The 119,091-nt window shown below is 49.0% G+C and overlaps 2 protein-coding genes across 2 annotated transcripts in view; both read right to left on the reverse strand.

The window, feature by feature from the left end:
• SEC11C (SEC11 homolog C, signal peptidase complex subunit) overlaps positions 1-10,345 on the reverse strand; it is a 15,750-nt gene extending 5,405 nt beyond the window's left edge. Inside the window, exons 1-2 of the mRNA XM_047086369.1 lie at positions 10,196-10,345; positions 2,900-3,009 (exon numbers count right to left, since the gene is read on the reverse strand). Coding sequence (XP_046942325.1) covers positions 2,900-3,009; positions 10,196-10,282 — 197 coding nt within the window. The 5' untranslated portion in view covers positions 10,283-10,345. The remainder of the gene's footprint in view (positions 1-2,899; positions 3,010-10,195) is intronic.
• Positions 10,346-44,796: 34,451 nt separating this feature from the next.
• Positions 44,797-108,098, reverse strand: LOC124517025 (O-acyltransferase like protein-like). Its single transcript, XM_047086213.1, has 15 exons — positions 107,942-108,098; positions 89,870-90,009; positions 88,460-88,538; positions 80,828-80,969; positions 79,615-79,832; positions 75,844-76,023; positions 74,895-74,997; positions 69,825-69,926; positions 63,482-63,647; positions 61,980-62,059; positions 56,880-56,993; positions 55,196-55,328; positions 51,582-51,768; positions 45,688-45,830; positions 44,797-44,922 (listed from the first exon to the last, which is right to left on the reverse strand). Exons 1-15 carry the CDS (start codon positions 108,096-108,098, stop codon positions 44,797-44,799), a joined length of 2,070 nt encoding a protein of 689 aa, XP_046942169.1.
• Between the last annotated feature and the right edge of the window lie 10,993 nt (positions 108,099-119,091).

Raw genomic sequence — 119,091 nt, forward strand, 5'->3', positions numbered from 1 at the left:
TTTAGCCTTAAAAAACAGTCCTACATCCACAAAGACATTACTATTTTCATTTGGAACTGCAGACCCTGGAAGCTGGTTGATACTCTAGGGCAATTCTTGCATTTTGTGGTTCATCCCCAGCACCTAGGACATGGCATTGCCATTCAAGGAAGAGAAACCAACAAACGAATGTCTTAGGAGAGCGATCTATCCGAAAACCGAGCTGAGGGTTGGGACAGAATTCGAACCCAAGTCTTTGGGCTCCTGCAGGATCATCGTTTAGACCATACTCTATAGGGAGCCCAATTCTAACAAATGTTGACTGTTTCTGATGTGGAGGTCAATAAATATTCCCACACGGTACCGGTTTAAACCCATGCCAAAAATCGTCGATGGAGTCAAAGTGAATTGCAATCTAGCAGAAGCTGAAATCATCAAAACACAATTCATTTTACATATGCTCATGCTTTGTCTTAACGCATGAGAAAATAAATAAGACCTAAAAATATAGCAACATAGGGGCCATACAATCAAAAACCAGCAAGTCTGCTGAGGGCAGGAGGGGACAGGAAGAGCCAGACTGGTGAAGAAATGGGGTGCTTTAAAGGAAAACGTGGGTTCATAACAGGTGCAGCTCAAGAAGTTGACCCTCCTGTCCCTCCCTGCACTGGAACACCTTAAGCTTGTCAATGAATGCAGATCAGCAAGGAGAGATGCAGCAGGGACCGGCCTGTCACTAAGTACCTGCTGATGTATTTATTTATTTATTTATTTTTTAAATTTTTTTTTTTTCAACGTTTATTTATTTTTTTGGGACAGAGAGAGACAGAGCATGAACGGGGGAGGGGCAGAGAGAGAGGGAGACACAGAATCGGAAGCAGGCTCCAGGCCCCGAGCCATCAGCCCAGAGCCCGACGCGGGGCTCGAACTCACGGACCGCGAGATCGTGACCTGGCTGAAGTCGGACGCTCAACCGACTGCGCCACCCAGGCGCCCCGATGTATTTATTTTTAAGCTAAACCAATGACAGCTGAGGGTGGTAACAGATCTAACAGGAAATGAATAAAAAAACAGAGAGAGTGCTAGAAATATAAATGACCGAGAGGGAAAGAAAGAAAACAATTAAGAACTACAGCTAGAAAAACCTTCCGGACGAGTCTCAGAGGCAGCAAGAGTACCATTTGCCACCAAAAGCCGTAATCATGGCCCATGAGGAAAGCACTTCTTTGAAATGTTTCACTAATATCAACTACACTTGCTTTCCTCATGGGCCAGGGATTCGCCAAAGGTCAATGTTCCCCAAGGTCACACATTTCTCATGATGTCAATAGTCTATGCTGACAAACCAGAGTGCTTTAGTACTATTAAGGAGGCTTTAAAAAAAAAAAAGTCCCCAGATACTGCAATGTTACAACAATTTCTTTGTACGACTGTGTCTGTGTGATTTAAGGAAAACCAGAACACCTGGGATCTAATTTTGGCTCTGCCAAGAGTAACTGTAAGACGCAAGTGGCTTGGCCTCGGTGGGCCTCAGGCTCTTTATCTGTTAAGTGAGAAGGCCCATCTGAATTTGAGGTTTTTTCATTTCTATTTAGGAAAAAAAAAAAAAAGCCTTAAAACCCTTCCCTCAAACGAAATCTTACGAGGAAGCATCACCACCTACAATACATACAAATGGAGCTGTCATGACTAAAGCAAGGCTGGGGTGTCTAGAATCCACACACTTGACCCCATTCTCCCTCCTAACCCATCCACTGGCCCCCCGGGCAGTCCTAGAGCGCAGTGTGAAAACCAGTGAATTGGGACCCCGTATGCTATCCGAAGGCTCCTACATTTATGGAAGCAGTGTACCTCTAGAAGTAGACCCCTTGGCCGGCCACACAGGGGCAACATGCTGAAGCCAGGGCCATGGCCGAAGCCCCATGGTGTGGTAGCAGGTAGCAGGGGAGGGAAAGGGCGCTGGTCCGGAAGCCAAGAACCCTGTGTGCTGACCTTGGCTCTTGCACTGGCCAGTGGTGACCCCACTCATAAAACAAACGGGCTCCTGGGGCACCTGGGTGGCTCAGTTGGTTAAGCGTCCGACTTTGGCTCAGGTCACGATCTCATGGTTCACGAGTTTGAGCCCCGTGTCAGGCTCTGTGATGACAGCTCAGAGCTTGGAGCCTGCCTTGGATTCTATGCCTCCCTCTCTCACACATACATAAAACATTTAAAAAAATTTTTTTAAAAATAACAGCTTCCATTCCCACCCACAGTAAGGCTCAGTGGTCTAAGACACACAGACAGAGAGCATCTTGAGGTACCTAAGGACTCCCAAATATGGTTATTTAATTTCAAACTGATTAAATTTTCCCCCTTGCCTGACTTTACGGCTATATGAAGTGAATTAAAGTATTAACTTTTCTAAATTTAACCTCCTGTGCTTTATAAGAGTAATAGTCTCAAGAGAGTAGCCACCTACACCAGTATTGCAGAAGAGGCTTGAAGAAATACAGCACGCTCTGCTAGGCACCGGGGATATACACTTCCCTGTCTGCTTGGTACAAGGAAAACCAAGTAACGGCTTTAAATTACTTCTGTTTCAAAATCAATTAATGCATTAATAACATATGATTGTTATTTTAGGCAGATTAAAGCATTAAAATACAAAAGCAAATATATTGCACTGGAGCATTAGCATCAACACGATAAAAGCTCTAAAATGTCTTTGAGAAAGACACGATTTGTCACCAAAGGTCAGAAACAATGAAAAGAGGTATCAGCAGAAAATTCTAACACTTTATCCAACCAAAACCCCCAGTCTTGGTTGCCGTGCAGGCTTTCACTCAAGGCGACGCTGCTCCTCTGTGACAAGGCTTTCACTCAAGGCGACGCTGCTCCTCTGTGACAAGGTGGCAGCGTGACAGCCTGCAGAACCTACCTCAGCACCACCACGATGGGGCTCTCGCTGCCGGTGAGGACGATCAAGCCTTTCCAGATCATAAGCGCAGAAGACACGATCATGGCAAAGTTTAATACCTGGTAATAGAGCTGGAACGAAAAAGGCCAAACCCCAAGTGAAAACCAATGGAATTATATTCACTAGCCCTAAGCTGGGGATGAGCTGGTTTGTAAACAAACAAACAAACAAACAAACAAACAAACAAACGAAGCTGTGTTTATTTTAGGACATTAAACTAAGTCACGCAAACTACAAACTTAGGTAGCATTTCAACTTTTGTCCGTGGAATTAGCCTTCCATTTATTGTTTCTCTTTCAATGAGAGAAGAGAGAGAAAACAACAACAACAACAAACCAGAGCAATCCACAGGACCCACTTTATTAAAGCCTCGGTAAGACTCAACTTACCTCTCTGGGATTTCCCAGAACCCTCAACCTTGAAGAGTCCCTTACTCAAATTCGCAACTACTTGGATGGAGCTGGAGGGTATTATGCTAAGCGAAATTAAAGAAGGACAAATATCATATGACTTCACTCATAGGAGGACTTTAAGATACAAAACAGATGAACACAAGGGAAGGGAAGCAAAAATTATATAAAAACAGGGAGCGGAACAAAAACGTAAGAGACTCTTAAATACGGAGACTAAACAGAGGGTTACTGGAGGTGTTGTGGGGGGGGGTGAATGGGCTAAATGGGTGAGGGGCACTAAGGAAATCACTGATGCACTATATGCTACCTAACTTGGATGCAAATGAAAAAAAAAGAGTCTGTTGCTCAAGTTCTACCCCGAGGGCCTACCGCTCTGGCAGAGAGAGGGCACGTCTGATGTGAGAGCCTGGCACAGAGCCTAGAACCACCCCTTGGCGCCCTGGCCAAGGAGGCCCCACATGAGGCTTCACAGTCCTCTAGCACTTAGCAATGAGGCTGTTCTGCATCTCAAATTACATTTCAAAGTGAACAATAACTTTAAACACCTGGAAGTTTACATTTTCCACAAACGTTTTAAAAAGTAAATGATATCTGGTTAAGAACACAGGCAGAAAGCCACTCAAGACAATACCGAGTTCGAAGCTGGCCTCGTCCCACCTTAGACCACTGAGTTAATATCCACCCGGCTTGTCCTGCTGAAGCTCAAGGCTCTTCCTTGCTGACAGCCTCGCCTGCCACACCCACCAGCCCCTGGCGACGACAGGGGAAAAGCAACACCTGCCCGCATCCCAACACCCTTCCGCTGTAGCTGAATTGTTGGGCCAGACGTCTCCGGTCTTCCAAGAGGCTTTAAGGACAGAAGTCACTGTGCCTACTACTACTCGAAATGTAAGTCCTTCAGGGCATTTCCCTTCGGGGCCCCCAGGCTGGCTCCTTACTCCAGTACCTGCCTCTATCTTCCTCCTCACGACCCCTGTCTTGGGTGACCCGACGAGCCACGTGGGCGGCCTACCCAATCCTCTAGGGTCTCAGTCCCTAGACATCCTCATTTCTAAAGACCTCCTTCCCCCACCCGAACCAACCACTTTTGGCAACACACGTGGAACTGAAACTGCTCAATCCCCACGTCTCTGATTCAATGACCCCCCTCTACCTGCCCGCATACACCCGTGCGGTCACCTACGTGGCAGGACTCTTGTTCTTTCAGGGGCCACCCCCCACCGACCCACCCATTCACTCTACACATTCTACTCTCTAAATACTTCTGGACCCTGTTCCAATCTCTCGATTCCCACTGGCTGCGCTCTCATCCAAGTCACCAACATCGCCCACTGGGCAACTGCAAGAGCCTGCTGACCAGTCTCCCGACGTCCACGCACACCTCTTCCAGTGCGTTCTCCCTGTTACAGCCCTTACTCGTTTTCAGAGGCGCCTCTGGCCATCTGATCATCTCTATGCCCGGCTCCGACCACATCCCTTCAACTGTGTGCCACTGCTCTGAGGATAAATACGGTCTCTTACGCCCTGTCTGGTACATCCCCAAATCCCTAGCTTCGGCTGGTGAAGCTCACTGCACTCCAGGTGCTCTAATGGCACCTGTCAGCGCTCTAACGGCACGTGTCAGCACACGCTCCCATCCACTCCAGGACCTCACCTGGCTGCTTCTTCTGGCCAGAGGCTCTCTCCCCAGACTCCTCAGCACACCTAATGCTTGCTCATCTCAAATCCTGCTTTCGGCATCGGCTCCCCAGGGAAGCCTTTCCTGACCCACTAGAACTAGGAGTCAGCAAACTTTTTCTGCAAGTGGCCAGATAATAAGTGTTTTTGGTTTACAAGCCATAGGGTCTCTGTTGAAGTGACTCAGCTCTGCCACTGTAGTGAGAAAGAAACTAAAGACAATATGGAAAAGAAAGAATATGGCCGCGTTCTAATAAAACTTTTACACAGTCTCACTGCATCCTGTACTTCTTTATGCCATCCATCACTATTGTAATTATACACATCATTTTTTTTTTTTAGAAAGAGAGAGGGCACAAGTGAGCGAGGAGCAGAGAGAGAGAGAGAGAGAAAGAGAGAAGTCGGGCTCACCAGGGGCTTGTGTTTTTACCGGAAGCGGGGCTCGTGTTCACCCAAAGTGGGGCTCAAGCTCACCCAGGGTGGGACTTAAACTCGTGAACTGTGAGATCATGACCTGAGCGGAAGTCAGATGTTTAACGACTGACCCACCCAGGCGCCCGATATGCGTATCATTTCTAATGTGTCTTTCACGTTAGACTATAAGTTCCACAAAAGCAAGGGTCATTCTGGCCTTGTTCACAGCTGTATCTTGTTCAATACAGGTCTGGCAAAGAGTAAGTACTCAATTTGTTGAATAAAAAGTGAGAAAATAAATATCTTTAATACACAGTGGGTACAAACTAGTAGTAAGAAAAACACTAAAATCCCAACAACAACAAAAAGAGGTAAGAGCTTAAGACCATTAATTTTCCAAAGAAGAAATACAGCAGTGAATAAACACTTGAAGTGTTCAAACCAAATGCTGCTTCCCCCCTCCCCTTTTTTTATGCCTAGAAAATTTCAAGTTTGGGTGGGGTTTTTTTCTTTTGTTTTTTTTTTAAACAATTGTTTTAATGTTTATTATTTTGAGGCAGGGGGAGAGGGGGAGAGAGAGAGAGAGAGAGAGAACAAATGGGTGAGAGGCAGAGAGTGAGGGAGACACAGAATCCAAAGCAGCTTCCAGGCTCTGAGCTGTCAGCACAGAGCCCCATGTGGGGCTCGAACTCACGAACCGTGAGATCATGACCTGAGCTGAAGTCGGACACTTAACCGACTGAGCCACCCAGGGCACCCTGGTTTTTTTTTTTTGTTCTTAATGCTAATACTCAGTGCTTGCCCAGGGTACACTGTGGCACGATATGGACATGTGCAATGTGCATGTGGATATGATCATGGTGAGAGCAATCTGGCATTAGTATCACAAGGTTACTTTCAGCCCAATAATCCTCCTTCTAGGAATTCAGTGTACAATAAAGGCAGATAGATATGCGTCACGGTCCCAGTTCTAGTAACAGAGAGAAGGAAATAAAGGAGCAAGAGCAGAGAAACGATTGCGTAAATAATGGCAAGCTACTGCACTATTTAAAACCAAAGTGTACGTGGGCTGCAGGAGAATCTCCACAAACTACGACAGTTCGTCAGACAAACACAAGAAGACGCCCTCAAGTGCTGGCAGAGGCCATCTTAGCATGGTGGAATTCATGGCTGAATTTTCTTCGCTTAAACTCCTCTCTATGCTTTAAAACAGTGATGGGCCTGGAAGAATTCCAAAGTCTGGGGGAAATAAATGTTTCAGGGGATTTGACAGAATATTATATGGCCATTAAAATAATTACTTTGAAGACTGTGACAAAACAGGAAAACCCAATCTCACAAGGCAGTGGGTGGGAAAAGCCGAGTTCCTATTGTTATGAGTATATGTCTGTGAAGTTATGTCATTGCAGGTGGTTGTGAAGGAAACAACTGAGAGTGGAAACGTAAAAATGGATAAAAATGACCATGAAGATGTTTTGATGTAACAGTCGAAAAGAAGGTAAATCGAATTCAAAATTAAAGTTACACACCATATTTAAAAAAAAAAAAACCCACAAAAACTCTTTGGCAGAGCACCTGGGTGGCTCAGTCGGTTAAGTGTCTGACTCTTGGTTTCCGCTCAGGTCATGATCTCATGGTTCATGGTTTCGAAGCCCGCATCAGGCTCTGCACTCTGAGCGCGGAGCCTGCTTGGGAATATTTCTCTCTCTCTCTCTCTCTCTCCCTCTCTCTCTCTCTCTGTCTCTCCCCCTCCCTCTCAAAATAAGTAAATAAAAACTTTATATATATTTTAAAAAATCCTCTTTGTCTACTATGTCAACAGCAAATTATGAAACTCTCAGTAAATTCCCAGAAGTGCAAATAAGGAGACCGGACTGCCAAGCAGATATGGTTAAGGTGTCGGGCTGTAATACATTAAATTGTTGCTTCCAAAGTAAAATCGGCCTTGCAGGGCACCTTGGTCTCAAGCAGCAGTTGTTCACTGTAGCTCACATTCAGAAACTTCTCCACCCACTCTGCCTTGAAGGATTTGATAAGTAAATGTTGTTTCGTTATGAATTGCAGATCTGCCCGGGAAAGCCACAAGCCACCATTTTAAACAGAAATTGTCGGGGCGCCCGGGTGGCGCAGTCGGTTAAGCGTCCGACTTCGGCCGGGTCACGGTCTCGCGGTCCGTGAGTTTGAGCCCCGCGTCAGGCTCTGGGCTGATGGCTCAGAGCCTGGAGCCTGCTTCCGATTCTGTGTCTCCCTCTTTCTCTGCGCCTCCCCCGTTCATGCTCTGTCTCTCTCTGTCCCAAAAATAAATAAACGTTGAAAAAAATAAATTAATTGAAAAAAAAATAAACAGAAATTGTCATTTGTAGACCAGTTTTCAAACCATCGGTCTCCACCCTGATAAAAGCAAAGTGTAAATCCTCGCCACTTATGTTATAAAGACCCGGTACTAAGACTATCTTTTCCAGTATGATTTTCTGTGCTTGCAAAATTCATCATGGGGAAGTAAAATCAAATCCCCCCCCCCAAAAAAAACTTCCTTTGAGCAAGACATCGATTTGCTAAAGAAACGACCGATTATACAAAAACCTAATAACCAAGCTAGTTGCAAAACCACAGATCATACTTAACACCCTACTTTTAAGAGACTAGCTAATCCAAGTCTAGGATTGAAATCCTAGAATCTAGAGACACAATTTGGATTGAACTGCTGACAAACTGGGATCTAACAGAATCTGCCACCACGTTTCGCTGGTGCCTCCTGTTAATTCATCTTCGCCTACCAATTTTATACGCTTGGCAATTCACAACCCCAGCAAAGTTTAGAAGCAAGCCCACACTCAGTCTTTGTCAACCAAAAATGAAATAGCTAATGTCTGAGAGTTTTAAACAAACATTCCGGACCAGAGATTCTGGCCCACAAAGCAGCAGAAATGCCAGCCGCTGTATTTCTTCCTTCCTCTGTTCCTCACTGCAGAAACAAAGAATCCTTGTTTTTGCATGTGGCTCCCGCCTTACTTTAGAGCAAGCTGGGGCAGCAGAGAAAGGGGGTCCCACTTCCAAGATTGCTGGAGCATGCATGCCTGACAAGGTGTCAGAGAATGCTATTTTGGAGGGGAAAAGAAAAAGAAACAAAAGGACAAAGCTGAAAAGGAGGGGGGAAGAAAAAGAGTGCCAGGAGGCAGCAGTTTTGAGCCTCTGAATTTTAATGAGAAAACTAGCAAAACATAGACAATGCAAGAGCCAACAGGCCTAATCACTGAGAGAGGGAATATACAGATTTTTCAAAAAGCAAACTGGTTTAGGAATTGATACATTCGTCAGAAGGCCTTCTCTGATCGTCTGCGATTATAACCACCCGCAATCAGTACCAGTTTTAGAGACATTTAAAAACGCTAGCCAATTAAGTCTAGATTTTTAAATAAAGCTCCCTTTTCTGGAGGTTCTTGGGAACAGCATCGGTGCTCAGGGAATTAGCTGTTGGTTTTTCAAGCTGTTGATAATCACTGCCACAACTCCTCTTAATCACAGAAACTCCCAAGGGCTCATCAGCTAGGCACACCTAGAAACAACCAGGTTCTAGACATAGTTCATGAAGTTCGAGTCACCAAACTCTCCCGCCACCGCAGTAGCATGTAATTCTATTTGGGAAAAAACATAACAAACCATATGTCCACAGGAATACGTTGTGCCATGCCACAGGCATCACCCGACTCCTCAATATAGTGGCAAAAATGACAGGATGTCTCAAAATCATGAGAATTTATACCATTTTCAAAGACAGTCAAAATTACCAATAGGATGGTTCCATTTTTCTTGGCATAGTTTATTGTTAGTATCAATAGAAGAATTAGGATCCATTAGGCTCTAACGTGCCCTACAGGTCCCCTAAATTCTCTCTCTAGAAGCTTACGCTGTGGCGTTTTTCCTGGCTGAGAGGGCCTCCTTTCCAGTCCCTCCTCCCTCTCGCCTTATACTGAAGACTCAAGGCAGCCATGCTGGCCAAGGAGCTGACTAAGGAGAGAGCAAGAAGGAAGTTTTCCTCTGAGGTCACAGAAGAGCGAAAAGTCAACCCCAGCTGCCCAGGGGCCCCACGCTAACTGCCTCCTATATTCAAGGTGCAGCCAGATGACAGAGTCGGAGATTAGCGAAGAGTTCTGGAACACTGCATCAGTCTAAAATGATTGAGCACCACCAGTGAGATCGCCAGGCACCAGGAGCTTTGTTTAGTCCCGACGCACGGTGGGCAAAACACTTCCCAGAGTGCGAGGCAATTACTTCGGGAGGCAGCACTGGACAGTTCCCACTGCCAGAAAGTTCTTTCCTTTCGCCTGCCTTTCCGCCCCTTCTATCCTCGGGCAGCCTTCTTCTGGATGTCAGGCCTCGAGAGCCTCACAGAGAAGTCTATTCCCTCCTCCAGGGGGTGGCCCTTCAAACAACGTGCAGACAGCTGTCACTCACGGCCGAGTCATCTCTCGCTTTCTCCACCACATTTGACATCCACGGAACTAGATTTCTATCCTCTTCCCCTTCCTGGCCACACTCCCCTCACTGCGCTCGGGTCAGCGCAGGAAAGCGTACACCCGTGCCCACACGTAGGTTTGCGCGGACTTGAACCCAGGGCCTCTGAGAGCCGGGTGGGGGAGCCTGGGGGCGCGGGGCGCTGTCCTTGCCCGAGCCCTACCCAGGGAGCCCCGACTTCCCGCAGTCGCAGCCTTTTCTTGCTCCCGGACGCGCCCCCAGCGCGGGTCTCCCTTACCTGGCGCTTGTTCATTTTCCTCAGGTCCCCGAAGATGTCCAAGCCGGAGGCCGGGAGATGCGTGCCCACGGCGCCCGCGCGCACCATGGCGGGCTCTCCAGGGGCCGACACGGCCCGCCAGCTCGGGGTGCCACAGACAGCTGCGGAGCACCGGCCGGGCCCCCGCCCACCAGCCCCTCGGCCTTGCGGGCCACGTGACTGGCGACTCGCTCGGGCGTCTGGGGGTGGTAGTCCTGCGCGGCTTAGCCAGCGGGCCGCCGGGAAGGAACTGGGAAGAAGAAAACTACCACTCCCAGAATGCCGCGGGGCGAGAGGCTCGTCCAGTGAAGGCCCAGAGCTCCTGGGGAGGGCAGCGATGGGACTCAGCAGCCTTGTCCGACCCTTCGGAGCGAACTTGGAAAAGAGAGTGATCCTGCATATCGCAGAGACAACTCGGGGAAGTGACTATTCAAGAGGAACTGAATTCCCCAAGACTCTGGTCAGGCGCCAAAAGGGCACCTAAAGCTCCCTGGCACTCACCTAACCGTGTACCTTAGCCATTGGATGACTGCGCCGGGCGGAGGCGGGGCCTCTGCACTGGCAGCCGGCAGTGCTGAATCGGGGAGGAGCCTAAAGAAAGGCCAGGCGGGTGGGCGGGGCTTGGGAGAGGCGGGATTTTTGAAACCTTGGAGTTCTGTGCTCTGTAAGAAGTGGTAGGATTCTGAATGCAAGGAAGCATCTTTGTGTCCTTTTGACCGTAGTTGTGTTGCGCTAAATGTTACTTGAATGAGTAAATAACCACCTAATTTTGTACACGAGGAAACAGAGGCCCAGAAAGTCTATATGATAATGGGCAAAGTTAAGGGACAGAGTCTGGGTTAGAACTCAAATTTTACAATTTCCAAATCCTGGATTACTGCTGTCCCGATCCTAGATTAGCTAGATCATTCATTGACTCAATTATGCAGTATTTATTTCATTCGTTTATTCACAAATCTTTTTGAAGCATCAACTATGCACCTGGCCCTGTGCTAGGCACTTGAGAAACATCGGTGAACAAAACAAGCAAAGATCCCTGCCCTTATGAAGCTTACATTCTAGCAGACGTCGGTATAATAAATAAGTAAATTATATAGTATCTAGAGGGCAGTGGTGCTATAGAAGAAATAAGAAAGGCAGGTAAGAGGGGTGAAGGGCTCTGGGGGAAGGGGGCAGGTTGTAGTTTAAAATATCCCAGAAGCTAGGGGCGCCTGGGTGGCGCAGTCGGTTAAGCGTCCGACTTCAGCCAGGTCACGATCTCGCGGTCCGTGAGTTCGAGCCCCGCGTCGGGCTCTGGGCTGATGGCTCGGAGCCTGGAGCCTGTTTCCGATTCTGTGTCTCCCTCTCTCTCTGCCCCTCCCCCGTTCATGCTCTGTCTCTCTCTGTCCCAAAAATAAAAATAAACGTTGAAAAAAAAATTAAAAAAAAAATAAATAAATAAAATAAAATATCCCAGAAGCTAACTCACTATAAAGCTGATGAAAGGTAAACTCTGGGACCCTTCGCTCGCTCGCAAAGGCGCTTTCGAAGGACCTGGAGAAAAAAAAAATGGTCATATGGTTTTGTAAAGTTTTCAAAAGCAAGGTATTTGAATTGCTGTTGGTTGAGTCTTGTTTCTTTGCATTCCAATCTCCCCTCCACCACACTTCATGTTGGAAGGACAGGAGCATGTTGAGGATCCAGCTAAGGAGAAGTTGAGTTGGAAATATATTTAGTTTGGGTTTAGCAGATACGTTTGTGTGGTTCACGGCCATTCCCTGCCACCCTGCTGTAGGAATGGCCTTGACACTAGGCTCTTAAAAACAGGGAAAGAGGCCCTTTGAAGAAGGAGATAAAGCAGAGGCTATGACACCTGACCGGACATCCTGCCCAAGGGCAGGGTCCACGCTCAGCATCCACACATTCCCCCCGTGTGATATGGTTGTGACAAGTGTGATCTTGGAGATCCCTCGGGAATCAACTCCTGATGCTACTGGGCCCTCAGTTTTGTCTGTTTGTCTTGTTCTTACAAAGGAAGTCATTAAAGTAAGTGAGGTCTCGAAGTACCACTAAGCCACCCCGAAGTCTCCAACCCCACCCCCTGACTGGGGCTTTTGTCGCTTTGTCTCTGTTTTCAGCTCTTCATTCTCTATCTCTGGCAGTTCTGTGACATCAAGTACAGAGTCTGAGCTCCCAGTAGCTTATTTCTTCCAAAGACCGAGGAAAAGGAGAGAATTGAATTACCGTAAGCCCTGCTGCCAGTATCTGGGGAGATCTAGTTTCGTGCCAGAAATCAAGCATTCTTCTGCCTAGGTGTTGATTCTGGAGTTGCCTTGGGTTTGCTGCATATCTTAAACCAAAATGTAATATTGCTTTCTTTTCCTTCTTCCGTGGAGAAATAGGCATACTAATTTTCTGAATGAAATCACCTAAACACAGGCCGATCCCATACACCCTCCCTTCTATCATGTGGCATAATCAGAAAGAAAACTTTAAGAGATCGCCTATACGACAATCGGTTCACTCTCTTACCTACTGATTTGTCTGTTCCATTGAGCGCTAGGAACCCAGAGGTTAGTAAGACACAGTTCTTAAATCCAGCCGAAGCTGTATATGTGCAGACATGATTATCATACGGAGTAAGAGGTGAACGACGTAGGACGTAATCAAAGGTATGCACTCTAGTTTAGAACCCTCTTAGCACATCTGGGTAGCCCTTGTGAGTGGGGGGAGGGGGGCAAAGAATTGCTACAGAGTCAATACCAGCTAACATTTTTTTTTCCATATTTACTTTGTATCAGATAAACGCTTCTTTATACTTATTAGCAATTACCAAAACCGTGTTTTACAGAAAATGGAAAACAGTCTCGGATATGATAAGCAGCCTTCCCAACAACATAGAGCTAAGAGAAGACAGAGCCAGGATTGGAATCCAGGTCTGCCCCGTCCAAACTCATTCTCTTGCTTCCTACACCACGGAGTCTCTGTTGCTTTCTGCCTTTTCAAGCCCCTGGGACTGATGAGCAGACACAGTTCCAGGTGGGAGTTTCGACTTTCAATTCCCAAGTCCAAGCTACCGCCTACAGACCGAAGGTATTGGAAACCGTCCTGAGCGCGGCAGAATCTCAGGGATCTTCATGTCCTTGGGCTGGATGGAGAGAGGTAGGACTCGTTCTTAAGTAAAGACCAAGCAGGAAGACATCCGATGGATGACTTGGAATCTGGTCAGCCCTCGAGGGAACACTGGAGCTTGGCTGGCTGGGCAGGAATGAGTCGCTTCGTGTCAGATCTGAATCAGCAGCACCTGGTTAACGGGGCCCGACACCACATTCTGAGTCGCCCTGTGCCCTTGCCACCTTTTGCATCCGTGGAAGGATACGCCTGGGAAGAGCCGCGCCCTCCCTCCGGGACGTCATCATCAGAGCGTGGAAACTTGGCTGCCTCTTCTCCTCAATCTATCTGCCACCTGCTGCCTAAGCGCTCTTGTCAGAATAAGCCACTTCTCCAGCTGCCACCTCTTCTGTCCCACCCAGCTCCTCTGATTACCTCCCTGTGCGTCACAGTTGCTACGGCCACCCATGAGGGGACTTTATGCTAAGTGTCAGGAACAGCGACGGGAAGGCAGGGAGGCAGACCACGTTCACTAATCAAAGATGCTCATTGCGTTGTATGTCCCACGCCACTTGGCTGTCACGTGACTGTCAAAAGCTTTTGAAACTTGGCTTCTTGGGGCGCCTGGGTGGCTCAGTCGGTTAAGCGTCCGACTCTTGACTTCGGCTCAGGTCATGACCTGGCGTTGGTGAGTTTGAGCCCCGCGTTGGGCTCTGAGCTGACAGCACGGAATCTGCTTGGGGTTCTATCTCCCTCTCTCTCTGCCCCTCTCCTGCCTGCTCTCTCTCTCTCTCTCTCTCTCAAAATAAACAAAAATAAACTTAAAAAAAAACTTAGCTTCTCAGTTTATCTCTATTTGAAAAAGAGAAAAAGCTAGGCATTTTCTTACATTTGCTCTGTCCACGAGGCTCGGTACTTTGTGCGAGAGTTTGACAGACACAGGACAATGCCCTGTGGTGCTGGGCACCCCGGAACAAGATCCAGGAGATCTGTGCTGCCCTCCTTGCTGTGCCCCTGCGGGGCAGTATCACCTCGAACCACCCATCTTTCTCCTTGGGCCTCCGTTTCCTCATCTGTAGAAACAAAGTTGTGGCCTCTAAGGTTCCGTGGACAAAATTTCACAGCCATGGCCTCCAGGGGGCAAAATGTAACTACCTTTTCCTATAGCCTGGAAAAGTTCTATTAAAGCCCCCTTCTGCCTCGTTTGCAGTAACTTAATGTAATCACTTTCAGTTTTAAAACTGGGTCAATTTGAGAGTATTTAAATACTCGCTCCTACCCCCTCCTTTTCCTCCCCAGATGGCAACCGAGTTAAGGAAGGCATATCCTGACTTGCAGGGCCTGTAGTTTGCATCTGTTTCTCCTTGATCGGTTTCCCTCCTGTTCCAGAATCCTTGAAAATGTAGTTTGTCTTACCTGGTCCTTGGATGTGAGCTCTTCCCCTACGGAGTCACCGGCTTCTGTCCTTGCTGCCCCCATTGACGTGCCTGTCCTGGCCTCAGCCTTCATGTGCGCATGCTTCACCTCAAGCCCCAGACTTACGGGATGTACCTGGTCTGCTTTTTGGGTCCTTTCTCGACTGTCTTCCCAAGTCTTTCTGATCCCGAAGTGGGTTTCGGTACATCACTCTGCGTCATTTGGCCTTAAAGCCCTGCGTCCCCTTCTCTCTGCTCTCTTACATCACTGGAGCTCAGGGGACACTGGCAAAGTGCTCAGAGGCCCAGATGATGCACTTCCAGTCTGGAATGACCAATCTTTGAACAAAGCATGTACGGGCCGCCCGCGTGGCTCAGTCGGTCAAGCATCTGACTTCGGCTCAGGTCACGATCTCACAGTTCATGGGTTCGACCCCATATCGGGGTCGGGGCTGACAGCTCAGAGCCTGGAGCCTGCTTCAGGTTCTGTCTGTCTCTTTCTCTCTCTCTCTCTCTCTCTCTGTCCCTCCTCTGCTCGTGCTCTCTCTCAAAATAAATAAACATTTAAAAAAAGAAGAAGAACAACAACAACAAAGCATGTATCTTTAGACCTTGCTCGATCTTCAGGACTCAGCTGGAAGGGGGTGGAAGTGGACAGCCTGGTAACCTGTACCAGTTCTCCTCTAACTTTCCTCTCCATGCCCGACCTTAGAGGTTTCAAAGGGATTCAAAGAAAAATTGCTTACGCTAGAGAGCAGCCCCCTTCATATCCTTTTGTTTTTACATCTGAATGGTGCCTTTGATCTTAGAAATCAAGAATTCATCACCTTAACCTGAGATTCTGAAATGATCCCTTCTGCCCCAAAGGGGGTAACTCCCCTTGGGCTGTCCGTGTCGGGGCAAAGACAGAATCTTGGGGTACAAAGGAAGGGATGACGAAGTAGGACATGGAGGGGCACACGGGTAGCTCAGTCGGTTAAGCGTCCGACTCTTGATTTCGGCTCGGGCCATGGTCTCACGGTTCATGAGATCAAGCCCCACGTCGGGCTCTGCACTGAGAGCACGGGGCCTGCTTGGGATTCTCTCCCTCCCTCTCTTTCCGCGCCTCCCCTGCTCACACGTGCCCTCTCCCTGTCTCTCCCTCAGAAATAAACATTTAAAAACAAGAAGTGGGACATGGAAATGTGGAGCAAAACTATTAATAATATACATGACAATTCTGTGAAGGCATGGCCTGCCTCTGCTAAATGTGAATTCTAAGCTTAAAACTCACAGTCTGCTACTTTTGCAGAAACTCACTAAAATGAATTACATTTATTGAATCTTTACTGCTTACGTTGTCCCAGGACCTAGGTGCTTAGCAGTGCATAAGACTGACGGGGTTCCTGCTTGCATGAAGACGTAAACATAAATAATTAGGACAATTTTAGACATTTATGATGTTACGAATGACTCGGGGAGGTCAGCCATGCCACCTAAATCGCGGGAAGATTTAGAATCCGGTTTTCTGTCGACCCTCTGGGGCAGGACAGCTGGAGAACGTGCAGTTACTGGGAGAGTACAGGGCAGCGTGGACGTAGATCAGTGTCCAAGCGCTCAGCTTGGGGGTCAGCCCCTAAGAACAGGGTGTCAAGAGAGGAGGGAGGGCCAGGAGCCGCCCCCATGTTCCAGGGCAAAACAGAGACGAGAGAAGGGGAGCCCCGACCATGTCTGACTTCCACGTCCCGGAGGTCCCAGGCACGACCTGGGTTGCACGATGGCCCCGGTATTTTTATAATAAAGTCCCCTTTTGGTTTAACTTGGGGAAAACTGGGTTTCTGTCACGGGTTCCAATAGCCTTAACCAATACAGAACATTCTTACAACCGTGCAGGTGGACTCATGTGAAGAGGGAGAATGGGAAGGAGGCGGGCTGGCTTCCATAATAGAAGGAAATGAGGGGCTGTAAACATTCTTCCCTTCTGCCCTCCCTGACCCCTTCTCCCCACAGAGGCTCTCTGGAGCCAGAAGCATCATAGGCTGGGCCTCAGGATAGGCTCAAGGGCCAATCCACTCAGCAGCTGCTACACGGGTCACAGAACAGATGCTACGCGGCATGTCGCTTAACGTGGTTGGCGATTTTGTGTTTGCCCAAACAGGTTTTTGCCAGAAGTGCCAGCACATCAGGGTCGTGCGTTTGTTAAAGTCGCACGCGGGCCCAGGGAGGCCCCGAGAGGGTCACAGGCCACCGGGTCGATTGTCCCCCCTGATGCCCCACAGCGGGAGGAGCCCACGAGGCTGAGGCTTCCTGGGAGCCCGCGCGCCCCTGCCCGGCCCACCCCGAGCTAGGTCGGCCACAGTGATGGCTTGTCACGGATGACGGCCCAGCAGGCTCAACGGGGCCCCAATCTAACAGCCAGCAGCTGGGGGACGACACGAAGGAAAGACACAGACACGAAGGAAAGGAATCACTTAATTCCGGTGGGGAAATCATGGAGCACTCTAACTGGTTTGACATACAAGCCGTCCCCTGAGGCCGGGGCTAACGGCCACTGTGACTGCAGCCCCTTCTAGATCCCTGTGATGGGGAGGTTACGGTGGGCGAGGGGCTGTTCTCTAAACACGTATATTGCCCCCATGAGACGGAGCAGGTCCCGGGCAGAACCAGCAGACACACAATGACTCTGTAGGAGCCTCTGCCTCTTACCGAGGGGCAGGCAGGGGCTGGGAGAGTAGGTGACCCGTCTGTGCTTATCGAACCAGTAATGAGCAGATTCCACATTAGGAAAGAACCGCCTTCATCTGGAAACGCTGCTTCCTCGTTCGTTTCCAGTCCCCAAATGAAGGCAACCTTGTGACCAGTTCGACGACTTTGGGGCAGAATCTTTGAAAGCAGGACCGTCTCGGAAATCTGACATTCCCCCCCCCCCCAAGAAGCGATTACTCCCCCCAACAGCGCTTCCCACAGGGCAGTTGCTCAGACACATGGAATTTCACAACCTGCCTCTGTTCGATTTCTCCTCCTTCTTAATGTCTTTCTCTCCTCGCAAGAGTTTGCGAGGCCATGCGTGAGACAAGCGCAAGGCTCTGAGCTTCCTGGGAGCGCAATCAGGCCTGCAAGCCCGATCCCACAGCTCTTGGGGTGCTCAGTCCCACAGCTCCTGGGGCTCCCAGTCCCACGGCTCCTGGGGAGCTCAGTCCCACGGCTCCTGGGGCGCTCAGTCTGCCAGGCGCAGTCAGCCCCCACATCCTGAGGAGCAAGCAGAACCCTGAGGGAGTGAGCACCATGCACGAAACACCCCCTGTGCTGCGAAAACACCCAGGGCCGGTGCCTCCAGCCAGGGGACGGCAGAGACCGCCCTGCCCACTGCTCCGGAGGCTGCAATTTTATTCCTGCTGCTGTCCAGCATGAGCCCCTCTTTACCCTTAGATAGCTCTGGTCCCATTGCAGTCCCCAGCTTCACTACAGGGACTCCCTTGGGCATGGGTGTGGCCTTGCCCTCCTTCGGGGCTGTCTTCCTTCCTTTGCTTCTTCCCTCATTCACCGCCTCTATGTTGCCCTCTGGCCACCCATACCAGGCCCGGGCTCAGAATGTACCCACCCTTCTCTTTCCTACCCCAGCCTTTCTCCCATCCTCCAGGGCCCCCCAGGATGAAGCAGAAGTACAGAGGATGGGGAACCCAGAGAGCAAAGAGGCCTTTTCCCGGCCCAGAAAAGTCAGCATAATATAATGAGCATCTAACTGCTAACAAATCAGTGGGAAGCACTTCTATTTTGATCACTATGGCAGCCTAGATACTCAGACAGATCCCTTTCAATACAGCACGGCAAATTTGTTTTTTTTTTAATTTTTTATGTTTATTCATTTTTGAGAGACAGAGAGAGACAGAGTGCGGGCCAGGGAGAGGCAGAGAGAGAGGGAGACACAGAATCCGAAGCGGGCTCCGAGCTCTGAGCTGTCAGCACAGAGCCCAACACGGGGCTTGAACCCACGAACGAACAGTGGGATCATGACCTAAGTGGAAGTCAGAGGCTCAACCGACTGAGCCACCCAGGCGCCCCTGAATTTGTTTTTTAATTTAATGCACAGTTGAGCTGTCAGGAAAATAGAGAAATTCCTCAGAGAGTAGAAAGGACAAACAAGCTTGGACTCAGAGGGCAAGCAGTTCTACTGCAGGTATTTTTTTGGTCGCCGGTGGCCTAGAGCTTGGACTTTAGTAGGCCACATGCACAGGGGATAGGAATATCCAAGTTAACTTTTCAAAATGGTTTTTAAAACACACATTCAAGGGGCGCCTGGGTGGTTCAGTCAGTTAAGTTTCCGACTTTGGCTCAGGTCGCGACCTCATGGTTCCTGAGTTCGAGCCCCACATTGGGCTCTCTGCTGTCAGTGTGGAGCCCGCTTCAGGTCCCCTGTCTCCCTCTCTCCCTGCCCCTCTCTTGCTCGCTTTCTCTATCAAAAATAAATAAATAAACAAATAAACAAACAAACATTTTAAAAACACACACATTCAGGGGTGCCTGGGTGGCTCAGTTGGTTAAGTGTCTGACTTTGGCTCAGGTCACGCTTTGGATTCTGTGTCTCCCTCTCTCTCTGCCCGTCCCCTGCTTGCACTCTGTCTCTCTCTCTCTCTCTCTCAAAAATAAATAAACATTGGGGCGCCTGGGTGGCTCAGTCGTTAAGCGTCCGACTTTGGCCCAGGTCATGATCTCGCGTTCAGTGAGTTCGAGCCCCGCGTCGCGCTCTGTGCTGACAGCTCAGAGCCTGGAGCCTGTTTCAGATTCTGTGTCTCCCTCTCTCTGACCCTCCCCTGTTCATGCTCTGTCTCCCTGTCTCAAAAATAAATACAAAACGTCAAAAAAAATAAAAAATAAATAAACATTAAAAGCACACACATTTAAATACATAGGGAGCATATGTCAAAATTTCACTTAAGTCATTAATGAGAGAATCAGTAGAATGATAAAGCCAGTGTAAGGGAAGATACAAGAAATTCATGTGAGTGGAATAGACAGGTGATAGATATATTGATGGATAGATAATAGACAGAGATAGATAAAATACTGGATTGTGATTTCTGAATTATACTTTTTTAATGGCTTAATATCCTACAGGGCAAAAAAATAAAAAATAAAACAGTCATAACTTGTAGAATTATCTTTTACCAGATAAAAATCTTCCGCATCTCAGCAGGTATTTTTTATAAACATCTACATTTACAGAGTTGTAAGTTTTCTGGGTCCTAATCAATAGAAAATAGCGAAAGGAACAAAGCTATAATTCCCTATCCAGAGAATCAGATGACCTTGAAGAAGCTTGTCAGACAATGCCCTAAAGTGTCAGTGACACGAGGCACTTTCACCGGTGGGTTTGTCATATCAGACGCAACGAGATGGGTTCTCTGATAGAACACTCCAGGCTTGACCCAGGTTGCACGATCAATTTGTCCGATTACATTCTGGTTTAAAAGAAAAAAGGAGAACATAGTTTTGTTCCACCCGTGTAGGTAAGTACATTGCCATGAAATGTAAAAAGACTCCATAAATGTAAAATAGTTGACTAAAAGGCATTTTTTAAAAGTGGCATTCACAGGGGTGCCTGGGTGGCTCCGTCGGTTAAGCATCTGACTTCAGCTCAGGTCATGATCTCACGGCTCCTGAGTTCAAGCCCCACGTCGGGGTCTGTGCTGATGGCTCAGAGCCTGGAGCCTGCTTCCGATTCTGTGTCTCCCTCTCTCTCTGTCCCTCCCTCACTCGCAATCCGTCTCTCTCTCTCTCTCAAATATACATAAACATTTAAAAAAATAAAAAAAAAACCAAAACCTTAAAAGAAAAAGTAAGTTGCAGTATAATTATGTTTCTATAACTTTCAAAGCCAGGCAAATTGACGTAATGTTTTGCTCAGGGATATATACATTTGTGGGAAAACTCTAAAGTGAAGAGAGTAAGCAGCGAACAGTTGGGAGAATGGTAACCTCTGAACAAAACGTGGGGCTCCTGTGAGACTCAAGGGGCGTGGTAACGTTTTACTTCTTTAAATTTTTTTTTTCAACGTTTATTTATGTTTGGGACAGAGAGAGACAGAGCATGAACGGGGGAGGGGCTCTGTGGAGCCTGGAGACTGCTTTGGCTTCTGTGTCTCCCGATCTCTCTGCCCCTCTCCAGCTCTCTCTCTCTCTCAAATAAATAAATATTAAACAATATTTTTTTAAAGAATGATGTGGGAGAATGTTGTTATTATTTTGGTGTGGGTTTGGTTTACTTTTTACCAAGTGGCTTGTATGAAAAATTTGTGTATTTATTTTGAGAGAGACAGAGACAGCATGAGTGGGGGAGAGGCAGGGAAAGAGGGAGAGAAAGAGAATCCCAAGCAGGCTCCGTGCTGCCAGCTGCAGAGCCCAATGTGGGGCTCAAATTCAGGAACTGTCAGATCATGACCTGAGATCGAACCAAGAGTCGGTCGCTTGACCGACTGAACCACCCAGGTGCCCAAATGGGCTCTATATAAAAATAACCATGTATATCTTAAATTGTGCATGATGCCATTGACAAGGAATGGGGCAGAAGTCATTAGAAAATACTTTATTCGGGGCGCCTGGGTGGTTCAGTTGGTTAAGCGCCCAACTTCGGCTCACGTCGTGATCTCACAGTTTGGGGGTTCGAGCCCCGCGTCGGGCTCTGTGCTGACAGCTCGGAGCCTGGAGCCTGCTTGGGATTCTGTGTCTCCCTCTCTCTCTGCCCTATCCCCACTCGTGCTCTGTCTCTCTGGTCTTTCTCTCTCTCTCTCTCTCAAAACGAAATAAACATAAAAAAAATTATCTGCACTTGGAACAAGGGTCTAAATCCACACATGCTCTCAGTATTTGAAGAGCAGATCATCTTTGGTGCCTTTAATCAGCGGAACTGTATTTGAATTTGTGAAATAGCGTATTTCCCATCACGTCAGTCGCCTTGCTGGCTAGGCGTCTTTACACTAGTATAGCCTTCCAACTATGTATCTGGCAAAAAAGCAGATAAAGCATTTAGGTGCGTTTGTCTCCACGAAGCTGCTGAAGGGCTATTAGCAGAAGTGTTTTCCTGAATTGAAGCGAGGACCTGAAATTACCAAGGACCAACCTTTGCAAACTGCAAATAAAGGCCAGCTGGTGAAAAGCAGGGACGAAACCGTGGTTTGTAATTACCTGTTTGTCCAGAAATTGTGTGGAAGCGTCTGGGGAGCCCTTCATTTAGAGGGCCCTCCCCACGTGCCCGCTGCCCTTCTCGGCATCCATCGTCGAACTTGGCAACAACTGTTCATCTTCTCGCTGCCTGTGCCAGGAAAACAGAAGGCATGGGAAACAAAGTCTCGGGGCCTCAATTCAGCCAACATTGCCTCTCCTCTTCCCTAGTGGTTCTTCTAAAACACTCGGAAGTATATTTTTAATGTGTTGTTTAGGACTCCGTCTTTCGAGCTGGCTGATGGCACGCCTTGTCCTCACAGTCCGAAGCCGGGACATTGGAGCCCAGCCTGGATTTGCTGCCTGGCTCCACCCCGTGCCAGGTGTATTCATTGGCGAGAGCCACCGTCCCGAAGATGTGACAATGGGGGGCTTAAGCAACAGAAATTTACTCTCTCAGAAGAAGACAGTTCTGGAGGCTGCAAGTCCAAGATCAAGGTGTTTCTAGCTGAAGGTTGTGAAAGGATTTGTTCCCCATGCCAATCTCCTCCCTTCTGGAGGTTTGCTGGCAATCTTGGGGTTTCTTCTGTCCCATCACCCCAATCTCTGCCTTCGTCTTCATAATGCATTCTCCCGTGGGCGTGGCTGTACCCCAATATCCCACTTTATAAGGACACCAGTCCCGTTGATTAGAATTCCACCCTATTCCAGGATGGCCTCCTCTTAACTAATTACCTTCACAATGACTCTACTTCCAAATAGGGCCACATTCTGAAGTCTTGGGCTTCAGGCCCCATCACATGAATTTTAGGGAGATGTAGTTCATCTTGCAACACAAGGTGAGTAACCCGGACAAGTTTCTCAACCTTGTGCACCCTCGGTTTCTTGTCTCTAAAATTAGGAGACTCTGCCCATCTTGTGGGGAGCCGCGAGGAGTGAACTCGATAGTTTGGCACGGTACCGGTTCCCAAAAGACAACTTAAGATCTCTTCAAATGATGGCACGTCTCCAAGCTGCTTACACCATAGCAGCTAGATCAGTTTGGCCCTTGATTATTTTATTTACCAAAAAGAGTTACTGTATTCACTGGGTTCCACTTCTGTCTAGAGAAAAAGTCGTGCTACTTTTGTCAAAACAAAACCCAAGCAAACTGATGGAAGAAAAGAGACACATTGTACGGTGAAGAGTCCTACGCTAGGACCAGAAGAAGAGGGTCCAACCCTACCCTAGTCAGGTGCCAACCCGCACGCAGGGTGACCCCCGAGCTTCAGCACCCTCGTTCATGAAATGGGATGGCCACCAGGCCTCCCTACTTTATGGAAGAATGAGCAGGATCATTTATGTAAAAGCCATCCATGAAACGTATGCTGTGCAAAAGAATATACTGTGCTGTCTAGCCATGCTCCGTGATCAGAAATATGAGAGGAATTAATTCCACATCCACATCAGTTGTCCCCTATTTGTCAACTCTGCGTTTTATTGATCCCACTCACTGGCGCCTCCCTCGCTCGATGCTGATTTACAGGGGGAAGGGGGGACTCGTAACGCCTGTTTTGTTCATTATACCTCACACCGCTACAAAATCAATATAAGCGGTTCAGGAAAGATCAAAATTCTCCAGACTCTGGCCCACGCCCGTAAACTATGCAAAGTTCCGGAGACTGCCATTCGATCCAGTCGTAAGTAGCAGGAGAAGTGAGAACAGGAAGCCGAGTAGAAGACAGGGAATAACCTCAAGAGAAGGTCAGCATCCCAAACACAAGGCTTTGGGACTCTGTTGCTCAGCACTGCGTTCTGGGGCTTGGTGGACTGTTGGATTTGTGACCCCCGATGATTCCATTTTTCCTGCCCAAAACATCCATGTAACCCCAAAGACTCTCGAGGGAGAAGAACCCCGCCCCGTTCTAACACAATTTAACTAAAATATTCCTTGGAGAAGGCCAAGCCAGTTGTGTAAATCAGATGCCTTTTCAACCACGACCAAGGTGAGCAGCCTTGGGAAGAAGGAACCAAGGCAGATCCGGTCTGTCTTCAGCAACGCACTGAGTGGTCTTGAATTGGAGGCACGTGCTGATCAGAAGCCAGGCTTCAAATACGACCTGAGACCTTCAGAAACCACTGCACGTCAGCAGATGTCTCTCTACCTATTTCCTTCAGATTAAACACGTGTGGTTTCTTGCATACACCCACGCCAGCCCCAGCTCCCTCTTGTCTTGGGTTTTTCTCAGATTTGAGATTTTCCCATTTCTTTGGCTCTGATTTCACCATTGATTGTTGACATTTCCTTCCTGACCAAGGCCCTTCCTTCCCCACCCAGGACTCTGCAATCTGTCTACTGGCGTCTGACTTGGCACAGGTGTCTGTCTCTAGCTTCAATATTTCTGGTCAGTATACAGATTCTAGAAAGACTGTTTTCTGAGCAGGGGGATGACCAAAATCCGATTAACAACCGGGGCCCCATAGGAATGCGGGGGTTTAAGGCAAACCAGACGGAAGGTTGAAAGAGAACCTAGAGAAGAACATGGAAATTGGGGAGGAAGGCAGGACCATCAGGGATTGAAAAACAGTAGGAATCCGGGATGAGCAGGAGGTCAGCCAGACTTCCCTGAGGTCCAGGAGAAGCAGGTCGGGAAGTGGGAAGAAGTCTGGCCACAGCCCAAATGCGATATTGCACGCACCGTTTTGAAGACTAACGACCCCGGAAGTGACAAACAAGAAGGCCTTGACCCTAAGGGAAGCATTGAGCTCATTAGAGGAACTTCTAGAACTCTTTCTTGGGGAAGGGTCAAGACAATGGAGATAAGAGGTGGGTACGTGCACCTGCCTGGACTTGAAGACCGGTAGGGACACCAGACTCTCCCTTGGTCCCTTAGCACTCAGGCAGGCCACGTGGGTGGAGATGGAAACAGCCTCACGCACAAGACAGCCCACAGCCTTATTCTGAGTGGGGGCTGTTGGCCACTCACCAGGTCCCAGCCAATTTCAGATCATCTCTTTGGGCCCCAACGGCTCCATTGATTGGATTTTGAGGAAGGAGCGTTGCCAGCAAATGTCAGCGATGTTCCATCCCACAGGCCTGGTCTGCTGTAGCCGCATTACGTTTTGGGGGACCATTCAAACAAGAGAGGGTGCCAGAAATCCTGTGTCAGAAACACAGGAGAAGCTGTGCCCCCAGACAAGGATGACCCCCTTCTGCGGAGCCCTGCTGTGCTCTGCTCCAGGCCTCAGTAGATCTGAGTCAGAAGTGCTGTGGGGGGGGGGGGGGTCCCTTACCTGCGGGGACAAGAGCAAAGCACCTCTGGGGGCGCCTGGGTGACTCAGTCAGTTAAGTGTCCAACTTTGGCTCAGGTCATGATCTCGCAGCTTGTCGGTTCGAGCCCCGCGTCAGGCTCTGTGCTGACGGCTCAGAGCCTGGAGCCCGCTTGGGATTCTGTGTCTCCTCCCCCCGCCCCTCCCCCACTGGTGCTCTGTCCCTCTCCCTCTCAAAGATAAACATTAAAAAGATAAATAAATAAAGGGATTGTCACCTCTTCCGGTACATGGTAGGTCCTCAATCCACGTTAACTCCTCAATAGGCTCACTCCCACAACCTGACGAAAATACCACCCTCCTCCTCTCCCCTCTGGGAAACACCCCCCCACCCCACTTGGCTTAACTAAACCCACTCGCCCTGTTTCCAGCAGCAAGTGAAAGTTCTCCTTTTGCAGCGGTGAACCAGAGCAGGCCGCCCTAGAAATTGATTAGATATTGGCCCCAGTCTAGTGGGGGAATGAAAGGAAATCGTGTTCCCATCTTCCCACGCCTGAGGGCCAGGCGCAGGTCCCCGGCGGTCTCCAGGTTGGAGACTTAGGTGGCCTGTTCCTCCAGCGGATGCAGCGAGAGCATCTGTACGCTTTCACAAGACACGGCAGAGAAGTGATGTGAGAAAGCTAGACAGCCAGGGAAGCCCTGGGAAATCACAGCATTCTTTCCGAGTCGGCTTGTGTCTGGGTCGGGAGGAGTCCAGTCCCTGTTGCTGAATCCACAAGCAGTCAGCTCATCTCTGTCCACACGGCCAGCCGCCAGGCCGCCTCTCCCTCCATTTGGTAGGGCAAACGTGTCTGTCTCTACTTAAGTCAGGAATACGAAATACGTATATTGGCACATTTAATAAACAAATAGGCACCAATTCCTGGTAAGCGATATTAAGGGACGTTTTTGAGATACCAACTTTTTCTTATACGCATGCCATTACTGAGGGCTTTTTTTTTCTTTTTTATGTGAACCCCTAGGCATTTTTTTTTTCAAATACCAAAGGAAAAAATGTTCCTATATGTTTTTAGAGTTACCACTTGTAACATAAAAATCAACAATTGCAATGTGGATATATTAAGACACAAAGTGATAAAGTCACTCTGGAAGCCAATTTATTATTATTATTATTTTTTTTTAAATTTTTTTTTCAACGTTTTTTATTTATTTTTTTGGGGACAGAGAGAAACAGAGCATGAACGGGGGAGGGGCAGAGAGAGAGGGAGACACAGCATCGGAAACAGGCTCCAGGCTCCGAGCCATCAGCCCAGAGCCTGACGCGGGGCTCGAACTCACAGACCGCGAGATCGTGACCTGGCTGAAGTCGGACGCTTAACCGACTGCGCCACCCAGGCGCCCCTGGAAGCCAATTTAAACAGACATTTAAATTTTGTAGAGGGAAAAGTGGATATGTACACAGAAACAAAATTCCTGGAAGTTTCCACCCCAAAATGTTAACAGTCATCTTTTTACAGCTTGGGGAAGTAGGATTGTGAGTGATTTTATTGCTTCGTTTCATTTCTTTTCCTGTAGCCTCACTAGTCTAAGTTTTCTTTTCTTTTTTTAAGTAGGCTCCATGCCCCACATGGGGCTCAAACTCGCAGCCCTGAGATTAAGAGTTGTGCGCTCTACCGACTAAGCCAGGCAGACGCCCCTCTCCAAGTTTTCTGAATTGAGAACACGTATGGCTTCTTTTTTTTTTCAACGTTTTTTTTTTTTATTTTTGGGACAGAGAGAGACAGAGCATGAACGGGGGAGGGGCAGAGAGAGAGGGAGACACAGAATCGGAAACAGGCTCCAGGCTCTGAGCCATCAGCCCAGAGCCCGACGCGGGGCTCGAACTCACGGACCGCGAGATCGTGACCTGGCTGAAGTCGGACGCGTAACCGACTGCGCCACCCAGGCGCCCCATCTTTTTAAGGATGTTATGAGAGCAGTTTTAGACTCACAGCAACTCGTTGAGCACATGTTCAACCTCCCCCATTGTGAACATCCCACCAGAGTAGAACATTTATTAGTTGATGAACCCACAGCAACAGATCATTACTACCCAAAGTCCATAGTTTGCATTAGGGTTCACTCTTGGGGTTGTGCATTCTGTGGGTTTAACAAACATGGAATGACATTTATCAACCATCGTGGTCTCATACAGAGTAGTTTTACTGCTCAAAAAATCCTCTGTGCCCTGCCTACTCATTCCTCCCTCTCCACTAACCCCTGGCAAACTGCTGATCTTTTTTACTGTTCCTCCATAATTTTGCCTTTTCTAGAATGCCATACAGTTGGGCTCATACAGTATGTAGGCTTTTCAAATTGGCTTCTTTCACTTAGTAACGTGCATTTAAGATGTCTTTTCATAGCTTGAGAGCTCATTTCTTTCTAGCACTGAATAATACTCCGTTGTCTGGATGTACCACAGTTTATTTATCCATTCATCCACTGAAGGACATCTTGCATGCTTCCAACTTTTGGCAATTATGAATAAAGCTGCTATAAACATCCATGCGCAGGTTTTGTGTGGGCATAAGTTTTCAGCTCCTTTGGGTAAATACCAAAGAACGCAATTGCTGGATCTTATGGTAAGACTACGTTTAGTTTTGCAAGAAACTGCCAACGCATTGCAGTTGTATCGTCACACCATTTTGCATTCCCACCAACAATGAATGAGAGTTCCTGTTGCTCCAAATTCTCTCCAGTATTTGGTGTCGCCGGTGTTCCAGACTTTGGCCATTCTGATAGGTATATGGTGGTATCTCACTGTCGTTTCAATTTGCATTTCCCTGACGACGAATGCAGTGAAGCATCTTTTCAGATCCTTATTTGCTCTCTGGATATCTTCCTGGGTGAAGCATCTCTGTGAAGGTCTCGCGCCCATTTTTTAACCATGTGGTTTGTTTTCTTCTTACGGAGTTTTAAGACTTCTTTGTATATTTTAAATAAGAGTCCTTTCTCAGATGTGTCTTTTGCAACTTTTTTCTCCCAGTCCATGGCTTGTCTCCTCGTTCTCTTGACAGCGTCTTTCGAAGAGCAGATACTTTCATTTTAATGAAGTCGAGTTTATCAACTATTTCTTCCACCGATGGTGGGTGCCTTGGTGTTTTATCTAAAAATTCATCACCAGGCTTAAGGTCATTTAGATTTTCTACTCTGTTATCTTCTAGGAGTTTTATAGTTTTGTGTTTTACATGTGGGTCTGTGACCCATCTTGAGTTAATTTTGGTGAGGGATGTAAGGTTTGTATCTGGAGTCATTTTTTGCCTGTGAAAGTCCAGATGTTTCGGCACCATTTGCAGAAGAGACCATCTTTGCTCAATTGTATTGCCTCTGCTCCTTTGTCAAACAGTCAACTATATTTATGTGGATCTATCTCTGGGCTTTCCATTCTGTTCCAATGGTCTATTCGTCTATTCCTTTGCCAATACCACAGTCTTGATTACTGCAGATTTATCGTGAGTCTTGAACTCAGACAGTGTCAGTCCTCCAGTTTTGTTTTTCTTCTTCAGAAATGTGCTAGCTCTTCTGGATCTTTTACCTCTCCATGTGAACTTTAGAACCAGTGTGTCAGTCACCTGTGTGAGAGGCTGGAAATGGTAGTGATTCCTCAGCCCCCCAGGCCTCTGTGGGGTGATGGCCCCCAAACCACTGGCCTGGTGACTCCCCAGTCCAGGCAGAGGGGAAAGTCCAGGAAGGAGAGAGGTGACTTTGGCACAGGGTATGGACAGACCCAAAGTAAGTGGTCAGTAATCATGATAGTACTGACAATCATAGTTACAATGATAGTAACGACCTATCATTAATAGACTTCTTGTAGCACGGTGAAGTCAATAAGTAAATAGTGCAAAAGTGCGCACACACACACACACACACACACAGAAGTCAGTGTGTTGCTATCCACAAAATAACTTACTGGGATTTAAGTTATTAAGTTATTGTTAAATGTTGAAGCTATAGATCAAGTTGGGGAGAACTGACACCTTGAAAATACTGAGTCTTCCTCAATAGGACATGGGCTACCTCTCCATTTATTTCTTTGATTTCTTTCATCAGAGTCTTGTAGTTTTCCCCATATAGATATTGCACACACTTTGTTAGATTTATAACCTAAGTATTTCATTTTTCTGGATGCTAATGCACGTAGTATCGTGTTTTTAACTTCAAATTTCACTTGTCATTACCACTATATTGGAAACTGACTTAATTTTGTGTATTAACCTTCCATCCTGCAACCCCATTAGAATTGCTTATTAGTTCCAGTTTGCCTTTTTTTATTTTTTTTTTAAAGTTTTTTTTTTTTCAACGTTTTTTATTTATTTTTGGGACAGAGAGAGACAGAGCATGAACGGGGGAGGGGCAGAGAGAGAGGGAGACACAGAATCGGAAACAGGCTCCAGGCTCCGAGCCATCAGCCCAGAGCCTGACGCGGGGCTCGAACTCACGGACAGCAAGATCGTGACCTGGCTGAAGTCGGATGCTTAACCGACTGCGCCACCCAGGCGCCCCACCAGTGTGCCTTTTATAATTAGAAAAAAAATATATGTTTTAAGTTTATTTATTTATTTAGAGAGGGGTGGGCCAGAGAGAGGCAAGAGAGAGAGAATCCCAAGCAGGCTCCGCACTGTCAGCATGGAGCCCAACGCAGGGCCTGATCTCAGGAACGGGGAGATCATGACCTGAGCTGAAATCAAGAGTCAGATGCTTAACTGAGCCACCCAAGCGCCCCAGAAGAAACTTATTTTTAACAGTTATCTGAGATTGATCTTCTGAGAGGGAGGCAATGAGGCTCATAGTCTCTCACTCCCGTTAACTAAGGTAAGGAGAGAGCTCCAGTGTTGATGTGATTGCCAAGAAGCCCCAAGCAGAGTTGGTTATAGAACCTTGCAGGTGGACGGAAGGTGAACATGGAAAAGAAAGAGCGTGAAGCGGCAGGAAGACAAGACGAGGGGGAAACTCGTATTCACTGGGACTACGTAAGGCTGCTGTAGCGCAGAGACTCCGCCACAGAACGTGTTAAAGAACCGAAACTGGCTGCAGGAAGGCCCCCTTCTCTATCTTCCATGGTGCGGTCACCCCAAGGACTGTCAAGGACAGGTCTCCGCCAGGCGATTTCCAGGTAGGAAGTAGGAGGCGCCCAGGAAGCAAGCACAGCGCATGTCACGCATGCCTCCTGGCCGCACGCACGCTTCCGCTCGTCTTCTATTGGTGGGAGCTCGGTCACGTGGCTTCCGCTCGTCTTCTATTGGTGGGAGCTCGGTCACGTGGCTACACCTGCAAGGGAGGCTGGGAAACGGCGTCCAGACCCGCCCCCGCGTGCCTGGCGGCGAAGCGTCGGCCCTTGTGCGCGGAGGAGAAAGTGTGTGTCTCCCTCACAACCAGGGACAGCCGCGTGAGGATGGAAGGCGGGGTGTCCCCCTAGCCTGGAGAAAATCTGCCACATCCTTCCTTCCCTTTGTGTGGGGTTTAGCTTTTTCAGAAGGTTCTCACGGACGCCCCGTCGTGTCCTTCTCGCAGCAAAACTGCAAGGCGGGAAGAGCCGGCGTTAGTGAGGAGAAGCGCTGGGAGCCCAGCCTGATTGCAATCCCAGCTCTGTCGTCGACTAGCCGTGGGACCTTGGGGCACTCGCTCAACTCCTCGGAACCTCACTTCCCTGAGCTATAACACAGGGATGTTGACTGTCGACTTCACAGGGTCGTTTACTACCTGGTTGTGTGGATGAAAGGGGACAGTCCTGTCGGGCGTGGGTGGCGAGCACTTCACAGATGGGGAAACTGAGGCTCAACTCGCGTGGCTTGCCTAAAGATTCAAAATCCGGGCCTCTAACTTCCAGTGCCACTGTACCTCAAGGCATAGCTCTTGCGGGGCGCACAAGACGGGCAAGTCGCTTGCCCGATTGAATGAAAATCAAGAGTGTGAAAAGAGCACGAACTATGCGGATTAGAGCAGGAAATCGAAGGTGGCTGTGCAGAGAAAGGAGCAAGGAGAGAAGAGAGAAGGAACAGGGATGGGCGGAAGGGGCATAGGGCTGTCGGAGGCACTGAGGCCCTGAAGTTCTCGTTGTCCAGAAAGGGAAACTGTCCAGAAAGGGAAACAGAAAGGGCGCTTCGGCGCCCCCCGTCCCCCACCCCCGGCTCATAGTGCTATTTTCTGGAATGACTTCGGACTCTTCCCACTGGCTGCCCACGCTGTGATCGGACAAGCGAGACTAGTTGAGGGAGGACAGAGCACCACGCGCATCACAATATGCCCTTCTCTCTTTTGTTTCATTGTAATCCCTCCAGGAACAGGCCCCAGATGACCTTTCGATAATCCGAAATCCCAACAAAGAGAAAAACTCTCTGACAAGTGCACAGTGTTTGGGAAGGCTTTAGTGTTTTGTAGCCTTTAAAGATTTTCATCAGCCCTCCGAGTTCTCTGTGTGCTTTGGAGGCAGTGAGGGGAACAGTATTAGCTGGGTAAAAGGTCACTGCCACAAAGGTTGTCTTTGGCCAAACAAATCGGACGCGGCAGAGTGGGAGGCTCCGGACGGATAGGAAGCTGTTGACAGTATCGCGAAGCAGGTGCAACTAGCATTTTCCACGTGCCCGTGCGGGCCGGGAGAAGCCCTTCCGTTCTGTGCTCGTTCCAAGGTGCTTTTCTTCTGTTTTTCGTCTTTCTCTATATTCTCTCGTGTTTCCTCCACAATTTACGTCAGGCTTCACCTGGTTTGGCAGCCGTGAGCACTGCCACTGAGATACTGCTTTGCTGGTTCTCAGACTTGAGCGAGCATCAGAATTGTCTGGAGGCCCCGCGGAAGCACTACCTGCTGGGCCGCGTCCCCCTCTCCGGTGCAGCTGGTCTGGGACAGAGCCGGAGAATTTGCGTTTCTGACAAGTTCGAAGGTGCTGCCGCTGCTGGTCTGGGGGCGACGCTAGAGCAAAGGACTTAGATACACGTCCCTGGGCTCTGCCTCTGCCCCGGCCACCAAGTCACTCGGCACGCAGACTCCCAAGGGGGTTCGGGCTCCAGGTTTGTCCTTAAGTTCGTGATATCTCGGAGCCGGCCCCACAGTCGGGTCAGATCACAGGTCCTGGAACCCCTAGATCAGCCCCGGCCTGAGCAGTTCTCCCAGCTGTCCTCTGGACACCAGGGCCCTCCACCAAGATTTCCATCACCAAGGAGCCAGCATTGTCCTTAGCTTGGGTGGGGGATGGGGAGGGGTGGAGCTGGAAAGGACACATCTGGGCATTTGTCTGATGCACCGGGTGTTAAAGATCCAGGAATTTGAGGTCAAGTGTGACAGGCTGTCCTCATCTTAACAAGTGAAAACCAAATGAAGCATAATGTGCATTTCAACTTCCTCAGAAAAAAAAAGGCAGTGGAAATCACTGAGAAGATTATAAGCTGTTTTCAGTTGAAAAGGACAAATAGATTCGATTAGAAGTAAGAGATACGTTTCCAAAAGGATTCGGTGGAAACCTTATTCCGGTCCTCACGATGTTCCAAATTTTTTAGCAGGCTGGCCATTTAAGAGGACACCGTGAATACTCTGACTCTTCTAATTAGCCCAGCAACAAGGCGACAGTTTTCCTAGGAAGCTTCTGGTGAGTTTCATTCAACATGGCAAAGGGACCCTGCGCTGGTCTTTCGGGTGCTGCCCTCTCGTGGCCGCCTGAGCACATGCAGCTAAAGCTTTCTTCTGGGTTCTGTACACTCTTTCTTCAAATCAAAGGGAGCAAGAGACCGGAACTGACTCCTCCCCTCAAAGGGGGGAAGGGGGTGGAAGCCTGCCACACCACAGATGTTTCCCCGGCTCTGAAACTGTTGCTATGGCTTTTGCTTCATAGTGTCTTGTGCAAAAAGAGGTAAGAGAAATCGTCCAAGCGGGTCATACTGATTTCCCTAGACTTTGTGAATCCAGATTCTGAATCTACTTAAAACAAAACGGAAGAGAAACCCCTTCCCTTTGCTCCTTTCGGACGCCCGAGCTGCTGTCCTTTGCCTCTCCTTCGCCTTGCTTCCCGTATTTTCCAGCAAAGAACTCCTTATGCTGTCATTCTGGCTTATCGACGTGCCGCCCTCTTTCTGAGATTTTCAGTATTATGTGGGGAGGTTTTCATTTTTCCTTTTGAGTCTCAGTCAAGGGTGTTCTGGTTGTCCCGTCTCTGTCTTTTCTCTTCTCCTTTGCACCGTCCCCTAAGACTTGGTGTGCCTCCTCCCATGTCTGACATTGCTGTCAGTTAGAAGTTCCTGCTCAGAAGCTGTGGGTATCAGGCTACATCGCGGAGCTCCTCTCTCACGCAGGCTAGACAACAGTCATTCAGTGCTCTAATTTGGATATCGATTTCGAGCACTAATTCTCAACGTGTAATTTGGGTACCCCCCCCCACTTATACCCCAAGGACCTGAGAGCCTTCCAGGGGACCCAGAAGGTCAAAGCTATCATCATAATACCAAGACATTATTTCCAGTTTTTACCCTCATTCCCTCATGAGTATACACTGGAGATTTCCAGAATGTCCCTGACGTGCGATATCGCAACACGCTGTCAGCAGGGGCAGATCTAAGACGCCGATGTATCTTCTGTGAAGCTGGACGTGGCAGAGATTTCCCCGACTGTAACGCAATGCCATTCCTCTTACTATTATTTTTGGTTTTGAAAATACAGGTATTTTCCATAAAAATATGTTATGCTAGGATATAGTAGACTTGCTGTTCTGTTTAAATGCGTTAGTAAGTGTTTAAATTTTTTCTCCAGTTTTAGTTTCCAACGCAGCAAGCCTCGATGGCTGCGACACACGTAATAAAGGCTCGTGGCTCCCAGACAATTTTGAGGGTGCAGAGGGGTCCTGAGACCAAAAACAGGGATCGTGAGAGTATCCGCTTCAAAGAGACTGGAAGCCTCTGGAAGCTTCTGGAAGCTGATGTGGAGAAACCAGGGGACGGTGGGGGTGCGCCAGAAGCTCGGTCGCTATGATACAGTGTGTAAGGAGAGGCTGAGGGTGGCTGCTTGTTCCCAAGGGTGGAGGAGGAAGGTTAGGGTCAACACGGCTAGCCAGAAGCATATTCTTAGATCGCACCAAACTTTCCCTGAGCCCAGGAAAACCGAGGCTGCTTTGCATTACCTCTGTACTGAGCCCAAAGAGGCCGAGGCCCCCACTGGAGACGAAGCCACATGAGCCGCACCCTTGTGGGGCAGCAGGGCTCCCTGGCTCAGGGTCACTGACAGGGATCCTTAGCAGCTGCCGGCGACACGGAGGGCTTGGGCCCGGGTTATCCCTCTCAACCTCTAACCTCTCTTCTGTAGAGCCCAGGAAGCCAGACATGACCTCTCTTAGGTTCCTTTGCAGCTGGCGTACTACTGTTAGGGGCTGAATTATGTTCCCGAGAATTCGGACCTTACGGCCCTAACCCCCCTTGTGTGACTATATTGGATGACAGGGCTTTAAAGAGGCAAGTAAGCTTAAATGGGGTCATCAGGGCGGGGCCCTCATCCAAGAGAATTACTTAGTGGCCTTACAAGAAGAGGGAGAGAGGCCAGAGATGTGTGCCCAGGGAAAGGCCACCGTGGGAGCACAGCAAGGGGGCCACAGACAAGCCACACTCCCCCCCCACCTTCTCCCCTCGGCCACGACGTCACAGGGGGATCCCTGGGATTAGCTGACTAAGAAGAAGTTGAGTCCAGTCTTCCGAAGGTTCCACACAACAGTCTGAAATGAGGCAGCAGGCTGATACAGTGTCCTAACCCCCACCGCGGGGCAGGCCCTGTAAGGACAGAGGAACCCTTGCACTGAGCAGGACTCTGGGTTTCCTGAAAGCGGACATGGTCAGACACCGCCCCTCACTAATTCCCGGGCAGCGACTAACCACTTGGCTGCATGGTTAGAAGCTTGGGAGGAGCGAGACCAGGGGAACTGTTGACGCGTCTGGGGCAGGGGCGGGGACAGGGAAGTTGTAGGTAAGATCCTCTCAGAGGGAGTCCCAGGCGTGACAATGACCGCACCCTGCGCGACCGTCCCCAAAGAGTGACGGTGGAAGCATCAAGCTTTTGGTCGTGCTCTTGCTCTAGTAGCGGGCACCATTGGTGGAGGGATCTGTCTGGAACCCTCCCGGGGAGCGGCAGCCCGGCCACCGACAAGGCGGAGCCTTAAACCACAGAAGGGCCACACGAACTCGCGTCTGCTCCGCGTTCCTAGGAGAAGGGTTCACACCCCAGAACACAGGGGGCTGTGCCCCGACGGCATCCTGCTGACCGAGGAGGCGGGCAGCAGGAGACCAGAAGGCCGGAGATCACACACTCAGCAGCCACTCCCCACCCGGGAGACCCTCCGAGGGGACACGACTCCTACGCTCCCAGCTGGGACCCGGTTAGGGCCCATTGGCACGGCAGGAAGACCTGATGGAAAAGTCCTGCGGCACCCCTCCCCCTTCCATTGTGATTCGAGCACGTATTAGGTTGTTCGGCAGATTCGGTCCAGTTTCCTACACTCGGGAAAGAGAAGCTCTCCGCCGCAAATCCATTTCCCGAGTAGCCAAGGCGCCTTCCCGTTCCCTCCAGTCCCAGCCAGTTGTACGGCTTCCTGCAGCCACACGGGCCGACTCTGCCGCCGCCATTGCCATCTGGTCCCTCTGTCCCCACCTCCCCCACCTGCTCCTCGATGAAACTCTGCCGCTATTTGCTTTTGCCTCTGTACGCCCGGCCTCTTTATCCTTTTCAGCGCAGCCGTTACAACCTGCTCAATTGCCTCGCCCCAAATAGTAACACACACACCAAATTCTGGAAACCGGGAATAGTGACTTCACCAACCAAACGTCTGTACCTCAGGCCCACGATGGATGGAAAACAACCTTTTGGACTTTCGAAATGTAATTAGCATGCCTAATTAAGTTAAATGGCATTTCTCCAATATTCCCAAGAGCAGGCAATGAAGGATAGAATACCTAAACACCTCACCGGCTCCTGTCTCTTGTAAAATAGACCCTTATAAAATCCATCCTAGAGGTTTTCGGGAGTGAGATCGTGGGTTATGCTCGCCTTTCCAATGCAGAGACAGTCGTGGGGCATCTATTCAGAATAAGAGACGCTCCCTCATAAGACTTGGTTCGATTACTCACGTGGGACACTGATTTGCTGTGCGACTTGAGGCACATCTGTCTGAGGTCATGGTCTGTAACTGAAGACGTTTCCCAAGCAGGGGCTCCTCCGTTGTCTCAGAAGGCTTTATGAGGCCATGAGCTTCATCTGATGGCGGAGGAAGAATTACCAGCTCTCTGTGCACATGTCCATCCCATTCCCAGCGCGGATCCGGAAATCATGGGCTGCCAACCTCTGGAAAGGACTCGGTGGTTTCTGGCCCAGACCTGTGCAGTCCCTGAGCATGTCGGTAGAACCTGGAGGGCGCCAGGGGGCCTTCTGGGGAGATGCAGGGAGACTGAGCAAAGCTGCACAGAAGGACATTTGAAGGAACCCCGGGTTGCCAGGTCTGTGAGCTCTCCCTTAAATGTCCTTGGTCCTCATGTTCCTTCAAGTGCTGAGGAAACGCGGAAGTCCTCCCAGGATCCTCCGCGAGTGCGAACGTGCTGTCTTTCTATCCCCCAAGCCCCCGTTACACTCCAGCTCCCAGCTGTCCCTCCCCTCCCCTCGCAGCCCACCTTCATCGGGAAATGAGGATGAGAACAGCATTTAGCTCACAGTGCTGTGTTAGGATTAAATGCCTTGGTTTCCACAAAGTGCCTAGAACAGCATATGGCATGTAATGGTCCTCGCTCAACACAGCTGTTATTCTTGTCTTTCAAATCTCAGCTTAAGGCTCCTTTCTCAGAGATTCCTTCCCCGGCCTCGCAGTGAGGGTCAGGCTTTCTTAATTCTCACCTAAGCTGTAATTAGGTATGTCTGGTGGTGTTTATTATTACCCCCACCTGGGATACTATCAGATCAAAGGGAGCGGAAATTGCCTCTGTATTTGTCAACATTGTATTCCCAGTGCTTAGCACAGTGCCTGGCACGTGACAGGAGCAAATAAACATTTGTGGGTCATACAGCCCCCGAAGGAATGGGTGAGTGAATCTGTGAGTGCCCATTTGCACCCAGATATGAATGGAGGCTGCCTATGGAAGCCATCTTTGGCCAAGGGATACCTGGTGGCTTGATCAACTGACTATGACTCCCAGAGGGAGCCTTGTAGGGAGTCCCTTGGGGCATGAGAAATGTCCCTCTGAGCCAAAGACGGTGCATGTCTTGGAGAAGCTGCTGTTTGCACATGAGAGTCATTAATTCAGACTCTCTGAACAAATCCTGTCACTCTTTGGGTCCAGGGCTTCAAAAGCATGGTTAGCTACTTACTAGAATCCTTCGGGAATTTTTAAGAAAATTTTACACTGCTGAATCCCACCCCACCTGCGAATCCCCAGGAGTTTATCCTGGGAACCTGTACGTGTCAAAAGCTTCTCAGGTGATTCTGCTCTAAGCAGCCTGCACAGACCGGCACTTGAGAATCCCTCATCTTGTCAAATTCTGTCATTTTATAAAGGAAGAAACAGGCACACTGACACCGTATCAAGATTGAGAGCATGACTGTTTTAATCAACAGTGAAGTAAACACAATTTGCTCGGGACCGGAAAATACGCTGTGCCTTTTGAACCAGCGCATAATACAAATAATGCATGTTAGGGTCCATTAGCATGGCAGTAAGACCTGATGGAAAAGTCCTGCAGCACGGCTCCCCCTTCTATTATGATTCGAGCACGTATTAGGTTGTTTGGCAGATCCAGTCAAGTTTCCTGCAGTAGACTTACCACACTTGGCTGGGGTGTATTTGCCAAGTTCAACACAGAATGACCCAGTGCTGACGGCCCCAGACACAATGCCAAGTCCCTCCATGTGGGGCTCTGCACCTGAGGGTTCCTGGTTTCTGAGAACACAGCAAAGCGATCCTTCTAAACTCAGTTTCTCAACCTGGGCACTATTAAACTTATCAGAGAATTCTTAGATGGGCGCCGGGGTAGCTAGCCCATGCACTGTAGTGCTGAATAGCATCCCTGGCTTCTACCCACGAAAGAACAACAAAAATGTCAGCAGACATTGCCAAATCTCCCGTGGGAAGACAAAATCGTCCCCTCTCCCCCGCTGAGCATTATTTATTTATTTAACCTTACAAATTTACTACATTATTTTTTATTTTTATTTTCATTTTTTTAATGCTTATTTATTTTTGAGGGACAGAGACAGAGTGCAAGCTGGAGAGGGGCAGAGAGAGAGGGAAACATAGAATCTGAAGCAGGCTCCAGGCTCTGAGCTGTCAGCACAGAGCCCGATGTGGGGCTCAAACTCACAAACTGTAAGATCATGACCTGAGTCGAAGTCGGACGCTTAACCGACTGAGCCACCCAGGCGCCCCTAAATTTATTACATTATTTATCCAACCTTACAAATCTACCTTACAAAGAAGCAAAGGACATTGTAGCAGGAGATCAGGAATTTTTACTGGAGCCTTTTGCCCTATGGAGAAAATTAAAAAAAAAAAAAAAATATATATATATATATATATATATATATTTCATGAATAAAGCCCCAAAAAGCACAAGTCAGAAGGAAAAGATTGGTAATCTTGCCTATATTAAAATGTAAAGCATGTATCATGTACAAAGTTGCCACAGATTGGGAGAAAGTATTTGCAACACAAATAATCAACAAGATTAGTCTTTGGGATAAATAAAGGACAGCTCAGAATCAATAATAAAAAGGCAAACACCCAAGAGAAGAATGGGCAAAGGATATGGTAGGCAGTCTCTGAAAGAGAAGCTCCATGGGGCCATTACACACATGGAAAACAAACATTCAACCCCATTGGTAGGCCGGGAAATGCAAATTGAAGTAATCAGATACCACCTTACATTCATCAGGGATTTAACAGTAAATTAACAGGTTGATAGAACCACATGCTGGGGAGGGTCTTGACTGATGGTATCTACTCCCCTTCCTCCACTAGTGACGGTGAAAATTGGCAAAATCACTTTAGAAAACTGTATAGGATTATCAGCCAAGGTTGAATATACATATACCCTATAACCCTGTAATTACTCTCCTGACTATACACCCCGGGAAACATATCTCCATGAGGAAACACAAACAAAGAGTTTTGTTACAACCATGTTTGCAACCATGAAAAACTGGAAACATACCAAATGTCTACCTACCAACTGGTGAATGGATAAATATTTAAGGAACACGTGCACTCAGTAAAACACTACGAACGCTTAACAATGAATTGACCGGCTAGCCGAACTATGTTTAATGGGGATATCACATTTCGAAAGGATATTACAGCATGGGTCTAATTGTATAATGCTTAAACACAACATACTATATAACATTTATAGACATCTGCATGTTATTAGTAAACATAAAAACATGGCGGAAACTTGGATAAGAAGGGGGGAAGGCAATGAGATGCGGGAGGTCTACAACTGTGTTCGCAATGTTTTATTTTTAAACAAAAAGAAACACATCTGAAAGAAAAATGCAAACTGTTAACCTGTGTTTCTTAGGGATGATGGACATGTGGGCTATCAGTTGCTTCATTTCTTTAGACTTGGACTGTGAAATATTTTACATTTGTAAATATTAAACATTCAAAAATAAATACATCTGGAAAAGGCAGAACTACAGGGATGAGAGACAGTTGCTAAGAGCTGGCGGTGAGTGTATGCATTCGTCAAAACTCACGAAAAGTGTACACTTTTAAAAAAGGTGAATTTTTAGGGGCGCCTGGGTGGCTCAGTTGGTAGACCATCGGACTGCGGCTCAGGGCATGATGTTGCGGCTCATGAGTTCAAGCCCCACGTTGGGCTCACTGCTGTCAGTGCTCAGCGCAGAGCCCCCTTTGACTCCTCTGTCCCCCTCTGTCCCTGCCCCTCTCTTGCTCACGCTCTCTCTCAAAAAGAAATAAAACATTAAGGGGCGCCTGGGTGGCTCAGTCGGTTGAGCGTCCGACTTTGGCTCAGGTCATGACCTCATGGTTTCTGGGTTCACACCTCGCATCAGGCTCTGTGCTGACAGCTCAGAGCCTGGAGCCTGTTTCAGATTCTGTGTCTCCCTCTCTCTGACCCTCCCCCGTTCATGCTGTGTCTCTCTCTGTCTCAAAAATAAACATTAAAAAAATTTTTTTTTAAATAATTAAAAAATAAAAAAAAAGAAAAAGGTAAATTTTATTGTATAGAAATTATACCCAATTAAAAAAAAGAAAGATAAAGAATTCATCTAATACATGTAGGACAAAAGGTACAGCATTGGACCTTGTTTTATGAGCCTCTTATCTAATAAAAATGAAATACTACACAAAATTAGTTACTTGAAAGAGTATATTAATGCATTCCTAGTCATCATCAACAAATTTTTAAAAGTCAACCGCCATTTTAAGTGATAATCATCTATCCGTACTGCACAATCTGCTGAGATACCCAGCACTTGGCCCCTTCCTTAGTCCAAAGCAACTCTGGGCCATTCCTGGCTGCTCTGGCCGCCCTAAGAGATTTCCGGAAGCTCCTTCACAACAGGATGCCTGACATTCGCGTCAGTAGTCCTGGAGTCCTTGCCAATAGGTGGTCGTTAGAAACATTCGCTTCTTGACTGAACGACTGAACGAAAGAGGAGTCACTTCTCTGTCCCGGCATCTTCAGTGGAGGAAGCCCCTTCTCTCACCTCTGCAAGGACAGTGGCGCGTTCCTGTCTGCCCACGACTGAGGGGCGTCGGGACGGGGGAGGGTTCGGTGCCCAAACCGACCAAGTCCCGGGCACATGGGGATGCGTTGGTCACCCTGCTTTGACCCTGTGATTCGAACCTGTCACCTCCGAGCTTCACCACAGGGCACCGGGTGAGGACGTTTTGGGGAGAGCCTTTTATGTCAATGGTTTTCGGGCTTTGGTCTTAGGCCCGTCAGAATCCCCAGAGAAGCGGCTTCCCATCTTCTGCCCGGAGAGTCGAGCCCTGCGAGCCCTCAGGATACAGTGTCCAGACAGTCCCTTAATCGTTCTGGTTTCAGTATAGTGTCACCACCCTCACTCTGCCTGGCCTCCCTCAGTCCCTCTGTCAGCCTCCGTGTGCCAGCCTGGCCCGCCTCCATTTTCACAGGCTGCGGCCACAACCCCAAACAGCACCACATCCTCACAAGGCTGAGGGACGCGACCACGAGAAGGACTTTCTCCTTGACGCTCCCCAACCCCCACCCGTTCCCGCGAGGGCAGTCTTTCCCAGAAGTCCCCGGCACACGCCTCCTTAGGTCTCATTGGGCAGAGCTGGGTCACATGACCACACTTGGGCCAATCACCGGCAAGAGCACCGAGGGAGACAAAATTGGCTTTTACGAAGTGTGAGGCCTCCCCAGTGTTGATGCTGGAACGTCAGAGTTGGTTTCGCGAGGGAGGACGGGACAGGCATGTGCGGTGGCCACCCAAAAATGGCTGCCTCCGCGATATGAGCACAGCATTGTTTTCCATCCCAGGTGGGGTCTACGGACTCTAAAGGCTTCTAAAGGCTTCTCACCTTTTTAAAAGTACTTGGGAGCCTCTCAGCTTTGACCTTCCCAGGAAGGGGGCCTGCTTGGGCCATTTGGGGATAAGAGTCTTACAAAACTGAACATATCTAACACCTGGTTGAGAGGTGCCTGCCTGTAGGCACGAGAAGCCTCCCGGAAAAGGAATCACCTAAAAAAAGAAGGGGTTAATTCCATCACTGCCTCAGCCGCCATTTATTGATCACCTACTGTGTGCCAGCCATGGTGATCAGGGCTAGTGGTGAACAGCACAAATGTAAAGGGCAAACAATTGTCACTCTCCATCCCAGCGCCCATCGGCTCATGGGGCACCCAAGGGAGAACGACCTCTATTAGAATAAGGAAAATCTGCAAGAGCAGTTTCTGGAACAACATGCTGACCACTTAGCAGCATTGCATCAAAGCCTCAATGAGGGAGCACAGGTGGCACAAGGCGGGGCAGAGGGGACTTACCTGCTTGTGACATTTATGGAGATCATTTGTGCTCTGGATGGACGCAGTAGGCTGAGCACGGAGCCAGGCGGGGTGGGGGAGGGGCAGCGGGGAGGGTCCAGGCGTTTACGAGACCAGCGAGATATCCCTGGACTCTCCCAACACCAGTCGGGAGGAACTTAAGGGCGGCTACAGTTCCTTTAGATCTGCGGGGGTGACTATACTGTCAATGTGACCTGTCCCCGGGTTGGTATGTGGGGACGAAACATGAATTTCAGAATTTAGGGAGAACTGGAGGAGTCACCCATCAATTCTCTATGCTGATGTCGCCGCCTCTAGAAATTTGCTTCAGTTTATTATATACAAAAATAGAAAAAAAAACAACAACAGTATAATGAGGCCCCACATACCCATCACCCAGCTTTGAAAAGTATCACGACATGGCCAATCGTGTTTCTGGTCTCCCTCGTCCTCCTGGTATTATTTTGAGGCAAATACCAGATTTTATCATTCTGTCCATAAATATTTCAGGATGCAGCTGAAAGATAAAGGCTCTTAAAAAAACAAAAACAAAAACATGACCGCAATACCACTATCACATTAAAACATCAGTGAGTCCTTAGTATCATCGAATATCCAGGCCGCGTTCAAATTTCCAGCTGTCTTGTAAATGTCATATGCTTTTTTTACAGTTTGTTTCAGGATCGAAAGAAGTTCCACATACTCCATAAATCTTAAACCCCTCGGGAATTCCAGATCGAAACAAAAGCCAGAACAAAATTGGATTTCTCTATCCCTACTTTATATTTTGTGAAATTGCAATCGTGGAGAGGGTACTTTTTTTTCCTTATTAAAAAAAAAACAAAAAAACTTTCAAAGGCCATGTCACTAGTCGTTATGAAAGCTATTTCCACGGCCCCAAGTTTCTAGCCTCATAACCAGAAGCACTTGGCAATTTGACTGCCCATCAGTGTTGGCGGGGGAGTCATTTCCCACCAGCGTCCATCCGGACTGTAGGGTTCCTCCTGTAAAGGTCACACGCCCTCAAGATCTCCTCTGAGGCCTAATTAAGTCAGAGGTACCAAATCAGCCACCAGAGGGCTCCCAAAGAACTCCATGAGCTTGGGGGTTACCCAAAAACCCAGCTTGGTGCATTCTGATACAGACACTGAACGTGCCGGGCAGGGACTTGTCTCCTGGCTCAGGTCAGATTCTGCCAGGAGAATAGACCAAGTCTCCGGGAGATGAGGCTCCCCAGGGTGGGGTGGAAAAGGACAAGGTTCGCTGTCGGTTGCTCCGGCAAAAGATTTGAGGCTTACAGCCCTCCCCACCCTCCAGTGGTGGTCTTAGCAGATCCGCTTGGAGAGACACAGTACAGAGATGGGGAGTCTTCTGTGCTAATTAGCTCCTCATAGCCCCGTGATTGCTAATAAACCCTTTATTTATTGAGTACACAAAGAGAGCGTTGTTTTAAGTGATGTTACGCAAATGCAAGTAGGGATGGTTAACGTGAAATCACACACCCAGGAAGGAACACAAGCCTGAGAGCCTGGACACCCTGGCCTTATAAATCTCTCCATTTCCAGGCCTTGTTGCTGGAAACCGAAGAGTTGGGATGGGAGCCATTGATTGGATCTCGTCCTTCTCTGTTGGGAGTTTTGTTGAGGGACTGTATTCTTTGCTAGGGTTGCACAACTGGCTGATTTACAACAGTAAATCATCTCACTGTTCTGGAAGGCTGGAAGTCCTAACTCGAGGTGTCAGCAGGGCTCTGCTCTCTCTGACACTCTAGGGGAGAGTCCTTCCTTGCCTCGTCTAGCTTCTGTGTCTGCCCGAAATTTTTGGTGTTCCTTGGCTTGTAGATGGCTGCCTTATTGCTGTCTGTTTTCACATCTTCCCCACTCTGTGCATATCTGTCTCTATGTCCAGATTTCCCTGTTTTACAAGGACACCAGTCATACTGGATTAGAGCCACCTCCCCCCATGACCTCATTTTAACTTGATTACTTCTGTAAAAACACTACCCCCCCCCAAACAGGTCACGGTTCTAAGGTATGACGGGATTAGGACTTTGTATCTTTTTCGGTGGACACATTCAACCCATAACAGCGACTGTGTTGTAAAATAGATAACGTTTGGAAGGCCTGTAACGACACACCCATGAACTGGGCAGGCTAGTGGGTCACACAATCCTGAGGCTCCGAAATAAAGTTACAAGTCCTCAAAGGTATCATGATAACACAAAGATAACGATGATGTGAAAAACTACATACTGTGACTTTCCCAAGAAATGTGATTATAACCCAAGTTGCATTAAACTCACTAGATTTGATGTTTTCCTCTGATCATTGGTACAGAAAGTACATGCCGAACAAGATATCACAAATCTAGATTGTTTTTCTTTGGTTTTGTTTGTTTGTTTGTTTTTTGTTTTTTTCTAAAAAGGTACATCAGAGAGTGATTATTGTGCTACCCAACAGGCTATCACAGAACTCTTTTATATAGTAAATGAACACTCAGAACTCTTTTATGCGTTAAGCACAGAGAACTTGTATATCTTAAGCATTCACCAAATCAGAATTCACACCGCTTTTCGGGAACACAAGCGTTTGTTACATAAATGAGCCCCTGTCTACTTGAGCTCATTGCCAGCAGAAAAAAACCCAGTCATTCTCTAGGGTTTTACCAGAATGTTCATGGCCCAGCAGGCACTGGTCCCAACAGGTACCGCTTCAGCTCCTGACATGGTTTCTCAATGAACAGTGTCAGGGCCAGCCCAGTGATGAAGGTCAGCAAACAGTGTCCAGAGAAAAGGTAGAACTGGAGAGAAAGAGGGGCAGAGTAAATGCAATCCTACTACCAGATTCGTACTATGTTTGGTTTTAAAGGGCATCATCCCGGCCGTATGATCTAGATCTGTACGACCCCCAGCCCTGAACGTTAAAACTAAGGTAGGAGCGCCTGGGCGGCTCAGCCAGTTGAACATCCCACTCTTGACTTCGGCTCGGGTCACGATCTCACAGTTCGTGAGTTCGAGCCCCGCGTCGAGCTCTTTGCTGACAGTGCAGAGCCTGTGGGGGATTCTCTCTCTCCTTCTCTCTCTGCTCCTCCCCCACTGGCTCTCTAACTGCCTCTCAAAACACATAAAAATAGGGGCGCCTGGGTGGCTCAGTCGGTTGAGCGTCCGACTTCGGCTCAGGTCATGATCTCGCGGTTCGCGGGTTCGAGCCCCGCATCAGGCTCTGTGCTGACCACTTGCTCGGAGCCTGGAGCCTGCTTCGGATTCTGTGTCTCCTACTCTCTCTGCCCCTCCCCCGTTCACGCTTTGTCTCACTCTGTTTTTCAAAAATAAATGTAAAAAAAAAAAAAAAAACCAATACATAAGAATCAAAATAAATAGGATGAATGACATCGAAGAAAGATATTATCCCAAAGCCCTCCCTCAAAGAAAGCAAAGGACAATAGGCCCCTAGCAGCCCCCACAACAAAGCGAGCTTCTCTCCCCGAGCCAGTGGGCTGCGTGGTGGCTCCAGCAGAGAAGGGACAGTGGAGCCACAAGAGAGCGGAGAGTGGGGACTCACTCACCATGTTGGTGTCGCTGTAGTGAATGAGCGTTTCTTGAAGGCCGTTGTAGAGCATGATGAGGATCGGATGAACCAGGTAGCAAGCGTAACTGATGCTGGCCAGGAAAGCCCAGATGTGGCAGGAGAGGAGCCTGTTCACCAGCCCTGGAGGGAACGGGCAGCCTGACTTACGGAGCCATGACTCCGCCCGGTCCCTCTGGGCGCCGTGCACCTGTGTGTGTGGACTTCTAAGAAGGCCTTTATTCTCCTGATTTTTTTCTTTAATTTTTTTTTTCAACGTTTATTTATTTTTGGGACAGAGAGAGACAGAGCATGAACGGACGAGGGGCAGAGAGAGAGGGAGACACAGAATCGGAAACAGGCTCCAGGCTCTGAGCCATCAGCCCAGAGCCCGACGTGGGGCTCGAACTCACGGACCGCGAGATCGTGACCTGGCTGAAGTCGGACGCTTAACCGACTGCGCCACCCAGGCGCCCCTCTCCTGATTTTTAAGAGAAGGTGCCCCACACCAAACCAAACTTTGCAGGAATGTGAAAAAATAAGAGACGCTAATACAGCGTTTCCGGTCAGGTGACTCCCTCAGTACGACCTCAAGCCCTGAGCACCGACCGTTCCATGTGGGAAACAAGGAACCAAGTCCTTCCACCGGCCTGGGTTCTGGCTCAAGATGCAGCACGGGAGCCGCTGGGCCCTGGGACGAGGTGGTTCGTGTCGCCTGGCCTCAGGCTCGTCCTCTGTTACTGAGAGGCTCGCGTCTGGTCAACGTGTAGGTCCCTTTCGGGACAAATATTCCGTAACTCGGTGTAACTTCTAGAACTGCGTTGTCCCACGCGGTAGCCACGAATGTCCTCACAGAAGGCGGAAGAGGAGACACAGACACACAGGGGAGAGGCAGGGCGAGGAAGCCATGTGAAGGCGCGGCAGAGACTGTAGTGATGCACTTTCGGGCCGGGAACTCAGGGCTCGCTGGCAGCCATGGCACAGATCCCCCCCTCGGGGCTTCCAGAAGGACCTTGCCAACACCTTGATATTGGGTTTCTAGTTTCCAGAACTATGAGAGGATTGATTTCTGTTGTTTCAAGCCATGAAAGAAAGGCAAGAAAGGACAGGAAGGAGGGAAGGAGGGAAGGAAGGAAGGAAGGAAGGAAGGAAGGAAGGAAGGAAGGAGGGAAGGAAGGAAGGAGGGAAGGAAGGAAGGAAGGAAGGAAGGAAGGAAGGAAGGAGGAAGGAAGGAAGGAGGAAGGAAGGAAGGAAGGAAGGAAGGAAGGAAGGAAGGAGGAAGGAAGGAAGGAGGAAGGAAGGAAGGAGGAAGGAGGAAGGAGGGAAGGAAGGAAGGAAGGAAGGAGGGAAGGAAGGAAGGAAGGAGGGAAGGAAGGAAGGAAGGAAGGAAGGAAAAAGAAAAGAAAAGAAAAAACTTGTTTCTCCTTTGCACGAGGCTCATCTCCAGTGCTCAGTCATGCATCACTGTTGTATCAGTTGCTTAGGACAAAATCTTTGCCATCCCAAATTCTGTCCTTTCTCCCATGTCCCACAGAGTGCTACCATCTGTCTTTAAAACTGTCTATCTCAAACTGGACCATTTCTTCCCATCTCCTCCACTACCCCCCGCATCAAACCCACCAGCTCCTACTCCCTGGACCTGTACAGTAGCTTCCTGATGGATCCATTGGTCTCTCTCTGCTCTCCTTCTTGCTGCCCTGCAGTCTCCATGCAACGTCCAGAGTGCTCTTTTAAATCACAGGTCAGATTACGTTACACGGCTTTTAAAATAAAATCCGGGGCGCCTCGGTGGCTCGCTCGGTTGGGCGTCCGACTTCGGCTCAGGTCATGATCTCACGGTTCATGGGTTGGAGCCCCGTGTCAGGCTCTGTGCTGGTGGCTCGGAGCCTGGAGCCTGTTTCGGATGCTGTGTCTCCTCCTCTCTCTGCCCCTCCCCTGCTCATTCTCTGTCTCGCTCTGTCTCTCAATAATAAATAAATGTTAAAAAAATGAAAATGAAATCCAGTCCTTCCCCTGGGCCTTGAAGACCCTGCATGACCTGGCTGCTACCTTCCTCTGTGTTCTCATTCCCATCTCTCTCCCACCTTGATCTTGATTCCTGTCTCACCGGTCTTCTTGCTGCTTCTCCCGCCCACTAAGCTCATTCCAGTCTTGAGACCTCTGCCACACCATCCCTTTGCCTGCAAATATTTGCAAACTCACCCCTACTCCAGTTACCCTCCGATCCCGGCTTTATTTTTATTCCCTATATATATCCACGCTGGAATTATACACGTATTTACTTAACCTGGCTCCAGATTTGTTTCCGATGGCTGCTGCAACAAATTGCACAAATATCGTGGCTCGAAACAACAACGATCTACTCTTGCGTCATTCTAGAGACAAGAAGCCCCAAACCAGTATGGCTGAAATCACGGTGTGGACAGGGTCACACTCCCTCTGGAGGCTCTAGGGGAGAATCCATTTCTTGTCTCCTCCGACCCCTCCCGGCCTCTGGCTCTCCTTGGCTTGTGGCCCCTCCCAACAACATCAGCGGTTTCAAATGTCTCCCCACTCCATCTTCGTGTTGCTGTCTCCTCTGCGAGTGTCCCTCTATCCTCCTCTTTGGAGGGTACACGTGACCGCATTTAGGGCCCATAGAATCTCCCCGCCTCCCAATCTCGTGATCCCCGCCTTCACATCTGCAAAGTCCCAGTTGGACCTGATATACCAGGGGTCGTTAATGCAGCTTACTAGAGTCTCCCGGGCTGTGTTCCCTACCCCCCTGTGATCTCCTACAACAGAGACGTTTTTTCTTGTCTACTGCTCCACATCCTGTGCAACTTGAACAGCGCTTGGCGTAAAGCGAGCATTCTGGAAGTATTTTGTATGATTGAGAGAACAGAGATGGACTCACCGGCCAAAGATACCTTTGCCCCAAGTGAATGTCAAGGGATAAGATCAACCAAGACATTTCTGGGGAGCAAACAATATAGTTATAGGAAAATGAAGGCAACAGAGAGCCCGTGTCACGCAGGTAAACGAAACACAAAAGAACATCCTTAAAGCAAGCAAACTCCTGGTCACGTCATGAGCCACAACTGGCTCCAGTCAACTGTTAATCACATTAAATTAATGTTGTTAATTCAGACCTTGTTGGTTTTGTAGTCGTATGGTTACTTTATTATTTTTTCCGAAGACTTTATTTTTCAGTATTCTCTACACCCATCATGGGGCTCGAGCTTACAAACCCGAGCTCAAGGGTCGCATTTTCCACTGACTGAGCCAGGCAGATGCCCCCTTTTGTTTAAATTTTTTAAATGTTTATTTTTGAGAAAGAGTGAGACAGAGCGTGAGCAGGGGGAGGGGCAGAGAGAGGGGGAGACACAGAATCGGAAGTGGGCTCTAGGCTCTGAGCGGTCAGCACAGAGCCCGACATGGGGCTCCAACCCATGAACCGTGAGATCATGACCTGAGACAAAGTTGGATGCTTAACTGACTGAGCCACCCAGGTGCCCCATTTTTGTGGTTACTTTATAACCACATTTGTTTTGACTTTATAAATCTATGTATTATAAACATAAACATTTATATCTAGATTTATGTATGCTCATGTTTAGGTAAAATTAGAATTAAAATAATTTAAGCCAATACTAAGGATCCCCAAAGACTTCTTCTTCCTTTGGAATGGGTCCATGTATTACTAAAGTTCGAGGACCCCTGAAGGAGAGACGGCACCACCGAAAGGTTTTAACTGGTGGAGTCACGTGGTCAGAAGATGACTCTGGCAACTCAGCATGGAACCAAACCCTCATGGTCTACACTGGCCCTGACTCAGACGACGGAAAGATGATTTGAGGCATCAGGACTCCCCTTCTCACCCTGAGAGTCTCGGTGAAACACTTCCTCAAACGTTCCTTTACAGATGTACTTTTCTAAAGGTCACCAGGTGGACACATATTTTCTAGGATTGAACCTCACCTGTCACCTCCTACCTTGACCTGCTAACCAATCTTGCTATCTTATAGCACCAGAGATGCAAACCTAGAACATCAGTCACGCCTGCGATTGTGATTGGCTAATGACAACACTCTTTGAAAACACGTATCACTCAAGAATGCATCAAAGGACTTGTCTGTCGTCTGGATTAACGGAGGCGTCGTCCATGCTCAGGCTAAGAATTGCTAGCATTTACTAGCTCCACGGTAATGATAATGCCGCAAATCTGATTGATCTTTTAAAAAATATTTATTTATTTATTTTGCAAGAAAGAGAGAGAATGTGAGTGGATGAGGGGCAGAGAGAGAGAGAGAGAGAGAGAGAGAGAGAGAGAATCCCAAGCAGGCTCTGCACTGTCGGCGCAGAGCCCCACGTGGGGCTTGAACTCACAAACGGTGAGATCACGACCTGAGCCAAAATCGAGAATCGGACGCTCAACCGCCTGAGCCACCCAAGTGCCCCCAATTTGACTAATCTTCTAACTTGACCTAAGACTCTCCCCCAGCAAGTTATTCTTCATTAGGACGACTTTTACAAGAGACAAGAATACTGTTATGCTACCACCATATCGTGGGCAGCCTGTGCCAGGCCAGGGAGAGGAGTTGCCTATGTTCTGAGGCTCTGGGGACAGCTCATGGTCATTGTCACCAGGTGGGAGCAGTGTTAGGGTGGGGTCCTGTGATTCAAACAGCTGCCCAGAAATGCAAATACATCCGACAGCGAGAACGCGGCCCATTTCTTCTTTAACATCATTTCTCCATAGAAGGGAAAGCGTTTAAAATTAAAATATTAAAGAACAAATTCCTCATCCTTATATATTCATCAAATTCAGAAACAGTTCTACCAATCAAACATCTGAGAGGGGTCCTATTGCACAGAAACGACGGTCACGGGCTTTGGGCATCAGCTTTTCACTCTGTCCGGGGTTCGTTTTCTAGCTCAACCACTACCGAGCTGCGTGACGTTCAAGTGTTATCTCCAGGCGCCATCTTTCTCACAGAGAAATAGCACGTTACAGCTGTACCCACAGCGGTGTGGCCAGCGTCACCCAGGATCACATGGGTGAAATTCTCCATGAGACCTGGCGTAAGCCTGTGCCCAGTCAGCAAGAGTTGTTGTGATCAATTTATCGTTTTCCTCCTTAACCCATGAATCCCAAACGCCTTTGCTGAGGCTAAGTGGGTTGGGTTCACAGGCCAAACTTTAAGCTCATCCTGATTATTTCCCTAGGGTATATAAAGGTGTCATGACTCCACCTGGCTCTATTTCCAACCCTTCAGGGCTTCTGGGCAGTGCGGCGCCAGAACTTTTTCTGGATGATTCTTGCCAGTCTTTCTCCTGTCATTTTATGACACCCCAAGCATCCAGTCCCTATCTCATGCCAACTAGAAAAGAAAGGGAAAAAGACATCAGGTGACTTGGATAGCCATTTCTAATGTGAAGAAAACCCCTTTCTTGCCATTTAGGCCCCTTTTCTGCTTGACTTTCCACACATTGAGAGCCAGGCTCAATAGACAGCTCCCCAGCTTGTCACAGGGCTGAAGGGGATCTTGGGAACTATTCGGTCTCTACCCTCAGATAAGGAAACCGAGGCCCAGGGTGGGTGTGACCACCACTTGGGTCCCTGCCACTGGTATTTTGTTCTTACTGTAGGACCCTCTTTGTTCTCCTCCAGCTTCTAAAGTGGCTTCATTGGAGAGGCTCAGAACCCACATTCGTACATAAACCAGTGTAGAAATTGAAAACAGAATATGGGGGGGGTTCCCCCAGGATACAAACAAATTGATGTCTTTGAGTCAATATCAGTCGTTCAACAACAAATAAAAAAGCCCGTCCGCGCACACTGTGTTTTCGCATTTGTCCCCTTTAAAAGGACACAGTGTGAACTTATAAGCAACCCCCCGTGCTGCGTTGTACCTCCATAGCCTTCCTGACATGCCAACAGGACCCAGCCCACGGCTGCCGCCCACAGGGTCCGGTGGAGGGCCTGGTACAGAGCAACGGCAGGTGAAGAGGTGACGGAAGTATCATCCACTGCATACGCCAGAGCGACCACTGCGAACAGGGTGGCCAGGGAGCAAGTCCACCCCAGCAGGGCCTGCGTCTACAGGGAAAGGAGAGACACGGGTCAAGCTCGTTCTGGCCATGGTGTATTTACTTCCTTTTACACGAATTTACTTTTTGGTCACTTTCGGTATCTATTTGTAAACCTCGATCGGTGCCCAAAATGTCGCTAACACAAAAGGTTTGGATTACTGGTTACGATGGGTTAGGTTTGGGGTGCAGTGAGGGGGAGTGAGGTGTGTGACCACGGAGAGATCTTGGTGGCGACAGCAAAGTTCTGCACCTTGCTTGCGGTGGCGGTCACACAAATCCCCACGTGATAAAATTGCACAAAATGGCCGTGAGTCCGAAATAATTATTAAATGAAAGTTCAAGGGGGGATAAAAAAGGGAGAAAGAGAAGATAATGTTGGAGCCCGCTCTTGACCTCCCATTCTGTTCCTTAACCTAGTAAGGCTCCTTGATTGGTTCTGTCCCCACCGACAGCTCAAGGGCCTCTGGCACCCAATCCATACGTGGGCTGCACCCTAGTCACTGGGGTCATAAAATGGCAGAGGGAGTGGGAGAATGGAGAACTTTCTAGCTCAGAAAATAGCACCATGGGTTAAATTCTATTCTGGGGCTCAGTTCAAGATCTTAGATTTTAGGTCATCTAACTTGACCTTTTTAGACCCAGATCTGTCTTCCAAGAGTCTCTCTTGCTTCTAAGCTTCAGTTCCCAGGTTGCTATGATAACGTCTCCATTGAACCAAACTAGCATCTTATCAGTCTACCATCTTGTCTCTAAAGGGACGCTCTCCCCCCCTGGGCCTCAGATTCCTGCGGTAGGCTCTGACTACATGGAAGGAAAGGCATTTCCTCGGGGGCTCTCCACAAGCCCCCCTTTTTAGGCTAGGATCCCCTTCACCTTTTCACTCATAATGCACACCGCCCCATCTCATTCCCAGCATATAACATATGCCCCCTGCTGCTTCCAGCTTGGACACTGTGCCCTTATTTTCTGGCTTCTAGAGGTTTGTGTTTGGCCTGCCCGTCCCTTCCACCTTGTTTCTCCAGCTCAGCTTGACTTGTGTTCTGGCTCTATGCTTCCTGGTCCTGACTCAGCCCTTGGAGTGGTTCACAAATACTCTGTCCTTGGGGCACCTGGGTGGCTCAGTCAGTTAAGTGTCTGCCTCTTGGTTTCAGATCAGGTCATGATCCCAGGGTCATGGGATCAAGTCCTACATTAGGTTCTGTGATGAGTGTGGAGCCTGCTTGAGATTCTCCCTCTCTCTCTCTCTCGCTCTCGCTCTCGCTCTCTCTCCTTCTGCCCCTCTCCCCTGCTTGCTCACTCTCACTCTCTCTCTAAAATAAAATAAAATGAGGGGTGCCTGGGTGGCTCAGTCAGTCGGGCATCCTGCTTTGGCTCAGCTCAAGATCTCACAGTTTGTGAGTTCAAGCCCCGCGTCAGGCTCTGAGCTGACAACTCAGAGCCTGGAGTCTGCTTTGGATTCTGTGTCTCCTCCTGTCTCTGCCCCTCCCATGCTCATGCTCTGTCTCTCTGTCTCTCAATAATAAATAAGCCTTAAAAAATAAAATAAAATAAAATAAACAAATGTTCTCCCCGCGTCTTAGATTTCACCTCTGCCACCAGAGGAACTTTTGCGCAGTTCAAGGGCAACACCAGCTAGTGTTTTAAATAGATTGCCCCAAGTGTAGATTTGAGATCAAGAGATGAGAAGAGCTTCACCAAAGTCAGCTGGACAAGCTAAGAGAGGACAGCAGAAGAAACGATCAGCAGGGATTCACTGGAAGCATACGGCTTCACCGGAAAGAATGGATACACAAGGGCTACGTGACTCTTCCTATAGGCTCGAGTTATGATATTCCCCTGTAGATGCACGATTCACTTGTAGATTACAACAGAGTGCCATTAAAGAGGCGCTTCAGCAGGGACTGGTGGAAGATTGCATGGGAGGAGTGGTCAATGAGGAAGACGAACCCGGCTTTCCGGTTTGAGTCTCGAGGTTGGTTGGTGAATCAGAGTGATTACCCGCAAAGGAGCCAGGGAAGGAATTTTACCTGCAAGGTAAAGTAACAGCTTCTTCCCCCTTAGATACCGCATGTCCTGATTCTCAGATGGAACCAATGAATCTGACCAAGAATCCTATCTGTAGAAACCAAGGAGCTCGTGCTATTAGAAAGTAACTATGGGGGTGCCTGGATGGCTCAGTCAGTTGAGTGTCTGACTTCGGCTCAGGTCATGATCTCACAGCTCGTGAGTTCGAGCCCCGCATCGGGCTCTGTGCTGACAGCTCGGAGCCTGGAGCCTGCTTCTGCTTCTGTGTCTCCCTCTCTCTCTGCCCCTAACCCACTCACATTCTGTCTCTGTCTCTCTTAAAAACAAATAAACATTAAAAAAAAAATTAAAAAAAAAAAGTAACTATGGGGCAGGGGCGGGCACCTGTGTGGTTCAGTTGGTTAAGCGTCAGACTCTTGATTCCCGCTCAGGTCATGATCTCACGGTTTGTGGATTGGAGCCCCGCGTTGGGCCCTGTGCTGACAGCGCAGAGCCTGCTTGGGATTCCCTCTCTTTCCCTCTCTCTCTGCCCTCCCACACTGCCCATGCTCTCTCTCACTCTCTCCCTCTCAATAAATAAATAAGCATTTTTAAAAAGTTATAAGACGGGGCGCCTGGGTGGCGCAGTCGGTTGAGCATCCGACTTCAGCCAGGTCACGATCTCGCGGTCCGTGAGTTCGAGCCCCGCGTCGGGCTCTGGGCTGATGGCTCAGAGCCTGGAGCCTGTTTCCGATTCTGTGTCTCCCTCTCTCTCTGCCCCTCCCCGGTTCATGCTCTGTCTCTCTCTGTCCCAAAAATAAATAAATGTTGAAAAAAAAATTTTAAAAAGTTATAAGACAAGTAACTATGGGAGCCTGGGTGGCTCAGTCAGTTGAGCGTCCAACTCTTGATTTCAACTCAGGTCATGATCTCATGGTTCGTGGAATTGAGCCCCACATCGGGCTCTGGAGCCTACTTGGGATTCTCTTTCTCCCTCTCTCTTTGCCCCTCCTCAACTCTCTCTCAAAATAAATAAATAAACTTAAAAAAATTAATTATGAAAACACACAAACAAGAAACTATGTTCTTTCAGAAGAGGGCCTTGCCATTGCAATCTCATTGGGTGTGTTTTTCCCGTGTCAGGGATTTCTCTGGGTCTGTACCAAGGCTCCAACCAGTGGAACACCGCTGGGTTCCAATTCTGGAGCTTTCTTAAAGGAGCTCCGTGAAGAAAGCAGAGAACCAGGCTTTCGCGAGAAGACAAGGTCTCTCTTATTCTCTGGCACCAAGAGACATTGCTGACGCAACACAACACAATAAAGTACTGAGCAGTCTGGTTCCTGCCCATGGCTTTGGAAGAGCCTGGCCGAATGGGCCACTCCAGTCCCAAACAGGCGCGGCCCTTACAGTGAAGTATGGGACAAACTTACCTTGGTTTTAAGAATGTTTGCCTGGTGGTTTTGGTGCATGAAAATGCTCAGAAAGAGCCCCACGAGGAATGGTCCGAATCTGCAGTAGGGCTTCGTGTAGTACTCGGAGAAGTACAACACAGTCACGTTTTCACTGAAAAACAAAAGAACACGAGGCAAAAGGTCATGTTTGATCTAGACACGAAGAGAGGAATCTCTCAGATGTCCATCGGCACGATCGGCAAATCCAAAGGAAAATTTGGGGTGCTTTTGTTCATTTCCTCAGTCAGATCTACAGACGGTACCCTCAGGGTCCTGCCTTGTGCCACAGCTGGCCTGCTCAAGTTGCAAACGCCCCTGGGCCCCTCCACCCTGGACCCCCAGGAAATATGATGACCAAGTCCGTTTTAAGGACCTGTGCTGGCAGCTGGCACATTACGCTAGCTCTAAAAATGTGGTTTTCAGAAGTGAACGTCTTCGTGGAACGTCCTCGTGGTTGCTTGGGCCACATCCCCGGAGATTGTGGTCTGAGATGGTGCTTGCTGGAAGCGTCAGTGGGATTTAAAGTCTCCCCAGGTGATTCTCATGTGCTTCGAGAGTTGAGGACCTACTCTATTAGATTAGATGGGATTGGATGGGAATGAGCCTCTCCCTCGGTCACCTGGCAGGGCCCGCAGGGGCCAATGATATGACAGGAAGGGCATGGTGTTCCCCTAGTGAAAAAACCTGGGGTGTCTTCATTCATTCATTCATTCCCCTCGCAAAAACATGTGGCGCACCATGTGCGCGAGTCACGGTGCCGGGCTATTTTGCATCCGGAGGTCAGCGAAGGCTGCTCTGAGAAAATGACGTTAGCACTGACACGTTCAGGAAATGAAGAAGCGAGCCCTGCCAAGATCCGGACTTCAAAGGAAAAGCATCCTAGCGTGAGGGAACAGTGAGTGCAAAGGCCTGAGGACAGAGCGTGCTTGGTGTGTGAAGGCTAGAAGGCTGGTGCGGCTGGTCCAGAGTCAGCACATAGGGGAGTGATGGAGGAGGTCAGACAGGGCTTCTACCGTGAGAGCAGTGGGCAGCCTTTGGAGGAATTTGAGCAGATGACCGACAGCATCTGACTCCCATCTGTATCACTCTGCCTGCTGCATTGAGAACAGATCAGCAGGAAATCGTGCCGCTGTATCCCGCGTGATGCACAGGGTGGTGATAAGGAAAAATCGTGATATAAACCTCACTGGAGAAGCAAAATAGCATAGCGGGTAAGGTCCTCGGTTCCACTCACACCTGTGCCGCTTACTAGCCGTGTGACCTTGAAGGGATAACCCCCACTTCCGTAAATTTCAGTCTCTCCAGCCAATAATTGAGCTTCCGAGGGGCAAGTCGGCCGCGGGAGGAGAAACCCAATACAGCCGCGTGGGGGCGCTCCTTTCCTCCGAGAAACATTTCAACGGGCAGCCCACGCGTTCCTGGTGCTTTCAGAGAAGACCCCCCCCCCCCCCCCCCCCGCCAGCGCAAGTTGAAAGGGTCAGAAGTTTGGAAACAAAAACGCAATCAACTTTCCCATCCAGGCTGAACATTTCCCACCCAGTTTTTCCACGAGCCGCCGCACACAGCGCAAACAGCCTGGCACTCGCTGAGCAGCCTCCCTGGGAGGTCCTGGCCATTCCGAGGGCAGGCAAGCAAGAGGGCCCGGCTGGGAACCGTGGGTTACCTTGCTTCTGACGGAGCTGCGACCGGAAGGGAGTAAGCCAGGGTGAGCAGAGCTGTGGCAGTGAAAGATGCCAAGAACAGCATGGCCCCGAGGAGGACAAGGACATGTTTACTTCTGCAAAGAGAGGACATTGACAGAAGCACTCTTCAGTTTCCTTCGCTGCAAAATTTGTGGCCACGAAAGACTTGAAAGCTTGGCAATCAGAGGCACTTCCTGCCAGGCCTGCCTTTGAGAGAGGCTGATGTGGGGGCAGCTGTGAGTCAAGAGAACTGGCTTAGCCTTTAAATGTGACCATTTACTGGCTGTGCGACCCTAGGCAGGACCTTGAACTTGATTTTCCTCATCTTCACCCTGAAATGTACTGTGCGGCTCAAGATGTGACCATGCTTGGGAATGTTCCTTGCCACCCACGAAGCATTACGCGGACATAAATGGTGGTTGATTCGGGACAGAAAGGACGGTCGGGCGCAGGGGGACGCAGGGACGGGGTTAGGGTAAGAGGCGGTCCAGGGATTCTCCCCCCACCCAGATGCAATCTGAGACAAACATCTGGGTGCAGGGAGTTGATGTGGGGGTAGGAATGAGGGATGGCATGTAGAACAGGGAAGCAGGGAAAACTAACACAAGGATGTGCTGTCAAGGTGGCCAGTACTCAATTCTTCTAGAATGTTCTGTGGAAGATGCGCCTGAAAACTGTCGTGGAAGATGAAAGAAAGAGGCGTCTTCCCAGTGTCTTTTATCCCCCATGAGCCAAGGGTGGCTCCACGAAAGTTAATTCCTCCACACTTTGGGACTACACATGTATAAGGCCAAGAAAGATCCCGAAGGAGGCCCAGCTGTAGTATGTAGGAGGTTCTGGGGCAGGAAATGAGATTCAGGGACATAGGCTTTAGAGTTAGAGTAAGGCACTGGTTGCACCTCCTCAGAATCGTGAGGGGTGGGACAAAGACGATGTGCAGTAGTATAGAAGGAATGGCAAACACAGGCGTAAGACAAGACTATCCAGGCATAACCCTGCCCAGATGGTGCCTTTGACAATCCCGTTCCACTGCGTGAAGTTGCCACGGTTCTTCATGAGGAGGGGATAAGGGACCATTCGTTTATCATGAGTGAGGCAAACGGCAAATGATTTTCATCCAGAGTGCCAATTCTAGGTTAGTGTTAATGCTCGGAATGGAGGAGTGTTAGCTCAGTGGCGCTGTGATTGATTAGTAATGTCTGCTGTGAGAGTGGGCTGGGAAGGTATGACAACAATGCTGTCTATTTACTGTTCCTTTTGCCAGACCATTTAGTTCTGCCCTCCTTGGATTACTGGCGTTCTATACAAGTGTGTTCTCTAAAGGAAAACAGCTCTAGCTTTTATATACCTCCCACCATTTAGAAGCTAAACGTAATTGCACGGCCACAAGCTTGTATAGTGCTGATTTTTAGCTGAGGAATTGAAAATCTACCTTTCGTGACAGCCTCTAGGAAAGATGCTGACATTGGGGACTCAGGGGTCTTAAGTCATAAGGACACTCGAGTAGGTCCCCACCTACTACCTACTCTAGTAGGTCTAGAGTGAGGAGGTACTAAGAATTCATTGTCTTAGGTCAATGGTTAACCATCCAGTAAGGCCATCCAATAAAAACCTGCATGTACCCAAGTCAATATTTGTTTAACTCCCTGGGAGACTTGAGCCCAACCCATGGCACCTCCTCCCAGGAGTCAGACAAGTCTCCACGGGCTAACTGCCTCTATAATAAAACTAATAAAGCCTCCTAATCTAGACTGTCATGGGCTGGATTTTGTACCCCCCCCCCAAAATTCTAACCTCCATCACTTCAGAATGTGGCTCTATTTGGAGATAGGGTCTCTAAAGAGACAATGAAGGTGAAATGAGGTCATTGGGATGGGCCCTAATCCAATGTGACTGGTACCTTCGTGAGAAGAGATGAGAAGACCGACAACCACAGAGCAAAGACCGCGTGAAGACACAGCGACAGGCCTCGAAAGAAACCAACCCTGTGCCAAAGGGTCCCCTCTGCCAGCTCAGGTCAGTGCTTGTATTTTCTGCCTGTTTGAGGGGACTCCTCCTACGACCGTGGGATTGAGAAAAGCCCAGGGCTTCAAGTGCCACCCACTATCCCCATTCTCTCAAGAGGGTTGGTCCCTCAGAAGGGCCCGTTCAGGGGCCATATAGCCCAAGAGGAGGAAGGAATGGTCTGAAACGACCCTGGTATTCTTTGAAAGCCTGTCAGCCCCGAGCACCCTGGCCAGGAGGCCCCACAGGATTTTTCTCGCCGTTTCTTCACAAATACCTGTACCAGCAATGAGCACATCCTGCTGCAAATGCCACCTCCGAGGAGACCTGTGGAGGCTCGCTCTTTCTCCTCTGCCAAGGCTGCCGGGCCTGCAGAGGCCTCACACCTGCCCCACCTGTTCCCCGCAGGCTCTTGCCAAGGTCTCCCGAGCTCTTGAAGCAGCCATAGTCCGTCACAGAGCCGAGGCCTGCGACAGCCCCAGAGAATTGGGCCAGGTGCTCCCCTGCCCCTGGAGCTCTGAGGGTTTGACTGCCTTGGGGGAGGCCCTGGGGGCCTGAATAGGTCTAGCCTCCTGCTCAGGGAGCCCCTCTCCAGCAGCAGCAGGGATCGGCGACCCAGGAGTGTCCCAGGAACCCCCACCCTCTCTAAGGGGCTCGGGGAGGGGCGGGGAGGGGAAGGGAGGTCAGCATCCCAAAGCCACCTTGACCTACTCTCAACCTTCCTTGTCTGATCCACACTGAGGTGAGAGTGGGAGGGCACACTAATTCCTAATCCCCACTGTTCTCAGCGATTTCATCCTGGGAGGTGTGAGTATAAATCAAGGAGGCAGAGAGTGGTACGTCTTTCTACCAGAGGATGTTCGGAGCTCTTTTTTTTTAAACCTTCATTTCCAAGATAGAAAGCAATGTGATTCTTAGATCTCATTTCCATCTTATCGTCGGATTTTATTTCAATCTCATAGGCTCTTATCAGTTCTATTATGCTATCCAAAATTGCCCTCTCCACCTCCCAGCCCCCACTCTGAGAAAATAAGCCATTTGATTCAGATGCTTTTGTTTCAGGAGACGGGGTAGGGAAGAGCTTGCCACGTCTTCTGACTCAAACTCACTATACCAGCAAAACCGCCTCTGTGCTGAGTGGTATCCATGGGACATTTTTTTAACGGTTAGTAAAAAGACAAAAAACAAAAACCAAAAAACAGCTCCTGTACATTTAAAGTTAGAAAGCATTGTGTGTTTAAGATATGTGAAAAAGCAGATTTCCCTTTTTTTTTTTTTTTTGGTGTTTAATTCTTAGATTAAATTAAAATCAAGATGGCTTGAACGCTTGCATTTGGCTAGAACAGGCAACCTCATGGGTCAGCCTGTGATTCAAAGGTCTGTCCTACAAAGAGTAGTAACAGGTAACCACAGTATAGAGCAGGTCAAGGCGTATTTAGAACTCCGCTTCACCCCTAGGAGTTAAAAACTTGCAAGTTAGATAGGAAAAAATGACTATTTTCTTACGTATCCAAATAGCAAGGTTTATATTTTGTTTTGTATTATTAGGAACATTCCATATTGGCAACCGTGTAATTGGTGGCCAGAGGACTAAACATTGATAAGAAGCTTTAAGGAAAGCAATTTGTCATTATGCTTCAAGAGCCTAGAAGACATTCATGCTCTTTGACCCAGGGATTCCCCTTAAAGATATGCATTCTAAAGAAATAGCAGAGTGGAGACTCTGATCGCCACGAAAATAGTTATCAGACGATTATTCACGAAAGCAAGCATAAAATTGGAAATAATCCAAGTCTCTAACACCAGGGGAAGGTATAAGTAGATTACAGTTCATTCCATAGAATGAAACGTTACACACATATTAAAATTATGTTTACTTGAAGTAAATAAATAGGGGCGCCCGGTGGCTCAGTCAGTTAAGCGACCGACTTTGGCTCAGGTCATGATCTCACGGTTCGTGGGTTTGAGCCCTGCGTCCGGCTCTATGCTGACAGCTCAGAATCTGGAGGCTGCTTCGGATTCTGTGTCTCCCCCTCTCTCTCTGCCCCTCCCCCACTCATGCTCTGTCTGTCTCTCTCTCTCTCTTTCAAAAAGTAAACATTAAAAATTTTTTTAATAAATAGATAAAATTGTGTCTCTTAGAAGTACGCTTAGAAAACGCTTACGTCATGTAACTACTAAAAGAAAGATACTGATGTATATACACAGAAGCCTTTCATGTTTAAAAAGTGGTGCAGAAAAAGATCAGAAAGATAAACAGAAATATTGACAGGGAGTTCACCTCTTCTCGAGTGAGGAATGGGTCTAGGGTGATGGTTTTCCCCTCTATTCATCCTACTATCTTCCCATACCTCTTAAACTGAACATGTATGTTAACAACAAAAAAAGGGAAAAATCTTTTAAGATATGGCATGGATATTCCACAAGCTATAAGTGTCCTCGTGAATTATTGAGGCCTGAGAGCTTTTCTAGAACTAACAAAAATTACGGTAATAAATATCTGATGGGGGAACAGGTACACTGATGTATCGCTGGGGGCGCGGTAATTACTTCCCTCTTTCTGGAGAACAACCGCACAATATGTAACAAGCAGCAAGAAATCGTTCCTGCGCTTTGCGCTAGTCATTCCACTTGGAAATGGGTCCCCAAGGAAATGAACAGGAGGAAAAAGTAGTACGTTCAAAGACAGTCACTGAGGTGCCATGTGGAGTCATGAAACACTGGAAATAATGTAGATGGCCGACCATAACAATGGCATAGAAATCCTAAAACCGCGGAGTATGTGGATCGTGTCGCTACGCGGAAATGTTTACAAAGACAGGTGAATGGAAAAGACTGAGACTAGAGATTACACACGCCCTGATTACGACCCTGCAAAAACACAGAGGGGTGTGTGCAGGACGAAGCTTGGAGGAGAACGTGGAGAAAGATAAACAGAAAAGGATTCGGTGTCCACGCTGCTCTGAAAAGTTCGTTTCCTAAATCGCAAAGGCTGCTCTGCCCAGAGCTGGAGCGCTCGCTGGGGGTGCCGTGGGAGAGGTCCCGTGGCCAGACCCGCCGGTCCCGGGGACACTCACTTTCTGTGGATGAGGACGATCGCCGGCGTGATGAGATGGCACTGAAAATCGTTGGCCAGGTACCACGTCCAGCCATTACACTGAAACGAGAGGAGCAGAGGTCACTCACCGGGGCCACTCGCTCACCTTCCTGGAGCTGGAGACCCGGGAGGTGTGGGGGGGTGGGGGGGCGGTCCAAGGGAAGAGAGAGGAATTTGGGGCCACAGGATTTCACATACCTCATCTCACTTAATCCTGTAAGGAGCCTAGGTGCTGAGTATTGTTACTGCCAGGTTACAAAAGGGAAATGCAGAGCTTTCTCTCTTGAAAAAAGCAGGAAAAGCTAAGCTCCCAGGGCAGTTGGAGGAACTCAACTCCACCCCGTTACACGAACGTAAGGGACAATTATCGTTTTGGTGCCCTCAGAGCCGGTAAGGGTCCCTGTTGTCCTCTCTTCCCTGCCTTGCCGGCCCTCCCCAGCCCCGGGGAAGGAATGCGCTCATCTAGATTGGAAGCCTGGCTCCAGACGAGCTTGTGCCGGAGAGCCCAGAGTTCCCACGTGTGACGTGTGACGGACGTGCGGTCGTCTGGCCAAAGCCACGTCTTTCCGCAGGCTGTCCGGGTTGGTGTGAAATGAGCCAGTTACCTGCCTCATTCTTCTTCAACGTGACGAAGTTCCTGGGGGCAGCTCCCTCCAGGGCTCCGGAGGTAAAAGGCTCCTTGCTCCCTCCAGTCCCCAATCCGGTCCTCGAGAGCCCAGACTTATCCAGCACAAGTGACAGCTTTCCTTGTCCCGGCTAAAGGGAAGTGCCCGAGGTGGGGGATCGGTGAGACCTCCAGGCCAGACGGCCCTCACGCGTCCACTTTCAAGGACCAAGGTGGGCTTTGCCTCAAACAGGTGGCTGGCTCGTGTCCTCGCCACTGATTCCCACGTGGGACCCAAGCCGGTCCGCACCTGGCACACACGATTCAATTACCCCTATTTCACTTTCGTTGACTCCGATGTCATCGTGAGGATCCGAGGGCTTCGGGGGAAGCCCCAGCCAGTATAGACAGATGTTGTGGCTCTGTCTGATCTGGCTTGAGATGGAAAAACGACTCATTATGGCGCAGGTGAGGTGCAATGTTCCATCCCAGTTACAGGCCGTCTGCGTGGAGGTAAGGCAAGTGTCCTTTCTCTGTGGGGTGTGACATGGAACCTTGACGGAGCAAGGTTGGCCGCTTCCGGACACGCACCTGCACGGTTGGCCCCTCAGTGCCCACCACCCTGCTCCCTCCCTCTGCTTTTCACAGCAACTGCCCCTGCCAAGGCTGGTTTGGTAACACTCACCCATCCCAAGAGGCTAGTCTCCCTGCCCCCAGCCACCCCCTTCCTGTGGCTTCACTGTTACTCCAGAGAAAGTGCCAGAAGGAAGGGCATCAGACCCAGGCCGGCCCTTGGAAAGTTCACGAACCGTGTGAAGTGACACCCCGCGTTGGCTCGTGCCCATCTGCCTGTTCCCAGCCCATGACGCGGGACTCACCGCGTTTGGGACCCACAGGAAATTATTTAGCAACAGCAGATTCGTCCACCACGCTCGCCGGCAGTTATCCACGTGGAACTTGGGCACTTCCCAGACAGGTCCCCAGGGAACAAGAGAGAACAATCCAGCCAGCAAGCACACCGAATACATGTGAAGGGGCTGCAACCTGGCAGGAAAGAGCCAGAAGAGAGAAAGGGACTCTCCACCGTGGTTCCATTCAGTCCCCGGGGTGAGCGACAGAGACGCTCTGAAACGGATTGTGCTGGGTGGGCGACCAGCTGCCCACACCTCAAACGTTCCTACGCTCGTGGGTAAAAATTCTTGAGCTCCCACCCCGGGGCTCCGGTGCTGCTGAGGCAAACGTACGTCAGTCACTGAGCAGGTGGTGATGAACTCGTGATTTGCGAGTTCGAGCCCCGCGTCGGGCTCTGTGCTGACGGCTCGGAGCCTGGAGCCTGCTTCCGATTCTGTGTCTCCCTCTCTCTCTGCCTCTCCCCCGCTTGTGCTCTCTCTCTCTCTCTCTCTCTCTCTCAAAAATAAATAAATAAACATTAAGGAAAAAAAAAAAAAAGAAATACTCCTGTCAGGGGAAAAGTACCTCTATTTTACCGATGGGGAAATCACAGAAGTTTGGGTGACTTGGCCAAGGTGGCCCAACCACCCAGCGGCACTGAGATCTGCCACCAGCTCACATCCTTCCCCCTGTGGCCACCCTGGATGACAATGCCTTTCCTCGCTCCTTCCCTCTTTTCCTTTCTCCCTCCTTGTTTTCTTTCTCCCTCCCTTCCTTCATACCCTACCTCCTTCCCAGCTACAAAGACGGTGGGGGAAAGGCACAGGTGTCCTTTAGAAACAGAATGCCAGCCCTATCTGCCACCTGCTTTAGACTCTCCAGCAGCCGCATTTGTCAGTCAAAAGAAATAGCCACAATGAAGTCCAATAATATACTTTACGTAGCCCAGCGTATCCCGAATGTTATCGACAGTAATCGCTATAAAAAATATGAGCGAGCAGTTTTCCATCCTTCCTTCTTTGAGTCTTGAGAATCCCGCGTGCATTGTACGCTCACGGCACACTTCAGCGGGCCACATGTCTGGTGGCCACCTACTGGACATTTCTGGTGCAGAGGTTCGAAGCGAGGCCGTAGCAGGGGGGCGGACGCCATCCCGGCACGGATTCCGGGTGAGCTACGGTCAACAGCCGTCTTTTAAAAGGACATATGTAGAAATTCCCAGTTGAGCACAGGGCCCAGCAGCACCTCCCGGGCACATCAGGTGGGGGTGGGGGGGAGGGGAGGGTGTCAGGGCCTCGGGCTGGCTGTGACAGATGGGAAGGGCCAGACTGCTGGAGGTCCACACTCCAACAGAGTCGTAGGGCAGCACCCAGCTGCCCCGTGGGCACCGGGACCCAGACCTGTCGGCCTCTGGTGCTCCCCACGCTGATACATCCTTCATAGGCGTGCCTAGCAGACAGGAGGGCTGGGGGCATGCGGGGAGTAGCCTGGAATCGCAGATCGCGGTCAGAGAGAAAGGGCTGCTGACTGGGCCAAAACACATCTCCCCAGATCAGCTCAGACAACAGCCACAGAGCCCTCCCTGGGCCCGGGCCCCGCCACATTAGCCATCTGACCGAGCTGTCCTACAGCTGCTCCCCCAGGCCTCGGGCTCCGCCTCCCAAGCCTTCCTTCCCACCATCTGTCGCCTCCCTGGGGAGAGTAAGTCACCCCCCCCCCCCCCCCCGCTCCCCTCTGAACGGAGTTCAGGTCAGATGCCCTCAGGGGGGAGCACGGTACAGGCTGTGTCCTCCCCAGTTCGGCCTCTGAGTGGGGGGGGCCCGTGGGGGCAGGGCAGAGGCTGGGCCTCACCTTGAGGAGCAGAGCTACGGATATGTGGTTTCTAGTTCTGTCGAAATGCTCCTACTGAGAAAATCATGTAACTTCTCTCTTTCCTCTTCTAGGGGGACAGGGTGGGGGGGGCATGATGATTCCTCAGATTCTAAGGGTTTTTGAGAATCAAAGGAGATCAATAAGAAAACAGCCGGCAACATGGAACGAATCGCGTAAATGTAAATTGTTCTTCATTTTTGTCCAAGCTGCTGGGAGATTGGAAGTCTAGGAGGGTTTTCAAAGATTAAAAAGTGCAATATTGGCTGTCGTGCGAGGTACCAGAAGCAGGCATTCTCTTAGCCGGTGGGTGGGAAGGGAAAGTGGAAAATGTCCATCAAAATGTGAGATGCACTAAACCACCAATTCTAGAAATTTACCCCCAAACACGTGCACAAAAGTGTACTGATATTGAATCATTGTCTAAGATAGCAAAAGCTTGGGATTACCACCACACCCATTAACAGGGGCACGTTAGATTCACGACTGTCCACCCACACAGAGCCATCCCAGGCCACCTTTAAAATCAGTGGGGTGCCGGGTGCCTGGGTGGCTCAGTCAGTTAAGCGTCCAACTCTTGGTTTCATCTCAGGTCATGATCTCACAGTTTGTGGGTCCAAGCCCCATGTCCGGCTCTGTAGTACAGTTTGGAGACCACTGGGGATTCTCTCTGCTCTCCCCTGCCCCTCTCCCACTCGCTCTCTCTCAAAATAAATAAATAAACTTTAAAAAAATAAAATCAGTGAGGTGGGTCCTTGCATGCAACAGATTGATATGCCAACATGAAATCATTATGTGAAAAAAGCTACCTGTAAAATAGCACGGTTTATAGTATAATCATATTCTTGAGAAAGAAAGAAGGAAAGAAAGAAAGAAGAAAGGGAGGAAGGAAGGAAGGAAGGAAGGAAGGAAGGAAGGAAGGAAGAAAGAACCCAGGGGCACGGGGGTGGCTCGGTCGGTTAAGTGTCCGACTTCAGCTCAGGTCATGATCTCACGATTTGTGAGTTCAAGCCCCACGTCCCGGCTCTGTGCTGACAGCTTGGAGCCTGGAGCCTGTTTCAGATTCTGTGTCTCCCTCTCTCTTCGACCCTCTCCTGCTCACGCTCTGTCTCTCCCTCTCAAAAATAAACATTAAAAAAAGAAAAAACCCAGTGCCTGTAAGTATGTAAGTACATGGAAAGTACCTGCGAGAATTTACAAGAAACTGTTAACAAAGGTGCCCCGCGGGGGAGTGAGACTGCAGCGGGTACCCTTAATTTTAGTGTATAACCTTCTGTGATAGATATTTTTATCAGTAATGTTTTTATTGTAACAAAAACTCCTGATTTTTTTTTTTTTTTTTTTTTGAGAGAGAGAGAGAGAGAGTGCACGCGCGTGCAGAGAGAGACCCTAAGCAGGTTCCACACTCAGCACAGAGCTCAGCTCGGGCTTAGTCTCCCGACCATGAGATCATGACCTGAGCCGAAATCAAGAGTCAGAGGCATAACCGACTGAGCCACATAGGTGCCCCCAAACCCCTGATTTTTAACATGTACCTCCTAGTTGGAATAATCACACAGTCTCAAGGGTCTGAGACATCTTCTCTCCTTGTTTCCCGTTACATAATCTTTGTTCCGATTTACCCCGGGAAGGTGGCGTTTTGCACTTTCTTATAGCTGCTGTAGCTCCCGGGTCCCCCGTCTCCTGCCCCAGTCTTCTTACTGTCTATTCTCAGCGTGATTCTTGGAGAATGTGACTCGGCCCGTGCCACTCCCCTGCTGGAACCCTCCAAAGGCTTCTTGTGCCCCAGTAAAATAGAAGGTCCTTAAAGCAGCATACAGGCCCTCTACGATCCTGGCCACGGGGCCCCACTCCACCTCTCTGACCTCGTCCCCTCCTGTTCTCCAAGCTGCTCTCTCCACTCCAGTGGGCTCTCCGCGGTCTCTCAAACATGCCAGCCACATTCCCTTCTCAGGACCTTAACACCTGTTCCCCACATGGGCCCTTCTTCCCCCACAGCACTCTCTTTGCTTAGAACATTCGTTTACTTCCTTTGACACAAGTCACTTTCCCTGACTACCCTTCCAGAAGAAGACCCCATCTTGCCTCCTTCTCCAAATAAGCACTTTGTGCCACCTATGGTCCCTGACCTGCTAGAAATGCATTTGTATATTGCAACTTAATGTCGCATATTTATTCATGGATTATCCATCTCTGGTCACTGGAACGTAACCTCCAGGCCAGAAGGCACTTGCGTGGTTATTAACTATTGAATCCCCAGGGCTTACAACAGTGCCTGGCACACAGTGGGCCCTCAATAAATACAGAAAGAGGGGCGCCTAGGTGGCTCAGTCGTTTGAGCGCCTTACTGTTGATTTCTGCTCAGGTCATGATCTCACAATTCATGAGTTCAAGCCCCCGGTCAGGCTCTGCACTGACAGTGTGGAGCCTGTTTGGGGTTCTCTCTCTCTCTCTCTCTCTCTCTTTCTCTGTCCCTCTCCTCACTTGCGTGTGCTTGCATGCATACATACTCTCTCTCAAAATAAATAAATAAACGTATAAAAAATACAGAATGAGTGAACAAATGATCTCATTTCCAGTCCTCTTGGAGATAAGTAGGCAAGTACTTGATCATAACTGAGTAAGAACAGTGGGTTTTGCTGACAAGAATGAGACCATCAAAGAGGTTGGGAGTGTGGCTGCTTTCGCACTGGGTTTCCCTTACGGAGTGAGTTCAAACTGGGCTGGTGATGTTTCCCCCGATTTTTCAACAAAGTTATGTCCCGGGTTGGACTCTCTCTTCCTGGCTCCAATCTGCCACTTTCTCAGAGCTCCCTCCTCAAGAACATCACCACCGTCCGCCATATTGTGCCGATTGGAAATTCTGAGTATCCTTGACTTACCCTCTCTCCGTTCCCACGGCCAATTGTCAGTCCAGATCTGCTATCCTCCCCAAATATTGCAATAGTTTCCTCACGGGGATCCTCACCACCATCTTGACCCATAAGACCTCTCACACACAGACACATACACACACACACACACACACACACACACACACACACACACTACTGCTTTATCTGCCTGCTAAAACACTTCCTGTCCTTCAGTCCCCAGAACAGGACTTTTCTTCTGAAGTAGATTTCCCAGGCAGAACCCACCATGCCCTGGATCGGATGCCACCATTGGATTCCACGCCCCACCCCCTAACACCGCATCAGCATTTATCGCTAAGAACCTGTGGCCTGAATGTCAATCGGTCCCTCTCCTCCAGAAGACCACAGGGCACAACATGCTAAACCCAGGGCCACGCACCCAAAAAAAGGAATAAGGAGTCTGTCAAGCATCCAGGACAAGGGCTACATTCAATAGAGTTTGGAAGAAACCGCAAAGGCCATGGTGAAAAGAAATCAATAGAGGCCCATTCCGTAGCCCATACTCATTCTTACCCTATTTTCCGGAAAAGTTAAAAGGTGTGAGTGGTGACCACAGTAACAACGACAGCTACTTGCGGAAGGCTTACCGTGTGTCGCACGTGCCTCTGAGTTCTCAGCACACATGCTCTCATTTAATCCTCGCAAGAGTCCCGTGGAGTGAGTGCCGTCATTCTTCCCATTTTTTGAGATGAGAAAACTCAAGCCCGGAAAGGGTGAGGCACTGCCTCCAGGTCACATAGCTGGTAGAGGACTGAGCCAGCATGAAAGATTTGACAAACCAGAGTCAGAACTTACCCACTCCATTTTCCTAGCCCACAAGATTGTTGCAACAGCCCCTTCCCGCTCTGTGACAACGAAGCGTGACAAGAGAGGCAACGGCCATAAGTAATGAGAGCCAGCTCTAGCTCAGTCAGCAACAAACCGTGATTTAGAGACTGTACAAAAGGAGGGGTGGGTTCCATGAGCTGAAGTTTCCTCTGCTTCCCAAGCTCCCTGTGTCTTTACTGCATCACGGGTTCCATCCTCCGTCCCAGGACTCTATCTCCTCCTGCCTCAACCAACCACCCATTCGTAAGGAGGGCCACGTCCGCGCCCCCCTCCCCCTCAGCAGAACCACCATCACCCCAAGCTTCCACCAGCCCCTCTCTTTGCTGTATCCTATTTGATTTTTATCGTCACCATCGGTACTCTTATTTACAGGACACAATTACCACTAGTTCGTACAAGACGTACACATTCTCCCGTTGAAGACACGTTCCATGGAAATCGGACAGCACATTTATGGAAATCTGCTGCCCGTCAGCGGAGGAATAAGGAGGTTTCTGCTGGTTTCATATAGTTCAAATTCTATTAGGGCAAATATCACGAAAATCGGCATCTTCCACTGGCAAAAGCTGCTAGACAGCAAAACCCAACTTCATGAAGAAAACGATTTCTTTCAGTTTACTTTGCTTCGAACGTTCCTTCAGAAGAGGGTTAAAGACTAAAAAAGCAATACGTTGTTACACAGCAATAATGGATTGAGACATTTTATAAACAGACCTACCTTGTAAGGCGGCTGAGGAAGAATCTGAGGATGACATTAAGGGTTGTTCCTTTGTCCGAATTCTGATGCATCCTTAGAAATGACCTTGCGCTTAGCCAACCACTGAGAGAAAGAGAAGAGCCACGGGAATTACTTATCAATGATACAGTTCATCCGACGATTAATTTGGTTGTCTCCATCAGGGTACAATAAGTTATGCAGCAGTAACAAGGTATCTCCAACACGAAAACAGTAACAGTTTTTTTCTTGCTCGCGCAACATGCCCACGGCCAGTCGCCTTGACCTCAGCGTCTTCCAAACTAGGGCACCCGGGCTGAAGGAGCGGTCACTGTCTGAAAGGTCACTGGTGACCACGACAGAGAAAAGAGCATTTTGGAGGGCTTCAAACCGGCAATTAAATGTCCTAGCCCAGAAGCGACATGTTTAAAGCTCTTAGCATCACGGCAACCCCAGGCACCCCTCCTTGGCCAGACCTGGATTCCACCTAACCACAACAGGTCCGAGAAGTTGACTGTTACCAAGTGCCCGGAAGGAAGAGAGCCAGAAATATTTGGTGAACGCCACTAAGAGCTACCGCGTTGGCCTTTTGAAACGATAGTGTCAAAGCTTTCCACTTCTGTAGGGCCACACCGTTTTCAAAGTACCTTCACTAATGGTGTCGCTTGTCCTTCTCCAGTCATACCGACCTACTTTGCAATAAATGTCGATTGAGTGAGTGATCGGTAGAAGGGAAGATACTACGATCCCTGCATGCCTACTAGGAAATCGAGGCTCAGAGGGTCAGTGGGTTGCCCAAGATTCTCAACCGACACATCCTGACGACAAATTTGTCGCCCAGGATGTTCAGCTAAAGAAACAGGCCACATCTCTGAGTTACAACCTGATGATAAGCGAGTCTGTGAGTGAGCTTCCTGACCTTCCGACGTTTGTGCCAATGGGCCTCGTGGGTGTTTCTCTAAGGAACAAATGCATTTCCTGTGGCCAAAAAAAAAAAAGGCCGCGTGTGTGTTGGAAGGGATCAGGGAGGGTTAGAGAATGTCTTGATTCTCCGCCAGCGTGATTTTCTTTTTTTTTTTGAAACGCAGCAAGTTGGATTCACTATAACAGGAACGCAATTTATAGAGACGTGTAGAAGGGAGTGTGGAGATGTGGAAGTAGGCCAGCCAATTCCGATTCCGGGCTCCTCTTAATTTCGGGAAAGAATGCATCAGGGTCTCCGCGTGTGGCCGTGCAACACCCAGCCATTCAGCGCGGAGAGAGGACAAAGAGAAGGCGGGCAGGGAAACAGGCTCTGCCAGCAGGAGAACCTGCTGTAGGAAGCTGGGAAGACACAGAGACCCGACCCCGCCGCGGGAAGCACAATCCCGCAACAGGAATGGGTGAAGTCAGCCAGAGAGGTAGAAGAAGGTTCCCGAGCCGTCACCAGGGACGGTCAGAAGTCTGGTTTCGCTACGTAAATGTGTGCGTGACATGGCGGTGAAGACCTGCGTTTGGCGTGAAACAAGCATCGTGTTCCCGTTCTCACTCGAACTTTCCTAGCTGGGGGGACTTGGGCAACTGATTTCATCTCTGCACATCAACTTTCTCATCTGTAAACACGAGCATGATGACACCGGCTCCAGCTTCCCGGGTTTAATGGGAGAATCGTCCGGAATAACAGGTTAAAAGCTGTTGGCACGATGGCGATACTAGGGGTCCCTTCGTGAGATTTCCATTGTCCAAATGAAATGTTTCTCTAAAAAGAATCGGTGCATTTCTTTTTTTGCGTGTACTTATTTGTAAGTAATCTGTACACCCATAGTGGGGCTTGACGTTGTGACCCTCGAGATCAAGGGTCGCACGTTCTTCTGGCTGAGCCAGCCGGGAGCCCCGGTGCGCACTCTTTAAAGTGAACAAAACGGGGGCGCCTGGGTGGCTCGGTCGGTTGAGCGTCCGACTTCGGCTCAGGTCACGATCTCGCGGTCCGTGAGTTCGAGCCCCGCGTCGGGCTCTGGGCTGACAGCGCGGAGCCCGGAGCCTGCTTCGGATTCTGTGTGTTCCGCTCTCTCTGCCCCTCCCCCGCTGGCACTCCGTCTCTCTCATTAACATTATGTTACATGAAATAAACAATCAATAAAAAAACATTAACAAATTAAGAAAGTAAACAAAATGAACGTTGGACGGGAAGGAAACAGGAGTCCTGGCCTCTTAGCTGGGTGAGGCCCGGGGTGGGGCCTGAGAACCTGCATTTCTGACAGCCTTGCAGATGACGCGGGTACAGCCGGACTGGGACCATACTCTGAGAACCACTGAGAAAAGGCCCGGCACTCCCCGGGCCCCAGAGCGAGCCAGGGGTCGGATACGTCGTCTTTTTACCAATAAAAGGGTGCAGGGTTGCAGTTTTCTTGGACTTCTGAAATTTCATAGCCTTGGCCTGGGGTTTTGGGGTATCTCAGGGCTGACCCAACGGCGGCTCTGGTGTCGCAGGGATTCGCACTGATAGTCTAGGCATGACCAGTGGCTTTCCAGGCCCTCATTCTTCCCTCCTGGTGGCAACTCTCCAGCTTGAGTTTTTGGCTTTGATTCCAGCCATGCTGATCTGTCCTTGCCAGCCTCCCTCCCACGGCTTGGGGTTCCGCCAGCCAGCCCCATCTTTTTGGCCTTGTTCTTGCTAGGTCCTCTTGCAGGGAACAGAGTTCTGGACGTTGAGGGCCGACCCCTGGGCCGACCTCCCCACCCAGCGGGGGCCTGCCCCAGGTCTCTGCAGTCGGGTTTGCCTGCCTGGTTAGACCCAGCTATGCCCTCCTGGCAAGTCTGGTGCCCAGTGGTTCCCATTTCACCGCAGAAGTGGCCTCTGACCCTCACCTGTCTGGGCCCCTTTTTGTCACCCTGGCCACCTGGTGACCGGGTCTCAGCTCATTCTGTACCCTCCTTTCTCTGCCTTACCCCCAAGAACCTGTCACACCAGAAGCTTGGGCTAAAACAACTAAGACATCATTTCGACAACTCCTTATTGGGCAGTCCCGTATGCCTGGCATTGCTTTGGGCAACAGCAGGACACAAAACAGAAAGAAGTCCCATCTTATAGTCCAGTGGAGAGACACCGACAATAAATACATGAATAATAAATATGTGGCATCTATAAGGTTAGGTAAAGAGGAGAAATAAATCAGGGAAAATGAAGGCAAGAGTGTGGTGGGTCCGTGTTAAACAAGGGAGACGAGCCAGGCGTTGTTGGGAGGTAGCATTTGGGCAAACGCTGAAGGAAGGGAGGGAAAGCCACGAGGACCTCGGGGAAGTAAGTGTGGCCGAAAATGATGGTCATTCGTCCCCCCGTGCTGCTGCTCTGCCCTGTTCGCAGGCTGGCTCTCTCCTAATCCGGCGGTTTGCACGCTTTTGAATTTCACGGCTTTAAAATTACAAACATAACGAAACAAGACCACCAGAAAACAAAACACAAAGCACAAGAAGCACGATGGGGCACTTATCGGAAGCTTGCTCCGTTGTTGTTGGGCCAACAACCTCCGCAGCATTCATCGGGGGGTCGCTTTCTCTTCCGACGTGTCAGCGTGCGATGGGGACGCGTTCTCAGGTCCCTCGCTTTCCCGATCGCTCCCTGCCGCCCACGCACGGCGCAGCCCCCCCGCCACAGTCTCCACGCCCTGCCTTCTGGCCCCAGGGCCCAGGCTGCGCGGCCACTCCCCGGACAGGGGCACCGGCACCCCTCTGCGTCACCAGATACGGGGGGGCACTTCCGCGTCTCTTCAGCTCCCACAGAGTTGCCCTTCCTTCCTGATCCGCTGCCTTGGCTTGGCTTCCTGGGCCCCGCAGTGTCTCGCTTGTCCCGTCTCGTTTCCCCGGTCGCTCATTCTCAGACTCCGTGGGGGCTCCCCTTCTCCCCCACTTCTGCGGGCTGGGGCGGCGGAGGTCCTAGCACATCTACCCCTGCCCTGTCCTCGCTTGTGCTCTCCTCCCCGCGAGATCCGGGCCAGCTCTGTGGCCTCCCTGCCGCCCCTAACCCAAGGCCCCCAAGTTCCCATCTCTGGCCCGGACATTTCCACTGAGCTCCCGGCACACGGAGCCCCTGCTGAGTGAACACCACTACCTGGGTGTCTGGGTTATCTTCACCGGGTTGGCACCCTTTGATTCCAACGGAAGGCCTGGTTTTCCCGCCAAGACTCTCTTCTGCTCCAGGCTTTCTGCTCAGCGAATGCCAGCCACCCCCCACCCCTCCTCCTCCTCCTCCTCCCACCCCCCACCCCGACACAGACCCCCCCACCCACCCCCCCATCTCAGCTCCTGAGCCCAGCCGGAAGTCCTTCTGAAGTCCTCTCTTTCTCGCCCTTCACATCCAATCAACAGGTCCTGACAATTCCACATCTAAAGCCTATCTTGGACATGACCTGCTCACTCTATCCCGCCCACCGGCCCTCCCCTTCCCCCCCTCCCCTCCAGGCCTCATCGTTTCTCATTGGAAGTATAGCAAAGGTCACCTGATGGATCTCCCTGCTTCTATCCCTGCCTGCCTTAGATCTGCCGCGAACACAGGAGCCAGAGTGATCATTTTTTAAAATGTCAGATGATATCGCTTTCAAACGAAAGCAATCCAACCTCTTCCCGTCCCACCAAGACTAAAGTCCGGGCTCCTGAGTCTTGCTACAAGGTCCTCTGTGGTCTGGCCCTGCCCGGCTCACTCCCTCTCTCCCCACCTTCACTATGCTTCGGCCTTCTTTCTGCTCCTTTAACAAGGATCTCTGTCTCTGTCTCTCTCTGTTTCTGTCTCTCTCTCTCTCTCCTTAGCTCTTCGGCACTGGTGGCTCCCTTGGCCTGAATCTTTCTTATCCAGGATTTTCCCAGGGCCAGCTCCTTCTAGCCACAGTAGTTCCTCATCAGACAAGCCTTTTCCAACAAGTCTAAACAGCTACCAGCTCTCTCTCACAACTGCTGTGCTCTTCTTTCCTAGTAGCTATTACTATCCGATTTTGTTCTTGTTTATTTGTTTGCTTATTGCTGGACACACACACGCGTGCACACACACACACACATACACACACAGCAATATGCACAACAGCAGACACAACACCACATTACCTGATCAGGAAGAACGTGTCAACCCCAAGATAGAATGGGCCACTCCGAGAATAAAGGTACAGTGGATTTTTAAGCACTCTGCTTTTCCACTCAAGCACATTATCTGCAACAAACATAAAAACAGTTGTCTTTCTGTTTCACCGAAGAAAGTCGTGTGATTTACGTTTTCAAAAAAAGCAAGAGGAGCACCTTCGACTTTCATAGTATCGAGGGGATTTCGGGGCGCCTGGGGGGCTCGGCCAGCGAAGCGTCCCACTTCGGCTCGGGTCGTGATCTCACGATTCGTGAGTTCGAGCCCCGCGTCGGGCTCTGGGCTGACGGCTCAGAGCCTGGAGCCTGCTTCGGATTCTGTGTCTCCCTCTCTCTCTCTGCCCCTCCCCCGCTCACTCTCTGTCTCTCTCTCTCTCTCTCTCAAAAATAAATAAACATTAAAAAAAAAAAAAAAGAGGATTTTGTAGAAATGGTGATGGAGGCACCTGACAGTATCTGCCACGGAACCACCGTAACTCAGGCTTTGGACTGCTTCCTGTTCTCACGGTGCCCACAGCTCCTGGGGGGGCGGGCAGCAACATCCCCTTGACCTGGTGCACATCCCCCCTCCCCCCGGGAGCGGCTCCCGTGCTGCTTCCGGAGTGAGGCAGCAGGCCGAGAAACACGGCTTTAACACCGGTGCCTAATATTTATCTGTTTATGCTTGACTGCCTTTCCAGGAGAAAAAAACATGTTAGTTTCTGGCTTCGTCGAGTAGGACAAGGAGGGGGAGCAACTACTGGGCATCGGTTTGGGCCCTCCCAAAACTCACTTGTGGCGGGGGGGGGGGGGGGGTCACGGCTACGTGTCTAAAACAGAAGGAAGGCTGCAGGCTCGCATCCCGGGCCCAACACGATCCCCTCGCGCGAAAGCGGCCCTCTTCCTCGACTGCTCGGAAAGACCCGTGGGTTCTCCTCACCCAAAGACAGCCAGGCAGTCATCTGACTGGTGTGCCCGGATATGATCCAGAGGAGGCTCAGAGCCCGGATGCCATTCAGCGCAGAGCACACGCCCCCCGGCGTCTCTGTGGTCCAGATGGCCGGCACGTTCTTCTGCCACGAAAAGCATTTCAGAGCGTGCTCCGTGGCTCCTAAAAATCCTGGACGAGAGCACAGGTGTTACCGTCCGCCCTGAAGTGCCTACGTTTCCCCAGCTACAAAACGGGAATCAAACTCCATCTCATAACCTTAGGATTGTCATGAGGAGCAAAGGAGACACCATCACACCTGCCACACTCACTATTTGCAGCCCAATTGCTCTCGTCCCTTCTACGTCCCTTCTTCCGTTTCGTGTCTACAAAATTTTGATCGGACTCGTTGGGATGCATTCCAAACAGCTGGACCTGTGAAGCAGGAACCTCCAAAGGAAGGCGCAAGCCGCTCCAAGAGACTCACGGTTTCTCTTGGTTGAAGCTTGGTGCTTAAACACTGCAGGCTCAAGAAGTCCCCACAGAAATGAGACTTATTTACAAATGAGAGCTGGCGGATGACCCGGCTCTGCAAACCTAAAATCGGTTTCTGAACTGGGGGAATGTAATTGTCAACCCTTTGGAAGTTTTGGCCGTAAATAGGGGTTTTTCCATCGGAGTCGCTCTCCCGTGTGCCTGCCCGAAATCACAGAGCTCACCCTCTCCTCTAGGGGCATTTTCACCGACCGGCCCTTGGCGCAGCACGGCCAGTCGTGCCCTGCACCCCGAGTCCCGGCTCCCCTCGGCTCCCCAGAAGCCACGTGCCACGAGAGAGAGAGACACACACAGAACCCGGGCCCTGGCCGGTTCTGCCCTCTCTTCAACCTCTCGGGACCTCTTCCCTCACTTTTAAACTGAGCACCCTTTTTGGCCGGGCTGCGGTGAGCATTTGAGCATATTTGCCAAACATCTGGCCTGACGCCTGCCCACCTTGGCAAGCGAGCCCTGAATGCATTTTGCTATCATTCGATTTTTTTTTTTTTGCATCTAAATTCTACTTGTGGCTCCCCGTAACTAGTAGCAGCTTGTAACGGTGTCTGAAAATAACCGGTCTGTAGAGAAGACGGCCTCTCTGAGTCCCGTTTACTCGCTGGTAAGTGGAAAGGATAAACCAAGGGGGATGGGGAAGATCTGTTGAAAGGATGCCAGTAGGTCAGAGGTTCTCAAAGTAGGGGGTCCCCAGTCCAGCAGCTTCCGTATCGCCCGGGAGCCTGTTGGAAATGCACGGTCTCAGGCCCCACCCCAGACCCACCGACCCAGAACCTCTGAGGGCCGGGCCCCGCAAAGGTGCTTGCGCTGCGACAAGACCTCCAGGTGCTTCCGGAGTTTGAGGACCAAAGTTTGCGAACCACAAGGTGTCGTGGCGCTTTGAAAGACCTTGTGGCCCCTTTGGATTTTCTCAGCGATTATTACCGTGAGCCCGCTTGAAGTGACAGGCCACACAGTAAGAGCCCTGCCTTCCAGGGGCTAAAATCCATAGCCGTTTGCTTCATGGAAACTTCCTCCAACACGTGCTGGTACTTTTTCTCATCTAAGTAGGAAAGGGCAGGCTCTTGTAACAGGAAACCTCTCTAAGCGAACGCAATGATTACTTGGAGGATAAAGAACCAGGAATCTGAAATACCCAATTTGGCTCTAAACTTCTAGGAGACACGGTAGTCTTATGTTGATTTGACTCGCTGGTGAGTGCAAATGTGGAGACGAAAAAGATGCTGACCCTAGGGCTCTCTGCATCTCGATTTTTTGTTTCCAAACATTCAGGATGTGATCTTTTACTCCGATGGTATTAAATCCAAAAAAAGAAAAAAGTTACAGCAAGAGAACACGGTCCCCCCACTTCCGCCATTTTGAGGCCACAGGTAAACATAGCTGCTGAAAAAGTGAACGTAACCTTCGTGTCCTGATCATAGAGAGTCCTGTCTTGGGCTGAAACCCTAACGTATCAGTGGCTGGGTCCTGACACCGTATCAGGTGCATCTGCCTTAAAACGCCAGGCTCCGTGGCTTAGTCTTCAACCTAATGACAGGCAGCGGTGCATTTCGGTGGCTGTAGGCTCGCCCTCAGTCTGACAACTAGAAGCCCGCGGCAGGTGCCTGGAACCCAGCTGACCTCAGCAAGGTCAGTGTTAGCGAGAGGTCTTGGGCAGTTAAAGCCACTATCCTTTCCTCCTTCTGGCTTAAGGGCAGCGAATGAGGAAAAAGGCAACGTAGCAGGAGGATGGAAGTTTCCATTACCTCATTTGATGCCTTCAACAAATCCCACTGTATGTCCCAGTTTTACCCATGTGGAACCTGAGGTTCTTAGGGGTCAAACAACCCCACCAAGGGCAGAGTTAGAAACCCAGGCAGGATTGAGCGGAGGTCGCTAAGCATGTTCCACGCTCGTGGAACCTTCTCTACATGGCAGCTGGGGAGCCAAGTTCTTGCACAATGTCACATGAGGAGTGACTGAGGGGCTCTGAGACTATGACAGGAGAAGCCATCATAACTGTCCCCAGTATCTGATGAAACAAGAGAGTAAGCAGGAGGGCAAAACAAGGGCCCATCGGTAGAAATCACAGAGCAGGGACTGCTGGGTGGCCCAGTCGGTTAAGCGTCCAACTCTTGGTTTTGGCTCAGGTCATGATCTCACGGTTCGTGAGTTCCAGCTCCAAGTCAGGCTTTGCACTGACAGCGTGGAGTCTGCTTAGGATTCTCTCTTTCCCTCTCTCTCTGCCCCTCCCCCCCCCATAATAAATAAATAAACATGAAAAAAATTAAGAAAAGAATTGTTGCTTGGGAGCTGCTTGGGAGCTCGTGTTGTTGGGAGCTCGTGGTAGTGTTACCACTAGCTTGTTGCTGGGAGCTCGTGGTAATGTTACAGCGGTTTTTATTTTTGCCCGAAGATCCAAAGAGATCTGATAAAATCATCGCCGTGCCCTCCACAGTGGACATATCCCCTGCAGCTGCTTGATCACATATTCATAATCTTTTGGCCCATTCATTGATATGGTGTCTTATCTTTATCCCCCGAGTTGGAGTAAGGGAAGATCAATTGTGTGCAGGTCCAGGGACTCTGCCAGAAACGATTCCCCATGTGCTAAATCTGTTTGCATGACGATGCGGCCCTTGTTTCAGGGTGTGTGTGTGTGTGTGTGTGTGTGGTCTTTGCCTTGCCATATGGGCAGGGGGAATTGAAGATAATGCTTTTGATTTTTAGCTGCAACACAACGCAACGTGACCAACTGCTAAGCGCCGTCCAGCTCGCCCTTCACTAAGTGGGTTATTTAGTTCTGGCTCAGATACGCTCAGCCAGGCTTTAACGTGTTGCACACTTACTCCCCTGGCTTCGATGTGGACGTCAATCCTTTACCTTAGTGATGCCAGCAAGGTTCTGTGAGCCATCTGCGTCGCTGTGACACCGAAAATAGACACTGTGGTCATGGAATTGTTTCTTAGAGGATGACTGCAGCGAAACCCAAGCCCTGCTCTGCCCTGGTCACGGGGTAGCACAAAACACACTGGGTCATTGTACCCAAGAAAGAAAGCAGCATTTTTAGCGACTCGCCGTAACACTCCGACAGCAAACAAAGACGGAATTGTGAAGAACAGAGACCCAACCTCCACACTGGCATTTAGACGCTGTTGGACGTTCCCCAGACCCCAGCACCGTCGGAATTATTTTCCAAATACGGCTCCTCTAAGCCACCTCTAGTGCGCGCTCTTAGGTTATCAAAATGCCTACTTTGTCCTCTGCTCGGGGTTCCTGAGAGTGAGAGGTGGGCCAGGCCACCCGCTCTGTTTCCTGGGTCACTCCTCTGTGTCTCTCTCAGAGGCAGGCTCCCGTCGGTGGCCGGTCGTGCCCGATGTGAGGGTGACTCCCTGTAGTCGGGCCCCCGCCCCCTGGCTGCCACATAGACAGTCCCAGCCAGGGGAAGGAGGAGGCCCAGCGAGGTGAGGCAGCTGCAGGGGGAAGACACGTGTGACCAAGCCTTACGTCGCACCAAAGCCACCGTAAGAGGCAGAGAAAACAGCCCAGCGAAAAACCAACCACGCAAGCCCCCAACAAAAATACAGACAAGTATCGAACAGTTTAAAGGGGCGGGAGTGGCTTCGTAAGAATCGATAATGAAGGAAATGATTAATGAAGTATAAGATTAATGGATTTCACTCGACTCCTTATTATAATTGCTAAAAAAAAAAAAAATCATAAAGAGAAACACCCAAACCCTGAGGAGGATACTTGCAGCTGATTGGACTACGAACTCGTATCTTTCATGTATATAAGATAGTTTAAAAAATCAGTAAGAACCCAGCTAACCCACATACATGGAAACAGGAGCGAGAAGTATGAATAGCAGATAAACTTGACAGGGGAAAAAAACCTCCTCGTTACCAAGGTTTTAAGGTAAATTAAACCAGTGTATTGACTCCATCAGATTGGTAGTCGTTTTTACAAAGGTAGCCGGTGATACGGGGGACAGGATGGTGATATAGACACGGACGTCTCAGAGGGGGGTAGTTAAATAAGTGAGGTTTTCAGGAAAGCCCCTCACCAAGGATGCCGGCTACGCCCTGGCAATTCTACTTCCGTTAGTTTGTGTGCAGGATGCAAACAAAAAGTAACAGACAGGACGGCTAAGGTGTTTGAGGGAGAAGCCACACCTCAAATAAAAGAAACTAATCTTCAGGGGTCACGTGATAGGAACAGGACAATTTGGGATCAAGATACATTTCTCCGTGACTCTGAAACTCAATCACATTTGGGTGTGGCCAGCCTTCCTCTCGACCACTGCTGAATTTTCTTGTGTAAGGTACGTGGTGATCGTTCAGGGAACACTGGCCAGGCATCATTCAAGAATGAAAATGAAATGGCCACGCGTAGGTGGTGAGTGGAAATCGATTACACGGTCCCGACGTATACATCCCGACCAGGTACCTCAGATGCCCATACTCACAGACACACGGCCACAAAGGTGTCGAGGGGGAACGTTCCAGTAGCACATCTAGCCGCGCCCGTGCCGGATGAGGAGGAAGAATTGATTGCAAAGAGAGAGAGAGAAGGGGCCAAAAACGAAGTATTTCTGAATCTGAAAATATCTACCGAGGGAAAGAAAAAAAAAGAGATTGTATTAATGATACTTTACTCTGCAACAAATATACTTTTCCAAGAGCTTTCATACCTATTGTTTCAAAATAAAACTTTGATATGAAAAAGGGCAGCTGGCTTTCCTATATCTGATTTACAGATGGGGAAAATAGGGCACGAAGATGCTGAGACTCACAGAAGGAAGAACTCAGCCCAGCGCGAAGTGGACCGTAGTCTCTGGAACGCTTAGCCCGCCCAGACTCCCGCGGTCCCTCCTAGCACAGCCCTGGGAATGACAATCCTAAAAGGCACCATTAAATCTGCTTAAATCTGTTCGTAAACAGGCTCCCGCAAGAGACATAAATGCAATATGAGATGAAAAAAATACAATGAAAGCCCGCAGGCTGGAGAAAGGCGCTGTATCTAAAGGGGGCGCCTGGGGGGCTCAGTCGGTTAAGCTTCCAACTTCGGCTCAGGTCACGATCCCGCGGTTGGTGGGTTCGAGCCCCACGTCGGGGTCTGTGCTGACCGCTCGGAGCCTGGAGCCTGCTTCCGATTCTGTGTCTCCCTCTCTCTCTCTGCCCCCTCCCTTGCTCACGCTCTGTCTCTCTTTCTCAAAAATAAACATTAAAAGATAGTAAATAAATAAATAAAAGTGAAACACAGAAGCACCAACTCGGGGCACACACAATCAGTCACTGATTGTAGGTATCCCCGTAGTTTGTGGGGACATTAGTGGTAAGAGGAGGGCAGGGGTCTCAGACTTCAGTGTGTCCCGGGATTACCCGGAGGGCCTGCTCAATAGACCACTGCCTGCCTCCCCTCCCCTCCCAGCCGGGCCGATGCAGCAGGTCTGGGGTGGGACCTGAGAATTTGCATTTCTAACAAGAAATCAGGTGCTCAGGCTACCTAGTAATCAGGGCACACACTTTGAGACCCACAGATGTTCCAAAACATCAGCAAAGGAGGGGGGACACAGTGTAGTTTAATTAAATAGCAATGCCAATTATAAATAACAAAAAATAAAAATATAGATATTAAGCACCCATTAGGTATGAGACGTGTTTTGATCACTGTCTCTAATCCATCATTTCTTTTTTTTTTTTTTTTGAGAGAGAGAGAGAGGGTGTCCTGGACAGAGAGAGAGAGACAGACAGACAGGGTTCCCCTGACGCGGGACTCCCAACTCACGAACCTGAGCCAAAGTCAGATGCTTTTAACGACTGAGCCACCCAGGCGCCCATTATTTATCTTATTTTACAGAGAAGGAAAATTCTCCTTGGATAAGTTCACGAACCTAAGCATGGTGGCTAAGAATGCAGGTTCTGGGGGCGCCTGGGTGGCTCCGTCGGTTAAGCGTCCGACTTCAGCCAGGTCACCATCTCGCGGTCCGTGAGTTCCAGCCCCGCGTCAGGCTCTGGGCTGATGGCTCAGAGCCTGGAGCCTGTTTCCGATTCTGTGTCTCCCTCTCTCTCTGCCCCTCCCCCGTTCATGCTCTGTCTCTCTCTGTCTCAAAAATAAATAAACGTAAAAAAAAAAAAATTAAAGAATGCAGACTCTGCATTGAGAGCCCGCATCTACCCTTTACTCTATGACCGTGGACACGTTACTTCGCGGTTCCGTGCCTCGGTTTCCCCCTTGGTAAAATGAAAACAATCGCCCCTCATAGGGTTGTTGCGAGGGGTGCAGCACTAACTAGGAAGCACTCAGCAAGTTCCTGGAAGGGTAAGCGTTCAGTAAATGTTGGTTGTCTCTGTGTTGCTGCTAAGGGGCAGGGACAATCTCACTCGGGTCGGCGTGAACCTGAAGAGTGTGGCCTTTCTGCGTCCTCCTGCCACCCCATTGTAGCACCACGTATTGGCTAGATTTGCATGCAGGAGGCTTGGGTTTGAGCCAGCTTGCTGTGGGACCCTGGGCAAGTTACTTCACCTCTCTGGGTCTCATTTCCTCCTCTGGGTAATGAGGAAGGGTGGGTTGGACACAGTGGAATCTCATGTCCCGTCTACCTCCAACACTTTTCTCTCCCCCCACCTCTTCCCTGTTCCTACACCACCAAGTGCCTTAGCTGTGGGTGTGGATAACCTAAGCTCCACCTCCCTAGCCCTCCCCCATCCCCCCCCCTTGGAGGGGGGCCGGGAGCCAGAGGGGCAGGGAATTCTAGACACTCAACGTGACTGGAAGAGAAGGGGAAGGTGGGCATGTCCCATGACCCTACAGACATCCCACGAGGAGGCCCAGCCGGAGGCCTGGTCTCTAAAGCAGGGCGCAGAGGACAGGGTCCTTCTTACCTAGGTCTAAGGGCTACACTGCAGCTACCACTCCCCTCCTCCAAGGTGCCCACCCTCTTTGCAGGTGATCACAGGAAAGCCTCAGGGGCAGGAGAGGAAGAGAATGAGTAGAAAAGAATTGAGCCCCGGAGGTCCCAAAATCAAGTTCAAAGGGCTCTGAAAAGAGACCCCTAGAGACAACCGTGTCCCCTCTAAATTCATATAGTGAAGCCAGGACCTCAGAATGTGACGATATTTAGAGGCAGGGCCTTTAGGGAGAGGTGATTAAATGAAAACAGAGCCATCACACTATCTCATCCTTTCCTTAAATGAAAGGAAGTTTGGACACACGTAGGTGAGCCCACAGTGAGCGAGAAGGTGGCCGTCTGCAAGCCCAGGAAAGAGCCCTCAGAAGAAACCGGCCCTCCTGACGCCTTGATGCTGGACTTCCAGTCGCCAGAACCATGAGAAAGAAATTTCGTTGTTGAGCCCCGGAGCCTGTGGTATTTGTCAAGGCGGCCCCAGCCAGCTCTCACAGAGACTCGCGAGATCGCTGCCCTTGATGAGATAGCACTCGGTGGGGGGACCAGGCCAAGACTCTCGAATGGGGGGCTGCCTGCGGACAGTTGGGTTCCTGGGCTCGTCCTCCCTCACCAAGTGACCAGAGTCAGTGTCCTCGGTCCTAGCAGCACTGAGGAGAATCCCCACTCCCCGTGCTAAATCCTGCCAGTTGATTAAACCAATCGGCAGCCTGTGCAGAAGGGTCTACACTGTGTCAGATTCTAGGCCTCTACAGGGGAATAGGGAACCTTTGTTTGATCTGTTTCCCACCAATGTCTCGCCACATAACCATCAGCACCCCCTTCACTGACACAGGCAGCTCAAGCCCACGCTACAAACGTCCCCCTTCACCCTATCCCAGGTGGCTCTTTCCCCCTCAACCCTGCGGGCCCCCCCAAAGTTCCTCTGCACGGCTACCTGTCCCTAGCAGTTGGCATGACCTCCAGCGTGTATTTCCTGACAGGGGTTCACGTCGGGCATGCACACTCCCCTAACTAACTAAATTATAGGGTTCTCAAAATGAGAACTCCCAATTCTTTTGATTCTCCCCCCTCGGCACACGCACGCGATGGCACACAGAGGCCAGATGTAAGAGTCCTCAGGACATATTTTCTGCATTGAACCGAGGACACAAAATGGTATCCTGTGAAATGTTTTGGATTCCTTGTGATCCTCAGTCCTTCCGAGGTGCTTCTGTGGGTAGTTCAGGGAGTTATTCATTAAAATAGCTCCATTTGCTCAATCAGGGCTCTGGGACTTCCCGCGAGATCGTGGGGGGAGGGGGAAGAAGTCAGTCTTTGAAGTGCCAGGCCCCTGGTTCCGTGGAGGCCTCATAATCCTAATTGTAATAGGCAAGGGGAGATGAAATTAGCCTAACAGAACATAAGAAAGAGGACGGATATAAGGGATGGTTCCACATTGACTGTGAACAGCCCAGTTCTCACTGCTTTCGGCCACTGCCAGGAGAGACGCTGTGGCCACCATACGATGTCATGAAATTTCCATAAGGACAGGAGGCAGACTGAGAGTGAGTTCCTAAGAATGGAAATTCTTCATGGGGCGCCTGGGTGGCTCAGTCAGTTGGGCGTCCGACTTCAGCTCAGATCATGATCTCACGGTCGGTTAAGTTCGAGCCCCGTGTTGGGCTCTGTGCTGATGGCTCGGAGCCTGAAGCCTGCTTCGAATTCTCTCTCTCTCTCTCTCTCTCTGCCCCTCCGCTGCTCACGCTCTCTCTCAAGAATAAATAGATGTTAAAAAAAAAAAAAAAGAAGGGAAATTCTTCATAGTTGAGTCTGGGTGAAATTGGCTACCTCAGCATTAACAGACCCTTCCTTGACCCAAGCCCCTTCTTTCTCAGCTCTGTGCTGTCCCTGTGACCAGGTAATTATTTGCCTCTCCATTAAACTCCAGTCAGATTTGCCTGACGTTTACTGTTCCATTGTGGGTGGGAAGGCAAGCTGGTGCAGCCACTCTGGAAAAGGCTCCTCCAAAAATTGAAAATAGAGAACTACCCAGCAATTGCACGACTAGGCATTGATCCACGGGATACAGGTGTGCTGTTTCGAAGGGGCACGTGCACCCCATGTTTATAGCAGCACGATCGACAATAGCCAAATTCTGGAAAGAGCCCAAATGTCCATCGATGGATAAATGGATAAAGAAGATATGGTATATATATATATATATATATATATATATATATATATATATATACAGTGGAGTATTACTCGGTAACACACCCTGACCTGCCCAGAATCTTTTCCCCTCTGTCTGCAATCTTGTGCTCTTTTCTTCCTGGCTTGTCTGCTACGGTCGCCACGTGTTAAGTCCTTGCACAAACAGCTTCTGCCCGCTATTGCCGAGCTGTCTGCCCCCACATCTGTAGAGGAAATACTGGCAACTCCATCAAAAATCTTTGGGGAACAGCCGGGGCACCTGGGTGGCTCAGCCGGTTGAGCGCCCGACTTCGGCTCAAGTCTTGATCTCTCGATTCGTGCGTTCGAGCCCCACGTCGGGCTTTGCGAGAAGCCTGCTCCCAGGATTCTAGCTCCCTCTGTCTCTGCCCCTCCCCTGCTCAGGCTCTCTCAAAAAATAAATATAAACATTTTTTTCAAAAGGGTTAAAAAAAAAAAAAAAAGCTTTGGGGAAGAGCTGACAAATCCTTTCCGGATGGAGACCTTTTCTCCTAGGCAAAGAAGCTCCCACTTCTCTGTGCAGAAGCTGGAGAACAAAGCTTCCCTAATATACCCACCCTATCAGTCAGCCCTGCCCTCCCTAAGCAGGACCCTTCCTTTTTCCGGTTCCTCAATGACACTCATCAGAATATCTTTGTATCCACAATAGCATGGAACCTTCCACTTGATTCTAATGTCCACTCTGGCTAACGAGCTTAGCATTGGCCAGAAAAACCAGGCTAGCTGATAAATCTCTTAAATAATAATGAATGTTAACTCAGACTTAGCGAGCCATTTATTCACTCGAACTGCTAATTTAATAACGACTCCACGCATTTATCTTTGTTGCTAGGCTATTTGTGGCCTATCCAGCAAGAATTGAAATTGAAATTTAATTTATAACAATTGGCTTTCTTTTCAACAGCACATAAAATATTTGGCTGGGTAGACAGACCCCGTACCTGAAGCTATAGGGGGGATCATAAAGTCAGAGGACAATTTAAGCTTATTGAAAACTAACTGCAACATCGACACTTGAAAGATTTTAAATATGTGTGTGAGGTTGTGATATAATAAGAAATCTAAATTTGGTCTTCGTCCCGGGTTCCTGGCACAGAGCTCATAAAGCCCTTGGAATTTCCTGAGTGACACGGGTAGGAGGAGTGTTTGTTCTCATTCATAATAAGCCCCTTTCAAGCAGACTTGAGTTGATGCCTAATAAAATGACTCTGGGGGGCACCAGTCGGGACTAGAAGATTGGAGCCTTCAGCCCATCCCCCACCTCTGGAGGGAGAGAGGAACCGGATTGAGTCAATCACCAATGGTCTGTGATTTCATCAATTGTGCCTACCCGTTGGGGCGCCTGGGTGGCTCAGTCGGTTGAGCGTCCGACTGTGGCTTGGGTCATGATCTCACAGTTCGTGAGTTTGAGCCCCACATGGGGCTCTCTGCTGTCAGCACGGAGCCCGCTTCGGATCCTCTGTCCCCCTCTCTCTCCACCCCTCCCCCACTTGTGCGCGCTCTCTCTCTCCCTCTCTCAAAGATAAATATTAAAAAAGAAATTGTGCCTATGTAATGGAACCTCCATAAAAGTCCTAAACAAAGCGGTTCAGAGAGCTTCTGGGCTGAGGAATACGAGGTGCCGGGATGGGGGTGCACCCTGAGAGGGCAGGGAAGCTCGACGCCCCTTCCCACATTCCGTGCCCTGCGCAACTCTTCCATTTGGCTGTTCCCGAGTTTTGTCCTTTATAACAAGCCAGTAATAAGTAACAGTAAAGTGTTTCTCTGTGTTCTGTGAGCCAGGATAGCAAATTCGCAAACCTGAGGAGGGTACGGTGGGGACCCCTGACTGGCCGCTCCATCAGACCGAAGTGTGGGCAACCTCGGGACCCACTACTTGGGACTGGTGTCTGAAGTGGGGGGCGGTCTTGTGGGAATGAGCCTTTGACCTGTGGGGTCAGCACGGCCTCCAGGTAGTTCGCGTCAGAACTGTACAACGTGAGGGGGGCACCCACGCATGTGGTGTCCGAAGTGTCCTGCGGGTAGAGAAATAGTGTCTTCCTTTTAACGTGCCGTGTTAGTTCTCATTTGGACAACCAGAATAAATACAAGAGATGCTAGTAGTTAAACTTCTGGGCTTCAAAACTCTTCCTTTGAAAATTCTGAAAGAGAGGAAATCAACCCAGCGTCCATGAGGTCTCAAATGTATTCACTCTGCGAGGCGAAGGTCAGAAGCGACCGCAAGGCCACGGGGAGCTGGAGTCACGCGGAACTTCGTTGTCCACCCCTCTCCCTGCAGAGGAAGGGATTGAGGCACGGGGAGTTGGAGCGATTTGCCCAGGATCACACAGCTGGGAGGTGACGACTCGGAAAAAACGCGGGGGTCCCAGCCCTGAACCCTCGTAACACATTGGCGTCACACGATCCCAGTTCAGAATGGCCTTCTGGATTTGGCAGCTGCCAGACTTCCACACGTGGGCCACAGCAGAGAACACTCACAATATGGAACCGGATACCGCCCCCCTCCTTTCTTCAGGCCGAACCAGGCCACTGTGGGTGAGGGAAGATTGTTGAAATTGAAAATTTTATTGTGCAGGGGGCGCCTGGGTGGCTCCGTCGGTGGAGCGTCCGACTTCGGCTCAGGTCATGATCTCGCGGTCTGTGAGTTCGAGCCCCGCGTCGGGCTCCGTGCTGATGGCTCAGAGCCTGGAGCCTGCTTCGGATTCTGTGTCTCCCCCTCTCTCTCTGCCCCTCCCCCACTCACGCTCTGTCTCTGTCTCTCTCTCTCTCAATCCTACCTCCATCCTCCTTCCTACCTACCCCTTGCCTATTCCAACACCTCCGTTGCCAAATCCCCAAAACCCCATTATTCTCACTCAGTTTGTTGGCCTTAATCAGGACGAAAGGTTAGTTCGTTCCTGAAAGAAGGGCCTTTCTCGGCTCCAAGGAGTTGGGGGTCTTCAAACGTTATGCGGAGACAACAGTCTCACTAGGACCTACCCAACTGAGACATCACGGTCACGTCCTCTTCGGTGCAAGAATCAGGGACACACACTCCCACGCTGTATGCAGCTCCATCCTGAAAAACACGAAGCCACAACGTTCTTTCGTGTTGGTGCTCGTGACACATGCACACGATCATTTCTAAGGCTGCTGTTGTGCTGCCCAAGAATTAAGATTAGGACGAGGGGGGAGACAGGTATCGAAAGACGTGCGCTGACATCTTTGGAGATGGCTTCCCCATTACAGGGTGGTTCGAGTAAACCTACAGAAGGTCAGATACACTTGTATTTACATCAAAGTACGCAGCTGATTAGTTTAAAAGCCGCCACCAGTGCGGGGTAATCCGCCCCCCCCGTTCACCTCTCTCCCACAGGGCAAACTGTCCTAGGGGTCGACGGTCCTTAGGGTTTTCAACAGAATTGCCACGTTGCCATCTCTTTGTAACAGGACACAGCATATCAAATAAAGTTTTATTCATAAATCAAGCCCATGATGAGAATGCCTGTCCCAATGAAGGAAAGATCAAATTATAAATAAAAATTTCCGGCATGCTGCTTCTAAACATGCAATTTACATGATTGCATAGGCCTGGCCTTTGGCTCTGATATCAAAACCATTAATCTGCTTCGAAAATAGGACGTGACATTTATACACGCTGATTAAACCCTCAAGTAATCATTGTCACGGCCCTCCGGGGGACAAGTGGGTGAGAATCTCTCGATGGCCAGTGGTCAACCATCGCTAGACCGTTTTATAGCATTAATATCAGAAAGCGTGGATTTCTTACTGCTATTTTATATGACTGTTTTTAGCCAACGTGTAACGTATTTTCTTCTAGTGTCGTACAACATCATCAAGCCTATTTTTGTATCGAATAAGAGGCTGTGCTGTCCCTGGTTTTATTTTCCAGCAGCGGAAGAATTAACATGCCTTGCAGGGAGTGAGCCCTGTGACCTCAGTCAACTGATGTACTGATGTGTTCACAGAAGTCCGGGCCCATCTCAAACACATGTCTCAGAGCTCTGTTTCTGGGACAGGATTATGGGTAATGGGAAGTCTCCCCTCCCTTTGGTATTCCCCAAACAGATGGTGAGTCAGGAGTTGATGCCCAGAAACATCGGTTGGGGCTTGACCTTGGATTCCTCATGAAGGTCGTCCAGAAGTCTTGCCCCCGTACAATGTGGCGGGAGGAACATCTGAAGGTCTGTGTGGAATGCGGACAACTGCCCTCCTATAGTGTCGCACACTCAGAACATGCAGGTGCGATTTAGGTGTAACTTTTTGCGAAACATCGTAATAGATTTGGGGGATGTTTTGTTAAGAAAAGCAATCGACGGAGCTGTCTGGGGGTCCCGGTCACGAAGTTCAGTTGTCCTTGGAGAGCACGAGGGCAGATCCCGCACTCACCTGTAGGATCTGAAACTTGCAGTACTGTCCTTGGAAGCGTCCTGAGGGAGCCCGGGCGGAGAGGCACTCGCTGTACGATCCCAGCCTGTCCACGTTTCCGTTAAGAATATTGCTCCCAAGCTTCCCGACCGAGTCATACACTGAATTTCAAAGCAAAAGAAGTAGGCAAGGTTAGCTTCTTCGTGTCACTTTCAAATGAATTTACAGGCACTCAGCTCCGCCTTCCAGAACCATCAATCTGAGATGACAGGGGGTGGGGAGGGGAGTGAGGGGGTGGGGAGGGAGTGGGGGGGGTGGGGAGGGAGTGGAGGGGGCGTGGGGGGATGGGAAGAGAGACAGATGAATTCAGAGGCCACTCTTTGAGCCTGCATCTTCACCAAGGGAGAAGAATGATACAGGTTCTCGTGTGGGTTGCCCGGTCTGCTGCTGAAAAAAAATTAAGAATTTGAATTCTTTTAAATAATAGATGCTTTGGGGAGCCTGGGTGGCCCAGTCGGTTGGGCATCCGACTCCAGCTCAGGTCATGATCTCATGGTTTGTGAGTTCGAGCCCCGCGTCGGGCTCTGTGCGGACAGCTTGGAGCCCGGAGCCTGCTTCGGATTCCGTGTCTCCCTCTCTCTCTGCCCCCTCCCCGGCTCGTGCTCTGTCTCTCTGTCTCTCTCTCTCTCAAAAATAAACATTAAAAATTAAAAAATAAAAATAAATAAATAAATAATACATGCTTTGAGGGAGTAAAAAGACATGGCTAAAAATCAGTAGATTTCTTTCTCCCCCCCCCCCCCACATACAGCCAAGAGACAATATTCAGTCTTTAAAATTTTTTATCCAGTTTTGTGGGACCTTAGACAGTTAATTTTGTTTGTTTTTACCCTCAAGAGCAGAACGGTGCAGTCATCAGCTGCACAGTTAATGACACTCTTCACCCTGGTCCCGCAAAGTGCTTCTTTTATTCGTTTATGTTCATATACGTCCTTGTGGGTCCTCGTGTCCTTCATTTTAAATAATCCATTGCCTTTCATTTTTTCCCTCTCTCCCTTCCCTGTTACCCCTACCCCCGTACGCTTGATGTCTGTGCTTTTATTCGTAGGTGTCCTCATTTTGTGCAAATGTATTTATAATTTATATACGTGACTTTATGCTTCAGATCTGTTTCTACACGGGTCGTGCTGCGCTACGTTTGAGGTGTTTCTTGTTATCCTTATGGCGTTCCTGCGCTCACCGAGTCCAGACCTTCTCACCACCCGTAATAATTCATCAACATCTCACGCTTAGCTGTTCCCTGGGTGATGGACACAGACGGCCTCCGACCCACAGAAGCACCCAGAGTGTCCCCATACCGACCCACGTGAGGCTTTAGCTCACATACACGCACCTGTGAGCGGGGTTGCTGGGTCATAAGGTAAACCCATACTGGTAATTCCCACCAGCCTGTGCTCCAGAGCGACTGCCCCAGGACACCCTCCGGGTGGATGCTGATTTCTGCCTCGTTGCCTGCTCCAGCTTTCTCATTTTTGGCAATTAATGGACATAAAACGCCAACCGATTGTTGCACCTTTCATTTCTCTGATTGCAAATCAGTTGGGATGTTTTTGTTGATCAGCTGGCCATTTAAGTTTTCTCTTCTGTTTTCCGCTTGCAACCCTTTGCCCGTTTTTAACGGATTCGCTCTTTGCTTTGCAAGAGTTCCTGGTTATTCTCTATATCGGTCCTCGTCTACCTGAGTCATTGAAGGCATTTAGTTTCAGTTATCTGTCAGTTCCTTATCCCTGGTGTCCTTTGCCGGACAGAAATCCATTCTTTGGAGCCCGTACTTTCTGTCCTGGTCTTTGAAACATGTTTGTTCCTGTTGAGACGGGCCACATGGTTGGCAAGGCTAATGCAAAACGAAGTGCAGGGTTCTTGTTTAAAAATTATTAAGAATTTCGAGGGGCGCCTGGGTGGCTCAGTCGGTTAAGCAGTCGACTTCAGCTCAGGTCACGATCTCACGGTCCGTGAGTTCGAGCCCCGCGTCGGGCTCTGTGCTGACAGCTCGGAGCCTGGAGCCTGTTTCGGATTCTGTGTCTCCCTCTCTCTGACCCTCCCCCGTTCATGCTCTGTCTCTCTCTGTCTCAAAAATAAATAAACGTTAAAAAAAATTAAAAAAAAATTATTAAGAATTTCGAGACAGTGACAGCAAATCACACTGAAAGCAAGCATGGGGCCCACTTAAGTGGGGGTCCTATGTGACTGCAGAGGTCACAAGCCTATGAAGCCAATAACAAATAAATAAGTAATAACCATGTGATTTTTATTATTATGGATTTGTAGTATTTTGAGTATTCCGCCTTTCGTTTTCTTTTCAAAGTTGAACTAGTTAATTGGCACACCATTAAGCACTCATACAAATTTCAGACAATTTGCATTCAGAAAAAATTCAGGAAACGTTTATTGAGCCCCTTGAAACATCCAACTAGAATAGTGACTGAAATTGCTTCAAATTCATTGATATATGGGGGAAGTTAACATCATTTTTTTTTCTTTTAAATGTTTATTTTTGAGAGAGAGAATGAGTGGGGGAGGGGCAAAGAGAAAGGGGGACAGAGGATCTGAAGCGGGCTCTGCGCTGACAGCAGAGAGCCTGATGTGGGGCTCGAACCCATGAACCATGACATCAAGACCTGAGCCGAAATCGGACGCTTAACTGACTGAGCCACCCAGGTGCCCCGACATCATTTTTGTGTTAAGCCATCATTGGATGTCAGACAATTTACCCCAGCTCTTTTGCGTCCTTACTTAAAATTTCACATTTTTTCCTTGGTCATCTGAAAACAGATTATATAAACAATTCCCAGATAGCGTAGAGTTGGCTATTTTTCTTGGTGTTTTATTTTCAAATATATTTTCCAATTGATTGTTGTGGGTGTGGAAAAATGCTACAGATTTTTATAACTGGTTCTGGTCTCTGGCCCATATGCTGAGCGTTCTGATTAGTTTCTCAGTCGTATTTCTTCCTCGTCAATTCTTAGGCCACGTTTTTTTTTGTCCTTTTCTCGTTTTGGAAGCAAAGCTATGATCGAATTTATAAAGCGTGGTACACAACTTTCGCCCTTTTTATTTTCTGGAACAACCATAATTAATACTGGTTGCCAGGGGTCGGTGACAGCGGAGGGAGGGGTTGTGCACACCTGTAAGGTGGCAACACGAAGCAGATCTTGGTGGTGATGGAAAGTTCTGGGTCTTGACCGTGATGTGGGTTACGAAATCTACACATCGCTAAAATGGCATAGAGCTATACACGTGCATTGTACCAATGGTGATTTTTTTTTTTTTTATAGTGTACTAGGATTATGTTCGATGCAACCATCTGGGAGAAGTGAATGGAAGATAGGGGACCCCTCTTATTCTGTGTTCGTAGATTCTGGGTTTTTTCATTTGGCATCCCTTCATCGTGGGGCCAATATCTGTATTAACTATATTTTCCTTTTTTCTATATTTGTGATGCTCTGACATTTATGGCCTCCGTGGCCATTTCTAGGGCTAGCCGATTCTTAGAGACAGCAAATGCCTCCCCATGTGGCCCCCACAGCGTGGCAGGCCCCCATCGTGGGAAACGTAATAAAAATCTTTCAAGGGCATTGACCTCTCGATGTTGGCACTCAGTCACCTCCATAAATTAAAACCTGCACGTACAATTGATACACTTTGTATCATCTGAGCAACTTTCTGTAAATCCATCATTATTTTTTTTTAAAAAGGTGTTTTAAAAAGTAAGTGTTGGGCAGCTTTTACATCTTTTGAATTTTTGATTCTGACAGCTGGTGTTCTCATTGTCATCCAGAGTTTTAAGTGCTTTGTGAGTGTTTGCTGTTAACCTTCCATTATTGTGTCTTTTTGTCACTAAGGATTCTCCAGTAACGTTACTGGGTTTCCATTCACGTAGGATTTCTCTGTTAGTTCTGCTTTTGTCCGGTGTCTGACTATCTTTCTTTCTGGAAATGTTTCCAGTTTCCTCGTTGTTTTTCATGTCCTTAATTTTGGGTCTGTCCTGACCTGTATTGTAGTCCGATGTGAATTTTCTTCATCAGTCTGGTTTGGTGTTCTATAAACCACACCAATCTGACCTCTTCTCTTTTCTTCATTCTGGAGAAAATACCACTACCATTTGCCCGATATCCCCTTCCTTCTGCTTGTTTTGTTGTATTTCTCCTTCTGACGGCACTTCTGGCCTCAAAATCTCTCACCGTTTTCTTTCCCAGCTCTTTATCCTTTCCGGCTACGCTTGGAGGGAGAGTTCTCTTAAATGGATCTATCCAGCCCCTCGTGTTCCTTGGCCCCCATCCACCTTACTATTTACCCCATCCACTGTGCTGTTCACCCAGTTCAACTCTTTTTCCTCCACCAATCTCTCTTGACTGTACGATTTCTTATTCATACTTGGTATTACCAATATTTTCCGCTAGCTCTCGGACTGTATTTATTGTGTTTAGTTTCAACCTTTGATGACCCAGCCATTCCAATAATTCAGCTTCACGCAGTACACAAATTTGTTCAATTCGCTGTCAGTAGCTTCAAGAATATCGTAAACAGGATACAGCTGGGTTTTCTTTTCAGTGTGATTAATACGGTCCGGTTGATCCCTTTCCCTTAAAACCCCCAGGCATGACCTATGCGGCCAGAACCACGCAGTGTGCTGACAAGACCAACAGGGGGAGTCTGTTACGTGCCAGGCGCTGTTGTGAGTGCTTTCTGTCCACTGTCTCACGTACCCCTCCCACAATCCTACGGGATTATGAGTAACTGTTTTAATCTCCATTGTACAGATTCGAAACCTGAGGCACAGACGTGGTAAATAACGGAAACAGCAACATACATCTACCCCTTTTGAATCGCTCACGAGAAGCAGAGCCGGGCGCTTCAACCGGCTAGTAAGGAGCAGGGCTACGTATTCAAATCCATCCTGATCGGAACCCATCGCACGCAGAAATACCCTGGGTTTTTTGGTCAGTTTGGTCTATAGGTTCTCATACACAACTGAAGGCAGCGACATTCTTTGGAACGAGCAGGGAGAAAACTCCACAAACGGGTTGGCAAATGACCCATCTGTTCTGACATTTTGGTCTTTGTCTTCACTCATAACGGGATTCCTGCAAGTTAACCTAAAAATCGGGGGGAAGAAACTGCATTGTGCTTACGTGTATGCTTTTTTTTTTTTTTTTTTAAATAATGTGTCATTTTGAAAACCTCCTGGCCATAACTGGGCACACAGTCCTTGATGAGCAATCCGGGGGAACCTGACTTCCGCCGCGAACTCCTGACTCTTCTGGGCAGGTCTGTCGCTCAGGCCACTTGGGCTCAGCCGGCAGGTGTCTGTTTCACTGGCCTCTTTTATTCTTTTTTAATCTTTTTTTTTTATGTTTATTTATTTTTGAGAGAGAGAGAGAGACAGAGTGCAAGTGGGAGAGGGGCAGAGAGAGAGAGAGGGAGCCACAGAATCCGAAGCAGGCTCCAGGCTCCGGGCTCTCAGCACAGAGCCCGACGTGGGGCTCGAACCCATGAACCGTAAAATCATGACCTGAGCTGAAATCGGACACTTAACCGACTGAGCCACCCAGGCACCCCTTACTGGCCTCTTTTAAATGGTGCTAAGGATTCCAGGCTGTTGCCTCTTCTGGGGGCGACTCTATCTCTGACCACACTCAGAACCTTACAGCTGGCGATCCACTCGGCCATTTGTAGCCAGTAACCGTCTTTTAAGCTAAACTGCCTGAATGACAAGACTGACCATGTCCCTCCCCTCCCTGTAATTGTTCCCAGGCACTACAGGGGCACCTGGGTAGCTAGGTCGGTTAGGCGGCCGACTTCGGCTCAGATCATGATGTCACGGTTCGTGAGTTCGAGCCCCACATCAGGTTCTGTGCTGACAGCTCAGAGCCTGGAGCCTGCTTCGGATTCTGTGTCTCCCTCTCTCTCTGCCCCTTCCCTGCTTGTCTGTCTCTGTCTCTCTCTCTCTCTCTCAAATAATAAACACTAAAAAGAAAATTGTTCCCAGGCACTATGAACAAAGTTAAAAGGTAACTCTCAGAGAAGGACATATTTACTGGATCAATAACTTGGACAAAGGATGTTTTCAGATTATATAGAGAACCCTTATAAATCAGTAATTTTTTAAAAGTCAAAGAAACTAATTTATAATTTGCAAAGGATATAAACAGGCAACTCTTACAGAAGGAAATCCAAGTAACCGATAAATATGCGAAAGTCGTTTGGTCTCACCAGTAAGCCACAATTAGGCCTCATTCTTTTCTACCCATCGAATGGCTACAAAATGATGAGGTTGATATAATTACTGTTAGTGAGAATGTGAAGAAACAGGTCTCTCGATTTGGCCTCTTAAAAGCTATTCTCCCTCCTAACAGCACCTGGACGTGGGAGAATTACCACTCCCCGACCTAATGCAGTCCTGACAGAAAACCAAGGTGCTTTTTCCCGTCACTACAGAGGCTGACGGGGTCCTTGGAAGCCGCTATCACTCTGCCCTCCCACTCTCTGTGACAGGAGGTCAACCCTCTCCCAGGACTCGTGCAGAGAGTGAGTGAGTCAAGGCCCAGATCAAAGCTTGGGCCTCGTTCATCTACTGGTAGTGGGCTGGGGGGCTGTAGAATGGGCACCGACGGCCATGGAATCTGTCTGGACCTGACTGCTCTAGAGACCAGTTCTGGGCCCAGCAGGTCACTGGCCCCCTTCTCCACCCTGTGAGCTGCCCCGTAGTCGGCCAGTAAACTCCCCTTTCTGCGGAAGCTTGCCAGAGTTGGTGTTTGTGGTTTAACCAAAGACTCCTTTCTAACTGATCTCCCCAGGGACCCAGCAATTCAACGTCTCAGAATCGGCCCCGGGGAAACCTGTGTGAACACGCGATTGCAAGATGGTCGTAGCAGTAAGGCCTCTCGAGGCAAAAAAGTAGACACAAACTATTAGGGGGAGCCACGTGAAAATTCCATCGCATGGGACAAAAACAGTTTAATGTCAGCAACGTCAAGTAGTTCAACCTCTATCGGGAGAAGGTTGTATGAGCTATGGTACTTTCATATTCTATAATGCTCTGCAACGACTAAGATGAGGTAGATCTGTATTTGTTGCTGTGGGAAACGCACCAAGACATACTATTCCGTGGGGGGGGAAAGTTGAAGGTGGCTCAGTCGGTTTAGCGTCCGCCTCTTGATTTCAGCTCACGTCATGGTCTCGTGGTTCATGAGTTCGAGCCCCAAGTCAGACTCTGTGCTGATAGTGCAGAGCCTGTTTGGGATTCTCTCTCTTCCTCTCTGTCTGCCCCGCCCCTGCGCAGGCTCTCTCTTTCTCTCAAAATAAATGAATAAACTCGATTTTAAAAAAAGGTTCAAAAAAGGTTCAAAATTAAAAAAAAATAATAAAAAGTTCAAGAACAATAAATATATTTTTCAATTTTATAAAACGAAACATCTCTGCAGGCTTACGTACACAAAACTGCAAGGAGAAAGTTCTGGAGAGTTCTAGAAGGATATACATTCATTGCTAAGAGCTATCATCCAGGAAGGGGACTAAGAATTAAAGGAGGGAACAAAAAAATAATGAAGCTCTGTATTATTTCGATTCCTTTACAGGAAGAATAGATTCATATATTATTTAGGAAATACAGTATATGTAAACAAAGTTTTAAAATCAATATACTTGTTTAAAAAATTCTTCAGTGGTATTTATTTCATCATCTGGAGTAGGAGTTGGCACTCTGCGGCCCTGTTTTTGTACGTAAAATTTTATAGGAATACAGCTACCTCGTTCGCTTACGGGTTGTTAACGCTGCTTTCTAGATACAGAGTTCAGCAGTTGCAACAGAGGCTATGTGGCCCACAAACCTGAAATATTCGCTATCTGGTCCTTTAGAGGGGAAAACGGCAGACCTCTTATCTACAGCTGTGATTCCCAACCCTGGGCCCACATGAGAATCCCCTGGGGCATCTTTAAAAAATAAGACCCAGGTTCTACCCTCGCAAAGAGTGGCTTAACTGGTCAGGGTGGATCTTGGGCATTAGTTGTTTTTAAAGCTTTCCCAGGTGATGCTCTGTGTAGGCAGGCTCCACTGCTCTGATCTTTAGGATTAATTCCCGACTCCTGAGGGTGGCTTAAAAGGCCCTTCGTGACCGGACCTGCCTCTCCGGGCTCACCCTCCCACGCCCACACCCATTTCCGCTGCTCCTTTATACAGAATGCACCAGGCCTGCACTTGTCTGTTTTTCTGCCTGGAATGTCCTTCCTTCCTGTCTGCCTGGCAAATGCTGAATCATCCTTTGCGTCTCAGCGGGAGGACGGTCTCCCCCCAGGAAGCAGTCCAGACTCCTGCTTAGTGTATCACCCTAAACGGCGTGGAATGGTTCACCTGTCTGTCCCCGCTGTGTGGGAGGGGTCATGTTTCCATTAATGGATATCTCAGAGGAGCAGTTCGATGAACATTTGCTGGATTGAATTAAACGTTGAAAAAATTAAATTCGAATGCCCAAAATCCAGCTCCATGAATGAATGTATTTTGAAGTCCTCCGTGTGTCAAGAAAACCAACGACCATTTAAAAAGCCAGATGTATTTATTATAGATAAGCTAGCTGATTCCCCAATCCCTTTCTCTATCACTGAGCATCCCAAATGCTGCAGCCTGAAGTTTAAGGATCTGGAACTAAAAGGGTCAGAGGAGATAAAAACAAGAGAGGTGTCGATACTGAGCCTGACTCTACCCAGATAAGACTCGAAAGGACAAATGTAGAGGTATACCCAATTAATCCGCTCGAGAAGATTAAATTCCACCTTTTTTGTTTTTTTCCCGTTGGTGTTCTGCCTGCCTTGTAAACTGATTGGATTTATGGCTTTCTGGCCAAGGTTATTTTGTATGCTGTGCAAAGTTTCAATTGCATTTGCTTCCTTTCTGATTATGAACTCAAATGGACAATTTGCCCTCTAACTGCTTAATCGGGTTTTGTCAGGAACCGGAGATGCTGGGCCTTTGGTCCCGTCCAAATAAAAATACATCGTGATTGTCTCGGGAGGGAGGGATAGAATAAACTAATGATAAATCCCACCTGCTACTTCAAATGGCATGGCAGCCGTGCCACGTTTTCATTTCCCAAAGATGAGAAACAACTCGTTTCAGTTCTGCTGGACTGATCGGCAGACAAATTCGCCTTCTCACATGGTGGTGATGCTATGTGGACATCGAAATGCAGAGCTGATTCATTTCTGGGTTTGAACGGAGGAAAGACAGACCCTGGTCAGTGGTCTCATATTTTAAAATATGGCTGCACTTATACGACGAAGCTGAAGGCGGCAGAAGATTCTAGAATGCTAAGCCACAAATAAACCTTGAAAGCAATCATCATCTACCGCTTTAACAGCAAATATTTATTAAGCACCTGCCAGACTGCTGCGTTACGTTGGAGAATTTTAAAAACCAGAATTGAATGGCCCTTGCACTGTGGCTAATGATACAGGGCATACACATAAAATGCTAGCTCTCTGTTGCCAGGATCTCCTTGTTAGAAAGAGATCTGAATGTGCTACCAATCTGATATCCAACGTTCCTAAAGCAGCTGTTTACAAACACCTTCTGGAAACACCTTTTGTCTGGTCAGCTATTCATCTTGGAGAACAAGAATAGCAGGTGTATTAGTTTCCTGTGACTGCTATTACACATGCCCACAAACTTGGTGGCTTAAAACCACAGATATTTGTTCTCTCACAGCTTGGGAGGCCCGAAGTCCAAAATCAGTATCCCTGGGCAGAATTCAAGATGTCAGCAGGGCCACACTCCTTCCGGAGGCTCCAGGAGAGAATCTCTTCTTTCCCCTTCCAGCTTCTAATGGCTGCTGGCAGCCCTTGGCTTGAGGCCACATCACCCCGATGTCTGCCTCTATGGTCACATCACCTCCTCCTCTGCGCTCTGTCCCCCGCTCCTAAGAGCACACGTGAGTGCGTTTAGGGCCCATCTGAATAATCCAGGATAATCTCCCCATCTCAAGTGGGCAAGGACCAGTTTCTCACATTCACGGGTCCCAGGAACTAGAATGTCAATGTCCTTGGGGGGCCCGCGTTTCAGCCTGCCCCAGCATGGATGTGTCTGAAACCCAGCTACTCTAGAGATCTCAGTGAAACCCGCCGTGTCACCCTTTTTCTAAGATTTTCTTTGTTTCAGCATCTTTCCTGTCCCTGTCTCTAGCGCCGGTGGAGGGGCTGACCGTGAGTAAAATGCCCTCCGCACCGACAGGCGGGTGAGACGACAGGCCACGTCTGAGAATCCAAATCAAGTGGACGGTCAGTCCCCCCATGATGACAAGAGAACAGAGGCTCAGCTCGAGCCAGTGACCGGCTAGCCCAGTGAGTGCCTCCCTACAGACTGCCTCCTGGAACTGGGTGTGAACCCCGAGCCTTGCCTTCCAGGAGAGAAGACGAGACACACGGAGGAGACGCGAAATAACCGCTCCAAGAGGGAAAAGACGAAGCCAAAGGGAGTCAGCGGTCAGGGGAAGAAGCCCAGCGACCCCGCCAGCAGGGTGGCCTGAGAAGCGTGACATAGGGACCAGGGAGAAGGGACTTGAAGGGTTAAACATGGCTAAAGCACAAGCAGCTGCTTGTGGACGATTTCAAGGATGTTATGAGATTAGAGAAAACAGGAAATGAAAAGCCCTGCAGACTGCTTGGGAGCCAGAGGCCCCCCTCCCCGACTCTGTCCCTGAGGGATAAAGTGCAGGAACACGCAGACATCACGTGAACCCAGGAGGGTCTCCACATGCCGAGCACAGTTTGGATTCCGTAGAAATAGCTCCCCCCGAAGGGCCATGGTCCGGGTGGATTGAATGAAACGGCCGTGGGTCGGCCCGGTACATGTCAAAGGAAATGAGTTCCAGGACCTACCTGAGACAGCTTGTTTTGTTTGTTTTGTTTTTCATCTCAGAAATAGATGCATGCTTTTTTTTTTTTTTTTTATTCTGGAGGGTGTGTTTGGGGGCCCATCGCTTTCTGTGTTCGTATCCTGGAGCCGTCCTAATTTCCACCAACTGGGTGACTTATACCCAGAGAAATGTATTGTGCACCGTTCCGGAGACCAGAAGTCTGGAGTCAAGGGGTCAGCAGCGTTGGTTCCTTTTGGAGACTCTGAGGGAGAATCTGTTCCTGCCTCTCTCCTAATTTCTGGCGGTTGCTGGCGATCTTTAGTGTTCCTTGGCTTGTAGATGCGTCCATCACTCCGATCTCTGCCTCTGTCATTCGGCAATGGTCCCTGTGGCTCTCTGTGTGTGAATTTCTCTCTCACAAGGACACCAGCCGTTATCTTAGGGCACTCCCTGACCCAGCATGATCTCGTTCTAAGTTGATCCCATCTACAAAGACCCTATTTCCAAATAGGATCACATTCACAGGTACCAGGGGTTAGGATATCAACAGGTCTTTTTGGAGGACACAGTTCGACCCACAACACTCCCCAAGTGGGTATTCTAATCCAAGCCAAAGATGCTTGTGTGACCTGGCAGGGGACGCCGTGGGCCTGGGGAGCAGCCGTGCGTTCGGGGAAGGTGTGAAAAGTTTACAAAGAGATGGGATCCCATCTCTTTATATGGAGAATCAGACAACCTGCTGGGCCATGGCAAAAGACCTGTGGAAATAGCCAACCAGGTGTCTACTCGGACCAAAGAACCAGAATATGACTTCAATATCTCCTTTTAATAGAGCTCCCATTATGTATTCTGGTCATCTTCTCATTAAATTATACACATGTATAACAAACGCCTATATAAAAGGGCGTAAACCACAGGCCTTCGCTTCCAGGCGCCCTTCCTCCAGAGAAAAGACAGGACAGGACAAGATATTCAGACAAGAGACATGAAATCACTATTCTAGAACATACATAAAGCCAAAAGAAGTCCCCGAGTAGAACAACCCAAAGGGATATATGGATATGTAGACACAGCTCTAAATAAATGAATGCTAAATTAGTAGGCATCACATATTCACTAAATTCTATAAATTCACCATTCCATACTATGGTCCAATATTTAAAACACAGCAAGAAAAACAAGGAGGTATGGGGGGCATAGAACAGAAAGTGGTGACCGAGCTGTGTGGCCAAACCAGTGACAGTGAGCTTCCTGCACATTTGTATGAGTTTCCTACAGCCGCTGTAACACATTACCAGAACTTTGTGGCTTCAAACAACATAAGTGTATTATCCGACAGTTCTGGAGTTTGGAACTGTCCAATATGGGCTTTACGGAGCTTTATGGGTTGAACTGTGTTTCCCCCGGTATTCATTTGTTACTGCCCTAAGCCTCAGTATCTCAGCCTGTGACTATCCTTGGAGATAGGGCCTTTTAAAAAGGTGATTAAGGGCTGCCTGGGTGGCTCAGCTGGTTAAGCATCTGACTCTTGGTCCCAGCTCAAGTCACGAACTCAAGGTTCGTGAGTTCAAGCCCCACGTCAGGCTCTGCACGGTCGGTGTCCATATAAAAGGATATTTGGACCCACGGAGTGACACCAGAGAGAAGGTGTCATCAGCCATCTGCAAGGCAGGAACAGAAGTCTCCGAGGAAACCAACCCTACCGGTACCTTGATCCTGAACTTGCAGCCTCCAGAACTGTGAGAAAATTAATTTCTCTTGCTTAGGCCCCCCAGTTTGTGGTACTTCGTTACAGCAGCCCTCACCAACTAATCTGGGGGTGGGGGGGGTTGGTTTTTGTGTCTACTTTTGGGAACTTGTCTGACTTAAGTTTTTACCAGTAATTACCGGTAAAATTGACATCCCGATTTTCAGCCAGTCATCACAATTATCAGAATCACACAAGAAGCTTCTTTGAAATTTAGATTCTTAGGTCCAGCTCCTGGAGGCTCAGCTAGCAGTTGGGTAGGGGCTCCAGCAGCGGTGGTAGATGTCTCATAAAGGGCTGTCTACCCCAAGTGAGAATGTGTCTGTATATCATATAGAGAGATTATTATAAGTTATGCCGATACAAAAGATGTGTGGCGCGCTGTATTAATTTGCTCCAGCTGCCATGACAAAATACTACAGATGAGGCAGCTTAAACAATGGAAATGGATTTCCTCACAGTCCTGGAGTCAGAAGTTCAAGATCAAGGTCTCCACAGGGTTGGTTTCTTCTAAGGTCTCTCACCTTGACTTGTAGATGGCTGTCTTCTCCCTAAAATCTTCACTTGGTCCTTCTGGGGGGGGGGTGTCTGTGTTTTCAACTCCTCTTTACAGAAGGGAAACAGTCAGACGGGATTAGAGCCCACTCTCATCACCTCATTTCACCTCATCTATGGCCTCCTTAAAGACCTACCTACAAATAGAGTCACATTCTAAAGTTTAGTTACTTATTGAGAGGTGGGCGGAGAGGGGGCAGACAGAGAGGGAGAGAGAGAATCCCAAGCAGGCTCCACGCTATCAGCACAGAGCCCCACGCAGGGCTTGATCTCCCAACCGTGAGATCATGACCTGAGCTGAAATCGAGAGTGGGATGCTTAACCGATTGAGCCACCCAGGTTCCCCTAGAGTCACATTTAAAAACAAAGTACTGGGGTTAGGACTTCACCACATGAATTTGGGGGGTTCAGCCCATAACACACCAAATAATTCCAAATTATTGGAATTCCAATAATTCCAAATAACAATGAAATCAACAATACGCCTTATTATTAATTCCACATACAGCTCATTGACTCTCACTGATGTTTGCCAAACTCTAGTACCTGTAGCCAACCTGTGGTTTCCTTTGACCAATGAGTGTAGTCCGGACATGAATACTGGGTGATATTTTTGTCCACACGAATGAATAATACGGATGTGAAACCAGAACGATGCATGTCAGAACTTCACTCCATTGTCAATGACGTGAGCAATGTTTTTGCTGCATCGGGTGACAGTTTTCAAGTGCTATTTACAACGTAATGGCACAGACATGACATGTTTTTAAGTTGAACGTGCACTTGTGACATTATCTCCATCAATTTCTTAAGCCCAGATGGTCAACAAAAACACTAGAGCAAGCCCTGACTTGACTTCTGGACAAGTCTGCCAACTTCTGGAGTGAATATACTTAAGCCACAGTTGACTAGCCCCCAGCCTGAAGCTCCTGAACGTGAGTTTGGCAGACGATGGGCCTTAGCGTAGCAGCACGTTCCCGCCATACGAGCACAGCAGGTGCAAGCATCTTCAAGAGCGCGGATAATTGTGAAGTGTAGTAAGGTAATCAGGAAGTGGTGAACTTTGAGTACGCGTTACTTTTGTTCTTAACGTAATTCATTTACTTGGCACCTGAAGTGATTCAACCCTTAAAAGTAACCGTGTCTGACAACCGGCTCGAAAATTTCACAAATGGCTCTTGGAAGCCAGTGCAGACTGGGGGTGGGAATCAAAACATTTTTTTTTTTTTAACATTTTTATTTATTTTTGGGACACAGAGAGACAAAGCATGAATGGGGGAGGGGCAGAGAGAGAGGGAGACACAGAATCGGAAACAGGCTCCAGGCTCCGAGCCATCAGCCCAGAGCCCGACGCGGGGCTCGAACTCACGGACCGCGAGATCGTGACCTGGCTGAAGTCGGACGCTTAACCGACTGCGCCACCCAGGCGCCCCCGGGAATCAAAACATTTTTAAAGCTGCTGCCGATTGCCAGAGTTTGGGACACACAGCCTCTCCATGTCACAGGTGAGGAGAGTCTAGTCTGGCACAGTGGGGGGCGCCTGGGTGGTTCAGTGGGTTGAGCGTCCGACTTCAACTCAGGTCATGAGCGCTTGGTTCATGGGTCCCAGTCCGGATCAGGCTTTCTGCTGTCAGCGCAGAGCCTGCTTTAGATCCTCTGTCCCCCTCTCTCTCTGCCCCTCTCCCTCTCCCCCTTCCCCTCCTCTCTCTCAAAAGTAAATAAACCTTGAAAAAAAATAGCAAAGTAACGTCGCTTGGGCGAGACCAAGCACACGGCTGGTTACTGGCCTCCACGGATGAGAGCTCAGATGTCAGGACCGCCAGCTTAGCACAATGTCTGCGGGCCAACGGCCTGTCTCTAAAATGTGCCTCATGTACCCCAAAGTACGATGAGGGAAGGCACAAGTGGAAAGATGCACGTGGTCAGGTAGAGAGAGAAAGGGGAAGAGAGAGGGGAGTGATCACCGTGGAGGTAGGGCATCCCAGACAGGGGACCGTCTCGGAATTAGAAACAGATGCATTTAAGGAGGAAGGCAGATAATGCCCTAGTGCTCGAGGAGAAAGACAACTGAGAGGAAAAAACCGATTAACCCGGAGGAGGAGGCCAGCGATCTCTTCGGGTGCGATGTCCGTATGGGAATGAATGCAGGCAGTGGGTTACGGAGTTTAAACACAGGACGAGAGCGGGGCCTGGGTGCTCCGGCGGTTAAGCACGCAACTCTTTTTTCTTTTTTAAGTTTATTTATTTATTTTGAGAGACACGGAGAGAGCGCGCGCGGGGGCGGGGCAGAGAGAGAGGGGTGAGAGAGAATCCCAAGCAGGCTCCGTGCTGTCAGTGCAAGCCCGATGCGAAGCTCGACCCCACGATCCACGAGATCGTGACCTGAGCCGAAACCAAGGGTCTGTGAAGCGTCCAACTCTTGATTTCGGCTCAGGTCGTGACGTGACGGTTCATCCACACCCTTCAATGCATCCTTCCCTCTGCATCCGGCTCTAACGTCAGCCTCTCCCCTGCTCGGACCAGGAACGACTCCGGCTCCCCTCTACAAGATCAACATCCCTGCCTGAGAGTTTCGTGAACCCTCTCTCCCCCACTTGACTCCTCAGACCCCCGCCCATTTTCCAAGATCCTGACACTGTCATCTCCACACTTTGGGTTGGGGAGGGACACTTAAAACACTATGTGACATTTAGTACGTTCAAAGGGCATAAAGAAAATAAAAAACACCAGGGTTCCCACTGCCCAGCTTGCAGAGTGAACCGTGACCCATTTGAAATCTGACGGGACCCCAGTCGCATCCCCGGCCTCACGGGCTCCCACTCCGAGGCAACGTCCAACCCGATTTGGAGATTATCGTTCTTCCCTATCCCTTTCCACCGCCCTACATACATACACCTGTCTCCCCGAGCAACACAGCACCTTAACCGGCACGTTCGACACCTTTTCATACCGCATACATTCTACAACTTTCATCCTTTTTCACTATTTTTTTTTTCTTGTCTCTCTCATGGCTTATCTTAGGCAGTGATTGAAAACTCAGGCTTGGGCATCGGATAACGAGGGCTCACATTCTATCTCTACCCCTTACTTTGGGCAAGATACGTTACGTCTCTGTGGCTCGGTTTTTTCATTTATGAGACAGAGACAACGCCCTGCTCACGGCCGGGGCCGCCCGGACTCAGTAAGACATCCCTCGCCCAGGCTGGGAACCGTCCTCCATGGAAAAGTGCTCTCTAAGTATTGACTCATCATTTTTCCATCCACATGACTGTCAGGAAAACCATGCTGAGAAGGAAGGTCCGAACCACAACCGGTGCCCAGAACTGTCGGGCAAAAGGTCAAAGCCACGACATCCCGTGTTTTCTGTGTGCGTTACAACGAAAATCAGTTAAAACAACCACAGGTAGCATCCGTCTATTAAATTAAGGCGTGGTTATCTATTATCTATCCCATTTATATAAATCATTTGATTCTTTCTTGGGCCATTCACCTTTGGGAGACTTTTTTTTTTAAGTTTATTTATGTATGTATGTATGTATGTATGTATTTTTTAGTAATCTCTACACACAACTTGGGGCTCAAACTCACGACCCTGAGATCAAGAGTCTCATGCTCTTTTAACTGAGCCATCGGGCATCCCTCAGGGAAACTTATTTTACCTAAAAAAAAAAAGATTTTCAATTTGCAGGCCCCTACGGACAGAACATTGTTGGTACATGACCAGAGTGACTTCCAAGGCAAATAAAGTGTTAAACGAGGTTGTGATTAATGATGACGCCATATGCCATCACCTCATCACCAGTAATCTCAGCCAGTCCCTGTGCCTTCTGGATTTTCTTGGCCGGCGGACTTGGCCCGGGTTGGTCAGAATGTTCCCTGTCGATTTCAGCAAGTGTGGGAGCAAAACATAATTCCAAAAGGGGATTTTAAGATGGCCATTGAATTAGCTGGATTGATATTTTTTCCAACGTCTCCTTAGATGTCGGGACACACAATCCAGTGTAAAATGCCAATCGCTTCCAATCGGGTGCTATTTTGAATTGCCCAATATTAGATCAAAACATTTGTTTATCTTTATGATGTGTATTTGCTACTGTTTTCCAGTACAAAATAAATTAGTCATGCGTTCAAACGGAAATGGAAACTGCCATGGTAGTTTTTCTGGCTTTGGAAAGAGTGAGTTTTTACTTTTCTTCTTGTTAGTGGTTTCCATCAGCATCACAAATGAGTCATTCTCCAGGAGAGGTTACCCCATTGAGAAAGAATCTGATTTCCTGCCCCTTTCTGGCGGGAGGGTAATGGGTCCCTTAACTGTGAGAGTAATTTTGGGAAACTAACAGACCATAAATCATGGCGGCCTGAAGTCTGTCCCTATCACAGGCAAAGAAGCTTGGCTATAGTCAAGCTTTTCCCAGCTTGGGCCAGTGCCTTCACCAACACACTCCGCAAAATTTATTGTCAAGTACATAATGGGTCCAACTTGTTCCCTAAATACTGTAATGAAGTAATTCATTATCAAAACCAGACTCAACATCTAGCAAAAGAAATAAAGTTATCTCCTGTGACAGTAAAACGTTACCAACTTCAGTAATGGTGACAGCAGAGCATCTTACAACTTCTAAACAATTCTCATCTTACTAAGAAGCTGGTCCTCATGAGATCCCTTCTGGCTAGAATTAAATACCACTTCCTCTATGGCCTTGTGCAATAAAAATTCCTCCTCCCTCCTTGATTCCTGGAACGATCATGTAAATTGAGGCTCGTCCTGTCTTCCCTATTTGGTTCTGTTTTTAATTATCAAGAGGTTTTCTAGATTCCTCCCCGCGCAAACCTCAGATTGCCCTGTGTGTTCACCTACCCAACAGGACAGAAAAACCTACTTACTTCTCAGAGCGTATTCTTTGGGCGCCACTGAATTCAAGTCGGAAAGGAATTCGTCAGTGTCTTGCATGCATTTGAGAGAAATGTTTCCTGCAGGGAGCGCAAAAGGTAATTGCAATTGAAAAGACAGAAAACAAAAGAACAAAGTCAGGACCATCATTGTCCCTTAACCTGTCAGGATAAAACTCCCCTCTTAGACAAGGAGGCTTATATTTATGAAACACTCGTCTATAATATGTTGGGGGGAAATGTGACATTGCTCCGTCCTTAACACGCACAGACAAGTTGTGTGTCCTCAGCCACCTGCAAAGCAGCGGAGATGAGCAAACCACGGAAACCGATTTATACACAACTTGTTATTGTTCACTAAACTCGCACTGTGGATATGGGGGCCGCTGAGCACCTGGCTTCCTTTAGCTACGCAGCTTAACATTGCCAGCTAACACGGATATGCTAGATTTTCCCTGGCTAGATGGTCTTGTGTGTTTCTCTGGGTTTAAAAAATTTACCGAGGATATTAAGTGGCAGTATGTGGTTTTTTTCCAAGAACGATTGTGAACTCAACCTATAAAACACTCGGATAAATCAGAAGCCAGCAAGGGCTTCCTCGTGATGGTCTGGACACCCTATGTGTCTGGGGATGGGTCTGCCGGACTTGAAAGGGATGTGGGAGGGGGAGTGATGAACTCCCCCGCGGAAAGAGACGGCGTTACAGGGGGACGAATAAGTTCCTGCACCCTCATGTGGGGGCTTAGAGCACACATCCTGGGAAGGACATTATGCCCACAGGAGACCAGGGTAGCGCTACTCACCTACTTGAAGAACACGTCAAATGCGTGGCCCTGGATTTCGCGTGGTGTAAATATCCTCTTTCCAGAGAGCCTTTCTTTGGATAGTAATCTCCCGAACTGCATTTCAAACGTGAAGCAAACCTCGTTTCACACCTGTGGGTGGCTGTGACTTGCTTGTACTTCCTGCTCAGTGGCCCCACGGAAGCCTCTAGCATCTCAGAGCTCTACCCTTCGTCTGAGTCCACTGGAGCTGCTGTCACAAAACACCACGGACTGGGTGAACAACAGAAATCCACTTCTCACACTTCCGCAGGCTGGGAAGTCCAAGATCGAGAACCCAACGTGGTCGCGTTCCAGCGAAGGCCCCTTCCGGGGCGGTCGCCCCCAGAGCCTTCTCCCTGCGCCCTCGCATCTCTTCTATAAAGATGCGAATTCCATTCATGAAGGCGCCATCCTCAATCACCTCCAGAAAGCCCAGCTCCCAAGCACCATCATCTCTGGGGCTTAGGATTTCAACATACGGATTTGGGGGTGGACGCAAACATTCGGACCGGAGCGCCCGTCCTTACGTACGTTCCTGCGCTCAATGCTGTGCCCTGTCCCTGGTGCCCGACTCCAAGCCCAGCTCCTCTTAGGCATTACCTTCCTACCAAGTAGGTTCTTCTAGTCCATCCTCCTGGGCTTTCCCTCAGGTGAGGGGAGGAGCCTGTTCTCTGTGCTCCATCATGGTCTCTCCAGACTCTCCTCACCTCCCCACGCTGAGGACTGCTGACCTCTGTGTCTCTCTCTCCTCCAGCCTGGAAGCTCCATGAGGGCAGCCACTCTGCCCTTTTCATGCTTTTCCGAGAGGCAATTTACACGCTAGCCGAGAGCAAAGTTGACCCTTACCTACTGGGTGACCCCAGCAGTCTCTCTGCCCAGTTACCTCATCTGGAAACTTGGGATAATGGTCCTGACCTCTTGGAGGTATTTTGAGATTTAAATAATACATTTAAAGTACTAGGAGAGGGGCTCCTGGGTGGCTCAGTCGGTTAAGCGGCTGGCTCTTGATTTCAGTCTAGGTCACGATCTCACGGTTTGTGGGTTCAAGCCCCGTGAACCCGTGTCGGGCTCTGTGCTGATACCGAGAAGCCTGTTTGGGATTCTCTCTCTTCCTCTCTCTCTCTCTCTCTGCCCCTCCCTGACTCATGAGCGTGCTTTTTCTCTCTTAAAAATAAATACACTTTAAAATAAAATCTTTTTAAAAATTCGTTTCTTGAAAAAATAGATTAGATCACATTACCAAGGGACAGTCTTAACACAATAAAAAAGAACTTTCTAGTAGCCCAACCTCTCCAAAGATGAACAGGGCTCTTTTATACAGTATAGATGTCTCCAACCTGGGAAACGGTCAAGTACTGGATGAACCCCGGATGAGGGTGTTAGAGAAGAGGTCCAGCATCCCATGGGGCTTATACCAATGACCTTGAAGGTCATCTCTGACCCTGAAGGTCTTCTCTGACCTTGAAACCTTCCGAGTCTTCCTTCAAAATTATTGTCTGCCATCAAGGCGTTGGTTTGTTACTACGCACGTCTGAAGTTGTTCTTAAATCGAAGTAGAAAGTTCAATGCAAAATAAATGACAGATAACAGCCAACCCGGAGCGACACGGAGAGAACAGCAACTTCTACTTAAAAAGGGGACCTAATCTGGCACCAGAAACAAGGGGTCAGGGATTAACTGCTTCAGTTTCCCCATCTGTGAAGTTGTAAAATCATGGCTCAAGCAGTTGTTTTCTAGGATTAAATGGGAGGTCCTGAGTCACGAACAATGTGAGTTAGTAGTTATTAGAGCTCTCCGGTCCAAACGTATCTCCCGCACTTAACTATCTTCCTACATTTCAAAATAAGGGTGGTGGAGGAGGCTGGATGACACTAGAGGTTTAGGTCATTTGGAAATTTAAGAATGAATAAACAGAGGGGCGCCTGGGTGGCTCAGTCGGTTAAGCGTCCGACTTCGGTTCGGGTCATGATCTTATGGTTCGGGGGTTCGAGCCCCACGTCGGGCTCTGTGCGGACAGCTCGGAGCCTGGAGCCTGCTTCGGAGTCTGTGTCTCCCTCTCTCTCTGCCCCTCCCCCTGCTCACGCTCTGTCTCACTCTGTCTCTCAAAAATAAATAAATGTAATAATAATGATAATAATAAAAAGAATGACTAAACAGAAAAATCTCTGACACCAGAATTGATTTCCACCTTGTTGTCCATGGTCTAGTCACTCAAACTAGGAGCGGTTCTGCTCTTGTTATTGTGTTAAATACTCCAGCTTTCATCAACCGGGGGAAATATAATGAGCAGAACCCACGTCCACGTTTTTTTAAATGTTTATTTTTGGAAGAGAGAGTGAGAAAGCAGAGGAGGGGCAGAGAGAGGGGGAGACAGAGGATCTGAAGCGGGTTCTGCGCTGACAGCAGAGAGCCCAATGCAGGGCTTGAATCCACAAACTGTGAGATCATGACCTGAGTCGAAGCCAGAAGCTTAACCGATTAAGCCACCTAGACACCCCCACACATCCACATTTTAATCATTAACAATAAAAACCATCTGAAATGACTTTAAGGGGCACCTGGATGGCTCAGTCATTTGAGCCTCTGACTTCAGCTCAGGTCACGATCTCGCGGTTCATGAGCTCGAGTCCCACATCAGATTGTCTGCTGTTGGTGCAAAACCTGCTTCAGATCCTCTGTCCCCCTCTGTCTCGGCCCCCCCTCCTGCCCCGCTTGCACGCTCTCTCTCTCAAAATATAAACATTAAAAAAAAAAAAAAGATCTTAAAATCCCACGTATGTAAAAAGGAAAAAGAAGCTCTTACCTTGTGGGTAATAGCTCAGGACTCTTCTAATGTCTGTCCCAATCTCTGAGAAATAAAATTATGACTGATCGAGGCTCAAGGGAATGTGGTTGTTTTAGGATGACCTTGTAGGCACCTGTTTCACGCAAGGCGATGTGTTGGGCGTAAACACGGAACCTGAACAGAAGGAATGCCTTCCCTTCCTGAAAGCAGGTCTTTATCCTTTCCTGCGGCCGTGGCAATCAGCTGATGCCACCATTAATGCCACCGTCATCTCGTTCAAGTAACTAGCTCTCCAGGAAAGGCCATTCGGCCGCCTTCATCTGGCACTGGCTTTGAGAAAACGAGGATTTGTCTTTGCCGACAAGAATAAGGATCAACCTGATGGAGAAAACAGAACCGGCACCTGCTGCTCTCAGGCTGCAAAATGGAAAACGCCTCTTCTGAGGAAAGGATACGTAGCCACAGATTACAAAGCAGGCAGGGTTCGCGCAAAAGCTCCAGAAGACGACAGACGGTTGACAAGTAAGATGTGATGTCAGGGGTGCTAAGTGCCGGGAGGAGAGATACCGCTGGGTAAAGAAGCAGAGAGAGGGGCCCCGGGGTGGCTCAGTCGGTTAAGTATCCGATGTTGGCTCAGGTCACGATCTCGCGGTCTGTGGGTTCGAGCCCCACGTCGGGCTCTGGGCTGACAGCTCGGAGCCTGGAGCCCGTTTTGGATTCTGTGTCTCCCTCTCTCTCTCTGCCCTCCCCCGCTTGTGCTGTCTCTCCCTCCTTAAAAAAGAAACGTTAAAAAATTTAAAAATAAATAAATAAAAAAGAAAAAGGAGCGGAGAGAGGCCAGTGGGTGTGCACTGTTGGGTCATAGCAAGGTGACCTGGAAAGGCTCTCTGAGGAAGTGACTTTTGAACAAACCAGAGAGAAAGGAAAAGGCCCTCGTGGAAATAATAACTGAGGGAAGGGCATGCCAAGCAGAGGGAACAGCCAGTGGCAGGCCCTGGGAAAGGCATGCGAACAGGGCGCCACAGGAACTGGGGGGCAAGGGAAATGAGGCAGGACACGAGGCTGGTGAGGTGACAGGAAAGTGGGGAGGGAAGGTCTGCTGGGGTCTCACGGCTATCGACACGCACACCCTTCTGTTCGCCTTGGCCAAGTCTCTTCTAATACAACTGATATTGTCATGTTGCTTCGACGGTGTCTTATTCAGAGGGAAGCGAGAGCCCGGGCTTTGAAAATGTCCCACCGTGATGACAGCACTGCCCGGATCCCAAACAGGCCAGCGGCTCCTTGAAGGCAGACCAGCTCCCCGCTAAGAAGAGATGCCGAGGAATGTCACTGTCACCATGCCACCAGAATGACTACGTGGCACGTGTCCCTGCTTCTTGGCGACTTTAACCCAATAGTCAAAGCAGAAGCATCGTTTTGGCCAAGTAGCGGCCATTCTGTGCCTGCCGTTCGGCTGCTGGGGGTCAGGGAGGGGGACCTTCAGGCTTCCAGAGTAAGGAGCGAAGACCCATCTCTGGCTGAGACTCGAGCCACGGCAGCCTCCCCCACCCTGGAAAGAGGTCAGATGGCGAACCGACAAAGCCAAGATAAATGCCCATCATCCCGACTTAGACACACATCTTCTACCCTTTCCAAGGTAGGGTCATTCCCTTTGTCATTTGTGGTTCCGCTTCCTCCTGACTTGTCAGTATCAGGCCACCCTCTCCAGTCAGCAGATCTGTGTTTGCCCTGTTCTTAAGGAAAAAAAAAAGGAGAAAAAAATTGATGTTTATTATCCAGAAACGCCCAATCGAGTTAAACCTGGCGTAACCTGACCTGAAGGTCAGAAAGTTACTCTTGGACTAACCCCCCACTTTCTGGAACTGAGTTGGAGGTGTGATACAGTGGACTGGAATTATAGAGTTCCCCTAGATGAGTACGTCGTCTTGCGACGGACTGTGTTTAGAAACAGAACTGCTATGGTAGTATAATTTACAATCATAACTATAAGAAGAGCTCCAGAATAAGCAGCTTGTGATAAAATAGCAAAGCAAATTGAATAATCAGTTGCTTTAAATACCGTGACGCATTATAAACGGTGCTGTTTTAGGAGTCAGAACTAACCTCGTAAATTGAATTTGGAAAGTAGCAAAGAATATTTTCTGGGAAACGCTATTCTGTTTCCTTAGGTAAAAATAACCACTAAGGAAAGGGTATAATTCCAGGATAAACCTGGAGAAGTAATTAGAAAGAAAAAGTAAATGTGGAATCCAAAGTGCCCTGCTGCAGCGAACAGCTAGCCTATAAGGGGACAAAATGCACGTAGGCAATGAAACAAGTACAAAGCGCCCTTTTCTGAAAGCTTGTGCTAGGCGTCTGATCGTTATAATGTTCCCGTACCCCAGATGCATCGTGCATACTTCTCTGTCCTGCTCTGTGCCCAGCACACTGATATTCCGGGTTACTGGGGCTTGTCTTCTAGACTGGCTTTGGCCAGTGGGAGGTGATGGCAGGAAATCTCTGAGTGGGTGGCAACGAGCTTCCCTCTAATGTCCATCCCGCACCCTCCTCGCTTCACCGTGGCTCTAGGGCCGGCCCTGCTCGGCAGGCCTGGGGCTGGTAAGGGCTCCCCACCATTGCTAAGTCCCGGGGTGCCTCCAGGCCCCACCTTCTGCTATAATCCCTTCCTTAATTGCTTTGAAGTTAAACCTTTCTTAGTGTGCTATTTGTGTCCTGCTAAGAGCCTAATTCATAAAGGATCTAATGCTGGGCACTCCCAGATCTACCTTTCCAATAAAGATAGTGAATAGAAATGAGCAAACCCCCAGAAAAACATAGGCCGAGGACAGCTTTATCATCCACTGTATTGAGTCTACTAAAACGTTCATCAAAATCTACCAGGACAGTAGGAGGGAGAAACAGATGTGAAAAGAGAATGTTCTGTTTTATAGGGAAAACTAGCAGTAGCCAAGTTTCAGATTCAGCCTCTTAGCCAAATCGTGTGGACCAAGGCTGGACTATTCAAAATAGGAGGTTTGGGGGCGACGGTGACAATGGAAATACAACTGGCTAGTCCAGAAGCTTCTGGCGAAGAAAGAGAGGCTCTTTGCAAAGATCTAAGTGCACACTGTCCTATCCCAAAAGTTGACAATGAACTCTGTAGGGAAAGGAGGTTCAGAACTGCAAAAAGAAACTCGAAGTACACAAGGAGATCCAAGGGTCCATTTAAGCAAAGAATGAATTGGGCAGATAGCCAAGTTGTTAAGGTAACAGACTCTAGGTTCCTTATTTAGAAAACGTACACTTAGAATGAAGAGTTCCAATATGGGACCCTGACGGCTTCTGATTCCCAAGGGGAGCGTGTTTTGGTGTAACATTTATAAATGGTACAAGCAGCATTCCACAGTTAGCACATCCCTCTTTATTTTCAGACCATTCTTTGGATAGTTCAATGGTTCCAATAAGTCATATTTTATTTTACGAAGTTCTCCAACTGTATTTTCTTCCGCACACGCCCCCCCCCACCCCTTCTTCTTGGGCTTCTCAAAAAAAAAAAAGGTGCCTGGGTGGCTCAGTCGGTTGAGTATTCAACTCTTGGTTTGGGTTCAGGTCATGATCCCAGGGCCGTGGGATGGACCTCCACCTCGGGCTCCTGCTTGGGATTCTCTCTCTCCCTCTGCCCCTCTAGACCCCCGCTCTCTCTCTCTAAAACAAAAGACCAGTGCTCACAGCATGATGAATATAGTAACATGAAATAATATATTTACCTTGGCCAAAGTTTCCAACAGTAAATTTCCCTGTTGGTCAAAGACCCTGGGACAGCACTCACCAGCCCTCTGACCTGGAGAAGCGCCCACCGGAGCTTCAGGGCGGAACAGTTGTTCTTTGGAATACTTCCTGAAGCAGGAGCCAAGAATTGGCAGAGAATGTGTTTGGGAGGAAGAAGTGGTCTACGCCAGGAAGTCTGAGCAGATGTCTTCATTTTATTAGTCTTCATCACCTTGTTGGCATTCTTCTTTACGCATTACTGTTACTAAATTACTGATAAAATAAAATCGTCCAACAAAAACATACCTTGTGTGTATATCTAGAGTGCAAACTTTCCCATAACCAGCTGTCATTTTGACTTCCGTATTTCCATTTAAGTAATCTAAACCTCAAAAGAAAGAAGTCTGGCTCCCTCTTTTGTGTTCCACGGCACGGAATCCTCTCTTGGTACCACTTCTGAAATGCCACCTATAAGCACAGCTCCTTTCCAGGCCGACCTTCCCACCCTGGGCTGAGTCCTCACGATGATGGCTGGGTCGACACCATGCCTATACCGATTTAAACGTTGGTCCTTGATGGCCATTTATGCTGCCCAAATATGTGCAGCCTCCTCTTCTGGGCGCTTGGTAGGATGGTACTCCCAGCCTCCTTGTGAGGAGGTGGGAACACGTGACTGGTTTTGGCCAATGAGCTGTGAAGAATAACTTCTATCACTTCTGGGCCACAGCATTTCATTGCACGTCTCCTTTGCCACGGGAACCAGCAACTTTTGTGACAGAGGGATAAGGGGACAAGATTTGGAGCAATGTCTCCAGTCAACCCACAACATCCAAGGTGACCAAGAAACCAGCCTTGCTGTTTTAAATTTTCTTTAATGTTTTTATTTATTTTTGAAGGAGAGAGCCAGAGCATGAGCGGGGGAGGAGCAGACAGAGAGGGAGACACAGAGTTCGAAGCAGCCTCCAGGCTCCGAGTTGTCAGCACAGAGCCCGATACGGGGCTCGAACTCAGAAACTGTGAGACCGTGACCTGAGCCGAAGTCGGACGCTTAACCGACTGAGCCACCCAGGCGCCCCAAGCCTTGCTGTTTTAAGACATTGAGAGTTAGGGTTGTAACCACAGCGTAATCTAACCTATCGTGGTTGAAACACCCCTCCACCATCCATCCTAAACACGGCCACCGACCAGTCTGGTTATACCACTCCTCTGTCCAAATATCCGTTATCTGAGTACAAACCCCTCAATCTATCATTCAAGGCTCTTTACAAGTTGGCCTGAGCCTATCCCGTAAGCCTCAGCTCCACCTCCCCACCCAAGAGAGGAGGCGGGCTTCCTAAGAATTCACGGAGCATGCCCCAGTTTCTGCCTTTGGTCTGAATATGCCCCGTTTCCCAAATGCTCGCATCCACTGCCCTATCCAGGTCTACCGCCAAGGAAGAATCCCACCGTGGGCTTCTGTTCAGCACGTACACCATGTTACCCCCAAGTACTCACGTCTTCCGTTAATGGCTAAGAATTGTCCACAGAGGCCCTTCCCAATTCCGCTCCCTCTTCCTGGAACTCCTAGGAGTCTTGTTATTTTGTCCTTCTGGACTTCGAAGCTCGTCCGTACGTTCCACCTCCTTACCTGTGTGCTGTATTCCAGGTCATTTCTTCACGACCTGTCTTCCAGCTCACCAGGCCGCTCTCCAGGTGCATCAACCAGGCTCCCTCCCGTGGCTACAGCCCTGTGTGCTGGGCTACTCTGGATCTCCACTGCTTTTTCCTTTTGGATCTCAGGGCATTTTTCGAAACTTTCCTGGATGCTCAGCTAGGCATTTAGAGATGCTAACTTTACATTAGCAAGCATTTCTGGGGGATTTAAGAGTAGAGAGACTTCCGGTTTCTCTTATAAAAGCCACATAGCGCCACAAACAAAAATTCTAGTGTCGTGTTTCGCACATACTTTTTATTGTTCAGTAAATGAATATTTGTCAATATGTACATAAACACAGAGAGCGAGCGCTAAGATTTCGAGCAAGAGCGTCTGGGTTCTAATACGCAAAGCCACTTACCAGCTGTGAGGGCTCAGGCAAAGAACGGAATCGGAGCTCAGCTTCCTCAACTGTAAAACTAGACCATTAAGACCCGTGCGGCCCACCGCACAGGTTTATTGCAAGGTTCAAATGCAGAAACACATGAAAGTGCTATGAATACACCTTAGAGCAATACAAGTATAAATAGAACAAGTAACAGCAATTGAATTTCAAGCGTGGGAATACTTAATCACGCCCTTGCGTTATACCCACGAAATCGATGGCAGTCAACGAGAAAGCGACAAAAGAGCTGAGCGCTAACGAGAACGCACGTGCCATTCTCCGGAGGGGGAAAGAGTTCTGCAACATCCTGTAGTCCTGTCCCTGCGACTACTCGCTTCCTAAACTTCACGAAGATGTCGGAGCCCCACCATCAATGACTCTCTCACAGAAGCGCAAGGGCCAATGTCCCACGTTTATTTACATACGAAATGTGTTTAATACAGTTATGACGGATGTAGTGCGTAACAGCGGACAGCGCCGAGACCTTCCGAGGAACCGAACGTTGACTACAGCATATCATGCAAGTGCCTATATATACACAAAACGGAATTCCTTTTTCGTAAAAATAAAAAGTACAAAACGTGTTCCGGGATAAATACAAGGTATAAAATGCCAAAGAAAACACAGAAACGAAAACTGAAAAATAGGAACGCTCCCAGAGAACTATAAACGGAAGGGACAGAGGAGTGCCCACCCCTGCTGTGCTTTGATAAAGCGGAACTACTAATATTAAAGAGACTTATTGAAATGACCGAACTGAGGCCGGGCGGCTCAGCGCGTGACCGAGCGGCCGATCTCGACACGCGGGTTGCTGCATTGATAGGTCGGAGGTGGAGTTGTGCATCTCAACTCCAAGTACCAGAACGTTTGGCAGTAGCACCCCAGAACAGGAAACGCCAGCTCTTTCGACGGCAAAGGGTTCAGAAGGGTTAAGTCAACTGGGAGTTTTTTTCTTTGTTCCTGTCAAGAGCCAGAGAAATACTTGATATTTTTAGTTGTGTCTTCGTAGGAGTTAATAAATTCCATGACAAAAACTCGACTATCTAAATCTACTGGTCTAGCTACATATGTGTCACTGTTACAGTAGTCCAGCCCTTGGGTGACTTGATCTCCTTGTGTTCTTTCAGCCAGCCTTGCAGATCGGCCCAGAAAAACCCCCAGCCCCTGGTTTTCCCCTGGCAACGCCCTTCTTCCCCGTTCCGGAATGGAGCGGAGGATAATCCATGCGCTTTATTGTAGAGGCCTGGCCTACGTTTTGATCCATCACTGGGAAGGAAGCTACCTGCAGGCTGCTTTAAACACGGTCGGGCGTGGCCTGGAAGAAGATGCCAGACGCCGGAGTGCGGTCGCACGGGACAGGTGCACTCGCCGGCTTAGAGCAGGCACGTTGAGGGTAGTGCTAAGACACTTAAAAGTCCCTAGTGTTTTTGAGACCCACAATACCTACAATTTATATAGTGAATTCTAAAAATTAAAAACACTAAAAAAGGCATTATCTTAGCCTGCAATTAGTTAACCCATTCAAATCTGTAACATACAAAATGGTTTATTTGAATTCAGGAACTGCCCCTGTTGCTAAGAACTCTGTGTTTAAAGAAACAGTACAAAAAGAAAAAGTCTAACCCCCAAAAAAACCAAAAAACAAAAAACAAAACCCAAGGAACAAACAAACAAACAAAAAAACCAAAGACCGAGAAAAGAAAACCT

Source organism: Lynx rufus, unplaced genomic scaffold (assembly GCF_022079265.1).
Source record: "Lynx rufus isolate CCGP_SWC_20201006 ecotype Redwood Valley unplaced genomic scaffold, mLynRuf1.p SCAF_20, whole genome shotgun sequence".
Classification (NCBI taxonomy): Eukaryota; Metazoa; Chordata; class Mammalia; order Carnivora; family Felidae; genus Lynx; species Lynx rufus.

Coding starts and splice junctions, on each gene's coding strand:
- LOC124517025 (XM_047086213.1), bottom strand. CDS start 108,098: ATGATGGTCCTGACTTTGTTCTTTTGTTTTCTGTCTTTTCAATTGCAA. Junction 62,060..63,481: donor TCCTGTGGGTCCCAAACGCG/GTGAGTCCCGCG, acceptor CTCTCGTTTCAG/TGTAATGGCTGGACGTGGTA. Junction 51,769..55,195: donor CAAACATTCTTAAAACCAAG/GTAAGTTTGTCC, acceptor CTTTCCCTGTAG/ACGCAGGCCCTGCTGGGGTG.